At 39.2% G+C, this 102214-nt stretch overlaps 1 protein-coding gene across 1 annotated transcript; it reads left to right on the forward strand.

The window, feature by feature from the left end:
• Window positions 1-40142: 40142 nt before the first annotated feature.
• On the forward strand, window positions 40143-98881 carry ME2 (malic enzyme 2). The gene is made up of 16 exons (XM_060118637.1): window positions 40143-40393; window positions 56181-56300; window positions 64068-64201; window positions 66788-66937; window positions 69318-69393; window positions 70813-70974; window positions 71290-71393; window positions 73929-74038; window positions 74134-74231; window positions 74529-74642; window positions 77395-77509; window positions 80378-80520; window positions 86225-86327; window positions 93374-93444; window positions 93945-94043; window positions 98020-98881. The coding sequence occupies exons 2-16, from the start codon at window positions 56193-56195 to the stop codon at window positions 98185-98187; spliced, it is 1755 nt and encodes a 584-aa protein (XP_059974620.1). The 5' UTR covers window positions 40143-40393; window positions 56181-56192; the 3' UTR covers window positions 98188-98881.
• Window positions 98882-102214: the final 3333 nt, after the last annotated feature.

A 102214-nucleotide genomic window follows, 5' to 3' on the forward strand; every position in this document is an offset into this window, starting at 1 on the left:
AAGAGCAGTCTCTCAGGATATCCTTCGTAAAAGAAGGTGCATCAGCACCTGGGCATACTGGCTTAGCAGGGAGAGGCAGAGAAGAAAGGCAAAGGCGTCCCGGGAGACAGGAGGAGCACGGGCGCGTGGCCCAGATGGAGGACCCTGGATGAACCAGGGGACCTCGTGCTCCCCAGACTCTTCCACGAGCCCCCAGCACCGATGGAAGCCCAGAGCTGCCCGTGGCAGGCAGACACCCCTTGGGAAGCTCTTCTCAAACGTCACCCCCCCACGCCCTGTTTGCTTCCCAATCTACTACATATCTGGTTTATTTTAATATAAAAGCAACAGTCTTTTTGTTTCAAATCTTTGAGTATAGTAGATGCCACAGGGAGAAGCGCCGGCTTTATCCCTCTTCTTCAAATACCCTCAGGCACAGAGAAGCAGGAGCCTGTGAGGTCTCTCCAGTTCTACAAACTATGAACAGAAAGCCGCTCTCAGCTGTTTCCTTATCCAGCCCACCGTCCAGCTGTCCTGCCTTCTGTTTTCCTGACTATATTACTTGGCAGTCTTTATTAGTACTGGGATGAGAGAATATATTTCAAAGTCTTCTGTAAATAGCCTGTAACGATCTCTGAAAATGCTTCGCTACTCACTTGACCCAGGAAGCTGACAGAATCATGCAAATCGAGGTTCAAATCTCCAAGTTCACTGCCCAGACCACCAAAGTGTGCATACCTAAAAAAACCGCCAAGTCTCTGAAAGATGTCACTTTGCAGAAGCAATGTGTGCCCCTCCATCGTCACGATGGCGGAATGCCCAGGACAAACGGTAGGGCTGGCACAGCATTGGTGGCCCCTAAAGAGTGCTGAGTGTTTTCTGCAAATGCTTTAACATGCAGAGAGTAATGCTGAACTTAAGTGCTCTGATGTCAATTCTCTCTGGGCATTGAGCTCATCCAGGTGAACAAAGCCCCAAGATGTGCCTCTGGATTTACAGAGCTCATGGTCCGATTCACCCCTGCGTGAACTCCCTCTGCCACCATCCAGTGAGCCTTACTGAAAAAGGGCAGATGGTTGCACAGAAAAAAAGATATCCCAGAAGAAACTGAAGAAGCAAAAACTTATGGTGCAAGAATAAATTCAGCATTAAACAAAATGCAAATAAAAGTAAAAAAAGAAGAAGAAGAAGAAGAAGTTCAAGTTTAAACATCTTTCCTATCTGAGACATTAATTCACACCATCACCAACACCCCTACTTCCAAAAATTAACCATAAACGTATATAAACATTTTCCAGCCCAACTGGTTAAATCTGTAGCAATCAATGAACTGTGTTGAACTACAAGGTTTAGTAGAATCGGTTGAATCCAGAAAATGTTCTGTGCTGCCTTACCTGAGCTGGGTGCTAAGGCTTCTGCCTCAGAACTCATCCTGATGAAAGGCAAAGTGATTACCCCCAGGAACGCCGCTGTCCTTTAAACAAGCTCGGGGCCCGGCTGTAAGCTGCATTTTGTCCTTGAAGATGAAACATTAAACAGATTAGAGTTTTATCACAAGAGGGAAATACATAATAACACCTTTTTAGGCTCTCTGCCCCTGATAGTTGCTAGAGATTCATTACAGGCCATCCTGTTTTGCAAACTTTGAAGATTCTCATGTTAGTTTCCTGTTTCTGCAAGGGCCGGGGGAGAAAGCTCCGCGAGCTTCATCCTGGAAGAGAATTGGATCAATAGACAGCACCGTGAGAGGCAGATCAAGACCACGGACATGACCATGTGTCATCTTGTCCCTGCTTTTAACATCCCCAAGCGTTCTCATGTTCTTTGTCACGTTGTACCCCACAATCCTAGGAAGGGGGTCATTCTCAGGCCTCTTTGACAAGTAGGGAAACTGAGGGCAGACAGAGTAAGCAGGGGACTTGCCCAAAGTCTCAAAGCTGGTTGAGGGGGCTGGGCTTCCTCTCCTGCTTTGACCAATCAAAGTCATTGGAGGGTTCGGCCACTCACCTCTACAGGCCATTCTTACTCTCTATAGTCTTCCTTTCTCTCCACCTTCACCTTTCCCCACCTTGGTTTCTTCCCCCCATCCCTCACCTTCCTTGTCTCCATTTTCAGTTTGCTGTGGACATTGCTTCACACGTTCCTTCCTCCTCAATGAATCGGTCTCAGGATTGCACTTACTTTTCCTTCAATTTTGCATTTACAGTAGAATCCAATAGAATTCCAGTGACTGACAAGTGTAGAGGCATTTTATGACAATGAGAACGACGTCAGGCACAATTTGACCAACAGAACAGTACATCCATGTCCAAAAGTGCCCTATAATGTGTACTGGATTAGAAAGCCAGGCTATGATTGGGACAGCTGACTCTTCCTTGAGGGACTGGAGAAAACTACAGTAATAGAGCTCTCTTTCATATGGCCCACAACAGATGTATTTCAACAATTCCATCCTTATCCCACAATACCGACCTCCCACCATAGCTCCATCACAGCGTTCCTGCACCTTTCCCAATATTGTTCATTTAATTCCTCCATGAAAGAACAAAAAGGGGCTTCCCTGGTGGTCCAGTCGTTAAAACTATGCTCTTCCACTGAGATTCCGCATGCCGTGTGTGCGGTGCAGCCAAAAAAAAAAAGAAAGAAAAAGAAAAGAAAAGAGAAAAAGAAGTCAATTTTATCAACATATATTTGTTCAGGAATCAAGTCTGCAGACTTTAGGTGCTCTGGGCCTAGAGCAGCTGCTTCTCTCTCCTACTGGTCTCTGTTCCTTCAAGAGAGTATACATTAGATCGTCCCCTAAAAAGAAGGGAAAGTAGGTAACAAGCAAATCACCCAATTTTACCCACTAGGAATTTTATTTTGTAGCTCTTAAGTTTGGGAGGAAACTTGACAATATCTATCAAAAGTCCATGTGCATGTGCCCTTTGACTCAGCAGTTCTGTTGATAGTGGTTCACCCAGGGCGGTGATGATTTTGTGCAAATTAGAAAAAAGAACCCCTTCCTCAAGACATTTTATGTCTATCTGCCAGGAAAGTATCATAATAAGTATTTAAAGTTATGACATCCACCTGAAACTAGTACAACATTGTAAATCAACTCCACTCCAATAAAAACTTTTTAAAAATATATATATATAATATTTAAAAAATAAAGTTATGATGTCTACAAAGTGATTGGTGCCCACACAGATGAGGCACTTTATGCAGTGTACAACCTATGCTACTGTATACGTTAACCCTGGTTACCTTGTAAATACATATGAAGAAAGACATCAGGATATATGTTAAAAGGTGTTCATTGAAATATAATTTGTAACATCAAATAAATTCTTGCAATGTCCATCAGCAGGGGACAGTTTAAATAAATTAGGGTACCTTTATACAATGGAATACTAGGGAGTATTATAAAACAAATAGAGTAGATCTATATGTGCTGATATAAAGAGATGTTCAAGGTATATTATTAAGTAAAAAAATCGAGGTTCAGAGGAGAATATATTATAAATCAATGTATGTAAATTTTTAAAAAGAAATATGTGCTGATGTAGCCATTTTTTTTTTCTAATAGGGCACTCAAGAAATCATTAACAGGAGTCTCCTAGGAGGAGAGTATTTGGGTGAAGAAGGAAGCTTTTAGTTCAGATGTATACCTTTTTGTGTAGTTTGAATTTTTCTTACCAAACATATTTATTGCTTTCAATTTAAAAAATCAACAGGGATTATCAGAATAGAAAGTTACAAGTGTTTTTTATTTCATGCACTTTTAAGCATAAAACAAGTCTAAGACATATTTCTTAATTGCTGTGCACATCCCCCCAAGAGAACACATTAAAAAATAAGCTGCAGGGCTTCCCTGGTGGTGCAGTGGTTGAGAGTCTGCCTGCCGATGCAGGTGACACGGGTTCGTGCCCCGGTCCGGGAAGATCCCACGGGAGAGGCCACAACGGTGAGAGGCCTGCGTACCGCAAATAATAATAATAATAATAATAATAATAAGCTGCAGTGCTTTGTTTTGTTTTTTGTAGCAGTGGGGCTGAGGAGCGGAAGGAGGGAGAAGGCTGGTGGAGAAGCAGGAGGGCAGAGCCCTCTGTACATCTTAGGGCACTTTCACCTCTCTATTTGTGCTTCTGAAAACAAATACTAGAGTCATTTATCTGTTAGACAACGAATATATTTAATCATAGATGAAGAGGATCATTAACTCACCTTTTTCTATTAATTCAGTTCTAGTTGGGAGTAAATTCAGTGCTTCCAGAGTTGCCCATTATTTAAAACCCAGGGACCTGGTAGAAAGCTACGAATTGTGTGTTATTTCACTTTACAGTACGAACTGGGTGTAGAAGAAGGACATTAGCTGTCTTTCTCCCTTTGATTTTGATCGCTAGAGAAAAGAGAGTTCTAATTGTTCCTTTCTATTTGTTCCTGAATTTAAAACTCTATTAGAATAAAAGTAAAGCTGAATTCATTATTACAAATTTTGTGCTAAGAATTCACTTTCCCAAATGAATGTTTATTTGGGCCACAGATACGTTATCCCTCAAAAAAAAAAAAAAGAGAGAAGGAAAAGAAAGATTGTTCTTGGATGAGCAGAAGTGACATTTAGTATAATGAAGTAACATAGCAACCCCAAATCTAACAATAGAGTGACATTTATATTTTTTTAAAAAAAGAACTATTTGGGGCCTCCCTGGTGGCGCAGTGGTTAAGAGTCCGCCTGCCGATGCAGGGGATACGGGTTCGTGCCCCGGTCTGGGAGGATCCCATATGCCGCGGAGCGGCTGGGCCCGTGAGCCATGGCCGCTGGGCCTGCGCATCCGGAGCCTGTGCTCCGCAACGGGAGAGGCCACAACAGTGAGAGGCCCGCATACCGCAAAAAAAAAAGAAAAAAAAAAAAAAAAAAAAGAACTATTTGTATTTCTTTCAAAAAATATTCCCTCCAGGAACGGAGGTAGGAGGAGAGCACACTGAATGTGATAAATTTTACAGAACATTTTTTCTACTTCGGAGTTTTGTATTGTGAATCATGCATTTGTTCCAGTGTTAAGGGTATCAGACCAGTGTTAAGGGTATCAGATCCAGTGTTAAGGGTATCAGAACAAGTTATACACATTCAACACATTGGAAAATAAGTTTTAAATACTGAACTCATTCCAGGGCAAGGTCTTCCCTCCACACATTAATGTAACAAATACTCTTTCTACCTTGCTGAATTTCTGTTTGGAGACTGATTATTTAGAGGCCAGTATTTATTTGCTGACAACATTTGCCTTGGTTGCCCTGACTGCGTCGTTAAACAAATATTTATTCATTCAATAAACATTTATTGAGAGTCTCCTTGGTGCCATGCTCTCCGCCCAACACGAGGGCATAGGGAATATAAAGATAAATATACAAATAAAAATATCAATACATGATCCCTGCCCTCTGAGAGGTCACAGGTTGGGAGCCTAAGGGCTCTTCTGGATGTTTGTTTTGTACAATCAGGGCCAGGACTAATGTAAGGCAAGAGAGACACCTAGGACAAAATTCTAGGAGACGCCCGCTCTCCGGGGTGTGCAAAATGCAGACGGCATTACCTGGCCACCTGGCTGCCTGACCTCCCCACATGGCCTCCTCTTCCTTTCTGCTGTCCTTCTCCCAATTCACTGACACACTCACTGTTATCTCAGTCACTTCCCCCCAAAATGTCTACACTCGGTGTCTATTTTTCATGCCCAGGTTACCCTCCCTGTAACCACCACTTGTTTAACCACTTCTTCCAGGTCTTGTTCAAACCCCACCCTGAAAGGCCTCCCCAGGCCTAACAGCCTGGTCAGTTTCTCCCCATGCACTTGCACTCCTGCAATGGCCTTTATCACTAGCCAATTTTTGAAAAATAATTTTGATTTCTTTAGAGACACTGCTTTGGGAGAGATCCTTACTTGTTATAAGTAATAAATCCTTCCTTCTCGCGAAAAAAAATTTTTTTTTGATTTTTAAAATTGAAGTATCTTTTTAAAAAAGATTTATTATTTATTTATTTATATTTGCCTGCGGCACATGGAATCTTAGTTCCCTGACCAGGGCTCGAACCCGCGTCCCCTGCATTGTAAGGCAGATTCTTTACCACTGGACCACAAGGGAAGTCCCAAAGTATCATTTTTTTGTTTGTGTGTTTGTTTTGTTGTTTGGTTTTTGGGGTTTTCTTGGGCCACACTGCAGCTTGCATAATCTAGGTTCCCTGACCAGGGATTGAACCTGAGCAACAGCAGTGAAAGCGTGGAGTCCTAACTACTGGACCACCAGAGAATTCCCTAATTGAAGTATAGTTGATTTACAGTGTTTCAGGTGTATAGCAAAGTGATTCAGTTGTATGTATGTGTGTGTGTGTGTGTGTGTGTGTGTGTGTGTAAAATATTCTTTTTCATATTCTTTTCCATTATAGGTGATTACAAGATTATCACTAGCCAACTTGTATTCAAATTATTACATCAGAACCTATCTCCCTGACCCAGAGTTGGGAGGCTGCGGAAAGCAATGCCTGTGTTCCAGTCTTTGCAGACCTCACTCCAAACCTGTGGGACTCAGCACAGTGCTTTACACATGTGTGTGTCTTAGTCCATTCAGGCTGCTATAACAAATTACTGCAGACTGGGTGGCTCAACAACAAACATTTATTTCTCACAATTCTGGAGGCAGTGAAGTCCAAGATCAAGGAGCCAGCAGATGTGGTGTCTCATGAGGGCTAGCTTCCTGGTTTGCAGACAGCTGTCTTCTTGCTGTGTCCTCACATGGCAGACAGCAGAGAGAGAAGCAAGCTCTCTCTCAGCTCTTCTTTGTAGGGGCACTAATCCCTTTCCTGAGGGCTCCACTCACCCAATCACCCCCCAAAGGCCCCACCTCCAAACACCATCACATTGGGAACTAAGTTTCAACATATGGATTTGGGAAAGGATGCAAATATTCAGTCCATTAGAGCAGACTTTTGCAAATGATTCCTCCATTTATCTGAATCTTTACAACCTTTAGCACATATTTAGTGCTTCTTTTTGCTTTAACAAAAGCAAACATTGGTTTGAGGCATTTGCAACACTTGAGTTTAATTCTACAGAAGCGAGATAGGAACTGTAATAAGTTAGCTTGCTAAAAAAAATGCGTTTTCTTATTTCCCAACAGCTAATTCAATGCAATAAGAGATTAAGTAAATGGATCTTTTGCTGAGCACTAATTTCATTTGCATGGGCGGTGTTGGGGGGGGGAGTAAATTGTTCATGACCAACTAGGCTCTCTCTTTATTGTATAAAAGATGGCCACTGGGTGAAGGTCTCCACGGCTTTTGGGGCTGGCAGGGATGACACCACTATTGAATGGCTCCTAATAAGGAATCTCACTGGTGACCCTCCTCAGATTGGGAAGCAACAGCAAGATCTTCTCTTTACTGGTGTTGATAACGTGGTATGGAATAGAAGTGGATGCAGCCAATTTCATAAGCAGCGTTCTCTATGTATTACTAACACACACCACTCCCTCATTGTTGGAAACACCACACATGCACCACAAATGGCCATCTAAGTGTACAGTTACAGTGCTTCTCGAGATGGTGTCCTGGAGGAGTTAGTGGCCTGGGACCCTTAGCATGGCTCTACTGATGGCATTTGCTCTATACAATGACATTTGGTCTATCACAGTTATTTCGGTATTGGTCCCACCTGAGCTTTTGTGAAATCCATCCTGGAATTAACTTAATGGCCAAAGCTTGAATCTGCCCAATCACTGGAATTCAAGAGTCACCCTTCCCTCTTCTTGCTGTTTCCTTACAATAAGGACCTGCGGGATGAGATGTTTGTCTTCATGGTGTGACTTGATGATGCAGAGTAATTTTGCCAAAATAGTTTAGGCAAGCAAATTCAAAATACTGAATGGAAACCTCTTATCTTTTTTGGAAGATCTTAAATAAAGCTCTTTGTTTTTCCTCCCTCCTCCCTACACATCCAGGCATCCCTCCTCTTCTACCTAAAATGTGTAAAAATCAAAATAAGCACCACATGCTGAATGTAGAACAGAACAGCGTTTTTCTAGTCCATGACGACTTTACAACTGCGATCAAAATAGGTCTTGTCAACCCGGAATGGTTCCAAATTTGGAAGTCCCAGAGCACGTTCAGGAGATGTGCCTTGAAATGTAGCAACATTATACCCAGAGGGTAAATAAAGGGAAGCTCACACTGCTCAGTATATGTGCTTCTGAACTTATGTAAGATCAATGAGATTTTTAAATTAGTTAATTGGAAGTTGGTTGTTTGAAAGAAGATAGGAATGCAGAATCATCGATTTTATCTGCTTACAAGTTTTGACTTTAGGGCTTCCTAAAAGTATGCAGTTTCCTCAAAAAATTAAAAATATATCTGCCAAACCTATCTATGAAGCAGAAACAGACTCAGAGAACAGACTTGTGGTTGCCAAGGGGGAGGCGGGGTGAAGGAGGGAAGGCTTGGGAGTTTGGGATTAGCAGATGCAAACTGTTATATATAGGATGGATAAACAAGATCCTACTGTATAGCACAGGGAACTATATTCAGTATCGTGTGATAAACCATAATGAAAAAGAATATGAAAAAGAATATATATATGTATAACTGAATCACTTTGCTGTAGAAGAAATTTTGCTTCGCAGAGATTAACACATTGTAAATCAACTATACTTCAATAAAATTTTTAAATAAATAAAATCTTTTTCATAAAGTCCAGTTTTCTTTTTTGCAACTTATTTTTCCTCAATAAGTTAACTGTCTATACTTTTCTTATTAATACCTTTCCCACCTATTTGAACCAATATCATTCAGTTGTTTTACAAACATCAACAAAGCTCTTATTTTGTGCCTCATTCTGGGAATATAAAGATGGAGAAGAAACCATTTTTTTTTGTTTACAGGCAGTTTATAATCTAGGAGAGAGACAGATTTATAAGTCCATAACGTATAAGAAATAGGGTGTCATAGGTGCTACCAGAGAATTATAAAGGTGAAGGGGAGAGAAAGGCAGGAGTGGTCACTTCTTGAGCAGATGAGAGTCAGAACTCTAAGAATCTGAGTCATTAACATCAGGCAGCTTCTCCAGAACTAGCAGTTTCTGGTTTGAGTGTATCTTCAAGGGACTCCTTCAGATGTGTCTGCCCTTAGTTAATTGCATATGTCATAAACTCTTCAGTTAAAGATTTGTTAGCTGGGGAAAGTCTTTGTGTTTTCAGTGTTGACAGATATGTTAGTCATTGCCTATCATGATGATCTCTGGTTTATGGGAAAATAGCCAAAGGGGAATTTAATTTCCCAGTTTCCTTCAGGGTCAATGGGAGATCACTCACTTTTCTGCCTTTTGGCCACATGGCTCCCCTGACACACTTTTGTACACAACACTAGCAGGTAAGCAGGCATCTACTCGTGATCACCAACTTCTGAATTCACTCCCTCAACTTTTAACTAAATATGGATGAAATTTAAAATTCAGTGACTTCTTACATCAACTAGTGTTTCCGAACTGCAGATTGACTCATTGATAGGTTATGAAATCAATTCAGTGGGTCTTCATCAACTTTTTAAACAAGAAGTAGAATAGAAAAAAAAACAGAATAGAAAAATCAGAATTCATTTCACCCAGTAAGATAAAAATCGTTTGGTGAAACTTTTTTTCCAGTTTTGCGTGTGTGTAGTCACAACATAAACTGTATTTCTTACTGTGTCACAGGGAGAAAGTTAAGCCACTGAACTAGATTCTAATCCTCATAAAGGCACTTATTAGCCATCTAGCAAATATTTGTTGAATTGACCGAATTTGTATGTGTTTGTGGATTTACTCAACAAATATTAAGTCTGCATGTATCAGTATGATACTGACCATTGTAACCCTTTATTTAAATTTTGTAAAAATGAAGAACAAGAGCAGGTTTTCAAAGGTTAATCAAATTCAGTAAATGCTCTTTTCTTAGGGAAAAATCAATCCATTTACCAGGACTGCTTTATAACCTTTAATCTGGCTTAACCCCCCACCTGCTGTATAAAACAGACCCTAAGGTCTCTAAACGATGTTCAGAAACAGATCTTACGGCCCGGGGCTTCCCCGGTGGCGCAGTGGTTGAGAGTCCGCCTGCCGATGCAGGGGACACGGGTTCGTGCCCCGGTCCAGGAAGATCCCACATGCCGCAGAGCGGCTGGGCCCATGAGCCATGGCCGCTGAGCATGCACGTCCGGAGCATGTGCTCCGCAACGGGAGAGGCCGCAACAGTGAGAGGCCCACGTACCGCAAAAAAAAGAAAGAAAGAAAGAAAGAAACAGATCTTACGAAAGTGTGCAGCCCATGGGTCCTTAGTAAACAGAGCCTTCAGATCCATATCTGTCCGCTGCTGGCCCAAACCCCTCCTTCACAGTCAACCCGAGCAGGTGGGCACAAGTGTCCTTGCCCCCAGCATAGAGGTTGTTACAGGTGCCTGTCCCTAGTGTTCCTTTTTCAGGCCTTGGATGCTGAGTGATGATCTGTCCTGGCTATGGTTGACCCCACCCCACCGGCACTGCCACCGGAGGTTTGGCTCTTCCTGGAAGCCACATTCTCACTGTCCCTCAGTGGGCAGAGCCTCACCGTCCAGGACTATCATGATCCTCAGCGCCCATGAGGGTCACGTGCTGTACCCAGCTTGCCAGATCTGGGCCAAGCTGAAAGGCGCCTGCACCATCCCAACGACTCTTCTGTTCTTCCATCTCCCTGCCTGCGTCGGGTAGATTGTCCTACGAATTCTTAAGTCCTCTGCCTGCGGATACACAGTGGGTGGAGGGAGTGCTGGGAGCAGGCTGCGGGGAGAGGAGTCGTGGCAGAGGCATCCAGTGAAGACTGCAGTTGGTGACTAAGACTCAGCCTCCGACCGCTTGCAGCCTGGTGGAGGGCAGGGTACCATGATGGTCCACAGATAACCTGAGCAACCAGGGTATTGGGCAAGACTCTCAGAGATCCCCTCCTCCCTCCCCCTCCCAACTCCAAAATAGAGCACACCACCTGTGCCCCAGTAGCAGGGACCAGGGCTCTAAGGTTTCACAGCTGCTGCCATGACCTGTGTGCCAGTGCTTCCTGGAGCAGGGGCTTATCACATCCCCAGGCCCCACCCCTGAAGGTCAGGCATGTTCCTATCAACTAAGCTCCAAAGCTTGGACAACCCTTATGAAAGTCCACCCTGGGTCAGTTAGACTCTGAACAACCTTTGCTGCTTTTCTGAGCTTTCCGAAACTCCCTGGCAAACGGGCAAAGTGTGAATGCTTTCACAGTAAGCAATCAACATTCTGAAAGTCCTCTTTGCCTCCGACCTGAACCAGATCTACCTTATGCTGAAGGTGAGTGAGTTTGCAGGTGTGTCTCAGCCTTGTTCCCAATCAAACCCTTGGCTGTGGGCTGGTTCCCCTTCCTCTCTGCCAAGACTTCCCCAGGCCCCGGGACACCAGGGATGTCTGTTGCCTCTGTTGCCTGCCTCTCATGTGGGGCCATTCCTATCCTGAGTCAGGAAAAGAGCATCCCGGTCAACAGGCAGCCAGGGCTGAACTGTCTTGCCTTACAAATTCTCCCAGTGTCTTGTCATTGTGGACACTCCCTAGTTTGTTCTGTGCAGAGCCCAGAGCCCTCTAGATTTCTGTGGGGAGCACAGATGTGGCTCCAGAGGGACGGAACACCAAAGCCCGCTACCCAGACAGAATCTGCAATGGGGTCCATTTCTGTGCCCTTGGTCCCAAATCCAAACATCCCAGCAGCCTTGTCTGTCTCTTAGTACAACCCAGAGTCCCAGCATCCCAAGGAGGACAACTCATGAATGGAGCAACACAAAAACTGAAATAGACTCTCTGAAACTCCCTTAAGGAGCTCCTCCTCAGAAACTGAAGAGAAATTCACTATCATTCCTGCGTGATCTGGAAGATCAATTACATTCCAGAATCTTCTTCTAATTAAAAAAACCAGCGGGCTTCCCTGGTGGCGCAGTGGTTGAGAGTCCGCCTGCCGATGCAGGGGACATGGGTTCGTGCCCCGGTCCGGGAAGATCCCACATGCCGCGGAGCGGCTGGGCCTGTGAGCCATGGCCGCTGAGCCTGCGCGTCCGGAGCCTGTACTCTGCAACAGGAGAGGCCACAACAGTGAGAGGCCCGCGTACCGCAAAAAAAAAAAAAAAAAAAAAGCCAGCAGCCAGCAAGGAGTTTTTACGCTGTCAGTTGTCTAGTTTTTGGCACTGCAGCAAAATGGCTAAATCTAGATCTGAATCAATTATACCCCAATAAAAGTTTTTTAAAAATTAAAAAAAATAAATACTATATTACTTCTTAAAAAAAATCTAGATCTGGGATCAAATCTCAGCTTTGACACTTAAAATCACTTAACCCTCTAAGCCTCAGTTTCTCTGTCTATAAAATAGGGATAATTCTACAGCTTACCACATTAGGTTGTTATGAGGATTGATTGAGAGAACCTATCTTTTTTTTTTTTTGGCCTCACAGCACACAGGATCTTAGTTCCTGGACCAGGAATCAAACCTATGCCCCCTGAAGTGGAAGCACAGAGTTCTAACCACTGCACTGCCAGGGAATACCCAAGAGAAACTATCTTAAGTATAGAGTATAGTATCTGGCACATAGGAAACAATAAATGTTAATTATTGTTGTTACAATTATTAGCAATTATGAGAACTGGTAAAAGAGTAGGATAAGGTAATGAAGACTAAGACAAATGATAGAGAGTTTATAGACCAGGGTCCTTACGTCAAGGTAGAAATTAAATTGATTATATTTCAATGTAACCTACTTGTTTGCTTGTCCACATGACAATGCATTAGAGACAGCACCTAGTACAGTGGAAGGAACATGGACTTCGGAGTCAGACTGTGCTCACATCCCTTTCTTCTACCACCTGAGAGATTTGGGCAAATTATCTAACCTATCAAAGTCTCAGTTTACTCATCTACTAAATGGAGTAATAATAATTAACTTGCAGGATTGTGCTGATGATTTAAAAAGCCTCCTATCATCCCCAGCTCTCCCAGGCTGGCAGCCCCTCCCATGGGTACAAACAATTCTTACCCTGTGGGAGCCCGTATCACATTGTACCATATTATCTCCCCCACTATAATGTAAACATCTCGATTGGAGTGAGTCTATTTTGTTTGTCTTTCAATCTCTGGTATTTAGTGAGGTCCTTGGATATATCTGGTGCCCAGCAAAAGCTTGCTAGCTGACTGAATGAATTACTGAAAATGGCAGAAAAATAGAGTTGATAGGAAAAATGACCCATGTTTATTACCCATATTCCAGGAAGAACCTTAGTAGCTATATCATAAGCTAACTGTGTTGTATGCTGAGATTTTCTCACTGTAGTAGATGTAGTTTGATTTATGTTTCATCCAAATCTTCATGATAACTGGTATTATAATGCATCCCACCATATCCCTGTGTCCTCTGGGTTCTTCGTTATCTGACCTTGCTTCTAAACATTCCTCCAAATAGGAATCTTTTCTTAAATTTCATTACACAAATAACACATGGTCACAAAAAAATCACATGTCTGGATAAGCTAAACTAAAAATAAACCTAGAACACTCCAAATTCTACCACCAAATAATTATTGTTAACATTTTGGATGTAGCCTTCTGAAATTTTTTTTACACAGCCTTATTGAATTATAATTCTCATATTGTATTAGTTTGCTAGAGCAAGATATGAGTCAGGGTTCTCCGGAGAAACAGAATGGGATGTGTGTGTGTGTGTATGTGACAGAGAGAGAAAAAAAAAGAGACAGAGAAGGAGAGATTTATTGATTAATTTTAAGGAATTGTTTCACATGATTGTGGAGATGCAAGTCTGAAGTCTGCAGGGTAGGCCAGCAGGCTGGAAACCCAGGGAAGAATTGCAGCCCAAATGCAGTATTCTGGCAGAATTCCTTCTTGCTCAGGGGAGGTCAGTCTTTGTTCTATTAAGGCCTTGATTGACTGGATGAGACTCACTTACATTAGGGATGGTAAACAGCTTTACTCAAAGTCCATGATTGAAATATTAATCTCATTCAAAAACACTTTCTCAGGAAGTCCAAAATAATGTTTGACCAAATATATGGGCACTGGTTGTCGAGTCAAGTTGACACTTAAAAGTAATCATTGCAGGTGGCCATGACAAAATACCACAGAGTGGGTGGCTTAAACAATAGGAATTACTTTCTCACAATTCTGGAGGGTACAAGTCCAAGATCAAGGTGTTGGCAGGGTTGGTTTCTTCTGGGGCCTCTCTCCTTGGCTTATAGATGACCGTCTTCTCCCTGTGTCTCCACATGGCTTTTCCTCTGTGTGTCTGTGTCTTAATCTCCTCTTCTTAAAAAGACACCAGTCATATTCGACTAGGGTTCATCCTAATGACCTTCATTTTAATTGAATTGCCTCTTTAAAGACCCTCTCTCCAAATATAGTCACATTCTGAAGTACTGGAGGTTAAGACCTCAACAAATGGATTTTGAGGGGAACATAATTCAGTCCATAACAGTACCATTCTGAAACTGAGCAGGAGTGGGGTCCTCCGAGTTCAAAAGCCTTCTGTGTCCCCTGTTTCTTTTTTTTATTAAATAGTTTTAGTTAGCAATAAATGCTCATTATATAATATTCAAAAAACAGAAGAAAATTAAATAGACAATAATCACACCCAGAAACATAGTAGAAAATTTTAACAGCTGTGCAGAAATAGCTTTCTTGGGGACTTCCCTGGTGGTCCAGTGGTTAAGAATCTGCCTTCCAATGCAGAGGACGCAGGTTTAATCCCTGGTCGGGGAACTAAGAGCCCACGTGCTCTGGAGCCCACAAGCCACAATTAGACTGAAGCCCGCATGCCGCAACTAAGACCCAAGGCAGCCAAAAGTAAATAAATAAATAAATGTTAAAAAAATACTTTTTTTGCTTAACTGCTTTTCCTTTGTTTCTGCATTCCCTCACTTTCCTAATTAGTAACTGATGTGTCTTTGGAACTAGGGGAAGGCCTAGGAGACTAAAGCCTTTTTGCTATAAACAAGAAACAGACGGGCTTTTGTACCTGGGAAGGCCTCACAGGGTCTTGCTTGGCTTCACAACCAACACCACAAGGAAATATAGAACATTTTTATCACCCCCAAAAGAATTCCCACACACATTACCAGTCACTTTGCATTTGCTACCCCCAATTTGAGGAAACTGAGGTCTGGAGATTAGTCCAGGGCTAGAATCCAGCTGAGAAAAACCACAGGGCTTCCTCCAGGGAGGAATTTGAGATACTGATAGACAATACTACTTGTTCAGTTATACTAATTTTTTTGTGTCAAAATAAGAATTAATATCCCAAGAATTTTTCCATCTGTCAATAAATCCCATGGCTATCCCAACTGTGTGATTGTGCTGCTAGATATTTGCTTCTTGTACTCTGGTTCATCAGCATGTTACAGCCTTCTACTTATGCATCCTGTTTATTCCCCCTTGGAAGTAGGTACAAAGTGCCCTTCTTAGGGAGTGAAGAGCTATCCAAGTCAAAAGCACTTGCTTTCCCACACACCTAGGGTTTAGCTCATAACATGAATGTCAGCAAAAAACCATGATATTAATTGTTCAGAAGTGCTTCCACAGAATCCCCACTTAGAAAAGACAAACCACTTAGTTTTATTTACATTCTTTAGCAAGGCCATTGGGAAATGCCACGATAAGTTATGTCACGGGTTATACAGTTTTCTGGTTGAAAAATAAAGCACAAGGGAGGGGAATTTCCCTTCTAATTATATATGTCCCTAAGATGCTGGTTTCTTTAGACTTTTTGTTACTTTTACTGAGTAAAGTGCCTTTAAGCACAGCACTTAGCAGCCACCATAAATTTCAAGCATTATCACTGTGCAGTTTGAAGACGCCCACCCAGTAAGCTACTGTTTTATAAAACAAATAAGTAAAATTATTCTGGGATGCTGGGGTTTCTATAAAAGAAAACATGGTAGGAGACAAGTTACAAGAGTTCAAAAACACTGTCCACAGCATGGTGGGGTGGGGTAGATACTGTGCAAAATAGCGTAATAAACCTAGAATCACCTATGGTTTAATGGCTGACTACAGCCTGCTGCTAGGGCCAAATTCCTATCAGTGAGAGAAGCTTATAGCCACTTGGTTGGACTTTGCTTTTCAGTGCAAAGATATTCTGGTCCTAAAACCCGGGAACTGCCCCAACAGCACTTCTTGAGAATCAAAAGTCAGAGCATGGTCAAAGTTGCTATTATCCTCCTGTTTCAGTTCATGCCCCTTCTGGCTTGACAAGCCAGTCCACACCCATATTTCCAGCTCTTCAGGTCCAAGAATAAAACCAGAAATGTGCACCATCCTCAATGGAGAAAAAGACAGGGATGCTGCAAATGTACACACCTCTGCCCAGTCGGATACCTCTCAGCCGAAACAAAGACAGAGATTGTCCACTTTTGAGAGGTAGTCAAAAAACGATAACCCAGAATTTACATACAGATTATGTTCTTGATTCTCTATGATGTAATTATCTATTAAGAATAAAATAGGAAGCTACCATTAACAGTATTAACTGGCTTTCAGATGAACTCATTGAAATAGGAATCCTGAAAATACAGACAGATTCAAGGCAACAAGGAGTAGCAAGAAGTACTAGGACCCATGGTTTCTCCCTCTCAGTTTAGGGAAAAGTCTTCTTTCCCAACTTCCCTAGCTTTGTCTAATGACATCAGCAATTTCTCAATCACTTAAACTTCCAAAAGAAGCACCTTTGACTCACTCTTCTTTTTTACCTCCCTTATCCCTTTAGTCATCAATTTCTAGGCATTATTTCCTTGAAAAGTCTCACATCCTCCCTTCTTCTGTCCTCAGTAACCACACGCCCGATCATCACATCTGACTCTAAGCTCCTCTCCATCCCGTCTGCTTGATACATCCATGCCGGATATCCCTGAAATGCCATCTTCATTGAGTCATTCCTCAGCACAAACACATCGAATGGCAGGCCCCTGGCGCCTCCAACATCAGTCTGTAATCCCCTACCAGGTTTCTGAAGTCCTTTGTAAATGAGATTCCTCCACTAGACATTCAACTCCTAGATGGCAAGTCTGGTCTTGATGATCCCCCATTGTAACACAGAGTAGGCAGGGAGTAAATTCACCAAATGAACCAACAACAAACCCTGAAGCCCACAGAACAGGTCATATCACTCATTTGATTATAGTTACTGGAACAGAGAAGTTAATGAGTGGTGTGGATGTTTTGCTTTTGTACAGATGAGGAAGCACAGGAAGGGCATTTTGACAGGTCAGTGTTTTGCCTGGTCATGTAAGCTCTTGAGATCCTTCTTGAGTGCAGACCAATAAAACACAATTATTTCGTGACTACTTATAAACAGTAGTATAGACTCAGAGGAATTGACGTCAAGCATTTCTTAAAGTTGACTGCAATATGGTGATTTATAGGAAAAATATATATTTGGTCTTTATCCACGGCTCCTGGCTCACAGCTCCCAAAACCCTCGGAATTTCCTGAACGATAAGAGCAATGGGATATTTGGCTTCTTATCCTCTGTTCCTGAAAATACTTCAGGGAAGGTGACATTTGGATCCTGCCCAAGGGTGGGGCTGGTTGCCAGGAGAACTGACCCCATGTTTAGAGGGTTGGAACTTTCAGTCCTACCCCCCACCTCACATTCCTCATTTCTGGGGAGCATGGAGGGGCTTGAGGTTGAATCCATTGCCTTTAGCCAATGATTTAGTCAATCATGACTATGTAATGAAGCCTCCATAAGCACCCAAAAAGGACAGTTCTTGGTCCTTTTTGGAGAGCTTTCATGTTGGGGAAGAAGAAGGCTTCTGTGTGCCCTTGAGCCAGGCCCCAAGCACATCAAGGACAGAAGCTCCTTTGTGGGGGACCTCTCCCTATGTATCTCTTCATCTGGCTGTTGATTCATGCCCTTTAATATAATTTTATAATAAACTGGTAATCTAGCAAGTAAAATGTTTCTCTGAGTTTTGAAAGCCTTTCTAGCAAATTAATTGAACCCAAGGAGGGGGTCAGTCAGAAGCACGGGTAACAACCTGGACTTGCTCTTGGCCTCTGAAGTGGAGGGTGGTCTTGTGGGACTGAGCACTTAACCTGTGGAATCAAATTCTATCTCCAGGTAGAGAGTGTCAGACTGAGTTGAACTGTAGGACACCCTGCTGGCATCCGAGAATTGGATGTGGGGAAGCCTCCAAGGACACAGGTTGGAATCGGATCCAGGAACCCTTTTCACTTCCTGTACATAATTTGAGATTATGATAAATACCCTGTCTGACAAAAGCACATTGTTTTGTTTGATCACATACGCTCACACACAAGTCAGATACACTATAAATAGAGCCACTTGAAAATATAAAAATAAAAGGACACATAACTGGGGCAGTCACTTGACATTTCTGGACCTCAGATTCCTTATCTGTAAAATGAGGAGATTGCACAAACCAGATGATCTCTGTGTTCCCTTCAAATTCTGATATTATTTTATTCCGTATTCTAGAAAACCATCCTCTGCTCCTTAAATTAGCAAGTTTATTAGTTTGAACATTTAGTTTTAAGAGTACACAGGCCAGTCAATTCTCTTATCTCCAGTGCATTTCTGTGGAATCTTCAGAAAGGAGATTTTTATTTTTAGCACCACCATGCTACCAACAGCTACCATCATATCATTTTTTTTTGCTAGTTGTTTATTTCTTTATTGCACTTAATCTTGGCAAACCATCTCTGATCTTTGATCTATGAATGAATCAGACCAAGTTTATTCATCGTTGTTTTTCTCATCTCTTTTCTGGCTCTTTTTCTCTCATTGTGAAAGGATTATTTTAAAGATTTTTTTTTTTTTTTTTTTTTTTTTCTGTACGCGGGCTTCTCACTGTTGTGGCCTCTTCCGTTGCGGAGCACAGGCTCCGGACGTGCAGGCTCAGCGGCCATGGCTCACGGGCCCAGCCGCTCCGCAGCATGTGGGATCTTACCGGACCGGGGCACGAACCCGTGTCCCCTGCATCGGCAGGCGGACCCTCAACCACTGTGACACCAGGGAAGCCCAAGAATGTTTTTAATTATAAAATGCCATCTAATATTGCAGAAACTTTGGAAGCAAGAGAAATTTATTATAATCCTATAATAACCAATTTTTCTGTGTGTTCCTTTCTAGTCCTTCCTTTCTAGAAATTCTTACAAAGCTGTACATTACTCCTGCTTTTCTTAGTTAGCTTTATAGCACAGATTTTTTCTATTTTAAATTAGTGTTCACAATCATCATTTTTAATGGCTGCATAATATGATGTTGGCTAAATGTACCATAATTACCATCATATCATTTTAACATGACATTTTAAGACCAAAAATTTAAGCTCTGGATAAAGGATAATCCTTGTGTTTAATACATTTACTTTATTAAAAAAAAAACAAAACTCACTGCAGCCTCTTTATTTTTTCTCATTTCGCCACAGACTAGTGAAAACTTTGTCACAGACTGATATCTGTTATCATCCTGACATCATTTCTTTTCCTCTGTGTGACCTAGGATGTATTAAATCCAGCTTCCCCATCTGTAGCATAAGGATGTGAGTAAATCCACCATTTTATCATCCATAAATATAAAATCTAAAATCTCAGCATTGGAAGATATACTAAAATTAAGTAGAAGTACTAAAAAGATACATTCCACCCCAATGCTTATATCTGCACTATTTACAATAGCCAAGATATGGAAGCAACCCAAATGCCCATCAACAGATGAATGGATAAAGATATGGTATATAGACAATGGAATACCACTCAGCCATAAAAAAGAATGAAATAATGCCATTTGCAGCAGCATGGATGGACCTGAGAATATTAAGCTTAGTGAAATAAAATACTGCATGATATCACTTATATGTGGAATCTAAACAAAAATACAAATAAATGTATATGCAAAATAGACTCACAGATGTAGGAAAAAAGTAGTGGTTACCAAAGGGAAGAGGGAAGGAGGGAGGGGCAAATTAGGGGTATGGGATTAAGAGATACAAACTACTGTGTATAAATAGATAAGCAACAAGGATACAGCACAGGGAATTACAGCCATAATTTTGTAATAGGTTTTAAGAGAGTATAATCTGTAAAAATACTGAATCACTATGCCTACACCTGAAACTAATATGATATTATAAGTCAACAATACTTCAATTAAAAAAAAAAAAGAAGTAAGGGTAATTGGGTCCATCCATCCATCAGAGGATGTTTGCATTCTTTCTGCTATACTACCACCAGTTATCCAAACTGACAGCTGACAACGGGGAGGTTCTCTGATTCTGAAGGTGAGGATGGAGCCATAACAACAGTCAACACTTAAAAATGCTTATTTACCATCATTTTCCTTTTCACAAATCCCACATCTGTGCTTTCTGCACTGTGAAAGGAGACTGAGAAACATGAACGTGGTTAAGTGTATGCCTTTGGTATAATACAGATAGAATGCCCCATTTCTACATGTTTAAATTGTCTCCAGTTTTCAAGGCTTAATGCAAATGTCCCCCCTCCAGGAAGTCTTCCCCACCCCTTCCAGCCAGAAGCAATCTGCCCTCTTCTGAACTTCCTCAGTTTTGTTTCACCCTATTTTTTTTTTTTTTTTTTTTTTTGGTACGCGGGCCTCTCACCATTGTGGCCTCTCCCGTTGTGGAGCACAGGCTCCGGACGCGCAGGCTCAGCGGCCATGGCTCACGGGCCCAGCCGCTCCGCGGTATGTGGGATCCTCCCAGACTGGGGCACGAACCCGCGTCCCCTGCATCGGCAGACGGATTCTCAACTACTGCGCCACCAGGGAAGCCCTGTTTCACCATATTTTATTGCACTTTCCAGTTTCTTCCACCTTCCAGCACCAATATTATGGTAAAGGATGTAAAAAATCTTATGTCTCTACTCAGCTGTAAAGTCCTTGGTGTCAAGAATGAAGTCTTTGGACTTCATGTGTAGCCAGGCACCTTTAGCAGAGGATCCTACAGGAGATGGATTCTCAGTAAATTGAGGGAAGAATGAAGCAAGGGAAGAAAAAAAAAAAAAAGACGTGTGCTACTTAAAGGAGAGGACATCCTACCTGGAGAAGTCCTTCAAGGGAGTATTCAGGAGAAAGTGAAGAAGCAGAAAAGAAAAGAGAGCTGGGTTAAGAAGCCGGCTGATGAATGAAAGAGATTATGTCTAAACAAACAAGGGGCAGATAGGGGAGGGAGAGGGATGCATCTGAGAACGTTTTATTTATGGAAGATGCTTTGCTTCATAGCCTTTCCTTCTTCTCTCTCCTGTTGCATTTCAAGTCCACTTCTTGAATGTGTTTACCTGCTACCGGTAAGAAGTCAGAGCTAGCCGTGTATATGCAATAACTGCAGACAGGCTTGCACTCTAAGAAGTCACATTAATTCCTTCTCTAGGATATAAGCTCTATCCCTCTGAAGGCAGTCAGCTGACTGACTTAGTCAGGAACTTTTCTCCACTGCAAATGAGCAGATTCATTCCTACAGCGAAATCACTGGAACATCTTACTCAGCCAAATCATTTCTTCTTCGACAAAGCTATGCCAGCTCTCACAGTGCCAAGCTGTTCCTCCCTCACCCAGGACATTGCCTTGATAAAGCAACTTAGCCTGAGTGAGCAGGGTCATGGGGCAGAACCCTCTGTCTTAGATAAGAGGCATATCACCCATATACTGCCTGTCTGACCATCCTTCCCAACTCAGAGCTTATTTTCATTTGATGCTAGCTTGGTTCCAACCATTGAGCCCCGTCAGTCCAGGTCTGGCTCCCCACGACTAGACTATCTTCACAGAGCACCTCAGACTCGAAGGTTCAAAATAGAACACTTTGCCTTTCCACACATCAAGCTTGCTTTACTTTCTGATTGCTCAACCCTTGATAAACATCTCTCTCCCAGGTCAGGAAGCCTCCAGACCTTTCTACTAAGCAGCCCTTGGGGTTGCTTAGGCTTAGGCTGACCTGTGGCTGGCCAAACAATACCCACTTGTTATGCCAAATGAAGAAAGAAATGTTATGGAAGAGGCAAAAGGCCCTCAAGATCTGCAGCTCAGAAGGAACTTGATGGGCAAGTGCTTCCCTTACTCCTGTTATTGTGGGTCCCCCCATGGCCAACAAAGAAGAAAAGAGTTTACTTGAATTGGAAGTAGATTTGGATAATTTGGAATTAGAAGATATTGACACAACGGATATCAACCTGGATGAAGATATTTTGGATGACTGAATAATGCTTCCCATTTACTCAACTAAACAGATCATTATTATGGACAGGTATGGATTGTCACCCCGACCACAGTGCTTTGGACTCTGAGAAACTCCTTAGATTTTTATATGTAGATACTGTGGTCCACTGAGAGCACAGTGCCCTCATATTCGGAGGAGTTTATGTGTAGCATCTAAATCACAGTGTTAACTAAGACTGCTGTGGGCTTTGATTTTTTTCATACTGTCATTAGACTGCGTCTCATAAAATCGTTTGAATTAAAAAAAAACCCAAAATCCTTAACTCTTTCTCTCTTGAGCCTAATTAAATGCCAGGATCTCCATCCATCTTTGCTACAAAGTCCAGGGATGAAGCCAGAGTTCCCCTCCTTATCCAAAAGTTGCCACCAAAGCCAAAATTAAGTCAAAAAACCCCTAATCAAACCTATTGTATAGCACAGGGAACTATATTCAGTTCCTTGTAATAACTTACAATGGAAAAGAATCTGAAAAAGAATATAGATAATTGAATCACTTTACTGTACATCTGAAACTAACACATTATAAATCAACTATATTTCAATAAAAATTAAAAAAAAGAAAATGAGGACTAGTCACACCATAAAAGAAAAAAACCCAAACTTAATCACTTTTCCTAGGAAGGGTTTTATAGCCACTCCCATGGCACGGGAAACAGTAATTCTCTATAAATACACAGTGCATAGTTTACAGTGTTCAAAAGGTCATAGCCTTAGGTGGCTTCCAGACTCTGTTTCCAGAGGCAAAGCCTATCAAAGCTCACTACTCCAACCACTCTGGCCGGACCTTCACCCCAAGAGTGGGAAATGCTCACAGAACAGTTGAGCTGCCCGCTATCAAGTAGGTGGTTTGCATGTCTAATACAGTCCTGTTCCTGAGATCTGACCAAAGAATGATCACTTTCCATTTCCTTACATTTATTTTTTAACCAACGACGCTTTTTTTTTTTTTTTTTTTTTTTTTTTTTTGCTGCATTGGGTCTTCGTTGCTGTGCGTGGGCTTTTCTCTAGTTGTGCTAGCGGGGGCTACCCTTCACTGTGGTGTGCGGGCTTCTCGTTGTGGTGGCTTTTCTTGTTGTGGAGCACGGGCTCTAGGCGCGCGGGCTCAGTAGTTGTGGCTCACGGGCTCCAGAGCGCAGGCTCAGTAGTTGTGGTGCACAGGCTTAGTTGCTCCGCAGCATGTGGGATCTTCCCGGACCAGGGCTCGAACCCGTGTCCCCTGCATTGGCAGGTGGATTCTTAACCACTGCGCCACTAGGGAAGCCCTGGTCTCTGTTTTTCAAATAATAATTTGTTTTTGTTAAATAATTTAAAGGCTAAATTATTTAACTTCAAGGTCCTGAAAATCATCTTGTGCCTGTCCCTCTCACCTCATCATCTTGGTATCAATCAAACAGTCCTCTGTCAAAGTCTCCTTCTTTGGAGTCATCATACACCCTGAATACTCTTTCTTCAATTTGCCCATTTTCTGCTCAGCTTCAGGCCTCAGCTTTAATGTTATTTCCCCAGGAAAGTCTTCACTGATTCCTAAGCCAGATTACCTCCCCCTATTAAACACTCTCTGGCACTTTGTGCTTATCTCTTTAGAGAACTTATCTCAATTATAAAATTGTATGACTCCTTTAATGTCTGTTTCTCCCACTTAGTAGATTGTAAGCTCCATGAAGGCAAGAACTAGGCTTATCTTGCAGCCTTAGTGCCTGGCTTGATAACTGACAGATAGTAGGTCCTTGCTACAGTTTGTTGAATGAATGGTAATTAATGTTTGAATTAAAATTAATGAGTTTTCCTTTACTTTTGTCTCTATACGAGATGATGGATGTTCATTAAACTTACTGTGGTAATCATTTCATGATATACGTTAAGTCCAGACATTATGCTGAATACCTTAAACTTGTACAGTACTGTATGTCAATTATATCTCAATAAAACTGGAAGAAAAAATATGATACAATTAATGAGTTTCCTCACCCCTATCCCAGATGGGTTAGGTGTGTCTTCTCTGTGTCCCCATTATACATTGTAATACTCTATTACTGTACTGACATAATTACCTGCAGATGTGTCTGCTTCCCACCTCTCTTCACTCTGCAGTCCTTCACCTGCCCTGGCACCTCCGTCACCTGAACCCTCCTTGAGGGTGGGGACAACCAAATGTTTGTTTGAAACCAAGTAGGCACTCAAAAAATGTTTACTGAATGAGTGGAGCGTTTGGGGGGAAAAAGAACAGGATCAAAGGTGAAAACTCAGCATAAGACCCAGATTTGTGGGTCATCTCAATGGGTTACATTTAGGATTGAACCTTGGGGGAGTATTGTGCCAGGGACAACAAAGAGAGTTTCAAGAAGGAAGGACAAGTCCATTGGGACAAATTTGGCTGAAAGACTAAGGTAGTTGAGGACTAAAAAAATATGGTTGAATTCTACTAAAAAAGAGGAAGTTTTGCACAGTTTTAAAAAACATTTGTGGAGATGGAAGCCAGATTGTATGAAATGAAGAAGGGAACGTTTTCACAGGAGAGAGCAGAGACGTAGGCTGTTTGTTGAAAGGGCTTGGCAGCCTGGAGGCGAGTCCAGCTCCCCTATTTGGACAGAGTAAAATGAGCTCCAGAATGTTCCTTGTCACATTTTCTTCTAACTTCTCTTTTCTCCCCTAATAAGTACAGAATGGGCTGAATTCATGACAGAGAGTTCAATTTCTGTTTTCTCACTGTTGACAATAATGCTTATTGAATGTTATTTTCACAGTTGGCATGAAATAACATTCTATCCCTTCCCCAAACTTACATAAGGACTACTGCTGCTTTTCATGTCTCTTCAGAAAATGTGAATGAAATCTAAAAATGTAAAAATCATTTTTTCTTCACAAAAGGTGCTAAAATACATTTTTCAACCAAGAAAAAAGAATTGAAAATGCTTTTTAAAAAAATCTTCATGGAAGCTTTCGAAAATGTATTCCAGAGCAATTACTCCAAGAGTAAGAATGTCAGGAATAAATTACTCTCTTAATATGTCTAACAATACATGCCTCTGGCACAGGGAGAGACATGAACAAATTCCTCTTAACAAAGAACAGATGATGACTAACAGAAGTGTCCTAAATTACAGACCTTGGAGACTGGGAAATTTGGCCAGCTTTCAACTTGAAAGCAACCTCTGCAATGCTAGCCAGGTAAATCTGCATTCGTGTCATAATTCTGAGTCACCAGACTACAGGAAAGCCCAGGTAACATGGTCCCAAGCAATGCTCAATAAATTAAGATGGAGCAAAATTTTACTGAAAGTCAAAAAAGACCTTTTGACAGAGAATGTTTCCACATAACCTTGAAATTGGAGCTCTGACAACAGAAATTACTACAGGAAACTATTTTCCAGTATTGAAAGTTGAACTCGTAAATTGCCAACAGGTAGAACGAGGTTCTTAGCTGAACTTGGACCAAAACAGCCTAGTACAGGGGGGTTCTTAACCATAGGTAGTATCTGAACTTGGACTAAGAAAAATATATTTATTCTCACTAATCTCTACCTGGAATTTAGCATTTTCTTCAATTATGGATGTAGGTAACAAACTGCTACGATTATAGAAACCATGAATTTTCTTATCACCTTCCAGTTGTTGCAGGTACTGTGTAATATCATTTATACCCATCTTTACTAGTTATTAGACCCATTGTTAGATTTTTATTTAATGCAATATAAAGTAGCATATGTATTATTATACCCGAAATTTGAGGTTTAAAATATTTTGATAACTTTATTTCATTATAATTGGATTCTTCAGTTATTCTATGTATTTTATTTTATGCATTAAAAAAACATTCTGGGACTTCCGGGTAAGATGGCGGAAGAGTAAGACGCGGAGATCACCTTCCTCCCCACAGATACACCAGAAATACAGCTACACGTGGAACAACTCCTACAGAACACCTACTGAACGCTGGCAGAAGACCCCAGACCTCCCAAAAGGCAAGAAACTCCCCACATACCTGGGTAGGGCAAAGCAGAGAGATTCCCGCACAGAGGAGCGGTGCCGAGCGGCACTCACCAGCCCGAGAGGCTTGTCTGCTCCCCCGCCGGGGCGGGCGGCGCTGGAGCTGAGGCTCGGGCTTCGGTCAGAGCGCAGGGAGAGGACTGGGGCTGGCGGCGAGAACTCAGCCTGAAGGGGGCTAATGTGCCACAGCTAGCCGGGAGGGAGTCCGGGAAAACTCTGGAGCTGCCGAAGAGGCAGGAGACTTTTTCTTCCCTCTTGGTTTCCTGGTGCGCGAGGAGAGGGGATTAAGAGCGCCGCGTAAAGGAGCTCCAGAGACGGGCGCGAGTCGCGGCTGAAAGCGCGGAGCCCAGAGACGGGTGTGGGACGCTGGGGCTGCTGCTGCCGCCGCAAAGAAGCCTGTGTGCGAGCGCAGGTCACTGTCCACACCGCCCTTCCGGGAGCCTGTGCAGCCTGCCACTGCCGGGGTCCCGGGATCCAGGGGCGGCTTCCCTGGGAGAACGCACGGCGCGCCTCGGGCTGGTGCAACGTCACGCCGACCTCTGCCGCTGCAGGCTCGCCCCGCACTCCGTGCCCCTCCCTCCCGCCCGGCCTGAGTGAGCCAGAGTCCCCGAAGAGGCTGCTCCTTTAACCCTGTCCTGTCTGAGCGAAGAACAGACGCCCTCCGGCGACCTACACGCAGAGGCGGGGCCAAATCCAAAGCTGAGACCCAGGAGCTGTGAGAACAAAGAAGAGAAAGGGAAACCTCTCCCAGCAGCCTCAGAAGCAGCGGATTAAAGCTCCACAATCAACTTGATGTACCCTGCATCTGTGGAATACATGAATAGACAACAAATCATCCCAAATTGAGGAGCCAGGAGTCAGTGCTGTGCCTCTGAGGTGGGAGAGCGAACTTCAGGACACTGGTCCACAAGAGACCTCCCAGCTCCACATAATATCAAACGGCGAAAATCTTCCAGAGATCTCCATCTCAACACCAGCACCCAGCTTCACTCAACGACCAGCAAGCTACAGTGCTGGACACTCTATGCCAAACAACTAGCAAGACAGGAACACAACGCCACCCATTAGCAGAGAGGCTGCCTCAAATCATAAAAAGTCCGCAAACACCCCAAAACACACCACCAGACGTGGACCTGCCCACCAGAAAGACAAGATCCAGCCTCATCCACCAGAACACAGGCAGTAGTCCCCTCCACCAAGAAGCCTATACAACCCACTAAACCAACCTTAGCCACTGGGGACAGACACCAAAAACAACGGGAACTACGAACCTGCAGCCTGCAAAAAGGAGACCCCAAACACAGTAACATAAGCAAAATGAGAAGACAGAAAAACACACAGCAGGAGAAGGAGCAAGATAAAAACCCACCAGACCTAACAAATGAAGAGGTAATAGGCAGTCTATCTGAAAAAGAATTCAGAATAATGATGGTAAAGATGATCCAAAATCTTGGAAATAGAATAGACAAAATGCAAGAAAGAGTTAACAAGGACCTAGAAGAACTAAAGACGAATCAAGCATCGATTAAAAACACAATAAATGAAATAAAAAATACTCTAGATGGGATCAATAGCAGAATAACTGAGGCAGAAGAACGGATAAGTGAGGTGGAAGATAAAATAGTGGAAATAACTGCTGCACAGCAAAATAAAGAAAAAAGAATGAAAAGAACAGAGGACAGTCTCAGAGACCTCTGGGACAGCATTAAACGCACCAACATTCGAATTATAGGGGTTCCAGAAGAAGAAGAGAAAAAGAAAGGGACTGAGAAAATATTTGAAGAGATTATAGTTGAAAACTTCCCTAATATGGGAAAGGAAATAGTTAATCAAGTCCAGGAGGCACAGAGAGTCCCATACAGAATAAATCCAAGGAGAAATACACCAAGACACATATTAATCAAACTGTCAAAAATTAAACACAAAGAAATCATATTAAAAGCAGCAAGGCAAAAACAACAAATAACACACAAGGGAATCCCCATCAGGATAACAGCTGATCTCTCAGCAGAAACTCTACAAGCCAGAAGGGAGTGGCAGGACATACTTAAAGTGATGAAGGAGAAAAACCTGCAACCAAGATTACTCAATCCAGCAAGGATCTCATTCAGATTTGATGGAGAAATTAAAACGTTTACAGACAAGCAAAAGCTGAGAGAGTTCAGCACCACCAAACCAGCTTTACAACAAATGCTAAAGGAACTTCTCTAGGCAAGAAACACAACAGAAGGAAAAGAACTACAATAACGAACCCAAAACAATTAAGAAAATGGGAATAGGAACATACATATCAATAATTACCTTAAATGTAAATGGACTAAATGCTCCCACCAAAAGACACAGACTGGCTGAATGGATACAAAAACAAGACCCATATATATGCTGTCTACAAGAGACCCACTTCAGACCTAGAGACACATACAGACTGAAAGTAAGGGGATGGAAAAAGATATTCCATGCAAATGGAAACCAAAAGAAAGCTGGAGTAGCAATTCTCATATCAGACAAAATAGACTTTAAAATAAAGACTACTAGAAGAGACAAAGAAGGACACTACATAATGATCAAGGGATCAATCCAAGAAGAAGATATAACAATTGTAAATATTTATGCACCAAACATAGGAGCACCTCAATACATAAGGGAAATATTAACAGCCATAAAAGGAGAAATCGACAGTAACACAATCATAGTAGGGGACTTTAACACCCCACTTTCACCAATGGACAGATCATCCAAAATGAAAATAAATAAGGAAACACAAGCTTTAAATGATATATTAAACAAGATGGACTTAATTGATATTTATAGGACATTCCATCCAAAAACAACAGAATACACATTTTTCTCAAGTGCTCATGGAACATTCTCCAGGATAGATCATATCTTGGGTCACAAATCAAGCCTTGGTAAATTTAAGAAAATTGAAATTGTATCAAGTATCTTTTCCGACCACAATGCTATGAGACTAGATATCAATTACAGGAAAAGAGCTGTAAAACATACAAACACATGGAGGCTAAACAATACACTACTTAATAATGAAGTGATCACTGAAGAAATCAAAGAGGAAATTAAAAAATACCTAGAAACAAATGACAATGGAGACACGACGACCCAAAACCTATGGGATGCAGCAAAAGCAGTTCTAAGAGGGAAGTTTATGGCAATACAATCCCACCTTAAGAAACAGGAAATATCTCGAATAAACAACCTAACCTTGCACCTAAAGCAATTAGAGAAAGAAGAACAAAAACATCCCAAAGTTAGCAGAAGGAAAGAAATCATAAAAATCAGATCAGAAATAAATGAAAATGAAATGAAGGAAACGATAGCAAAGATCAATAAAACTAAAAGCTGGTTCTTTGAGAAGATAAACAAAATTGATAAACCATTAGCCAGACTCATCAAGAAAAAAAGGGAGAAGACTCAAATCAATAGAATTGGAAATGAAAAAGGAGAAGTAACAACTGACACTGCAGAAATACAAAAGATCATGAGAGATTACTATAAGCAACTCTATGCCAATAAAATGGACAACCTGGAAGAAATGGACAAATTCTTAGAAATGCACAACCTGCCAAGACTGAATCAGGAAGAAATAGAAAATATGAACAGACCAATCACAAGCACTGAAATTGAAACTGTGATAAAAAATCTTCCAACAAACAAAAGCCCAGGACCAGATGGCTTCACAGGCGAATTCTATCAAGCATTTAGAGAAGAGCTAACACCTATCCTTCTCAAACTCTTCCAAAATATAGCAGAGGGAGGAACACTCCCAAACTCATTCTACGAGGCCACCATCACCTTGATACCAAAACCAGAAAAGGATGTCACAAAGAAAGAAAACTACAGGCCAATATCACTGATGAACATAGATGCAAAAATCCTCAACAAAATACTAGCAAACAGAATCCAACAGCACATTAAAAGGATCATACACCATGATCAAGTGGGGTTTATTCCAGGAATGCAAGGATTCTTCAATATACGCAAATCAATCAATGTGATACACCATATTAACAAACTGAAGGAGAAAAACCATATGATCATCTCAATAGATGCAGAGAAAGCTTTTGACAAAATTCAACACCCATTTATGATAAAAACCCTGCAGAAAGTAGGCATAGAGGGAACTTTCCTCAACATAATAAAGGCCATATATGACAAACCCACAGCCAGCATCGTCCTCAATGGTGAAAAACTGAAACCATTTCCACTAAGATCAGGAACAAGACAAGGTTGCCCACTCTCACCACTCTTATTCAACATAGTTTTGGAAGTTTTAGCCACAGCAATCAGAGAAGAAAAGGAAATAAAAGGAATCCAAATGGGAAAAGAAGAAGTAAAGCTGTCACTGTTTGCAGATGACATGATACTATACATAGAGAATCCTAAAGATGCTACCAGAAAACTACTAGAGCTAATCAATGAATTTGGTAAAGTTGCAGGATACAAAATTAATGCACAGAAATCTCTGGCATTCCTATATACTAATGATGAAAAATCTGAAAGTGAAATCAAGGAAACACTCCCATTTACCATTGCAACAAAAAGAATAAAATATCTAGGAATAAACCTACCTAAGGAGACAAAAGACCTGTATGCAGAAAATTATCAGACACTGATGAAAGAAATTAAAGATGATACAAATAGATGGAGAGATGTACCATGTTCTTGGATTGGAAGAATCAACATTGTGAAAATGACTCTACTACCCAAAGCAATCTACAGATTCAATGCAATACCTATCAAACTACCAATGGCATTTTTCACAGAACTAGAACAAAAAATTTCACAATTTGTATGGAAACACAAAAGACCCCGAATAGCCAAAGCAATCTTGAGAACGAAAAACGGAGCTGGAGGAATCAGGCTCCCTGACTTCAGACTATACTACAAAGCTACAGTAATCAAGACAGTATGGTACTGGCACAAAAACAGAAAGATAGATCAATGGAACAGGATAGAAAGCCCAGAGATAAACCCACGGACATATGGTCACCTTATCTTTGATAAAGGAGGCAGGAATGTACAGTGGAGAAAGGACAGTCTCTTCAATAAGTGGTGCTGGGAAAACTGGACAGCTACATGTAAAACTATGAGATTAGATCACTCCCTAACACAATACACAAAAATTAGCTCAAAATGGATTAAAGACCTAAATGTAAGGCCAGACACTATCAATCTCCTAGAGGAAAACATAGGCAGAACACTCTATGACATAAATCACAGCAAGATCCTTTTTGACCCACCTCCTAGAGAAATGGAAATAAAGACAAAAATAAACACATGGGACCTAATGAAACTTAAAAGCTTTTGCACAGCAAAGGAAACCATAAACAAGACCAAAAGACAACCCTCAGAATGGGAGAAAATATTTGCAAATGAAGCAACTGACAAAGGATTAATCTCCAAAATTTATAAGCAGCTCATGCAGCTCAATAGCAAAAAAACAAACAACCCAATCCAAAAATGGGCAGAAGACCTAAATAGACATTTCTCCACAGAAGATATACAGACAGCCAACAAACACATGAAAGGATGCTCAACATCTTTACTCATTAGAGAAATGCAAATCAAAACTACAATGAGATATCATCTCACACCAGTCAGAATGTCCATCATCAAAAAATCTAGAAACAATAAATGCTGGAGAGGGTGTGGAAAAAAGGGAACACTCTTGCACTGCTGGTGGGAATGTGAATTGGTACAGCCACTATGGAGAACGGTATGGAGGTTCCTTAAAAAACTACAAATAGAACTACCATATGACCCAGCAATCCCACTACTGGGCATATACCCTGAGAAAACCATAATTCAAAAAGAGACATGTACCAAAATGTTCATAGCAGCCCTATTTACAATAGCCCGGAGATGGAAACAACCTAAGTGTCCATCATCAGATGAATGGATAAAGAAGATGTGGCACATATATACAATGGAATATTACTCAGCCATAAAAAGAAACGAAATTGAGCTATTTGTAATGAGGTGGATGGATCTAGAGTCTGTCGTACAGAGTGAAGTAAGTCAGAAAGAGAAAGACAAATACTGTATGCTGACACATATATATGGAATTTAAGAAAAAAATGTCATCAAGAACATAGGGGTAAGACAGGAATAAAGACACAGACCTACTAGAGCATGGACTTGAGGATATGGGGAGGGGGAAGGGTAAGCTGTGACAAAGTGAAAGAGCGGCATGGACATATATACACTACCAAACGTAAGGTAGATGGCTAGCGGGAAGCAGCCGCATAGCACAGGGAGATCAGCTCGGTTCTTTGTGACCGCCTGGAGGGGTGGGATAGGGAGGGTGGGAGGGAGATGCAAAAGGGAGGGGATATGGGAACATATGTATATGTATAACTGATTAAATTTGTAAAAAAAAAAAATAATAATAATTAAAAAAAAAAAGTTAGCAAAACTTTAAAAAAAAAAAAAAAAAAAAACATTCTGGGGCTTCCCTGGTGGCGCAGTGGTTGAGAGTCTGCCTGCCGATGCAGGGGACATGGGTTCGTGCCCCGGTCCGGGAGGATCCCACGTGCCATGGAGCGGCTGGGCCCGTGAGCCATGGCTGCTGGGCCTGCGCGTCCAGAGCCTGTGCTCCGCAACGGGAGAAGCCACAAAAGTGAGAGGCCTGCGTACCGCAAAAAAATAAAAAAATAAAAGTAACAGGTTCTAAAAAATAAATAAATAAATAAATAAAAATAAAAAAACATTCTGAGGAGTCTGTAGGCTTCAACAGAGTGTCAGTGGTGTCCATTGCACACAAAAGATTAAGTACCCCGATCTGGTATTTTATGAATAAAGTTTATGGTTCATCATTTCTAACTGCAGGCACAAAGATATGAACAACAGATTCTGTTTGCACCATTTGGTGCCCTTAGTAAGTTAGAATCCAGATATAATTTTTTCAAGGTTGCATTGTTTAGAACTAATCATTTATTCCATGTTGTTCTGTGCAATTTAGTTTTGGTTCAAGTGTAAGAAAGGAAAGATATTCTACTTCCCTTTGGATGCCTGTTAAAACAGAATGCTCCCTATTAATTGCTGGAGCTGGTGCAGACCCCAACATGAACGACCAGAATTGAATCAAACCTCCAAGGAGGTCCTGGGGTCCCCCAGACATTCCTAAGATAACCAATGGCCATGGAAATAACATCGAGAATTCCCAGCCCAGGATTGCAGCTTGGTGTAGAAGGTGATGCATTTGAGAAGCATTTCAGAGTGCTAGTCAGTCTAAGGTCAAAGAGCACGGGGAGGAGAGGCACACCAGGTTTCCTCTGTGGTTAGACCACATCCTGTTGATGTAAAAAATATGAAATATTCAACTTAGTGTCAGAGCTGTTCTAGGGTTCTGATATTCCATGCACCAAGAACCCACCATTTATTGCTCAGTAGGAAAATATATTGGATAATCAAACTCAAGTTATCAATTCAGGTTCTTCTGTAGCTAATCTCTTGGCCAGAGAATCTTGAACACTTTATAGAAAAATGTCCCTGTACTGCCCCCAAGAGATAGAACCTCAGGTAGCTTTTCATCCCACGTAGTCAGAGAGCCATGAAGCCTGCTGGGTCTATTAAGGACCTGTATATAAAATTATGCTCAAGATACCAGGAACACTACTTGGATGGTCAAGGCAAACATTCTTGAGATTTTGTTCCTAGACATTATTCAGAGACTTTACATGCATCCTATTCAGTGCAAACATTCCACCTGGTGCCTAGTTCGTAATTACACATCTGGTGAATTAACAATAAAATTGTACTGCTCAAGATTTTTTTTTTTTTTTTTTTTTTTTTTGTGGTACGCGGGCTTCTCACTGCTGTGGCCTCTCCCGTTGCGGAGCACAGGCTCCGGATGCGCAGGCTCAGCGGCCATGGCGCACGGACCCAGCCGCTCCGCGGCATGTGGGATCTTCCCAAACCGGGGCACGAACCCGTGTCCCCTGCATCGGCAGGCGGACTCGCAACCACTGCGCCACCAGGGAAGCCCTGCTCAAGATTTAAGCATTACATACTCTCAGTGTGAGAAGGAAAGAATAACTGTTTGCCCTGGCATAGGAACCTTTTGAAGGTATAGAAAGTATCATGGGCTTCTTCTTATTCTTTATCTAGAAATAAAAATCCATTCACAGCAACATGAATTCACAGAATCTAGGACTTAGGAGTCCTCCGTGCTTCTCAAGTGCTAATTTGTGTGGAACCGCCTAAACCTGTCGGATTCTGATGCTGTAGGTCTGGAGTGGTGATCCTGATTTTATTTTTCTAACAAGCTCACAGGTGATACCAATGTTGCTGATCCTGGAGTCCTCCCTTAAGAGCTTATAGATAATGATGGAGCCTGGACTAGGATTTAGAATAAGTAACACCAAGCAGCCTCTGACTCAGGAAGATCTTAGGGGCAGCCTTAGCAAGACCAAATCACTTTGGATCACTAAAAGAAAGAGGTTATTTCCACAATGACATGACGTAGTAAATTTTTGCCTTACTCTCTCCAGTATACTTGAAAGTCTTAGAGAAAAATCAAGTGTGATACAATATTATCCATAAACATCAAAATGCTATTTTTCCTTGAGGGGTAAAGGTTCTTCGATTATTAACAAGCCTATGATATTAACCTCTTTGTTCTTCACAAAAATTTCCAGAACTGTCCTTAAAATATTTTGGTAATGAAGACACTATTTATTATGCTATTAGTTTACTCTTTCAGACAGCCTGCAAAGTTATATTTATTTTAATTATATAAAGAATTGTTAGCACTTTTTTGGAGGTAATTATCATCATTAGCACATCATTGTATTCTGGGAATAATGAAAACATTGTTGTTTCTTAATGATAGTACTTACCTTCACCAAGTGTTTTTATGTCTCACCCCCAGACTAGGCTGACAAGTTTGTTTTTTAGTTTGGTTTTTTTTGCAGTACTCTGGCCTCTCACGGCTGTGGCCTCTCCCGTTGCGCGCACAGGCTCAGCAACCATGGCTCATGGGCCCAGCCGCTCCGCAGCATGTGGGATCTTCCCGGACCGGGGCACGAACCCGTGTCCCCTGCATTGGCAGGCGGACTCGCAACCACTGCGCCACCAGGGAAGCCCTCAGTGAAACTTTTATACAAAAAGTAAACCACACTCTGAGGATCGCTTAATCAATACATGGCCTCAGACAGTAGTTCTCAAACTTGTGCGCGTATCTAAATTACCTGGAGGGCTTGTCAAAACACAGACTGCTGGATCCCAACCACAGAGTTTCTGATTCAGTGGGTGTGGGGTAGGGCCTGAGTATTTGCATGTCTAACAAGTTCCCAGGTGATGATGATGATGATGAGATGATGATCCAGAACCACACTCTGAGAACTCTTTCATTAGAACAAGGAAGACATCAACATTTAAAACCTGCCCACGAATTACTGAAACATTAATCATATGTGAGGACTTAGGAGGAATACAGGGAGAAACAATTTTTATAAATCCTTACTTTCACGGAGCTTATACTACATGAAAAGTACTTAAACAAGAAATACAAACATGAGAAGTAATAAGAAACACAGGTGCTGGAGTCTCATATCAGAAGATTCTCTATTTAACTGGTATAGTGAAGGCAATATATTTTTTTAAGCACCAAGGTAATTCCAATGTGTATTCACATACTATTACACCAGGAGTCACTGAAGAGATTAGAATTTGCCTTTGAGTTATGAAGGGGATTTTAATAGACAGTTTAAGTGGGGAGAGCCTTCCCACTTTCCAGGTTGGGGTGGGGGGTGCCATCAGGTTCCAGATGCTCTTTCTGGTCTTTCCAAGACATTGAATTGCACATAAAAATACTCAAAAATATTCAGAGCGAGTACAGCATAATTTGTATCTCTCTTCCTCTTATTATTGGTACCCTTGGATGAGTCCAACCTGTAAGTCCTCAGTTTGTAAAATGGGGATAATAATAATACCTACATCATAGTGTTAAGACATTTAACACTTAAAATGTTAAGTCATTTTAATATATACATAAGGAGCCTTAAAGCAATGCTTAGCAGATAATAAGTGCTCAGTGAATGATAATTATTATTTATTGAACATCACTTACATGCCTGGCACGGAACCTGAATGAGAATGCTTCATTTGCATTTGTATCGTGTTAACTTTACAAAGCCCTTGCTTATTTTTTGTCACATTTCCTCCTTTCAATGCCCTTTGATACAGGAAGGGGAAGTTTAACTTTGTCCACTTGATGGGAGAAAGAGGTTGAGTGATTTTTTCAAGACAGTGTGAGAGATAGTACTAGAATTGAGTATTTGAAACTCCCAAAGTAAGTAAAAAAAAAAAAAAAAAAGGAAAAAATGGTTGAAGAACTGAGGGATTTGTTCAGACAGTTTGCAAACACACCTCCCTACACACATACGTGTTCATAGAGATGTTGACGATCTTCTATCATTCCCAAATTATCCATAAATGCGATGTCTAATCTGTTGATAATCTATATTCCACTTGGAGTTGTATTTCTTGTTCAGCTGTATTTCTAGTCAGGATTGTCAGCTTCTAACTCCATTTACTGAAGAGAACCCTGCATTTTGGAGAGGTCCTTTCATTCTCGCAAGGAAATCCAGAAAGTGGAAAACATAAAACAAGTTTCAACAAAAAAGTCCAAAACAAGTTTCAACAAAAAAGTCTTCTTCTCCAACACACACACACGCATACTGGAAGTTAATATAGCAACTAACATGTTCCTTTCATGTCACAGGTACTTGGTGATATATTACATATATTCTGGGTCTAAATAATGAAAGCATCGGAAAAAGACCAATGTAATTGATTACATGAATAATCATTAATAGAGACATAAAATCTAAAACCTTCCACAGTTTCTCTGCTGGTTTCTATAAGCAAGGACCACACCAAAAGATACAACTCCTGGGTTAAAGTGGTTGTTACTCTGCAACCAGTGGTGAATTTTCTGTATGACTGAAAACAAATGTGTGGAACGTCATTCCAACACTTTAAACACAATAATCCTCCTAAGCTTTGAAAACTACTGTGCTCTTCTGAATTTACCTTTTTAGCCTCTATAGGTCCAACTTGCTTGAATTGAGCTATTTCATCTGTAAGTGATGCTATTTTGATTCAGTAATAAAGGGAGACACTAAGATGTCTCATTAGTTTAAATTTAAAAAGCCAAGTGCAATCACATACTACATCCCTAGGTCTCTAGAAGTAATATGTGTATAGACAAATTTCAAGTATAGAATTATTTTTAAATGAATTTAAAGGTCCAGTATCTAATATAGTAGGTTAGGGGCACACAAAATCAAAGCAGTATTATTATCATTATTAATGCAGTAGTAAAATAGTAACTTTAGATCTGACATCCTCGATTTGACCTAATGGGAATTATGAGCTATTCTAAAGAAAGAAGTATAAATTAAGATAATATGACAGGAACCAAGATTTTTGTGCATTTTAACAGTAACTGTTAGAAGTTATTGTTAGCCCAAATAACAGAAAACCCTATTTGAGGTGATTTATACAAACAGAGGCTTATTTCACAAAACAGGAAATACAGGCATAGGAATCAAGGCTGAACATGGCTCAGTAATACTGTTGGGGACCCTGGTTTTTCCATCCTGCCAACACACTTACAGTGTAAGCCTTCAATCTCTTGCTTGTCATCTTATGGTCCGATGATGGGTGCCAGGCTTCCAAACATTTCTAGTGAGGAGAAGTGGGATGAAGCAAAAGGTACATGCCAGTTGAGTCTTTTGTAAAAAGCCTTTCCTTTTTAAAAAAAAGCCTTTTCAAAAGTCCCACCCAAAAGCTTCCATGTATGTGACTCCAACAGGGTCCTTGCCCAACTGAAATATAAAGCAAGCCACAAATGGGAGCTACATATGTAATTTTAAGTTTTATAGTAGTCGTGTTAAAAAAATAAAAAGAAAGAGGTAAAATTAATTTTAATAATATATTTCATTTAACCCCAAATATCCAAACTATTATTTCAACATGTGATCAATATTTTAAAAATTGAGATATTTCCCCCTTTTTTTTTGCACTGTTCTGGAACTCAGTGTGTATCTTAATTTAGACTAGCCATATTTCAAGTGCTCCATAGCCACATATCACTGTGCTGGATAGGACGCCTCAAACCAATCACCTAAGCGACTAAGGAGAAGTGAATTGGGGCGGACCAGTGAAACAGTGCTGTGTGCCTCTTTGACATTAACATATATTTCACTTAATAAGGAATGAACTGACCTCGATTTAACCAAAAAAAGTCCCATCCATGATAGCTCTCTACAACCCTTCAACCTGGGATCATTCTACTGTAGGGCAAACTATCTTTCAAGACAAAATAATTTTACCTCTACTAATGAAGCATTTATAATGACACTTGTAATTTTTAAATTTTCTGTCATTCAGATTGCGGCATCTTGACAATTTCTGGCAAGCAGGGTTATTTTAGGTCATGCTTGTTTATAGTCTCTCTTTCCCAGCGGTGGTTACTAATAGCAGCCATACCTATCATTTATGCTCCAACTACTGTTTCCCCAATATGCCCCACCCTTCCATGCTTAGAGTGATATGGCTGCTCCAAATTTTACACAATTGTCAATGAGTTTAGGAGGGGAGGGAATTCACTTTTTTCTACGTCTGCTCAATTTTCTCTATCCTAGATCTCCATCGCTTTTAATTTTCTCATTTAATCTGCCTTGCCTCTTTTTTGTTTTGTTTTTGTTTTGTTTTGTTTTTGCGGTACGCGGGCCTCTCACTGCTGTGGCCTCTCCCGTTGCGGAGCACAGGCTCCGGACACGCAGGCTCAGCGGCCATGGCTCACGGGCCCAGCCGCTCCGCGGCATGTGGGATCCTCCCGGACCTGGGCACGAACCCGTGTTCCCTGCATCGGCAGGCGGGCTCTCAACCACTGCACCACCAGGGAAGCCCTGCCTTGCCTCTTTTTTATCCTTTACATCTTTAGTTAAAAACTATTATTACTATACTTTAAAAGCACACGAACTCGATTACAGTAAAGAATTTTTGGTGATAACATTTTCTGAAATAAGAATGAAGAAATATCCTCCAATATCATAACCGTGGGCGGGTATAGTTGTATTAAGGTATGGTCCTGCAGCTTTCAAGATGACAATTTAGGGTTCCAGTGCTTTTCTGAGAGGGAACAATGAATATCTATTTATGGTGCCTGTGATTGTAGGGATCATTAGTAAATTCCCTGCAGGCCAAAAAGTGTGTCAGCAACCGTGGAGAGTAGCAAAGAATTCGGCAGAAGAGCAACTCTTAGACAAACAAAAATTGCTCAGAAACATAAAGCGGTCCTCAAGTGCGGAGGCTTCGCATTTCCTGGGTCCTCCCTCTTCTGCTTCTCCATTCTCCTGGCGTGCATCCCGCTCTTAAATCTCTGCAATCCTCTCCCTGCCTCCACTGGCTGTCCAGAACCGACCCAAACTCCCAGCCTTCCCCTCTTCTCGGGATCTGAGACTGGTACCCGCCGACACGCCCCACCCCACCCCATTCCCGGCCTCGTCCGCGCCTGCGCAGAGCCTCTTTTCGCGCGAACGCGCAGCCATCACCCCCAACCATACCGCCAGCCGCGGGAAGGCGAAGTCTGCGGTACCCAGCCCCAGGTCTTTTCCTGGGGCGGCGGTTATCGTCTTTATATCCGGACTTCTCCCACCCTACAGAACCCCTCTTTCACTCCTTGGGGTCGGGCCCTTAAGGGCATGCACCTGGCCCCAAATGGTAACCTCTAGCCACCAGATAGAGAAAGGTCCTGCAAGGCTGGAACGCGGGTGCGCAGCTCGCGAAACCTCAAAGCGGAGCCCCGCCCCTCAAGGCTGGCCTCCTGCCTCCGTATTGGTCTGCGCCCCCGTCAGTCTCCCCCCATGGGGCCGCGCCGGCTGTACTCCCTGTTCCCTCTTCTCAGTACGCGGATTTACTGGCTACCTCGGCTAGTATCCAGCCAACCCAGCCAGTCCGATCCTGACCTGGAGCCGGCTCCGGAAAGCCTCGAGAAGGGGAGGGCCGGACTCGGTCGGAGCTGAGCATCGTCCGGGTGGGCTGCGGGGCCGCGGCCTCTCCGCCGGCAGCACCACCTGTCGCCTGGCTAGACGTCGGGTAAGGCTCCGCACGGCTCGCAGCTGCGGGCGGCCTGCCGGGCGGGAGTTCCGGGATGGGAGCGGGCGCCGGCCTCCTCATCCCGGCCCGGGGAGCCGAGCGCGGACCCGCTGCCGGCCTCCGCGCGTGCGGCCCTCAAGGTCCCAGCTTGGCGGATGGGAGGGCGGGGTGAAGGGAAGGGGTTCGTCGAGTCCCGGCTGAGACCGTGGGGAACGGTGGGGTCTCGGCACCCACTGTTTGACCGTGGGCGGCTCTTCCCTGGCGCACGGTTTGGGGACGCGACTTCCCGGTCGAGACTCGCTCGTCCCAGGGCGCCCCCCACTTCCCGACCTGGAGTAAGGCCCTGCGGCTTCCTTAACAGGAGCATCTCTTATACCCTTTACTCCCGCGCCCCTTAAAGACCGATTTTGTCGCTCCAAATCCCTTTATCGAATAGTTCTCTTTTTCTGCAGGGATGAATTAATGGCAGGAGTTAGGCATTTTGTTTGTGTGTTGTGATTGTTCCTTGCTGTAAAGGAAGTTTGTTGCAAGCTAGAAAGTTCTAAGATTGGAATGGTTCTGCCCATTCATGTGAAATGACATCTGTGGACCAGGATTGGCAGGCGTTTCTTTGACGCTGGTGATATCCATTTCTGCTTGTGTGGTGTTACACTGAGGTCCCGGATTTGACTTTCTTGGTTCCGAAGATAATTCTAGAAAATTTCTGTTGCCGTTTGGTGAGAAGAAGCTTAATGAAAATAACAGATCTCAACAGAGATGCTTCCTTACAAAACGTGTTATCGCATATCTGTTTGATTTACCTTCTTAATGTTTGTGGCAGTCACTTCAAAACAAAACAGTTGATAGCACTTATTTCTTTTAGTGTTGCAACTGATAACATGGAAGCACGTATTAATTGTTAATCAGGAGCCGAGCGCTGTTTTCTGCAAGAATTATCTCAAAATAATGCCCTGAGGTTGGCACTCTTTATTATCTCCAGGTTACAAATGAAAATTAGAAAGGCTAAGTAGCTTACCCAAGATCACAGGTTTTACGTGGCAAAGCCTGGATTCGAACTCAGGCAATCTAACTTAATAGCTCCAGCCTCCTCTTAAGCTTGTATGCTCCTTAAGCATTGTTCATGCTGTAAAGCTAAGTGCAGTGTTGTGCTCCTAAGTTTTGATCTTTAGTTGCCAAGCATTCTGGAAATTAGAGAAGAAACAGTCATTTCCTTACAAACCCCCCCACACACATACACAGCTGTGTGTGTGCGCGTGTGTGTATACACATACATATACACACACTATAGTAGTTACGCAAATGATAGGTAAATATATCTTGTGTAACTACTATAACTAGTTGAGTTGTTATGTTACATGGTTTGCAGAAATAAAGGAAAAATGTTTAGCGTTATCTTCTAATAGTGGACCTTTAAATAATCAACTGTGAGCAATGATTTATAATCTGTTATCTGATTCTTTTATGGTAGCTATAAAGACTTAATTAAAAGTTAGGCATAGAGGCTAGAAATGCTGATATACCTTTACCATAAGATAAAAGGAAATGTTGGGCTATGCTTCTGTAGAAGTTTTGCATTCTCTTGAGAATGAAAACTTACTGTTGCTCAATAGTTATTCCTGAGACAGAACCGCTTACAGGTTTCACTCTTAGAAGGTGTTTATGTATAATGTTTTTGTCTTTTAATAAATTTATTATGAAAATGCATTAAAAATTCATAAAGAAAAAACACATTTACCATTTGAGAATTTCTTTTGTAAATTAACTCTTACCATAATGCTGTTTGTGCATAAATTGTATTTAATTTCATATAAGAAAATGAGCTATTCTAAACTACAATACAGTTTATATTAAGTTAAACTAAAATTAATTATAATTTATATTGGTGAATTTCAGACCAACTTAACCATATTTTAAAACATAAATAACTATGGACACCAAGGAGGGGAAGCCGCAGGGGGGTGGGGATGGTGGTGTGATGAATTGGGCGATTGGGATTGACATGTGTACACTCATGTGTATAAAATTGATGACTAATAAGAACCTGCTGTATAAAAAAATAAATTAAAAAAACAGTTAAAAAAACATAACACTAAAATCTATAGTTGTTTACTGAGGATCAATATTAGAGAACAAAATTCATACTAAATATCAAAATTACTCCACATTTGATTTAATAAAACAGTAACCATTTTATTAAAAGTTAATTATTTTATTTGAAAGTCACCGTTTTGATTATATGGCTGCATATTGTACCTGCCTTGATCAATATGTACAAATTTCAAAAGTTAGGAAACATATTGATTATGTAGATATTGTTTAGGATGACACTTGATATTTGCCTGGATCTGTATGTCATCCAGATTCTCATTCTTGACCTAGAGATTTAATTTGAAATAGTTTAAATAAATGTTAACCATGATTTTCCTCATAGCCTCTTTTTAAACAAAAAACTTTTTATTGAAGTATAGTTAATATACAAACCTCATAGCCTCTTTTTTTTTTTTTAAGTTATTTTTTTGGCTGTGCTGGGTCTTCCCTGCTGTGTGCGGGTTTTCTCTCGTTGCGGCGAGTGGAGGCTACTTTTCGTTGCAGTGCACAGGCTTCTTATTGCCGTGGCTTCTCTTGTTGCGGAGCACGGTCTAGGCGCTTGGGCTTCAGTAGTTGTAGCACGCAGGCTCAGTAGTTGTGGCTCGCGGGCTCTAGAGCGCAGGCTCAGCAGTTGTGGCCCACGAGCTTAGTTGCTCTGCGGCATGTGGGATCTTCTCAGACCAGGGCTCGAACCCGTGTCCCCTGCACTGGCAGATTCTTAACCACTGCGCCACCAGGGAAGCCCCCTCATAGCCTCTTAATATGGATTTTACATTGGAAGATGTTGATGCAGAAACAGGCATTTAGAAAGCATCTTCTGACCTCTTCAGTTTATTATTACTAATAACAATAATGCATAGATAAATAACATTTATAGAGCACTTAGAGGACACTGTGATAATCATCTTACATGGATTATCTAATTTTAATCTTAAAATGGCCCTATTTAGTAGGTCCTGTTGTTTATCATCCCCATTCAAGTGATGAAATAACTACAGTCCAAGGAGATTGAGGCTTAACTCCGACTTACTCAAGATGATGGCGCTAGCAGTGTAGCAGGGGCGAAGCTAGGATTTAAGTCCAGTGGTCTGATTCCAGAGCTTGCCTTTGACCACTCTGCCAGATTGCCTGGATATGGATTTTATTGAATAAACCAAGTGAAGTGGTCGAGCTCTTTATGATGATGATAAAAAAGCTCTAAAGGGTTGATGCTTTGTTTAAATATTATCATTACTGCACACAACTGCAAAATAGAGTTTCCCTTCCCCTTCCCTACTTTATTGGTAAGAAAAGTGAGACTTAAGTTAGGGGTTCCCAGACTGTTGGACTTCATGGGTAAGTTAAAAAAAGAAAAGTGTGTGTGTAGGGGGGCAATTGGGACCAGACGTAAGATCGCCAACTTTTAATTCTGTCAAGGTTATAGACCTTTTTAAAAACTACTACAATCTACCATCCCCATCCTTTCAAAACAAAAAAAACCTTTTTTACCACCAAAAAGGGAGGAAGATAATTACAACATGAAGACTAAGACAATAAATTTAGTATTATGAAAAACTATTCTGAAACCATGCACCTCAGATTGGAACTTGAACCCACGTGGCCGGGACTCAAACCTGGCCAAAACCCAGACTGGGACTTGAACCCACGAGGCCAGGACTTGAACCCAGGAAAAACCCACAGTCTTCCAACTGAGATCACACACCTGGTTTCAGGACTTAACGAAGCTCAGGTTCTTGATGTCTCATAGCAGAAAAAATTCAGTGAGAGACAAAGTGATAGGTAAGAAGTGGATTTATTTAGAGAGAAACACACTCCACAGACAGTGTGGGCCATCTCAGAAGGCGAGAGGCCTTGGGAGAAATGCACTCCACAAACAGAGCGTGGGCTATCTCAGAAGGTGAGAAAGGCACCAGGGTATGGGGTTGTCAGTTTTTATAGTGGTGGGTAATTTCATAGGCTAATGAGTGGGAGGAGTATTCCAGCTATTTCAGGAAGGGGCGGGGATTTCCAGGAATTGGGCCACCACCCACTTTTTGATCCTTATGGTCACCTTAGAACTGTCATGGCACCTGTGGGTTTGTCATTTAACTTGCTGAAGTGTTACAGTGAGCTTCTACTGAGGCTCAAGGTCTAGGGGAAGTCGACCTGTCTGCCATCTTGTACCCATTTGGTTCTAATCCGTTTATGTCATGTCCTTGGGCTATGTCATTCTTTCAGAGGTTGTGCCCTGCCCCCTTCCCTCCTATTTCAATACTACCTTGTCCTAGTTTTTCTCATTTGGTTATAGACTAGTGAAAAACGTGTCTCCGACAGACACCAATTCAGAGACCATTTGGGAATGATTGGGTAGCATAACTGATTCCAAACTGGTCATTAGCTGCGTCCAGATTCAGTCTGACTGCAGAGCTTGTGCTCACTGTACCTAGTCATGACCTCTCTCTAATTTTGGTCTCTAGTACATTGAACTTCTGCTTTCTACCCCCAGCTAGGGGGCCAGGGAGAGTATTCTCCAGCAGTCAGTGGCCTAGCAGTTTCAGTCCCAGTCCAGTTTATAAACACCACCCAGAGAGTAAATTCAGTTAACCCCCAGGGCAAGGCAGGATGAATGACACACCAGAGGGAGAAACCACAAGCATACCTCAATATCCAGGAAGCTCAAGTAAGCAGCTTGAGTTTTCATATTTGTTCAAAATGGGAAGCCCCACCTTATTTTGTTTCCTGTTTTTACTTCACTCATTTTTACAGTTCTTCCATCCTGTCTGTATAACATGAGGAGTTAGGTGTGGGTTTTCCCCATTTTGTCCTGTTGCCTCCAGCTGCTATTAAGCCTGCTGTCTGTCTGTCTCTCCTTAGTCCTTGGTTCTATTTTTGGCAGAGATTGGTTTTTCTCCTTAAGTTGTTTTTTAACTTATGCCTACTTGTTTTAAAGACACTATTAAAATTACTTTTATATTTTATTTTACTCTCTATCACTTAGTCATAAAGTAATAATTTGAGTGCTGTAACACTTTACTCTTTAAGTCTTTAATACTTTTCTGCATCTATTCTCTCATTTGATCATTACAGTTACCTATGAGGTAGATTTAATAGGTAATCTTTATTTTACAGACTAAATTCAGTATTTGTTAGAAGCAAAATTTTAGCTAGGAACTGAAAATAGAAGACTTTATATGTCAGAATGCTGATCTTAACTACTGAAGGGAAAAACTTTCTTCCTACTCACAGACTCAACTCTTCCGGCCACCAAATGTGTTTTTTCCCCACACGCAGGAGTTCTCCAGCTCTAGGCAGACACTGACGGGGTGTGCTACAACTTAATTCTAACACTGGCTACCTGGAGGTAACTTCAGATCCCACAAGTTAGGGACTCAGCCCGGAAGGACTGCCCCCACTTCAGATGCCAGTCGGCAAGCCCCAGGTTTTGACCTATGCTTCTTACCAACCAGCTGTACATCAGGGCTTCCCACAACCCCTTAGGTTAGATCATTTGCTGTAATGGCTCACAGAACTCAGGGAGACACTTTACTTCTATTTACCGGTTTCTTACAAAAGGATACAACTCAGGAACAAATGGAAAAGACACATAGGACTAGGTATTGGGGGTGGGGTCGGGGAGGGCACGGCGCATCCTTGCCCTCTGCTCTTGCCACCCCCCAGCACCTAGATGTGTTCACCAACCTGAAAGCTCATCAATTCTCTTTGTTCAAAAGTTTTTATGGATCTTAATCGCCATTGTTCCCACCCCCTTTCCCAGGGGAACTGGAGTGGTACTGAAAGTTCCCACTCTCTAATAATCACTTGGTCTTTCTGGTGACAGAGGTTCTGTAGTGGCCTCACCCTAAGTCACCTCATTAGCATAAACTCAGGTCTGATCAAAAGGGGCTGCTTATGAATAACAAAAGATACTCCTGTCACTCAAGAAATTCCAGCAGTTTTTAGGAACTCTGTACAAGAACTGGAGATCAAGACCAAATATATTTCTTATTACACCACAAGTACTAATTGCAAAGTGTATTTTTCTCAGATAGTCTTTGATTTTAAATAAAATAAAAGGTATTCCATACTGTTTTAGATTTTCCTAGCTCACCAATATGCTGCAATACTAATCCAGTCTTTTGGTACCAAAGTTTTAATTGTGATAAATAATGCTTTCTCTCCTGGAAGAACCACACAAACATGATCAGGGCTGCACTTTCAATTTCTGTCTTTTCAAAATTTATTTTGAAATAATTTGAAAGATGTGGTTGTATACATCATACTTCTTGGCCCCTTAATACTTCACTGTGTATTTTCAGAAAAGGATACCTCTTACATATGGTTATCGAACACAGAAAATTTAAAATTCTACAAGACTTTTATGTAAGTTACAGTATATCTCCCAGTTTTGCCAGTTATCCCAGTAATATCCTTGATGGCATTTTGGGGGATCAGGTTTTGCGCTTAGTTGTCCTATCTGTTCGGTCTTCTTTAAATTGCAATGGTTCTTTAGTGTTTTTCATGGCATTTACATTTTTGAAGAAAACCAATCAGTTATCTTATGGTGTCTCTCGTGATTCTTTTTTATTATCATTATTGAAATACATTTGACAGGAAACATTGTGTAAATTTAAGGTGTACAATGGGTTAATTTGATACATTGTAATATTGCCATTGTACTGATAATTAGCACCTCTGGACATTACCTGATTATAATTTCTTTTTAGTGGTTGGAATAATTAAGTTCTAGTCTCTTTGCAAGTTAGATGATTATAATACAATATTGTTGTCTGTGTTCACTATGCATTAGATCTCTAGGACTTACCTCTTAGGCATCTTGTTGAAAGTTTGTACCTTTAAACAAGGTACTATCCCTTTCCCCAATTCCCGTCTCCCATGATTCTTGATGTGCTTATGATCATTCAGATTTCTTGTTTTGTGCCCATATTTAGGTACCACATTTATATGAAATATCCAGAATAGGTAAATACAAAAATACAGAAAGCAGACTGGTGGTTGCAGTCACTGGGGGAGTGGGGAAAACTGGTTAATGGGTGTGGTATTTCCTTCTGGGATGATGAAAATGTTTTGGAACCAGATAGAGGTGGTTGTACACCATTATGGATTTTCTAAATCCCTCTGAATTGTTTATTTTAAAACAGTTAATTTTGTTATGTGAATTTCAGCTCCATAAAAATTAACTTAAAATCCTAATGTAGATGATTTTGCTGCACCCCCATATACAGCCCATGGATTTCTCAACAAATAGAAATTCCATTTAAAAACTACTGCATGATAATTATAATGGTTTATGATGATTAAATAAATAAATGAGCGTTGCAAATTGATATTTAGTAGGAGAATTAATATGCAGAAGAATCTATTATATTCCCATCAGTAAATATTTAAGGTTTAATGTATTATGTAGTTTTCTATTCTGAAAAATTCTCATAATGTTTGAGATGGATGTGAAAGGACAAAAACATGTTTTCAAGGCAATTTGCATGATTTTTAAATATTACATAACAGGTTTTCTAAAAACAAAAAATTTAGTACACTGAATTTAAATATTGAATATCACTAATACCTTAAAATTTGACGTCTAGATTAAGAATCTGGATGGCTTCACTTCCTCTGAAAGTGTGTGCTCCAGGCTTTTCTATTATTTACATTTCCACCTTCAACCTAAACTCTCCCACACCTGTTTACATTGAAATCACTTCCATGAAAACACTTGCTGTTTACTAGATGTTTCATACCTTGCCACACTTGTGTGGATTAGAAAAAGGGTAAATATTTGGCACACTGTAGTAGGTAATAAATAAAGAGTAGCAATGATTATTATCCAAGGACTTAGACTGTTGTCAGGAAAAGTGAATCTTTGCCTTCACCTTATGTATTTTATAATCCCTTACAACCTGTAGAAACATAAATGTATTTTTAAAACATCTTTATTGGAGTATAATTGCTTTACATTGTTGTGTTAGTTGCTGCTGTATAACACAGTGAGTCAGCTATATGTATACATATATCCCCATATCCCCTCCTCTTGCGTCTCCCTCCCACCCTCCCTATCCCACCCCTTTAGGTGGTCACAAAGCACCGAGCTGATCTCCCTGTGCTATGCGGCTGCTTCCCACTAGTTACCTATTTTACATTTGATAGTGTACATATGTCCATGCCACTCTCTCACTTCGTCCCAGCTTACCCTTCCCCCTCCCCGTGTCCTCAAGTCCATTCTCTACATCTGTGTCTTTATTCCTGTCCTGCCCCTAGGTTCTTCAGAACCTTTTCTTTTTTTTTTTAATTCCATATATATGTGTTAGCATACAGTATTTGTTTTTCTCTTTCTGACTTACTGCACTCTGTATGACAGATTCTAGGTCCATCCACCTTACTACAAATAACTCAATTTCATTTCTTTTTGTGGCTGAGTAATATTCCATTACATATGTGCCACATTTTTATCCATTCATCTGTCGATGGACACTTAGGTTGCTTCCATGTCCTGGCTATTGTAAATAGTGCTGCAATGAACATTGTGGTGCATGACTCTTTTTGAGTTATGGTTTTCTCAGGGTATATGCCCAGTAGTTAGATTGCTGGGTCATATGGTAGTTCTATTTTTAGTTTTTTAAGGAACCTCCATACTGTTCTCCATAGTGGCTGTATCAATTTACATTTCCACCAACAGTGTAGGAGGGTTCCCTCTTCACCGCACCCTCTGCAGCACTTATTGTAGATTTTTTGATGACAGCCATTCTGACTGGTGTGAGGTGATACCTCACTGTAGTTTTGATTTGCATTTCTCTAATGATTAGTGATGTTGACCATCCTTTCATGTGTTTGTTGGCAATCTGTATTATCTTCTTTGGAGAAAGGACTATTTAGGTCTTCTGCCCATTTTTGGATTCGGGTGTTTGTTTTTTCACATCTTTATTGGAGTATAATTGCTTAACAATGGCGTGTTAGTTTCTGCTTTATAACAAAATGAATCAGTTATACATATACATATGTTCCCACATCCCCTCCCTCTTGCGTCTCCCTCCCACCCTCCCTATCCCACCTCTCCAGGCAGTCACAAAGCACCGAGCTGATCTCCCTGGGCTATGCGGCTGCTTCCCACTAGCTATCTACCTTACGTTTGGTAGTGTATATATGTCCATGCCGCTCTTTCACTTTGTCACAGCTTACCCTTCCCCCTCCCCATATCCTCAAGTCCATTCTCTAGTAGGTCTGTGTCTTTATTCCTGTCTTACCCCTAGGTTCTTCATGACATTTTTTTTCTTCTTAAATTCCATATATATGTGTTAGCATACGGTATTTGTCTTTCTCTTTCTGACTTACTTCACTCTGTATGACAGACTCTAGGTCTATCCACCTCTTACAAATAGCTCAATTTCGTTTCTTTTTATGGCTGAGTAATGTTCCATTGTATATATGTGCCACATCTTCTTTATCCATTCATCCGATGATGGACACTTAGGTTGTTTCCATCTCCGGGCTATTGTAAATAGGGCTGCTATGAACATTTTGGTACATGACTCTTTTTGAATTATGGTTTTCTCAGGGTATATGCCCAGTAGTGGGATTGCTGGGTCATGTGGTAGTTCTATTTTTAGTTTTTTAAGGAACCTCCCTACTGTTCTCCATAGTGGCTGTACCAATTCACATTCCCACCAGCAGTGCAAGAGTGTTCCCTTTTTTCCACACCCTCTCCAGCATTTATTGTTTCTAGATTTTTTGATGATGGCCATTCTGACTGGTGTGAGATGATATCTCATTGTAGTTTTGATTTGCATTTCTCTAATGATTAATGATGTTGAGCATTCTTTCATGTGTTTGTTGGCAGTCTGTATATCTTCTGTGGAGAAATGTCTATTTAGGTATTCTGCCCATTTTTGGATTGGGTTGTTTGTTTTTTTGTTATTGAGCTACATGAGCTGCTTATAAATTTTGGAGATTAATCCTTTGTCAGTTGCTTCATTTGCAAATATTTTCTCCCATTCTGAGGGTTGTCTTTTGGTCTTGTTTATGGTTTCCTTTACTGAGCAAAAGCTTTTAAGTTTCATTAGGTCCCATGTGTTTATTTTTGTCTTTATTTCCATTTCTCTAGGAGGTGGGTCCAAAAGGATCTTGCTGTGATTTATGTCATAGAATGTTCTGCCTATGTTTTCCTCTAAGAGTTTGATAGTTTCTGGCCTTACATTTAGGTCTTTAATCCATTTTGAGTTTATTTTTGTGTATGGTGTTAGGAAGTGTTCTAATTTCATTCTTTTACATGTAGCTGTCCAGTTTTCCCAGCACCACTTATTGAAGAGACTGTCTTTTCTCCATTATATATTCTTGCTTCATTTATCAAAGATAAGGTGACCATATGTGTGTGGGTTTATCTCTGGGCTTTATGTCCTGTTCCATTGACCTATATTTCTGTCTTTGTGCCACTACTGTAGCTTTGTAGTATAGTCTAAAGTCAGGGAGTTTGATTCCTCCAGCTCTGTTTTTCCTTCTCAAGATTGCTTTGGCTGTTCGGGGTCTTTTGTCTTTCCATACAAATTGTGAAATTTTTTGTTCTAGTTCTGTGAAAAATGCCATTGGTAGTTTTATAGGGATTACATTGAATCTGTAGATTGCTTTGGATAGTGTAGTCATTTCACAATGTTGATTCTTCCAATGCAAGAACATGGTATATCTGTCCATCTGTTTGTATCGTCTTTAATTTCTTTCATCAGTGTCTTATAGTTTTCTGCATATAGGTCTTTTGTCTCCTTAGGTAGGTTTATTCCTAGGTATTTTATTCTTTTTGTTGCAATGGTACATGAGAGTGTTTCCTTAATTCCTCTTTCAGATTTTTCATCATTAGTGTATAGGAATGCAAGAGATTTCTGTGCATTAATTTCGTATCCTGCTACTTTACCAAATTCATTGATTAGCTCTAGTAGTTTTCTGGTAGCATCTTTAGGATTCTCTGTGTATGGTATCAGGTCATCTGCAAACAGTGACAGTTTTACTTCTTTTACGATTTGGGTTCCCTTTATTTCTTTTTCTTCTCTGATTGCTGTGGCTAAAAATTCCAAAACTATGTTGAATAATAGTGGTGAGAGTGGGCAACCTTGTCTTGTTCCTGATCTTAGTGAAAGTGGTTTCAGTTTTTCACCGTTGAGAACAATGCTGGCTGTAGGTTTGTCATATATGTCGTTGATTATGTTGAGGAAAGTTCCCTCTCTGCCTACTTTCTGGAGGGCTTTTATCATAAGTGGCTGTAGAATTTTGTCAATAGCTTTTTCTGCATCTATTGAGATGATTATATGGGTTTTATCCTTCAGTTTGTTAATATGGTGTATCACATTGATTGATTTGTGTATATTGAAGAATCCTTGCATTCCTAGGATAAACCCCACTTGATCACAGTGTATGATCCTTTTAATGTGTTGTTGGATTCTGTTTGCTAGTATTTTGTTGAGGATTTTTGCATCTATGTTCATCAGTGATATTGGCCTGTAGTTTTCTTTTTTTGTGACATCTTTTTCTGGTTTTGGTATCAGGGTGATGGTGGCCTCGTAGAATGAGTTTGGGAGTGTTCCTCCCTCTGCTATATTTTGGAAGAGTTTGAGAAGGATAGGTGTTAGCTCTTCTCTAAATGTTTAATAGAATTAGCCTGTGAAGCCACCTGGTCCTGAGCTTTTGTTTGTTGGAAGATTTTTAATCACAGTTTCAATTTCAGTGCTTGTGATTGGTCTGTTTATATTTTCTATTTCTTCCTAGTTCAGTCTTGGAAGGTTGTGCTTTTCTAAGAATTTGTCCACTTCGTCCAGGTTGTCCATTTTATTGGCACAGATTTGCTTGTAGTAATCTCTCATGATCGTTTGTATTTGTGCAGTGTCAGTTTTTACTTCTTCTTTTTTCATTTCTAATTCTATTGATTTGAGTCTTCTCCCTTTTTTTGTTGATGCGACTGGCTAATGGTTTAACAATTTTGTTTATCTTAAAGAACCAGCTTTTAGTTTTATTGATCTTTGCTATCGTTTCCTTCATTTCTTTTTCATTTATTTCTGATCTGATCTTTATGATTTCTTTCCTTTTGCTAACTTTAGGGGTTTTTTTTTTTGTTCTTCTTTCTCTAATTGCTTTAGATATAAGGTTAGGTTGTTTATTTGAGATGTTTCTTGTGTCTTGAGGTAGGATTGTATTGCTATAAACTTCCCTCTTACAACTGCTTTTGCTGCATCCCATAGGTTTTGGGTCATCGTGTTTTGACTGTCATTTGTTTCTAGGTATTTTTTGATTTCCTCTTTGATTTCTTCAGTGATCTCTTGGTTATTTAGTAGTGTATTGCTTAGCCTCTTTTTCCATCCCCTCTCTTTCAGTCTGTATGTGTCCCTAGGTCTGATGTGGGTCTCTTGTAGGCAGCGTATATACACAGGTCTTGTTTTTGTATCCATTCAGCCAGTCTCTGTGTTTTGGTTGGAGCATTTAATCCATTTACATTTAAGGTAGTTATCGATATGTATGTTACTGTTACCATTTTCTTAATTGTTTTGGGTTTGTTATTGTAGGTCTTTTTCTTCTCTTGTGTTTCCTGCCTAGAGAAGTTCCTTTAGCATTTGTTGTTAAAGCTGGTTTGGTGGTACTGAATTCTCTTAGCTTTCGCTTGTCTGTAAAGTTTTTAGTTTCTCCATCAAATCTGAATGAGATCCTTGCTGGGTAGAGTAATCTTGGTTGTAAGTTTTTCCCTTTCATCATTTTAAATATGTCCTGCCACTCCCCTCTGGCTTGCAGAGTTTCTGCTGAAAGATCAGCTGTTAACCTTATGGGCATTCCTTTGTATGTTATTTGTTGCTTTTCCTTTGCTGCTTTTAATATTTTTCCTTTGTATTTAATTTTTGATAGTATGATTAATATGTGTCTTGGCGTGTTTCTCCTTGGATTTGTCCTATATGGGGCTCAACTGTGCTTCCTGGACTTGATTGACTATTTCCTTTCCCATATTAGGGACATTTACGATTATAATCTCTTCAAATATTTTCTCAGTCCCTTTTTCTCTTCTTCTTCTGGGACTCCTATAATTCAAATGTTGGTGTGTTTAATGTTGTCCCAGAGGTCTCTGAGACTGTCCTCAATTCTTTTCATTCTTTTTTCTTTATTCTGCTCTGCAGTAGTTATTTTCACTATTTTATCTTCCAGGTCACTTATCCGTTCTTCTGCCTCAGTTATTCTGCTATTGATTCCTTCTAGGGAATTTTTTATTTCATTTATTGTGTTGTTCATCATTGTTTGTTTGCTCTTTAGTTCTTCTAGGTCCTTGTTAAACCTGTCTTTTATTTTCTCCATTCTATTTCCAAGATTTTGAATCATCTTTACTAACATTACTCTGAATACTTTTTCAGGTAGGCTGCCTATTTCTTCTTGATTTGTTTGTTCTGGTGGGTTTTTATCTTGCTCCTTCATCTGCTGTGTGTTTTTCTGTCTTCTCATTTTGCTTAACTTACTGTGTTTGGGGTCTCCTTTTCTCAGGCTGCAGGTTTGTAGTTCCCATTGTTTTTGGTGTCTGCCCCCAGTGGGTAAGGTTGGTTCATTGGGTTATGTAGGCTTCCTGGTGGAGGGGACTGGTGCCTGTGTTCTGGTGAATGAGACTGGATCTAGTCTTTCTGGTGGGCAGGACCGTGTCTGGTGGTGTGTTTTGGGGTGTCTGTGAACTTATTATGATTTTAGGCAGCCTCTCTGCTAATGGGTGGGGTTGTGTTCCTATCTTGCTAGCTGTTTGGCATAGGATATCCAGCGCTGTAGCTTGCTGGTTGTTGAGTGAAGCTGGGTCTTAGCATTGAGATGGAGATCTTTGGGATAGCTTTTGCTGTTTGATATTACATGGAGCTGGGAAGTCTCTGGTGGTACAGTGTCCTGAACTCGGCTCTCCCACGTCAGAGGCTCAGGCCTGACACCCTGCTGGAGCACCAAGACCCTGTCAGCCACTCGGCTCAGAAGAAAAGGGAGAAAAATAAAATAAAATAAAATAAAGTTATTAAAATTAAAAATAAAAAAATTATTAAAAATAAAAAAAAGTATAAAAAAGGAAAGAACAACCAAACCGAAAAACAAATCCACCAGTGGTAACAAGTGCTAAGAACTATACAAAAAAAAAAAAAAAGGACAGACAGAACCCTAGGACAGATGGTAAAAGCAAAGCTATACAGACAAAATCACACAGAGAAGCATACACATACACACTGACAAAACGAGAAAAAGGAAAAAATATATATATTTAAAAAAAGGGAAGAGAGCAATCAAATCAATAAACAAATCTACCAATGATAATAAGCTGTAAATACTAAGCTAAGATAAACATAAAACCAGAAACAAATTAGATGCAGAAAGCAAACCCAAGTCTACAGTTGCTCCCAAAGTCCACTGCCTCAATTTTGGGATGGTTTGTTGTCTGTTCAGGTATTCCACAGATGCAAGGTACATCAAGTTGATGGTGGACATTTGGTCCGCTGCTCCTGAGGCTGCTGGGAGAAATTTCCCTTTCTCTTCTTTGTTCACACATCTCCCGGGGTTCAGCTTTCGGTTTGGACCCACCTCTGCGTGTAGGTCGCCTGAGGGCATCTGTTCCCCACCCAGACTGGATGGGGTTAAAGTAGCAGCTGATTAGGGAGCTCTGGCTCACTCAGGCTGGGTGGAGGGAGGGGTATCTAATGCAGGGCGAGCCTGCAACGGCAGAGGCCAGAGTTACATTGCAACAGCCTGAGGCATGCTGTGTGTTCTCCCAGGGAAGATGTCTCTGGATCACGGGACCCTGGTTGTGGTAGGCTGCACAGGTTCCCGGGAGGGGAGGTGTGGATAGTGACCTGTGCTTGCACACAGGCTTCTTGGTGGCTGCAGCAGCAGCCTTAGCGTTTCATGCCTGTCTCTGGTGTCTGCGCTGATAGCTGCGGCTTGTGCCCTCTTCTGGAGCTCGTTTAGGCAGTGCTCTGAGTCCCCTCTCCTCTCGCACCCAGAAACAATGGTCTGTTGTCTCTTTGGCAGCTCCACACTTTTTCCCGGACTCCCTCCCAGCTAGCCGTGGTGCACTAGCCCCCTTCAGGCTGTGTTCACAACGCCAACCCCCGTCCTCTCCCTGGGATCTGATCTCTGAAACCCGAGCCTCAGCTCCCAGCCCCCGCCCACCCCTGCGGGTGAGCAGACAAGCCTCTCAGGCTGGTGAGTGCTGGGCGGCACCAATCCTCCGTGCGGCTTTGCCCTCTGCACCCCTGTTGCTGCGCTCTCCTCCGTGGCTCCCAACCTTCCCCCACACCCAGTGCCCGTCTCTGCCAGTGAAGGGGCTTCCTAGTGTGTAGAAACTTTTCCTCCTCCACAGCTCCCTCCCAGAGGTGCAGGTCCCGTCCCTATTCTTTTGTCTCTGTTTTTCCTTTTGCCCTACCCAGGTACGTGGGGAGTTTCTTGCCTTTGGGGGGGTCTGAGGTCTTCTGCCAGTGTTCAGTACATGTTCCGTAGAAGTTGTTCCACATGTAGATGTATTTTTGATGTATTTGTGGGGAGGAAGGTGATCTCCACGTCTTACTCCTCTGCCAGCTTGAAGGTTCTGCCAACATAAATGTATTTTGAAAAATTTTTTTCACTTGTGGGAAGTGAAGCTTTCTAAATCTGCTTTTGAAAACTGATCCCTGATATACATACAGTTCTATAATATGTTTCTCATCATCTTTATTTGCTTTGTTTTTCCCAGGTGAGAGAAACGATGTTGTCCAGGTTTAAAATAGTTGCCACTCCTTGTACTCAGGCATGTCGTCATTTGCACATAAAAGAGAAAGGCAAGCCACTTATGTTGAACCCAAGAACAAACAAGGTTAGTAACATTAATACTAATACACATTTTCTCTCTTCCTAGTAAAGGTTTGATATATTTTAGACTGATAAAGTATGACATTTTTGTATTCTGTAGCTTTATACTAAAACTATTCAGAAGTGCATGAACTTTTCTCTTTTCTCCGCATTGCAACAATTGTGGCTGCTTTATACCTCCCAAATTTCACCCTCACAGTTTCTACCACCAAAGAAGGATTGAGTTTATTTCCTAGTTCTAGCTCAAAAGCAAAACAAACAAAAACCCAAGAGTAGCATATTGGCCAGAACTGTTGGCCAGATGCAGTATATTTAGATTTATCCCGTTTAGTCATATTGTCATTTTTATAAATGTTTGGTAATTTCCTAATCCCTGATGGATTATTCTGACTGCACTTGGAGGGAAGGAAATAGAAGGGGCCTTTTATTTCCCCCCCCCCCCAGTATGCTTACCTGCACACTGAAGAGTCTAGTTAAGGGATTTTTATCAATATTGACTTATGTGGAGAAATGGCATGTATCTAAAGGAAAATAGCTCAAGATCAGCCGAAGTGTAACTGAAAGTAGGGTCCAGCTGCTCACTGCTCAAAAGCCATTAAAGAGGCAAGATTGGTGGAAAGTTAAGTTTGCTTTATTTTGGATGCCAGCAACGAGGGGGGAGGGCAGGTGCCCGTCCAAAGGCATACACGCCCCCCACAACCAGTGGGCAAGAGCTTTCATAGGTTGAGGGAGGCGCCTACGTGCAGAAGCAGCACAGTCAGCTCTGACAGTCATCTTGACATTGGTCATTGGTGGTCTGACCAGTGTTACCTTGATTGTTTTAGGTACAGTTAATCTTCAGTTCCAGGGTCAGTTTGTTCTCATTTCTTTGAGGCCAGTTCTCGCAATTGTGGCAGCTTATGTCATGGCTATAGCCTGGTCATCACATAGTTAACTTCTTCCACCTAGTGAGGGTTTCAGTATCTATGAGACAGCTCCCAGGATACAGCTCAGAATGTTATCTGTAGCCCTTAAGGAGGGACTAAAGGGCCTTGACTATGCTTAATGACTAAACGATTATTATTTGGTCTCCTTTGACTGTTTTCCTTTGTTTGTGCATTTTCTCACTTCTCTGATTAAACTTATTCTCTGGCTGAAGTCTTTCCACAGACAAAAGGTAGGCTGAGGACATGGGGGTGGGCAAGGACCATAGGGTCCTGCTCTGTTGCAGAGGGAGGTACACTTTTGTGTAAATTGGGAGGGCATTGCGGTTGCATAGATGAGCAAAAGAGGTTTGGTGGGACAAGTGGCATTGGAAGACAGAAAAGAGTAGGAGAAGGGCAGGTGAGAGGAGGGTTGTTTCTGCTGACTGTTAGAGAGCTAATCAAGACATCTATTTTAAACTATGTTGTCTTCACTTACACCAGGCCAGCAAATTTAAGAATTTTATCAACTATTAACATAAATACTTAATACATAAAATTACTTCTTTAATAATCATTTTAATTTCTACTGTACATTATAAATAAAACACATTTGAGTGTCTCTTAAATCTAAATAGGAGGGCTTCCCTGGTGGCTCAGTGGTTGAGAGTCTGCCTGCCGATGCAGGGGACGCGGGTTCCTGCCCCGGTCCGGGAGGATCCCACGTGCCGCGGAGTGGCTGGGCCTGTGCTCCGCAAGGGGAGAGGCCACAACAGTGAGAGGCCCGCATACCGCAAAAAAAAAAAAAAAAAAAAATCTGAATAGGAGATAGGCAGTGAAACCATGTGTAGCTACTCATTTATCTTTGGCAATAGGATAGGTAAAGCACTTTTAAATGAACTGCACAGTTCATTTAAAACTATATAAAAATACAGGGGTTTTAACCCCTTTATATTTTCCAGCCTTAGATAAAATCTTATAAGGAGCAACATGAGGCACAAAGGGTTTAGTGATTTGAGTCTTCTCCCCCTTTTTTCATTGTAAAAGTTCATCAATTTTGTAGGTCTTTACAAAGAACCAACTTCTGGTTTAATCTTTTAATTTTTCGAATTGTTTTTTTCTATTTTATTTATTTATTTTCACTGTAATCTTTATTATTTCCTTCCTTCTTGCTTCAGGTTTAGTTTGTTCCTTTCCCCCCCTAGTTTCTTAAGATGGAAGGTTAGGCAATTGATTTGAGATTGTTCTGCTTTTTTAAGCTACATTTACAGCCACAAATTTCCCTTAGCATTATTTTCACTGTATCCTGTAAGTTTTGGTATGTGTGTTTTAATTCATCTGGAAGTATCTTCTAATTTCCCTGTGCTTTCTTCTCTGACCAATTGGTTTTTAGGAGTGTGTTGTTTAAGATCAAAGTATTTGTGAATTCCCCAAATGTCCATTATTAATTTCTTTTATTTTTAATTTTTTAAAATTTATTTAATTAATTAATTTATTTATGGCTGCATTGGGTCTTCATCGCCATGCATGGGCTTTCTCTAGTTGCAGCGAGTGAGGGCTACTCTTCGTTGTGGTGTGTGGGCTTCTCAACGTGGTGGCTTCTCTTGTTGTGGAGCACGGGCTCTAGGTGCACGGGCTTCAGTAGTTGTGGCACGCGGGCTCAGTAGTTGTGGCTCGCATGCTCAGTGGTTGTGGCGCACAGGCTTAGTTGCTCCATGGCATGTGGGATCTTCCTGGACTAGGGCTCGAACCAGTGTCCCCTGCATTGCCAGGTGGATTCTTAACCACTGCGCCACCAGGGAAGTCCCCATTACTCATTTCTAATCTCATTGCATTGTGGTTGAAGATCATACTTAGGGTGACTTAAATCCTTTCAAATTTATTGAGACTTGTTTTATGGCCTGATGAATGGTCTGTCCTGGGGAATATTCCTTGTGCACTTGAAAAGAATGTGTATCCTGCTTCTTTTGAGGGGAGTGTCTGCTAGGTCTAGTTGCTTTACGGTGTCGTTCAAGTCTTCTTTTTCCGTGTTGATTTTCTGTCTAGTTGTTTTCTCCATTATTGAAAATGAGATATTGAAATTTTCAGCTTGTTGTATTGTCTTACTCCCTAATCCTGTCAGTTTTTGCTTCATGTATTTTGTTATCTAACAAAATATGTTTATAATTGTTGTATCTTCTTAATGGATTGATTCTTTCAGCAAAATGCACTCCTCTAGTAACATGTTTGTTTCAAAGTCTATTTTGTCTGTTACTAACATAGCTACTCCAGCTCTCTTTTGGTTACTACTGACATGGTGTATCTTCTTCCATTCTTTTACTTTCCACCTATTTGTATCTTTGAATCAAAGCGTGTCTGTTGTAGTCAGCATATGATTGGATCATGTTTTTTTATCCATTCTGCCAATCCTTTTAATTATAGAGTTTAATCCATCTACATTAGTGTAATAACTAATAAGGTATGATTTATGTCTGCTCTTTTGCTATTTGTTTTAAATGTCTTATGTGCTTTTTGTTCCTCTTTCCTCCATTGTTCCCTTCATTTGTATTAAATTTTCTATGATGCCATTTAAATGCCCTTGTCTTTTCTTTTCCTGCCTATTTCCGAGTTATTTTCTTAGTGGTTTGCCCTGGGGATTACAATTACCATCTTTAAAACAGTCTAGTTCAGTTTGATACAGTTTAATTTAAACAGTACACCAAAATTTTGCTCCCGTAGAGGTCCATCTCCTTCTTTTGTGCTGCTTCGTCATACAAATTACAAAGTACAAATTACGTTTTATACATTGCATGACCGTCAACACAGATTTATAATTACTGCTTTATGTAATTGTCTTTTAAATTGGGTAGGAGAAAAAAAGACGTACAAACAAAAAGTACATTTATACTGTCTTTTATATTATGTAGTTGTTTTATCCGTGTTCTTTATTTCTTTGTGTGGATTTGAATTATTGTCTAATGTCTTTAATTTAGGCCTAAAGGACTTCCTTTAGTATTTCTTGTGAGACGGGTCTGTTAGCAATGAATTCTCTGTTTTTGTTTATCTGGAATGTCTTAATTTCTCCATTTTTGAAGGATGGATTTGTAGGATTTAGAAATTCTTGGTTGACAGGTTATTTTTCTTTCAGCGCTGTCTATGGCCTCCATGGTTTCTGATAAGAAATCAGCTGTTACTCTTTTTGAGTATCCCCTGCACGTGATGAGTCACTTCTCTTTGCTTTCAGATTTCTCCTGTCTTTGGCTTTTGACAGTTTGAATATGAGGTATCTAGGGGTAGAGTTCTTTGAGTTTTTCTTGATTGGAGCTATTGAGCTTCTTGGATGTGTGGATTAATGCTTCTCATCAAATTTGGGAGGGTTTTAGCCATTACTTTTTCAAAGATTCTTTAGCCTTTTCTCTCCTCACCTCTGGGCCTCCTGTTATGTACGTGTTGGTACTCTTGCTGGTCTCTCAGGTCTGTTCACATTTATTCCTTATTTTTCCTTTCTGTTTCTCAGACTGCATTATCTCAGCTGACCCATCTTTAAATATGATGGTTTGTTTCTTCCACCACTCAAGTCTGCTTGTTGAGCCCCTTTAGTGAATTTTTTATTTCAGTTGTTGTAGTTTCAATTCCAGAATTCCAATTCCAGAATTGGAATTTCAGTTGTAATTTCAATTCCAGAATTTCTATTTAGTTCCTTTTTTAGCTTCTCTGTTTATCAATATCAACACTAAAATGGTGTTTATTTTAGTTTTTTTTATATATTTAGTTTTTTTGATATATTTAAAATAACTAATTTTTTTCTTTTTTTAAATTGAAGTATAGTTGATTTACAATGTTTCAGGTATACAGCAAAGTATATTCTTTTTCAGATTCTTTTCCATAGATTATTACAAGATATTGAATATAGGCCCTTGTTGTTTACCTATTTTATATATAGTAGTATGTTAATCCCAAATTCCCAATTTATCCCTCCCCTAGAATAACTAATTTAAAGTCTTTGTCTAGTAAGTACAATGTTTGGGCTTCCCCAAGGGCAATTTCAATTAACTGCCCTTTTTTCCTGTATATGAGTCAGACTTTATGTGTTTTGTTGGCTGTTGTTGTTTGTTTGTTTGATTTTTGCTTGCCTTATGATTTTTGGTGAAAACTAGGCTTTTAAAATAATGTGGCTGCCCTGGAAACCAGATATTCATTCCTCCCAGTCATTTCTGAACTAATTCTTTCTTCTTGTTATATGTGCCTACTGAAGTCCCTGCTTTGTTAACTTAGTGATCAGCCAATGATTAAACAGAAACTTAAATACCTAGAACCATTAAATCTCCCATTCTTTGCCAGGGGGCTTTGTGTACCTGCTGGGGTGTGCCTTCAGGACTCAGCTAGGCAGTTTACAGCTATGCATCAGCCTTCTCTTCCTGCTTACACAGAGCCTCAAGGTTAGCCAGAAGCGGGAGCTTAGGGCTTTCTCAAGTCTTTTCTGGACATGCGTAGAGCTGTGCATATGACCTTCTAGGTTCTCAGGAATATGTCTCAGCATTTCAAAGTTCCCCATGGGGGCCTCCCTGGTGGCGCAGTGGTTGAGAGTCCACCTGCCGATGCAGGGGATACGGGTTCGTGCCCCGGTCTGGGAGGATCCCATATGCCGCGGAGCGGCTGGGCCCGTGAGCCATGGCCGCTGGGCCTGCGCATCCGGAGCCTGTGCTCCGCAACGGGAGAGGCCACAACAGTGAGAGGCCCGCATACCGCAAAAAAAAAAAAAAAAAAAAAAAACAAAGTTCCCCATGGACATCTCGTTTCTCAGCTTTTGCTTTTCAGCTTTTTGGTTAGCCTGTTGTTTGCCCCAGCTGTTATCTACTGCCTTGGGGAGCTGCTATGTTAAATAATTGCCTCTGATTGTTTTCAACAGACCCTTCTGGTGGGAAAGGCTATTCACACTGCCTGAGCTCCAAGTCAGGTCGAATAAAGACAGCCTTGCAGATAGGGTCTTCCAGGTCAAATAATAACAGTTTCCTGGATATGGGGCTTTAGAAGAATCTCCAAACCCTCCTGCCTTCTCCAGTGACTGCCAGGCTCTGATTTTCAAAGTGATTGTTTCACAGTGATTGCGTTTTCAAGGTTACTGTGGATCTGGGGAGGGGAGAATAGGAACAAGGCAAGTTACAATGCCATGAAGCTTGCTGTTCTTACTGAAATTCAGCAGTTTTTCTTGAATAAATGCTCTCCAATTGCTGAAAGCTTTGGTTAATTTCCAGAAGTCTGATCATTTGGCCAGGGTTCTTGTTGCTTATATGGAGGAAAAGATTTTTAGAAGTCCTTTCTCTGGCATTTTTACTGACATCACTGATTTAAAAAAAAATTTTAGGGCTTCCCTGGTGGCGCAGTGGTTGAGAGTCCGCCTGCTGATGCAGGGGACATGGGTTCATGCCCCAGTCTGGGAAGATCCCACATGCCACGGAGCGGCTGGGCCCGTGAGCCATGGCCGCCGATCCTGCGCGTCCGGAGCCTGTGCTCCGCAATGGGAGAGGCCACAACAGTGAGAGGCCCGCATACCGCAAAAAAAAAAAAAAAAAAAAAAAAAAAAAAAAAAAATTTTAACCCATAGCTGAATACCAGAAACTGAAAAAGAATTTATTACATAGGTTAATTTTTCTTAAGTATCATTCTTCCTTCCCCCTCCCTCTGTTCAGCCTCACTCCTTTCTAGTCACGGTAGCCTCTTAATTTGGTTTGTGTTCTTTCAAACTGTATTCTGTTGATTTCATTTTTAATGTATGCATACATCTGTATATAATATGTACTTTATGGGGGTTTTCTAAACATAATAATTAACAGTGAATTTGTTTTGATTTACAACTTGACTTTTTTCCCTAACTGTGTATCTGGGAGATCTTTCTACTATACACTTAGAGATACATGTTTAAGTGTTTGTATGGGAATACCATAGGTTGCTAACTCTTCCATAATTGATGGACTTTTAGTTAGTTTGTAATAGGCAAGAGAACTGGAAACAATGCTACAACTAATCTCTTCATATATGCGTCTTTATATATAATATATCTCTAGGATAACTAACTAGAAGTAGAATTGCTTTATGTGCATTCAAGATATGGAAGCGACCTAAGTGTCCATCAAAAGATGAATGGATAAAGAAGATATATGTACACACAGTGGAATATCATTCAGCCATAAAGAAGAATGAAATTCTGCCATTTGCAACAATATAGATGGACCTGGAGTATTATGCTTAGTGAAATAAGTCAGACAAAGACAAATACTGTGTGATGTCACTTATATGTGGAATCTAAAAAACAAAACAAGTGAATGGATATAACAAAACAGAAACAGACTCACAGATATAGAGAACAAACTAGTGGTTAGGAGGAGAGGAGAGGCAAGGGGAGAGGGGCAAGCTAGGGGTAGAGGATTAAGAGGTACAAACTACTTTGTATAAAATAAATAAGCTACAAGGATATATTGTACGGCACAGGGAAATATAGTCATTCTTTTATAATAATTTTAAATGGAGTTTAATCTATAAAAACATTGAATCACTATGTTGTACGCCTGAAACTAATATTGTAAGTCAACTGTACTTCAGTTAAAAAAATAATAAAGTATGTGCATTTAAAAAAAATCTAAGAGTACTTTGAAATTGGCTTTCAAAAAGCCTAAACCAGTTTATATTCCAGCAATGCTATGTGAGAGTAATTCTTTTACCATACCCTCCCCAGTACTAGATATGATCAATCTTATAAATTTATGAAAGTCTGGGCAAAAATGATATCTTGTTGATCTTTTTAAGTTCATGTTTAAATTATGTTCGGTAGGATGCACCATTGCTACCCCGTAAGTAAAAATTTTTAATCCTTTCATTTTTTCCTTTTTTAGGGGATGGCATTTACATTACAGGAACGACAAATGCTTGGTCTTCAAGGACTTCTACCTCCCAAAATAGAGACACAAGATATTCAAGCCTTACGATTCCACAGAAACGTGAAAAAGTTGAATGGCCCTTTGGAAAAGTAAGAGTTGATTAGATGTTTAGTTTTTTTATTGGTGCTCTGATCAGAAAAACTAGGAGTATTATGATTATTATGGCATGAGAAATATACAGTCTCAATGAAACTTTTGTTTTCATCAGTTGGTTTATAATGATTGTTTCCTTCACTTATTTTCACTATTGTAAAATTTAGCAGAAATCAATATTTTATGGTTAAAATCACAGAGCATTTCAGGTTTGAATGGAATGTTTGAAGCAGAGGCTATCACCTAATTTGCACCCATTCTATTCAATAACTTTTATTGATCACCTACTTTGTGTGTGCCATTGCTAGCCACTGAGGATATAAACTGGGTGATAGATAGGGTGGCCATGTAATATATCGTCCAATCCCAGACACTTTAAGGAGTAAAAAAGAAGTAACTGAAACTGTCCCGGGCAAATTAGAATGTATGGCTACTGCAGTAACTCACAGCCTGCCTTCTAGGAGCTCATCAATAGATAGCTATACTATGACTGTCATGGTATAGCACAGTGAGAAAAAGGGACCTGTAGAGTACATTCTGAAAACATGAAGAGGAGCACCGGCCGAGCTAGGGGAATCACTTCCTGGAGGGGGAATCACTTCCTGGAGGAAGTGATGCCTGAGCTGAATTTGAAACAATACGTTACAAGGAGCAGGCAAAATGAGATAGAAGGGCAGGGTATTCTGGTAGAGGGATCAGTCTGACTGTAGAACTAAAAAAATTCATTGGGTTTATAAAATATAGGGGATTATTGGATATTGGTGACTAGTGAGAGTGGTTTCTTTACATTATGGGGCATATATATATATATATATATATATGAAAATATATATAGTCTCGAACTCATGTTACCATGGAGGGAAGACAAAGTCAAGAAGTGGTGTGAGAGTTACAGAAGAGGGAGGAGAGTGTTAACGGGACCTGAAGACAGGAAAATCTGAAGTGTATATATGTGTGGTGGGGGGCCGAGAATGACAGAAAAGGACCCCAGAGAGTGTGCCAACTGAGCTGCATTTGGAGAGCATGAGAAGAGGACTGTGCCTGGACAGAGGGTGTTCCAGGCAAAGGGTGTGTCATCGTATGTTGCAACTCCGAGGTCAGAGTTGTGCATTTGAGGAAGTGAAGTAATTCAGTATGAAGACGAGGCTGGAAAGTAGTCATTGAGGTCTAGTTAACTATTTTAGGAGCTTAAGCCTATTAAACTGGCGTTTGGAAGCCATTCAGGGAGAATAGAAATGACCAGAGGTATGTTTTTAAGAGAAGAATAGGATTGGAGCAGGGGAACAAAATTGTGAGACTAGAGACTACAACATTATAAAACATCTATACTCCAATTAAAAAAAAAAACTAACTTTACTATATTTTTAATTTTTTTCAACAATACCTCTGTGCTCTTTTAATCTTTGGTTACTTATTCTCTAGTTTTTAGCTTAATGGTTTGTTTACTAAACAAATAAGCATAGAAGCTTTAATCCTAAAATAAAAAAATAAAATAAAGGCTGTTGCTTTGATGCCTGTGGTGTTAATAAGGTTTGAAAAAAAAAGGTTCTTGAGGTAGCCCAGGTGAGAAGTGACGGTGGCTTGGGCTGGGTGGGGATGGAGGGAGGAAATAAATATTTGGAAGATATTTCACAGGTAGTCTCTGTGGGACATATTGATTTATTAGGTTGGGGTGGGGGAGGGTGGGAGAGGAAGAAATCAAGAATGGACTCTGGTTGGATTCCCATTTGATCAGGTGATAAGAGGAGGAGAAACAAATGTGGGGAAAAGACAATGAGTCTGTTTTAGACATATTTAATTCAGTGTGATTACTGTTTTTTCAGGCCAACATCTTCCTGTTTTCTAAACTTTATTCTTTAAAAGCTGTTATTTATATATTTATATGAATTGACCATTGCCTCCTTTTGTGCTACCTATGTGCCCTGTATAGAACTTAAAATGCCTATAAGCCTCCTGGATTATAAACTCCATGAGGGAAATTCCCTGGTGGTCTAGTGGTTGGGATTCCTCGCTTCCACTGCAGGGCGGCATGGGTTTGATCCCTGGTCAGGGAACTAAGATCCTGCATGCCATGTGCTGCAGACAGATGGATGGATGGATGGATGGGTGGGTAAATAAATAAACAAACAAACAAACTCACTCCACGAGGACAGGAGCCCTTCTTACATCCCTGGAGTTCAGAATAGTACCTGGCTCATAGTATTTTGTAAATATTTGAATGAATGCCACTTTATTTCCTTATTTACGTGTCAGTCACCTTGAAGATTAGGTCCTTGAGGGTGGGGCCTCATGGTAATTTTCGCATTTCCAGTGCCTGATACAGAGCCTGACTCACAGTAAGAGCTCAATAAATGTTACCTGTTGCTTCTGTTATTATTCTTTTCATCATCACCATCTACCATTTAAGCACATTTTTATTTTCGTTGATTTTTAGTCCTGGGTATTATGTAATGATAATGTAGGGTTTTGTTTTCCAGGGGGAGGGAGTCCTCAGTTTTAGATATTTAGATTTGACTTCAAAAGCCAAAGTCTTTAGTCTAATGCTGGCTGATGTAGACATTATTTGCTGTGCTTAATTTCAGGTACATCTATATAATGGGAATACAAGAAAGAAATGAGAAGTTGTTTTACAGAATACTGCAAGATGATATTGAAAGTCTAATGCCAATTGTATATACACCAACAGTTGGTCTTGCCTGCTCCCAGTATGGACACATCTTTAGAAGACCTAGGTAAGGCTTATTTTTAAAAATATATTTGCAAATGACTATTGCGTAGAAAAAACATCACTTTATAGCCCCTATTACATTTCTATTTTATGTGTTGCAGTCTTATCCAACCACATTTCCCACCTCACAAAAGCTTAATTTGGACCAAAAGGGATTAATAAAAGTATAACATGTCATATCTTTTATTTTGTGGAAATACCATCATTTATCCCTAACCTTCTTTAAGTATTTATGATTGTTAAAGGAAATGTGCATTTTTGTACCAAAAAAAAAAAAAAACCCCACAGTATTCTTAATTTTGGTGGCATATTCTGCAGAATAATCATAAAACTTTTTGACAATCTGGCCAATTAAGAGATAGATTCTCATTTTTTTATCAGCTTTATTTCTATTGTTTGTCCTTTTTTATGAATTTACACAAATTTTACTTTCAGATAGTTCAAGTACCTCCAAATATTTTAAGTGGAAAGGGTAATGGGATGAGCATTGGCTCAAGTCTTTGAATAAGTTACTTTATTCCTCTGAATCTGTTTATCATAAGGTAGGAATACCAGTATCTTCCAAAGAGCTGCTGAGAAGGTCAGATGAGGAAGCTGATGTGACAGTTTTTTGTAAACTTATAAGCGTTGTATAAATGCTATTTGTACTTAATTTGAGTTTTCTTGTCTGTTCCTCTAACCTGTAATCATTTTCCACAATCCTTATGTTTTTCCCATGTCCTGCTTACATATTGATACAAATGTAGAAATTCAAACACTGTGTGATAGCATTTATCTTCAGTCTCCTCTCATCTAGTCTAGTGGCTTACAAACTTTAATGTGCGTATGGAACATCTGTGGGACTTACTTAAAATGTTGATCTTGCCAACTTTCCTCTCCTTCCTATTCCCAAGATTCTGATGAAAAAGAGAAAGGTCTGGAGGTCCGGATTGTAATGAACACCGTCGGTGATGGTGTTGCAGGTATTCCCTGGAAGACACTTTGAAAACACTGTCTGTTCTGTCCTATGTGCTGCCATCGATTAATATGTCTAAGCACATCTGTGGTATAACCCAGCTGTTCAGCTCTTTTATAGTTTCATTTTCACTTACAATAGTATTTCCCAATCCAGATTAAAGGACAAAGGAAAACAAAAAGATACTGATGCCTGGGCCCCAACCACAGAGATTCTGATTCAGTTAGTCTAGAGTTGGGCCCAGGTGTTGCTGTTTCATAAAATCTCCTGGTGTGATTTTGATGTGCACCCAGAGTTGAGAACTCACATGAAACATAAAGAGCTTTTGGGTGAGGGCAGAAACTGTGTATCATTTGTGCAGTGGCAGTGGTTTTTTTGTTTTGTTTTGTTTTTTACATAGAACATGGTCAGTAGGTCTTGGTTGTTTAAGTCCAGGCTAGTTAAATCAGAATCTCTGGGGGTAGAACCCTGGCATTTTAAAAAGCTCATCAGATGATTCTACTATGAAGCTCTGGTTGAGAAACTGTTTAAACTGATTTAAGCTGGGATAGTAATGCCAAAGTTCAGATGTCGATGAGAAGAATGGATAAGCAACAAGGTCCTACTGTATAGCACAGGGCACTATATTCAATAGCCTTTGATAAACCATAATGGAAAAGAATATGAAAAAGAATGTATATATGTATGTATAACTGAATCAGTGTGCTGTACAGTAGAAATTAACACAACATTGTAAATCAACTATACTTCAATAAAATAAATTTTTAAAAAAAGATATCAGTGAGAAAGTTAAGAATCAGTTTGAAGGCACTGGGAGCCCATTGGCCCTCTTCTTTACTTGGCCTGTTTTCTAGAACCTATGTTTCTTTTTTCTGTCTCTCTTCCTGCCTTCCTCTCTTCCTTTTTTGAAATCTGGATTATCTCAATTGGATAACAATATACAGTGTTTAAAATAACTTTTTCCTTTTTCCTAATGCTTCAAGGATGTATTTTTTATGTGAAATTACTAAAGTTTTCTTCTCTCCCTTCCTGCTCCTTCAGGTTTCAACTTTTCAGTTTCAGTGACTTAACAGTAGTTTACTTAGCCTTATCGTGCTTTCCTGCATTGGTGGGTTGTCTTTATATTGCTTTTTACTGGAGGTATACTGAGTTTATTTGAATAGGAGATGTGGATACATTTCTTCTTGGGTAAAAATGATCACATCATTTAATAATAACCTTTGTTGCAGCTACTATGTGAACAATGCAATTACAGTTTGAAGTGGTTGAAAATATTTGAAAATAAACCTGTGTGACTTAGGTAAATCTGCTTGGAAATGACAGTGTCTTGATGTTTTATTAAAATATCTAAATATTCCAATTAGGAACAAAAACTTAGAAAAACCCAAAAACTGTTGTGAAATGCAAAAGTGTTTTTGTTCTGTTGCAGGGGATTATTTATTTCAATCTCAGACAGAGGTCATGTTAGATCAATTGTGGATAACTGGCCAGAAAATCATGTTAAGGTACTAATAGCACAACCTTCCTTTCACAATGTTTTTTCTTTCTATGTAAGTTACCTCTTACAAGGTAAAATTTTCAAGAACAGTTTTTTTTCATTGTTGCTCTGATTTATTTTGTACTTGCATACATGTAGATTTAGTGCTTTGAGGAAATCATGATAGTTAATTATAAAGTGGGTTACTGGTATAGAGTTTGCCCTGGGAAAGCAACTGGACCTAGTAAGGTGAGCCTGTTCACTTCATTACCACTGGTATCTCCTGCCTTCTCTATATTCCTTTACTTTTTCAGTTAATATTATTCTAGGTAAAGAAAATACATTAAAATGCCATAAGAACTTTTATTCTGGTGGGCAGTGGGGAGGACTCATTATGTCTTTTTTCTTCTAAATCTAAGATAGATTTGATCCTTAAGCAAATGTATCACTCTTAGCATTTCAAATTTAGCAAATATAAACAGCTGTCAATCTGGCTGTCTTTCATAAAACAAAAACTAATGACTTATTTAAGATCTTTTGGTAGGCTTTAGTGTTTATTACAGGCAGTAATCTTACTTGCCTTTATTGCGCGTCTTCTTCGCCAAAATAATCTTTGATGAATTATCATTTGTTCTAATAACCTAAAAAAAATTTGGTCAGATAATTAAATTCATAGTATCCTCTTAAAACCTTGTAGGTGTATTTTTTATTCTAGATTTTTTTCTCCATTGCTAAGGTTTTTCTTGTTTGGCTTCAGTTATTATTTGGAGTAACATGTTATTTCTAAACTCTTTTTTTCTCTTAGGGTTCATCTTTATCAGAAGTTCCCCTCTCCCCTTTTTAGTCATTGTGAACATATTCAAGTTGATCCTCTATAGTCAGAAGCATTCTACTCCTAAACCAAAGACACAGGGAGATCAAATCTAGTTAATTCTCCTCTTTACATCTAGATTCTAGAAACCGTAGAATTTTAAGTACTCTTGGTTGGTTAACTTTGAAAGCTAGTTAAGAAACAATTTTATTTTTAAAAGCGAGAGTGAAAATATGTGAAGAGAACCTTCTTCTGTGGTTTTCTGTTTTGTTTTTAACAGTAGCTTTTCTGAGATAAAATTCACATACAATGCAATTCACTGGCTTAAAATGCAAATTCAGTCATTTGTAGTATATTCACGGAGTTGTGCAGCCATCGTCATTGAGAACATTTTCATCACAGCTCCCTCATCCCCACCCTGCCGGAAAAGCCCTGTACCTATTAGTGTCACTCCCCACTCAGCCCTAGACAACCACTAATGCACTTCTCTCTCTGTAGATTTACATGTTCATGTGAATGGAATAATCTAATACGTGCTATTTTGTGATGAAGAGAATCTTTTTATGAATGTGTTTCTTAAGTGCTCCATTTTGGACAGCTTGTAATTTATTTTACTTTATTTTATTTGTAATTAAGGCTGTTGTGGTGACTGATGGAGAGAGAATTCTGGGTCTTGGAGATCTGGGTGTCTATGGAATGGCAATTCCAGTAGGAAAACTTTGTTTGTATACAGCTTGTGCTGGAATACGGCCTGATAAGTGCCTGCCTGTGTGTATTGATGTAGGAACTGATAATCCAGTGAGTAAAATCATTTTCCCCCTTTGACCCTTCTCTCATATTAAAAAAAAAAAAAAAAAAACTGCTTTATTACATTCCTCTTTTGAAGAACTATAAGAAGAGAAAATTCTGTGATTAGATATTAGCCTTTGTCTTAAACGCCTTTTAATATTTATGCAAATAATAGTAAATTAATACTATTGAGTTTTTTGAAGAAGGGCAATAAAGTTTTAAAAATTATTAACTTCTTTACTTTACAATTTTTGTTCTATAGAATATGTTTAAATTGGTTATATAACAGAATGCTTTTATTTTTACGTTTGTTCTGTTTTATAGGCACTCTTAAAAGATCCATTTTACATGGGTTTATATCAGAAAAGAGATCGATCACCACGTTACGATGATCTGATTGATGAGTTTATGAAGGCCATTACTGACAGGTATTTTTTAAAAGTTTGAGTATGTGAAAGCATCTCTTAAAAAAAAAAGGAACCACAGTTTTGTTTTCCTTTATCTTTTGTGAAGATAGGTAGAAGGAGATTAAATTTTGGAGAACTTAGGTTCTTTCCTGCCTGATTCGATGTGCTGATGTGTGGTGATACCCTCTGCCTTGCCTTCCTGAGTTATCTGACATCTTGAGCACACTGAAATCTTGAAGTCTGCACTCACTGCTCCTAAAATACCCTCACTGTGCAGTTCTTTCAGCCCTTGGCATCCAGGCCAACTCCACCAATCCAGTGAAACTCTTGTGCAGCTTTCGTGTTTTAAATTCGCTGACCATTTGGTCTTCTTCTCTCTCCTCCTCTTTGCAGCATCTGACCAGGTTTTCCACTCCTACATCCTTGAAAGTGTTTTCTCTTGACCACTAAAAGACTTTCCTAACTTGGTCTTTCTCCCACCTTTTTTCTTTCCTTTGTCATCTCCACTGGTTTTTCTTCCTCTCTTATTAAATGTGGGTGAATACATAGTTCTCTTCTCTTCTCATAGTCTTGTAAGCTATGACCTTTATGCACGTGACTCCTAAGTCCATGAATACCCATCTCTGTAGTCCCACCTCCCTCTGAGGCTTGCGTTTCCAACAGTTGGAATCCTCCGTCTAGACATACTGTTTCTCCTTCATATTCATGTCCAGAACAACACAACTCCTTCCCTTTCTAAATTGCCTATCTTCCGTAAATCCAGCCTCTAATAATGGCATTAACATGCACCCTGTTGCCAGACCTTTGATCTTGTTCTAATCTTTGACTCTTTCTCCTCCTCCATCAACCCTGTATAGTGTCACTCTATCCTCACATCCAGTTGGTACTATCCCTTAAATGCCTCAGAAATATATCTCCTCTTTTCCATTGCCACAGCCTTTCTGCAGGTCCTCATCTCTCTTTTGGATTCTTTAAAACTTCCTCCAACTTCTCTCCATTTCCTCTTCACCTTACCACCAGATTAGTCTTTTAAAAACATGCACTTTGTTATATCATTCTTTTGTTTGAAATCTATCAGTGGTTTTCTGTTGCCATAGGGTAAAGTCCAAACTCTTTATGATCCAGCCCTGCCCTACCTTGTAGATTACTGGTACTTGGAAGATAGTACAAAATTAACTCCTGCGCTTCCCTGGTGGCACAGTGGTTGAGAGTCCGCCTGCCGATGCAGGGGACACGGGTTTGTGCCCCGGTCCGGGAGGATCCCACATGCTGCGGAGCGGCTGGGCCCATGAGCCATGGCCGCTGAGCCTGCGCGTCCGGAGCCTGTGCTCCACAACGGGAGAGGCCACAACAGTGAGAGGCCCGCGTACTGCAAAAAAAAAAAAAAAAACAAAACAAAAAAAAACTCCTTTTCAGAATCAAAGTTGACATATCTAAAACTAAACTTTTTATCTTCCCCAAAATTGCCGTCTCCTCCCCTTCCCCTCACTTCCCTACCTTGGATAATCAGATAGTATCTCTTAGTCATCCACGCTGCCTTCGCATTTTAACAGCATCTCTCTCCCATCTTTCACCACGATGAGGTGGTCCTCATCATCAGCTTCTTTTTGTTCATTCTGATGTCTCATAATTGTCCCTTTCACTTCCTGTGGCTTCTGCTTCAAATCTTCTTGTCATCCTCTCATAATAGCTGCCTAGCTATTTTTCCTTCTTCCTCATTTCTCCCCAGGTTGATATATGCTGTGTATCACTGGCAGGTTTATCCTTCCTAAAGGGAGTCTCAGATGAATTCTTCCCTTCTCTAGCCTTCAGTGATTCTAGATCAGATACGGAATAAAGTCCCCATTCCCTAATTTTGCATTCAACATTCTCCGTTACCTGGCTCCAACCTACCTTAACCAACTTCTCCCTTATACTTTCATATAGACCCTGAAATATATAGCCAGACTGTTGAAAATTCAGGGTCAGCAAAATATACCTTGTTTTTCTTTCTACTGCTTTACTTTTTGTTGTTCTTTCAAGACCCAAATAAAGTCCCACCTCCTTTTCAAGCCTCCCCTTACTCCACCCCACCAAGACGATTGATATCTTTTTCTGAATGCCAGTCAACTCATACAGCAATTATTCTTTAACCTCTTATTTAATATATACTTTCCTGTGTTGCTGTTTAACTGTGAATGTAATGAAAATTCACACATCAAATATATACTTTTTGAGACTCAGAGACAAAATCTCTTTCTTTTTAGGAAGTTACTTGTGCTTACATGTGCTGGACACCCTCCTAGGCACTTGGTAATAGTTTATGCAGATTAATATCCCATAGGTCCATCATAGTGCTACATTCATTTTAAGAACCCCATACATTTTTCTGAATGAGTAATAGAGTTTTCTACATTTTGAGTTCTAGTCTTTCACAGACTCTGAAAATTGCCAGATGGCCTTAAACGAACTAACTTTGTACATTATTTTAAAATGTGATCATAAGGACTATTAGACAGGAAAGCTGTTTAAAAGTGGTATTTTCAACACAACTATTATGGGCTTTGCTGTTTTTAGATATGGACAGAACACACTTATTCAGTTTGAAGACTTTGGAAATCATAATGCATTCAGGTTCTTGAGAAAATATCGAGAAAAATACTGTACCTTCAATGATGATATTCAAGGTAAAGCAAAAGAAAACCTTAGGTTTTTGATGCCTACTTAAAATTTTTTTTAATGTGCCTACTTTTTACTTTACAATGTTTTACTTGTCTTACAGGGACGGCTGCAGTTGCTCTAGCCGGTCTGCTTGCAGCCCAAAAAGTCATTGGTAAACCGATCTCAGAACACAGAATCTTATTTCTTGGAGCAGGAGAGGTAAAGTTCCTGTAAGCTTTTAGGATTGAAAACCAACATTCTCCTTTAGAATTGGAAAATGGGGTATAATGAACTTATAATTTTGTTGAGATAGAGGGTATAAATTCAAGATCAGTGTTGTGAATAAGTAATGTAAAATGTTTGGAAAGAATATCACAAAGAATCAAGCTTTGTGTGCTTTGTAAGGGAAGAATAGACCCAGTATTCCTCATAACATATACTTCTCATAAATAAAGTAATTTAGTATTGCATCATACTCTAGTCCTTATTTTTTAAAATTTATGTTTTGTTGCACAGGCTGCTCTTGGAATTGCAAATCTTATAGTTATGGCTATGGTGGAAAATGGCGTCTCAGAAGAAGAGGCACGAAAGAAAATTTGGATGGTTGACAAATTTGGTTTATTATTTAAGGTAAGGTATTTAAAATTTGGAGAAGCAAAAGAATGTTGTTATAGTGATATGTTTAGTTTTTTTTCATATTCAAATCATAATCTCTGTGTTGGCACCAGACTTATTCCTTCTTGCTTTATTCTCTGACTCTTGACCCGTCTAAAACCTAGTGGTTTTTCATAGGAATTCAGAAGTTTCTAATTAAATCATTAGCAGGACATCTGATATTTGAGCAGAAATTCTTTAACAGTTTGGAGATCATAATCTCCTGTAGCAATCTCATGGAAATCTAAGGACCTTTTCCCCAGAAAAAGGCACATATTCCTAAGGTCAAATGATGGATAATAAAGAGTTTTATCCCAGATCAACTTGGTATCCTTTGGACCGACCTGCCTTCCTATCATTGATTGCCATATTTAGTAGCTTAAGAAATGCCTTATATCTTATACTGTGTAACACATTGAAATGTAGGTACACTATTTCATAGTTGAACTTATCCAGTACACAATGTATTTTTGTCATATATATTGATATAGAGCTTACTTGTCATCTACACCTTTGGGCAAGCTTATGTTAGTGTACTTTGCTCCAGTTCTGAAATCTTTTCTTAATTAGTACCAGTATTCTATTAGTACAGAAAATGAAATGAAAAATTAAAGTATGTGAATGAAAAATCTTGAATGTTTAAGTTATAAATAATTTTTTAAAGTATTTTAAAATGTACCAGACATGGTGATAAGACTTTACAGGTATTATCTCATTTAAACTTAAAAAAAAAAACTCATTTGATCTTATCAAAAATTCAGTGAAATTTTACAAATGAGGGAAAGAGGTTTAAAAAGGTCAGCTCACTTTTCCAAGATCATCACCTTATAAGTGATGGAGGTAGGATTCACACCCAGGTAGCCTGACTGTGAATCCTATGCTCTTAATCATTTAACTGTGCCACCTCCCAAAGCTGTAACTGCCATATTTGCTTGTACGTAAAATGCAAGGATTACAAGACATTGTACTTGGAAGGCTATTGGGGGGTGTATCTGTTTTTACTAGTACACAATTATGTTGGCGTTTCTTTTTGTGATGTTGGTTTTTATAAATGTTTTGTGATTCTTTATCATATTTGTAATGAGTCGAGCTTAGAATGAATACAAGTGAGAAACCCTGTACATCTGCAAGTTCAGGGTATATTTTTATTTTAAGATGAGTTTTAGGCTTCGTATCTCTCCTGAGGACCCAAAACACTGCCCTCCTTTTGGAGACTTTGAGAGTTTCCTGTTGAAGCCCTCATGGAAGAGCTGTGGTCTTCCTGGGAGCAGGCATGTGAAACCACTGTTCTAAGAACTTGGATCTGTTGAGGCTGTATTTCACTCGTTTAGTTACTTCCCAACCAAGTGATGATGGTGTGCTACTTTTCCCAGCCCCTGCTGGTCCTTACCTGGGGTTATTCTGGAGTTCTGATGGAAAAAGTCACCTTTGCATGGGAGGTCTTCTCTTTTAACAAAATAAGGATTTCTCAGCCTGGTTGCTTTTTGCATTCCACATGTTTTTTGTCTGCTTTACATTGTTGACAAATTCTTCATTGTTCTAGTGTGTCAGTGGTATATCTCCTGCCCTTGTGACACTACTAAGGAGTTAATTTTTACAGTTTTTGACCTGGGATTTGGTGAGGAAAGTATGTTCCTACATTCAGCTATCTTGAACCCAAATTCCCCTTTCCTCTTGTTTCTGAACTTTTGGTAGTGTAAGTCCATGATGTCAATCTGAAATTCTGAAATCCTAAAAACTCTGAAATCCCTGAGTTTTTCTTGAAATTCATTTGGTAATAAATCTGACAGACCTGAACTTACCTACTAACTTTGGTAGCAAGACCAAAGAGGGTATTTCTAATCTTCACCTTTTGTACTTGGTGTGACTATTCATAAGTTCTGTTCAGTTGTGGAGTGCCCATTGCGAGGGTATTTGTGATATATTATCATAAGACAGTTCTAAAATATGAAATTCTGAATTTTAAAACACAGCTAGCCCAGATAAGGGATTGTGGGCCTTTGTGCCCTATTGGATTTAGGAGGACTTAACAGAATAAATGAGTTTCTGAGAGGGATTAGTAAGTTTCTGGTTATAATGGAATTTGATTTGTGTTTTATATTTGGGTTTATGAGCAATAAGAAGATAGAATTGGAAGATATGGGTTAAAAAGAAAGGTACGGGGCCTCCCTGGTGGCGCAAGTGGTTGAGAGTCCGCCTGCCGATGCAGGGGATGCGGGTTCGTGCCCCGGTCTGGGAGGGTCCCATGTGCCGCGGAGCGGCTGGGCCCGTGAGCCATGGCCGCTGGGCCTGCGCGTCCGGAGCCTGCGCGTCCGGAGCCTGGGCCACAGCAGTGAGAGGCCCGCATACCGCAAAAAAAAAAAAAAAAAAAAAAAAAAAAAAAGAAAGGTACATTGGGCTTCCCTGCTGGTGCAGTGGTTGAGAGTCCGCCTGCCGATGCAGGGGACACAGATTCGTGCCCCTGTCCGGGAAGATCCCACATGCCGTGGAGCGGCTAGGCCCGTGGGCCATGGCCGCTGAGCCTGTGCATCTGGAGCCTGTGCTCTGCAACGGGAGAGGCCACAACAGTGAGAGGCCCACGTACTGCAAAAAAAAAGAAAGAAAGAAATGTACATGAAAATGAAAAGATATTCTTATTGTAGAAGCAATATGTGACTTATAATGATGTCTTTTCAATTAATCCTTAATAAGCAATTACTAAAAAACTGTATTTTATCTAAAAATTCAGGGGCGGAAAGCTACAATAGACAGTCATCAGGAACCATTTGCTCACTTAGCCCCAGAGAGCGTACCTGATACTTTTGAAGATGCAGTAAATAAACTTAAACCTTCAGCTATAATTGGTAAGTAAAGTTGTCAAGTCATTCTGTTACTTACCTGTGTAATGCCAGTTATAACTTCCATGCAGGATTACTCAAAATGAAATGACAGATTTTACCTAGCTTTCAGCATATATAATGTTTTCTATGATAGCTTTTTTTAAATTGAAGTATATCTGATGTGCAATATCATATAAGTGACAGGTGTAAATGTAGTGATTCACAATTTTTAAAGGTTATACTCTATTTATGGTTATTATAAAATATTGGCTATGTTCCCTGTGTTGTATGTGGTAGCTTTTAGGTACAGTGTGTAAAGTTTTGTTAATGGATGTTGCCTGTACTTTTAACTTCTATAAGCTGTGTGATTGATCATGCTTTGCTTTTAGAGTTGGTATGACTGGTGGGCTCAAAACCTGAAAAAGCCCAAGGTTATTTGAGAGACCAAGAAAATCCTATGCAGAGTCAAAGATTTTCATTGGCAACAAAGCTGTAAGCCTTTGGTATGTTTTAAGAGTCAGGCGTTGCATAGCTGACATCAGACTATGCAACATGGCATTAAGTTCAGAGCAGAAAATGTAAAAGTCTTTAAAAGAGGGACTATTTCATTTCCTATATAGCTGTAAGATTTGAATCTATAATTTTTCTTGTAATTTTGCCAATTTCTTGGAGGAGCCCTGTGGAATGTTATATAGTAAACTTACTGGTTTAAGTCTCAAACAGTCTTTATGGTTAGGAAAAGGATGTCTGTATTAGCTTCTTCACTGATTAGAACTCATAATTTTTTAGAGTGAGAAGTAATCTTAAAGATTGCAAGTGTGTCTCTCTCAAAACTCAGTATGGAAACCTAAGAATCTGTCCATTGACTCAGTCCCTGGAGGGTCAAGGAAACAAAAAGAAAAAAATGTTTAATTCTTTTAGAACTCATGGATTCCTAAGACTATGTCCACACACCTCCACATGGGGAAACACTGAGTAGAAGTTCCTTTTTTACATGAGAAAAACAAGCACAGAGATGTTAAGCAACTTGCCCAAGATTTGTGAATATTTCATATAGCCAGTAGTGACCGAGCAAACACTAAAACTTTGGTCTCCAGATCAGTATTTTTCTCTATTACATATCACTTTATAAAATGGAATTTAAAATTTCTTTGACTATTGAATGTAAGTCTTATTGGATGAACTGTGTAAGCACTCAGCCGAGGGAGGCATTGCTTGGTCATCCCCAGATTCCCACCATGGGCTAAGTATTCTTCCTTCATGCTGTGCTTCTATGCACTGCATGCTTAGCACCTGTTACAAGTTTTCTGATTTTCTGTTTACTCTGTTGTTTCTTCTCTCAACTATAAGCTGCCTGCATTATGCTCATTTTTATATCCTAATGGCCTAATATAGTGTCTGAGACATTGTAGGGGCTTACTAAAAGGTCACTAAACTGAACTCTATCAAGAAAGTGGGGCTTCCCTGGTGGCGCAGTGGTTGGGAGTCCGCCTGCCGGTGCAGGGGGCATGGGTTCGTGCCCCGGTCCGGGAGGGTCCCGCATGCCACGGAGCGGCTGGGCCCGTGAGCCATGGCCGCTGAGCCTGAGCGTCCGGAGCCTGTGCTCCGCAACGGGAGAGGCCGCAACAGTGAGAGGCCTGCATACCGCAAAAAAAAAAAAAAAAAAAGAAAGTGGATTGTGGGGCTTCCATGGTGGTGCAGTGGTTGAGAGTCCGCCTGCCAATGCAGGGGACACGGGTTCGTGCCCCGGTCTGGGAAGATCCCACATGCCGTGGAGTGGCTGGGCCCGTGAGCCATGGCCACTGAGCACAACGGGAGAGGCCACAACTGTGAGAGGCCCGCGTACTGCAAAAAAAAAAAAAAAAAAAGAAAAGAAAGAAAGTGGATTGCTTTAGTCAAGAAGATCTTTTATCACTTCTGAACTCCTATTATTTTATAATGAATACCACAGAGTTTAACAAGTTAACATTTGAGGTGCAAGTTTTTAATTAAAACAATTTTTAAATTGTGGTAAAATACACATAACATAAAATTGGCCATAACCATTTATAAGTGTACAGTGAGGTAGTGTTAAGTGCATTCACATTGTTGTGCAACCAATCTCCAGAACTCTTTTTACCTTGTAAACTGAAGCTCTATGTGCACCTGAAACTATCACAACATTGTTAATCAGCTATACTCCAATATAAAGTAAAAAGTTAAAGGGAAAAAAAATAGCTGAAGTTCTATGCCTGTTAGACCAGTGGTCCCCAGCCTTTTTAGCACTAGGAACCGGTTTCATGGAAGATAATTTTTCCACAGAACAGGGAGGGGGGATGGTTTTGGGATGATTCAAGCATATTACATTTATTGTGCACTTTATTTCTATTATATTACATTGTAATATATAATGAAATAATTATACAGCTCACCATAATGCTGACAGGAGGCAAAGCTCAGGTGGTAATGCGAGCAGTGGGGAACGGCTGTAAATGCAGATGAAGCTTTGCTCCCTCACCCGCCACTCACCTCCTGATGTGCGGCCCGGTTCCTAACAGGCCACAGACTGGTACCAGTCCGTGGCTCCGGGGTTGGGGACCCCTGTGTTAGACAACAGCTACATGATGGAGGTAGTCTTGTACTCTTTTTTTTATTGCCCACAGTTTACTATATCTGGGGTAGACAATAAATATTTAAGTGAAAAATTTTAACATTTTATTGTTTCTCTTTTCAGATTTAAGATTGGAATTATCTCAGCAATGCAAAATCTTATCTTTGTAATGGGATAAGCACAGGTCTTATATTTACCTGTGCTTTTGTTTCGTTAAACCTATTATAGAAATGCTATTGATGAGAAGGCTATGTTTTACCTGTAATGAAGTTCCTTTTTTTTCCCCCCTTATTTTATTACAGGAGTTGCAGGAGCTGGCCGACTTTTCACTCCTGGTGTAATCAAAGCCATGGCTGATATCAATGAAAGGCCTATAATATTTGCATTAAGTAATCCTACAGCACAAGCTGAGTGCACAGCTGAAGAAGCATATACACTTACAGAGGTATTAATAATAGTATGAATTGGTTATGTCTCTTATTTTCCCTCTATTAGCCTATTAGTTATACATTCTTGAATAATTCTTTTTATGGTTGCTCTAGAGATTACAGCATGTATCCATGGATCATCAAATTCTGATGTAAATTATTGCTTGTATCAATTCTGGAAAGCAGTTACTTTATATATCCATTTTAACACCCTCAGGCCTTTTGTGCTATTGTTGTGAATTCTAATTCTCTCTATATTTTAAATCCCCAAAGACATTCTTTTTGTTTTAAACAAAAATTATTCATTTAGATTTACCTACATTTTAATATTTTCTATTGCCATTGTGTCCTTCATGCATACCTGTGCTTCCATCTAGGATTATTTCTTCTACCAGAAGAACTTACTTTAAGTGTGGGTCTGATGAATTCTCTAGATAATTTCTTTATTTTGCCTTCATTTTGAAGGATATTGTTTCACTCTGCATATAAGTCAGAGTTGGTAGATACTTTATTTCAGAACTTTGAATGTATCATTCTTTTGTTTTCTGACTTCTGTTTTCTTTTTGATAGACCATTTTGTCTTCCGTTTTAAGCAGTTTTTCTGCTATGGACTTAGGTGTGGTTTTCTTTGTATTTATTCCACCTGAGGACTGTAGAGCTCCTGAATCTGTGGTTTAATGTCTTTTTGGACACAGTCTGTCTCTTCTCTTGTAGGACTCCAGTTATGTGAATGTCAAGACTTTTTCACCATATCTAAGATGTCTCTTACACTATTTTCTATGTATACCATCCTGTTTGTTCTCTGTGTTTCAATCCTGTGATTTTCTTTGGACTTATCTTCCAGTTTGCATATTCTCTTTTCAGCTGTGCTAAATCTGTTGTTAGGTTCTTAATTTTATTGTATTTTTCACTTGTGGAATTTTATTTCATTCTTTCCATAATTCATTAATTTAGCGTCACAGCCTTAAAATCACGTATTATAAAAATAATCAATTTATAAATACTACTTTCTTGCCCTCACATGTCATGAAATAATTGTTTTTACCCTCTTCACATGTATCTTCAGCATCATAGGGCCATTCTTTTGAGTCATGTGACAGCTCTCTGGAACAAATTTTTACTTTCATCTAAATTGTTTAAAATTTAGCTCTTTTGAATTCTTTGACACTGCCACTGGGTTATATCCCAGTTAAAAGTATCTGCTTATATACCGTTAGGACAGTTCTTTTTCCCTTACTGTTCTGTAGAGATATATTTGTAATCTCCACAATGTAATCACTTTCTGTATTGTTCTTGCAAGTGATCTTTAAGTGACTCTAGGAAGTGATTTTTTTCTTTTAAGTTGGTTACAATGTTGTGTTAATTTCAGGTATATAGCAAAGTGATTCAGTTACATACTTTTTCATTTTTTTGTATTTGTTTCCATTAGAGGTTATTACAAGGTGTTGAATATAGTTCCCTGTGCTATACAGTAAATCTTTGTTGTTTAGGAAGTGATTTTTAAAGCCTTGTTTACAGTGATATATAGGAGTAGTAATTGTTAGGTCATACCCTTGAGAAAAATTAATAAATTTTTTGTTTTTGTCTCTATTAAAAGTATTTTATTATGGAAAATTTCAAGCATACACAAAAGTAGAAAGAACAGTATAATTAACTCCCATGTACCAATACCCTGCTTCAAAAGTGATCAACTTATTACCAATCTTGTTTCTTCTACATCCTACTCACCTTAGATTTTGAAACCAGTCTCAGACATATCATTTTATTATAAATATTATAGTATATCTCTCAAAAGTTAAGGATTCTTTTAAAAATATAATTGCAGTATTATCACACCTCACAATTTTAACAATATTTTTAAATTACTTATTTGATTCTTTTGTATAGCTTTCAGTTCTCTGCTAAAATTTTGTCTTGTCATTTAATTTCTTGAGTATATGAATCATAATTAAGGTTAATGTCTGATAGTAACAAATATCTCACTCTCTGTGAGTCCATTTCTATTAGCTGTCTTTCTTCTTGGTTATCCAGTTCTTGTCTTTTTGTAAACCTAGTTTTACTTCTGTCTTTCACTTCCTTATTGAGTGCTAGGTAGTGTGGATGAAGAATAGTAGGAATAATTTGACGCTCGGAATGAAGTTACCTTCCTCCATAGGAGCTTTGCCTTTCCTTTTGGAGGCTGTCAGTCTGGGGCAGCTCCATATAATTCAGCAGGATGTAGTCCATGGGAGGCCTCATCTGTTTCCACAGTTTACATTTTCTCTTGGGTATGAATCAAAAACCCTGGTATATATATATATTTTTTCTTTTCAGTATGCGGGTCTCTCACTGTTGTGGCCTCTCCCATTGCGGAGCACAGGCTCCAGAGGCACAGCCTCAGCGGCCATGGCTCACGGGCCCAGCCGCTCCACGGCATGTGGGATCTTCCCGGACTGGGGCACGAACCCGTGTCCCCTGCATTGGCAGGCGGACTCTCAACCACTGCACCACCAGGGAAGCCCAAACCTGGGGTATTTATCAGCACCCCTCACCCATAGTGGTCTCTGAAGTATACTTTTTCTCTCTCTGTCATCATGAGACTCCTGATAACTTCAGTGCTCAGGCACTCAGCCACAGATTTTCCTTTTGAAATCACTCACCTGAAGGAGGAAAGCTTCAAATGCTGGGCCCGAATACCTAGCTTTCCTCTTTTTTTGGATCTTGACTGTCTCCACCTCCAAGCTCTCCCTATCTTGGTAGCACTCCCACTTCCTTAAAACATATTTTTAATATATTTTATCCAGTTTTTCTCATTGTTACCAGAGGGAGAATTGGTGTGAAACAACCTAGAAGACTGTTGCCAAAGTAGAACTCTCAGAACTTTCTGAACTTAATATTCATGCTCTTGATATATTTAGCATTGTTTTTTTCTCATTGTTATAAATTTTATTTTGACACATATATTCTCTCAAAATTCCTTTTGTTTCTATATTGCCACTTTGTGTTAGTCAAAATAAATTCACTTGACTAGTGGCTTCCAACAGTTATAATAATTACTGAAACTTCTAATAATTATTGAAATCTTTTCTTTTGAACTCATCCACAAAGTCAGCATACAGATATATTAAAAAAAAAAATCAGTCTCTTTAGTATACTGCCTTACTTCTTTACCAAAGAGTGGTATTAATATTAGCTTGATTGCTCATCCTCTTCACCTGTCTTTACTACTTAAAACTAATGGTTATTGCCCCCCAAATTAAATCTTAGTCTTACACAAAGACTAGTTGATAAATGTACTCCATGTATTATGGGTCTTGGCATTTCCAAAATATGAAAAATTTAAATGTTTTGGGCAGTAGTAGTATATCAGTAGAAGACTTCAAACATTTAAGAATTTTATTTTTTGAATTAATGTTATTGTAATAGATGTACACCGTTTGAATGAATAAAAATTCCTCAAGGAAACCAGTTTGATGATATACTGTATCAGTTCTAAGATGCAAATTTTCTCACAATTTTTTTAACTTTGAAATTGTGTTATCTCTTAAAAATGGTAAAAAAGCATTGTGTCATAGTTTAATTTTACATAATTTTTTTCTTAGTGTTACATAAAATAATGGCATAAATGTATGTATTTGTAGTTACTGCTAAAATTTTAAGTGTCCTTTTGTTTTTGGTGGAGGGATGTCTCAGTGCTAGTCTAACACCCTCTGCTGCTTAGGGATGAAAAATACGTTTAAAAAAAGTGTTTTCATATTTTAATGGCCAGTTGCTCAAAGAACAAAGAATAGGCTAACCTGGACTTCAGAATGAGAATACTGTTATCATTAAGTTCTTGCCACATTTAAGCTATAGGTTGATTATGAAAGAAGAAGAATTAAAAAAAAAAAAAGATGGCCTATTGTGACCACCTAGAGGGGTGGATTAGGGAGGGGGATGCAAGTTGGGGAGGATATGGGGATATATATACATATAGCTGATTCACTTTGTTATACAGCAGAAACTAATACAACATTGTAAAGCAATTATACTCCAATAAAGATGTTTAAAAAAATGGCCTGGAGAAGATGAACTGCTGTTGAATCTTGCCATTCTAGAGAAGATGCCCAAGATCTTTCTAAATCTCCAAATTTACTGATATCATGAGGACATAACATTTTCCCCATAAAGAGCTATATTGTATAATCCACTTTGTAAATCTATTAAAATTAATGGTGGCACAAAAATAATCTATGTTATTATATACATTGTGGTAACTCGTATGGCATTAACCATGATCTTCAAAGAAACAAAATTTTTGTCACAAATAAAACTAGGCTTAGAACAGGTAGAGAATGGTAATAACTATCTGTAGAAAATTCTATAGCTTTCTGGAGTTGTAGGTCCAAGACACTCACCTGGGCCCACCACTGGCACAGTTGACTTGCTTCTACACATAAACCTGAGGTCATTTTGAAATTGAAAGTATGTCTTATAAAAGTAATAATTACTACACATGGGAGATCTTCAGGTTGTCCAAAGGGTCAAATTCTTGAGTGCTAAATCCACTAATGCCAAGGGTCTACTATATTTCAAAGAATAATCACTCTTGCTATAATACACATCTGTAGATGTAGGGAAAAGTAAAGCATTATCTAAACACTTAAAATAACTCTGTCAAATGTTTAGGTGTCATGTCATTTTGTGCATCCTACTGTGTGGAGATAGTTCAACTTTCTGTGAATCACCTTTTAACTTCATCTAAGTAGCTGTTTAAACATGACTTCCTTTAGTTATACCTCAAGTATTCCAAGATAAGTAATCCTGTTTGAAAACTATTGTTTTCTTGCCTTTTTTTTTTTTTTTTTTGGTCAGGTAGGGGTGCAACAGATGGAATTTGTGGGGGAAAGTTATGTATAAAGGATTTATAAATTAACCTTCAGGTACTTTTCAATTCCATGGGCACCAAATTCTCTTAGAAATACTGAAGGTGCTAGTAAAATGTATTATATGCTATTATAGAGCACAGTACTAAAATTGATGGATACAACAAATTTGGAGACTTCCTTTTCTTTAACAAGACAACATGCCATGTTTTTCTGTGACTGTGGTTATACCATATGCCTGTTCTATAAACTGCCTATCTGGGGGGCATTGTAGCATAATAGAAAACCATGGGTTTTTAGAGTTATAAAAATCTGGATTTAAATTTAACTGCTACAGTTGTGATGTGTGACTTTTTACAAAGTACTTGGAAATATTTAAGCCTTTGCTTTCTGAGATTTTTTTAAAATATATATTAGTGAAATGGAGATGATAATCTCATAAGCCTTCTATGTGGGCTAAATTAACTGAGTTAACACATATAAAGTACCTGGTACAGAGCCAGAATCAGCAGATGTACAGTAAATGGTAGCAGTTTAATTTTTGATGTTTTCCCCTCATTCACAGATGTTTATAGCAGTCTTTATTATTAGGGATGATATTTTTTTGCTGTCTACATTTGTTAAGTTTTAAAGGAAATAGAAGTGTCAGGTTTTAAAGAATTTATTAATGGACTTTTTCAACTTTGAATGCTTGCTATGCATAAAACAAACCTTATTCTAATAAGGATTTGAATGAGAGAATTATGTTATATAGTAAATTATGCCTGTTTTGCAAGTAGTATATTGGTCTACTACAGGGTTTAATTTTGTTTTAATTCACCTCAATTTTCTAGTCCACAGAAAGTAACAAAGTTGAGGTTATTTCATTTCTCAACAGGGAAGATGTTTGTTTGCCAGTGGCAGTCCATTTGAGCCAGTGAAACTCAGTGATGGGCAAGTCTTTACACCAGGTCAAGGAAACAATGTATATATTTTTCCAGGTAAATGCCACCATTATTTATGTTATAGAGTAATCATTAATAATTACATTAAAATTCCTTATGAAATTCTTTAGAATTTAAGATTTAAAAAACAGTGGTATTTACAGGATTTTGCTATGAATGTACAGGAAAACTCAAGGAATTCAGCAAATCCAACTTGCTCTATTTCTCCTGAAAATTTATTTATTCATACCATTCATTAAATTTGTTTTTATTATAGAAATAAAGTAGTACATGGTTCATAAAAATGCAAAAGGAACAGAATGTTAAAAAATTACTTAACCTCTTTATCTCTCCTTGGTACCTCCTTATCTATCAGCTATAACCACTGTGGTTTCCTTTGAGTTTTTCTGATGGTTACCATCATGACTGGCATATTTATCTCCCTTGATTCTTCCAACTCTAGACTGTGTGAACTTCCAACTGTGAAATCTAAGTAATAGTCCACACGTAATACCTAATACCTCCTAATACCTTGCTTTCTCTCTCTACCTCTCAATTTCTGTTACTACTTTTAGCTTTCCTGTTAGTTACCTTTATGTAATAAAGAGCTTTTGTAAGCAATTTAAGACAGTTTTTATTAGCTTGCCACAGTGAAAAATGAAAAAAAAAAATCTGGTATTTAGCTTTCTTATATCTTCTTATTTTCTCTCTCAACTATGGTTGGTGATATTTCTACACTGCAGAGAAATTTTTTTTTTTTTTTTTTTTTGAAATTTACATTGTGTTCTGTTGTTTTCCATGTTTTGTCTCTGGATTGATTCTGAAATTACATAACTATGTTATTCATGTCTAAACAAGAGTGTGGTTTGATAAATACAGTAGAACCTGCAATTCTAGATCAACAAAATTTTTGACACTCAAAGTCTTTTAAGTGTCAAGTATAATGAATCCTCCTCTAATTTCTTGCCAGCTTCCTTCATTTCATCCTGATCCTGTCCCACAGCAAATCATTTCTGTGGTGCTTCTCTCTTGCCCATGTACACTCTTCGTCTCATTTTTCTGGAATACATCTTTGAATAAGTCTTTTTATGAAGCATGGATGAAAACTGAGTTTTTATATATCTGAAAATGTCTTTATTTTGTTCTCTAGCTTGATGGTTTGGTTGGGTAGAGATTTGTAGATTCAAAGTCATTTTTTGTCAGACCTTTGGAAACATTTCTCCATTCACTTTCAGTGGCCAGGGTTGCTGATGAGAAATCTGGTGTCAATGAGATTCTCATTCCTTTATACCTACTAGCTTTGTCTCCCTAAAAATGTTTCAGTGTTTTCTTTATCTTTAGATTTCTGAAATATTAGTGGGATGCATCCAGGTTTGGGCTTGATTTCCATCTATCATGCATGTCTGCAGGTGGGCCAATTCACTATATTTTCTCTTCCAAAGGATTTTTTGTTCTGTCTTTTCCTCCCCTCATTTCTTTCCTTTCATTATTTCTGTTTTTCCCTTATGGAACTTGTGTTAGACCATGGTCATATCCCTCTGTTGCCCTGACTTGTAACTTTTATTCATATTTTCTTCACCTCTTACCTTTTTTGTTCTATAATATGGGGGATTTCTGTGGTGTTTGTTCATTTATCTGTATCTGTTTTGGTTTCCTTTTTCCTTTTTTTTTTAGCACTTCTAGTTTATGTTTTGTTTCAACAGTCTTTTTTTATTATGGAAAATTTCAAACATATACAAAAGTAGAGGGAATAATGAAATCCCATGTTCTATTCTCCCACTTTTTGGCAGTTATCAATTTGTAACCAGCGTTATTTAATCTATACTCCCACCCACTCTGCCTTCACTGGGTTATTTTAAAGCAAATCAGACACATCATATAATTTCATTAATAAGTACTTCAGTATGTGTCACTAAAAAAATAATTTTTAAAAAATTAAACATAACCATAATAGTGGTATCACACCAAAGGAAATAAATAATAATTGCTTAATATAATATCATCAACTCAGTAGGTTCAAATATTATTTTTTACTCTCAATACCTTTTCTTGTCATGGAATAACTTTTTAATAGCCACTTTTTTAAAGCTTGCAGCATCCTTTCAGATCTCTCCTGAGAGTTATTAAGATTCTTTTAAATATTTCTTCCTTTGTGCTGTTTATTTTCCAGAAGTTTCTGGTAATCCTTAGTTTATTCATTTTAATGAAAGAATTATGTTGAGTAAAATAGTGTTTGGGCATGAATTTCCTTTGTACTTGTGTCTTTCTCCTTGTGGGCGTCTCCCTGAATAACTGACAGCAGGCTCTAAGATTTTAGGACAGATTTATAGCACACATGGGCTGGCATCAAGGAAGCACGTTATTATAACTGTTGTTAAAATAAAGATTTTGGGCCTGTGAATATCCTAGTGCACTTTCGTCCTTTTTCTAGTGCACTTTCCTCCTTTTCCCCCAGCAGAATGGTTGTGTAGAGTTCCGTTCTGCTTGTCTCTTGAGATCTAGCATCTGTAACAGAAACTCTGCCATCACTGAGAACTCTGCCATCACTTGTAGAACGTGATAATGTTCAAAATCAGTCTGTTCCATCCAACAATATTTCTCTGGCGTAAAGACCATGAAAAGAATACTTCTCTGTTGATTTTAACAAAGCCATTTTTAATATCGTATTTGACTAACAGAGAATTTGGCAGTTGATTACTTTTATATAACATTTCAATGTTCTAACTTTATTAATAACAGTTATTAGGACTATAAATATAGACAAAAGAATGACTTGGTAGCAGAGGTTAAAATGGGCTTAGAAACAGGATTGGCCAAAAGAACGATCAAAAAGCAGTTAAAAACTCAAGGCTTTGGAAATGTTTGAATTACCTACTCCAGCAATTATACTTGGATGAACAACACAATTAAAACCTAAAAGGGCCAGAGCCTTCCTAATCAAGAAGAAGTGACCTAGAGGTAAAGCTGTGCTTTTCGTGGAGAGAGGTCAAGAGTTGGAGTCTGGCACCTGTAAAGGATGGGATGCTAGTGAGCCACCTCCCACTTTGGGCTGAAACCTTAAAGGACTATACCTTGGAGTGTGGGTATAGTTTGCACTTGAGGTGATCTAGAAAACCTCAAGCCTTTGTTTTGGCCTATCAGTGCCCACAGGTGCCTGGCAGAAGCAAGCAGAAGTCTTCTCTGGTACAAGATAACACTATCCTATTCCTCAAGTTACTTTTACAAATAAATTTTCAAATACAACCCTAGTTAAGAAATAAAAGATAATGAAGCACATAAAGAGACAAGCCAACACAAGCCGAAGTAGCAGATACAACAAAAAGAAAACTCTGGAACTCTAAGTATCAGACAAGTGCTATGAAACAAATGCGCTTATTATGTTTATGGGATAAAAGCCAAGCTTGAAAAATTAAGCCAAGTAACACTAAATTCTACAATTGAAAAATACAATAAATTAAGAACTCAGTAAATGAGGCTTATAACAGATTAGACCAAAGGAAATTAATAAACTGGAAGATAGGCCAGAAGAAACGATCCAGAGACCAAAAAAAGGGGAAAATATAGAAAAACAGATATATACCGTTAATTGATATACATTTAATTGAGGTCCCAGAGGAAGATGAGAGTAAGTGAAACAGAGGCAATATTTACAGGCCTCATGGCTGAGAACTGACAGATGACATCACTACACAATACTCAGGAAGCTCAGTGAAATCCACATGGGATAAGTAAAAAGAAATCTACATCCAGTAACATCCTTGTGAGGCTTCAGCAAACAACAACAAAGAGAAGACTGAATTCAGCCAGAGCAAAAAGATTTCCTTCAAAGGAATAATTGTCAGGCCAACTGACTTCTCAACAGCAACAAGATGCCAAAAGACAGTGGAGTGACCTGTGTGAGTGGCTTCTACAAAATACTTGTGAAGCTAGAGCTCATTACACAGTGAAAAGCCCCTTCAAGGATTAAAACAAAATGAAGATATTTTCAGAAAAGGAAAAAAACAGGATTCACCATCTGCGGACATGTAAGAAAGGAAAGTAAATTCTAAAGAGCTTAGGCAAAAGACAAGTCTTCCCAGCTAGAAGCTCAGAGATGTAGGAAAGAATGAAGAGCAAAGAAAGTTGTGAATATTTGAGTATTCAAATATTAAACAAAAGGAACGTTTTATGTGTAGGGCAAAACAATAATGATGTGGGATTTTGAAAGATATAGAGACAAGATTAAAAGGCACAACAATAATACCTTATTGGTTACATAGAGTTAAACTGTTAGGAGAAACTTCCATTGTCTGGCAGGAGGGCAAACTAAAAATTAACATGAAACTTCGATCAGAATGCATGTTATAAATTTTAAGATAACCACTAGAAGACTAGAAGAACTTCCAAACTATGATAAGAGAATATTAGGGGAGGAAATGAAATGATTTTTCTTTTTTAATCCAAAAGGCAAGAAAGAATAGGAAAGGGAATATGGAATAGACAAACGTAAGAAGACAATAGATTTTGCCCCAAACATTTAATTAACTACATTAAACGTAGATGGAATGAATACTCAACTTAAAAAAAGTTATCTAGAGGCTAGATTAAAATAATGAAGCTATTAACCACCATAATCCTCTTCCCATCCCTGAGTAACTGAGTTACCATACTTCCCCACTCTGGCCAAAGACTGCTGGGATACTCTTTGAATAGTGTGAAACCCGAATAGGGTTTGCCATATTTGTGCTCATAGCAAAAAAATTTTTAAGTTCCTAACTCTTACATATGAGAAACACTCAAAGAAAGGGATTTTAAGGAAAATCCCTTATATGAACAGTTTATTTCATAAAAGAAACTAAATAGACAAACAGAAAAAAGCAGTTTAGGAAAAAAACAGATTATGTGGGGAAATGGAATGTTAAAAAAAAAGCTCAATATCCTCATGGAGACAAATATTCCAGACACAAGACAGAATTTTATTTTAAAAAAATTAGAAAACAAAAATGAGCTCTGGAAAATGAGAAGTTCAGTAGAAGGATTATAAGAAAAAGTTGAAGAAGTCATCTGGAAATAGAGCAAAGATCAGAGGATGGAAAATAAAGAAAAGAAAATTAGAGGACTAGTCCAGGAGGTACAATATCAGAAAGTAGAAATTTCAGGGAGAGAGAACAGAAGAGTGGAGGGAAGGAAATTATCAAAGACTTCATGAACATTTCCCCAAATTGCAAGACCCAAATTTCCAGATAGGAAGGGCCCACCTACCAAGTGCCAAATATGGTGGGCGAAAGTAATGCACCTCAAGGCACACATTGTGAAATTACAGAACATTAGGTACAAAGAAAGATCCTACATCCAGAGATGCAGCAAAAAGATAATTGTTGAAAAAGGATCTGGAGGCAAACTGGCACCAGACTTCTCACCAACAATGCTGGAAGCTGTGAGGTACTGAAATAATACCTTACAATTCTGAAGGAAAATTATTTCCAAACTAGAATTTTAAACCCAGACAAACTATCAAATAAAGTGGAAGGTAGTAAAAACATGTGTGTGCGTGTGTGTGTGTGTGTGTGTGTGTTGGGGTGCTGGCGGGGGCTCTTCAAAAATGCAAGATTTCGGGCTTCCCTAGTGGCGCAGTGGTTGAGAGTCCGCCTGCCGATGCAGGGGACACGGGTTCGTGCCCCGGTCTGGGAGGATCCCACATGCCGCGGAGCGGCTGGGCCCGTGAGCCATGGCTGTTGAGCCTGCGCGTCCGGAGCCTGTGCTCCGCAACGGGAGAGGCCACAACAGTGAGAGGCCCGCATACCGCAAAAAACAAACAAACAAACAAACAAAAAATGCAAGATTTCCAGAAATGTATCTCCTATGCACTGTTTTTCAGAAAACTACTGGAGAATATATCCTACCCAAAAAAGAGAGTAACAAAAATCCTAGGAAGAAGTGAGATTTAGGAAATGGACTCAACTTAGAAGCAAAGGGAATCCCCATGAAGATGAAGAGAGTTTCCAGGATGATAGCTCCATATCTGGAATGGAGAGCAACCAAGCCAGATTGGAGTTTCAGCAGAGATTTATTCTCGAGGATGAAATTAGAGAAATGTGAAATAGCTGAAATTACGAGATGATTTAGACAACTAAATGAATAAGTGTCTCAGCATGAAGTAATTTTAAGTACCAAAAAATCAAAGGCAAAAGCAGGACAATAACTTTAGGGAAAACAAAAAGGCAGAAGAGGAAAAATTAGGATATAATGTTAATACACGGCTCAGCTGTGAAGAGCACTTATGAAGTCATAATAATATAAACACTGAACACTGATTCAACCAAAATTATGCTCTAACTATATTGGTAAGAGGGCTGGAAATATGCAAGAAAGCTAAATACTTATTTCCAACAGGAAGGAGTCGGTGATCTCCAAAACTAAAAATCAATCAGAAGAAATAGAAGCAAGCTGTGAGAGAGAGAAATATTAAAATACTCAGCTAAAAGAATTAAAAGTAGTTACTTCTGTAGAGCAAGAAATGGAGGATTAGAGATGGACTGGGAATTGATTTTTTTTAAGTCAGTATCAACATTTTAAAAAAATATTTATTTATGTATTTTTGGCTGCGTCGGGTCTTAGTTGCAGTGCACGGGCTCTCCCTTGTGGCGCATGGCTTTCTCCCTAGTTGTGGTGCGTGGGCTCAGTAGTTGCGGTGCATGGGCCTAGTTGCCCCGCAGAATGTGGGATCTTAGTTCCCCAACCAGGGATCAAATCCCCATTCCCTGCACTGGAAGGCGGATTCTTAACCACTGGACCACCAGTGAAGTCCCAGGAATTTATGTTTTTGTAACAACTGTTGATGAATTGTATGCATTTGTAATTTTGATAAATGTGAAAACTAAATTGAGAAAAGCCATTTGATATTTCTAAAATTATTTCTTCTAATAAGTAAGAATTATAACAGTTAAAGATCACTTAATTTTAGTGCTCAGATTTCTGTTTTCTCTTGACCTCTTCATTTTTTGAAGGGGCTGTTTGGGGTAGGGGTGGGTTACCATTAATTTGCTCTAAATCTAGGAACTTATTTGGCTACTTTCATAATTGGAAGTGACCTTACTACGTAAACTATTTAAAATGTATTCCAGGTGTGGCTTTAGCTGTTATTCTCTGTAACACCCGGCATATTAGTGACCATGTTTTCCTAGAAGCTGCAAAGGTAAATGTTTTAAATATTGTTTGGTTATTTTATAAAGGATGAATTATAAAGCTGAATGGATCTTAAAAACAGAGAGAGAATGGGTTAAATCTGCCTTATGAGTGGAAAGGAAGTTACTCATCCATTGCTTTTTTGATTTACCTTCTACTTTTGCATAAAATTAATTTATCATTTTTCCAGTGTTGGATTGTAAGCTATGAATCTTTTCATAAATACTGTACCTGTATTATACATATCTGAAAGTAACATAATTGTGACAACATAGATAAAATGTCTTTAAATCTGATTTTTTAAAAAGTCTTTAAATCCGGCTATTTCTTTACTGTTTAGTGGTAAACAGTTTTAATTTCTGCAGTGGTTTAAGTGTATTCCTGCTAGAAATAAGGAAAACATGTTACCTGTATTATTCTCTGCTCCCCCAACCCTTTCCCCATTTTATTAGCCCTTATTATTCTGTTATTTAAGCAAACAAAAGTGAAATTCTTTTTTTTTCTCTTCAGGCTCTGACAAGTCAATTGACAGATAAAGAGCTAGCTCAGGGGAGACTTTACCCGCCACTTGCTAATATTCAGAAAGTTTCTATTAACATTGCTATTAAAGTAAGTAATAATTTATACCTCTTCACATAAATTTTAATGGTGTTTTCTTCATGCAAGTAACACAAGTTCATTAGAGAAAAATCAGAAACATTTAGAGGGCACAAAGAAGAAATTTTAGGTTGCTCATATTCTTACTACAGAATATAACTCGCATTTGTTGCCTTCTATTGTTTTTTCTTCCCAAACACATAATAAAAATGCACATACATGCAGTCACCTGTGCCTGTTTTTAAAATTGGTTTCTCACTGTAGTTTTTTCCACTTAATATATTGTAAGCCTTTCCCCAGGTAAATCAATAATAATTCTCATGATCACTAATGCTTCACGGAATTCTCTTTGTTATATCATAGTTTGCTTAACCATTTCTCTATTTTGGGGGACATTTAAGCATCTTTTCATTTTGTTAGAAATAATATTGTAGTGAACATCCTTAGATAAGTCTTTATGTGCATTTGTGATCATTTTTTCTTAAGATAAATTTCTTATCCTAAGAACAAAAGGATTAACATGCTAAGGCCTCTGATACACATTGCCAAATGATTCTTGAGAAAAAAGTATTGTTTTACATTGCCCCTGTTAGATATGAGTGTATCTGTTTTCCCATACCTCTGCCAATATTATTTTTTTTAATTTTGCATATAATTTTTATTTAAAACACTTATTTTATTAAATTGAAGAATTTTTTTGTTTTTATTGAACAATAGGACTCCTTCCATATTTGTCTTCTACTTTCTAACACTGTGCTCTTAAAATATTAAGGGTAATGTTCCTTTTGTTTTGTGTGGTGCAGGTATTTTCCCATTTGTCATTTATTTTAACTTGTTTGACATGCCATTTTCACAAGGTTTTTTAATGGAATGATCTATTTTATGGATTGTTTCCTCACCTCCTATGAATGTTAGTGCTTTCTCCCACTCCAAAATCATAAATATCTATCTGCATTTTCTAATAACTTAAAACTTTTAATCCCTCTGAGATTTTAGTGTGTGATGTGAGACAGAGAAACATTTTTTCCTGAATAGTTAACCAGTTGCCCCAGCACCAACTGATTGGGAATGTTCCTTTTGATAACATAAAAACCTTGATTTCTTTACTAAGAGTTTGTTCCTGACCATATTTGCCTATTATTAGGCACTGTTTTAATTTAATAACATGTACTATTTGATACTACACATTATACATGCTAAAACCATCATTATGGTTTTTCAGTATTGTCTGTTCTGAACTGTTTATTCTTTTGGATGAATTTTTGTATCAGTTTTTTGAATTTAAAGAAAACCCTGCAAACTGTGTATGAAACTATGTCATATTTATAAATTAAGTTGATGAAATTGAGTCTTTCTGTATTGACTCTTTCTTATTCAATCTCTTTCTCCACTTATTAAGGTTTTTTCCTTCTTTTTTAAGTTTTTCAATATAATTTTGTTGTTTTCTTCATCTAAATGTGGCATGTCTCCTGTTATTTTCCGAGATATTCAGAAATGTTGTTATCCTTTAAAATAATGTTTTTTCTTTCCATGTATATGTCCTCACTGGTCATTTCTAATATATAGGGAAGGTATTAATATTTATGAATTTATTTGATAACAGGTTTCTTTGTTGAACAATCCTAATTCTTTTCGTAGTTTCTCAGTTAATTCTTTTGGAATTGTTGAGTTGTGAATCATCTGCAAATAAGTTTTTTTTTTTTAATGTATAGTTCATTTTTCCCTATCTTACTAAATTAGTTGCTACTTAAAATCAGTTTTAAACAATTGGGTTGATAAGGGCATCCTTGTATTTTAATAAGGATTGAAATAAGTATTTTTAAAATATTTTTGAAGAAGTAGGCTTCTATTTGTACTATTTACTAAGATTTTCTTAAATATCAGGATTAGATGTGGAATTTATCAACCACACTTTCAACTTGTATACTGATGATCATAAGATTTTACCCCTTTGACTAATATTGTTATTGTTACATTATATTAATACTCATAAACTAAGCAAAGATTGGGAATTGATAAAGGATGATATGTTTAGGAAATAACCAATTCATTTGATTGTGGAGTCTAAGGTATAGATAGGAAAAAGGCATTAGATAAGATTTGAAGTTATTTTAAGACCAGCTTGTACAGATACACAAATGCCAGACTAAGGAACCAGAATACCTTACTATTGTAAAACAACTGAATTTAGAGCCCAGAATTAGGATGAATAGAGTTCAACTTGAGAATTATAGGATATTACAGGTGGGACAAACTTTGGGATGTATCAGTTGGTTAGATTACTGGTGTGTCCGCATGAAAGGTAGTACATGGGGACATAGAAGGAGATCTGTGCTGGGGTTGGTATAGGAGCAGAGCCCCCAGGATCGTCTCTCTTCCCCCTCCTTCTCCGGTGTCCTGAGGCTTTCCTTTTTAGGAGCCAAGGGATCAGATGAGCAGACAGTGCTGTGTACCTGCCTCCCAGCACCACCCACAGCCACTGGGCAGCCCCATACAATCACCGGTCACCTGCTGCATGCCTGCTTGATCAAGGAGGACTCCCTCCCATCTCAGGCCTTGCCCACAGTCTTCTCTGTGGGTACAGATGTGTTTCCTACAACAGACTGGACAATACAGTTGACCCTTGAACAATGCGGAAGTTAATGGCCGACCCTCTGCACAGTCGAAAATCTACATATAACTTACTGTTGGCCCTCAGTTTTCCGAGGTTCCGCATCCACAGATTCAACCAACTGGGAATCACGTAGTGTATATTTAGTGAAAGAAATTCACATTTAAGTGGACCTGCACAGTTCAAACCCATGTTGTTCAAGGGAATTCTGTCTCAAAATATAGTGAGGTTAAACTCCTAAGACCTAGGACTATCTTTAATAACCATCATTTTTCTTTAAATTTTTCTTTTAGAATACTGAAATAAACTCTAATAGTAGTCACCATTTGGAATGGGAATTAGAGGAGGAGAAAGACATAATTGTTTGATTTTTTTTTTTACCATGTATCACTGCATTGTTTTAAAGTTAAAATTAAACCATAACTTGAGAACTTCACTAGATGACAGGCACTGTGCTACCCTGTGAGGAAGCTCTTCATACTACCCCATCTTACATCAAAACAGAGAGTCAGAGGCTTTATCTTCACCACCAGTCATTGTGTGTGGCTTGCCACAAAGATCAGAAATTAATTCAAGCAAATTTAGGTGGGAAGTAACCTAGCTTAACTGTTTAGGGTCTGGGACCTAGGATCAGAATGCTTTGGGTTTGAAACAACAGTTCTCACTTTAAATAGCTTGGGCAAGTTACTTAAACTCCTCAAACTTTGGTGTTCTCATGTATAAAATGAGAATAATAATAGTACTTGTCTCCTAGGGTTCTTGGGAGGATTAAATGAGATACCCACATAAAGCACATAGAACATGCCTGGCACTCAGTGATGGTGGTGGCGAGTTGCCATGTATAGGTTCTAGCCCTAACTTTACTTGACCTTACAGTTCTAGTGTCCAACACCTGATTTATAATAATTTCTATGTCTTTTAATTCAAATTCTAGACGAAAAACATCTGGCTCACTTTGGGTTAGATTTTCACCCTAGTCCAGTCAGCTATGACTAGGAAGTAGAGTCTCCTACACACGGTCTCAGCAGGGCAGTGGGGAGGGACACAGGCGGGGCAGGCTACCAAGTAGGTCTGCTGGACCAACACACAGTAGAGCTTAAAATTGTTGAAGTATTAAGGAAATGCTGATAATAATCCGGCAGGGGGGGGACTTTAAAGTCACTTTAAAACATATTGAACTTATGGTGAGAGTGCAGATGTTTTTATCTTATCTTTTAATAGTTTGTGAATGTCTTGAAGTGAGTCAAAGTAATGTTATTTTTTATTATGAAAAAAAACGCCATTCTTCTAAATTCATTACTTTGTATTTTAATAATAGTTTTTCTCTTAAATGTGTTAATACTCAGAGTCTACACAGTAATCTTCTGTATTTTTCAGGTTACAGAATATCTATATGCTAATAAAATGGCTTTCCGATACCCGGAACCTGAGGACAAGGCCAGATACATTCGAGAAAGAATATGGCGAAGTGAATACGATTCCATGCTGCCGGATGTGTACGATTGGCCAGAGCCTGCGTCACGCCCTCCACCAACAACGGAATAGAAAAGCACACCACTGATAAACACTTTCCATGCTTCAAGGACTCCTTTCTTCAGACAAAAAGAGAGGACGTTCTCAAATTTATGGTTTTTTCTGTGTTTTATTCTCCCCTACCACTTGGCTTATTTTTTCCCATGAATCTCCACTTCTGTACAGGATGGACCTGTTGACTACATTGTTAATGCCCACCTGCACCCTGAAATCAGATGACCGTAATGCTTTCATTCTGATTTGTAGCTCATACCACATCAGAGACATTAAAAATGTACTTGTGAATGTCTTCACTTGTGCTCCTGTTGACTCTTGCCAAAGTATTTGCTATTTACTATTATAGCTAATCATCTTCTCTCACCCAGTTCTTTTAGGGCTACTAAAATAGAAATTTACTTCTGTGGATATGAGTACAGAATTTTGGGAAGAAGCCAAATTTAACCAAATTCTCAGGACAAATTGTCAGTATCTAAAAATGTCCTTTTATTTCTGCTTCATTTTACCTTCATGCTCTGAAATTCCTTTTCAGTAGATAGATCAGGACAAATCTACTCTATTATGTATTTTCTGGGACTAAACTGAGGCTTAACTATAACGTGGGAGAAATGGGAAGTACTGCTGCCTTTAGACAAATAAACTAGTCATTGTTTTCAACAGTGTATAAAAATCTCAGTGTAACTTTTTAAAATAAATATCTTAAATTTAATTGCTTCAATTTTGCTATTTTATTGCCCAACAAGAAATTTAGGTTTGGTTATTATGAAAAACACATATTTTCATTTTCTTCTAGATGATTCTAAAGAAGGGGGTATAGGATACCTGATGCATAAATTATGATTTTTGACAGCGTGTGACCTAACAGATTAGCCATGTTTCACATCTAAATGAGTCATATTTAGACTCATCTATGAGTCTATACCCTTATTCCAGTAGTGATGCTCTTTATTACTTGAGATAATTTTGGAATGTTCATATGATACATTCCTTTAACTATCATTAGTAGTGACAACTCTTTCTCCATTGAAGATAGATTTAATTGTTTGAAACCACCAAAATTAATTTAGAGCTAAGTGGGAATGAATAAAGTAGGTGTTCAGACCAGTAAATGTCATTTTTAATCCCAGTAAAATGGGTAATAACTGGCTAGTGAGACCAGTTTTTTTACGTGGTTTACACATTGGAGAGTTCCTAAAGAACAATCCCAAACATTTTGAGAAGTAGTATTGCTATATATGAGCCTAACATAGTTTGCTTTGGGGGAACAAACAAAAATGCCCATTCTAGAATGTTAACTACAAAAAATTATTTATAGCTACATATCAGTGTGCACATTATTTTATATTTCCCTCCACAGTCCTTGATACGTTAGATGTGATATTCTGTAGGGAGATAAAAAGGCTTCATTTTTATGTTCCTGTCTCCTTTTACCTATAGGTAGAGATTGATTCACAATAATTTTGAATATATTTCAGTGTTTTTAAGAATGCTCGAAATAGCATTGCCATTTGGAGTATGGGAAAATGCAGTTGATTAAATCCACTTAACAGATGAGTAAAGTCAGAGGTATATCATCAATCTGTTTTGTAAAAAAAGCAATCAGGTCACAATTTGTTTTTTTCAATTAAGGATGAAAGGTTTATGTTTTTCATATTACCTTTGTCAAAACAAAATCATCCACAAAAATATTTTCTGTGAAATCTTGATTTTAGTTTAACATTACAGGTAAAATAATTACAGACCTGTTTTTCACCTAATGCTTATTGAAGACAGGAAAATGTAGAATTAAAGTAATTTTACTAAGATGTTTGCTTATTAAATATGCCTAATACAGTATACATGGAAATTAAAATTATTTTAAGGAAAGACAAGGCCAAATGGCATATAGCCTGCTTACTTAAATAAGACAGAAATCATATTTATACTTTAGAAGCTACTTATGTGTTATTTACCAACCAGTATTTTAAGAAGTAACAATTTTTTGGATATAAATTAAAATGTTTTAGTATATAAGCTAAGAATACAGGCAGGAACTAACTGTCAGCATGGTGGGAAGGGAGATGGCAAAATGGCAGCAAATTGGAAAAGAAATGGACCTTCTATGGAAACTTCTACCTAGAGAAAAGGTAATTAATTTGAAAAACAGCAATGGACAGCCTTTTTTTTTTTTTTGCGGTATGCGGGCCTCTCACTGTCGTGGCCTCTCCCGTTGCGGAGCACAGGCTCCGGACGCGCAGGCCCAGCGGCCATGGCTCACGGGCCCAGCCGCTCCGCGGCATGTGGGATCCTCCCAGATCGGGGCACGAACCCGTATCCCCTGCATCGGCAGGCGGACTCTCAACCACTGCGCCACCAGGGAGGCCCTGGACAGCCATTTTTATTCTTTTGAAAAAAGAAGAAATTCTATAGATTAGTCTGTCAAATTATTTAGTGGGAAAAGTGAGAATACATGTTTTTCTAATCTGAGACCACCACCTGTACTGTGAAATAAATTGGATAACTAATGAGGGTAAGGTTTATTGACTATAATGGGAAAAGTGTTAAAGATTTTGGTTAAAACTTTCTTAAGGGATGGATTCTTTTTTTTTTTTTTACATCTTCATTGGAGTATAATTGCTTTACAATGTTGTGTTAGTTTCTGCTTCATAACAAAGTGAATCAGTTATACGTATGTTCCCATATCTCTTCCCTCTTGCGTCTCCCTCCCTCCCACCCCTCTAGGTGGTCACAAAGCACCGAGCTGGATCTCCCTGTGCTCTGCGGCTGTAAGGGATGGATTCTTAACCAGGAAGTTGCCACCAAGTCACTGTGAAGCTTTAAAATGCAGATGCCTCTGCCCCCTCCTTTAAGGCCCCCTGGACCACCTGGAGCAGGGCTGTGGCAGGTGTATTTTCAGTAGGTCCCCAGGTGATTCTGATGCACACACTTCCCCTCCCCTCCCAATCACTGTCTTAAAGTGGATGTCCAAATCATGTGGAGAGCTAACTAATTCCTCCTGCTGATGCGGTGGGTCTGGGGTGGGGCCCGAGATTCTGCATTTCTGACAAGCTCCCAGGTGATGCCTGTGCTGCTGGTATAGAGAACACACTGAGTGGCACTGCTCCAGAGTACTGAGTGTGGGGTGCGTTTAAGTTTAGTGCTCAGATAGTATATACTTTCTATGAAAAAGAAAACTGAAATTCTGTTCTTTCATCTATTTTTTGTTACGTATAACTTACATAGGATGTTCATAAGAACAAAAATACAGAACTTTTAAACAGCTTGTTCTGAAAATATGTAAATAGAACATTGTTCAATTCTAAATTAGATTTTAAATGACTTGTTAAGGAAAACCTAGCAACTAGTTTTCATTTATAAAAGATTATCAAGTGGATACTTGTTCTCTATTATTGTCTTATGATATGACTTACCCTCTCCTTTGTCTTTTCTTTCTCTAAATTATCAGCCTCTGGAGAAATGAGATTCTACATTCTCCTTTGATAAGGAGTTGCTAATGAATTAAGACCAAAGCATAATAACTATCAAGGGGTATGGAGCATTATTTACTCTCAGATAACTGAGAAAGCCCAAAGGGGAGGGTAGAGGAGTGGGAGAAGTCTTGCCTTAGAAAAAACACTTCATCCAAATGCTCCTGTTGCTTTTCCCAAGCCCATTCAGTACCCCTCAAAAATAACCTCTTCCAACTTTGAACAGCTCCAAGGTTGAATTCACCAAAATGGAATCAGCTCTGTTGCGCATACATACTTGAGAACATTAATATAAAGCTCAGAGCTCTCTCCTGGGATTCCATTTAAAGGGACTGTCCTAAAGAATGAAGTAACACCAATATCGTAATTCCTCTCCACAGGTGCAGGTACATTGCTGACTATATAGAAAATGGCAGAGAGATTCATTATCTACTTTGGCTCTCAACTGATTTATGATTTGTACTTTCATGTACATCTAGATGTTAAAATGAAATAAATCCTCCACAGACAAGCTAAATACAGTAACATGCTTAATATTTAAAATATTCAAGACAATTTTACTACAGAAAACTTAC

Source organism: Mesoplodon densirostris, chromosome 15 (assembly GCF_025265405.1).
Source record: "Mesoplodon densirostris isolate mMesDen1 chromosome 15, mMesDen1 primary haplotype, whole genome shotgun sequence".
Classification (NCBI taxonomy): Eukaryota; Metazoa; Chordata; class Mammalia; order Artiodactyla; family Ziphiidae; genus Mesoplodon; species Mesoplodon densirostris.

Coding starts and splice junctions, on each gene's coding strand:
- ME2 (XM_060118637.1), top strand. CDS start 56,193: ATGTTGTCCAGGTTTAAAATAGTTGCCACTCCTTGTACTCAGGCATGT. Junction 71,394..73,928: donor ATGAAGGCCATTACTGACAG/GTATTTTTTAAA, acceptor TGCTGTTTTTAG/ATATGGACAGAACACACTTA. Junction 74,232..74,528: donor TATTTCTTGGAGCAGGAGAG/GTAAAGTTCCTG, acceptor TTTGTTGCACAG/GCTGCTCTTGGAATTGCAAA.